General features: G+C 42.3%; 1 protein-coding gene across 1 annotated transcript; it reads left to right on the forward strand.

Moving 5' to 3' along the window:
• The first annotated feature begins 4385 nt into the window (after positions 1-4385).
• LOC125012122 (chemokine-like protein TAFA-2) lies at positions 4386-80103 on the forward strand. Its single transcript, XM_047592259.1, has 5 exons — positions 4386-4892; positions 42323-42423; positions 69776-69925; positions 75548-75672; positions 79153-80103. Exons 2-5 carry the CDS (start codon positions 42324-42326, stop codon positions 79162-79164), a joined length of 387 nt encoding a protein of 128 aa, XP_047448215.1. The 5' UTR covers positions 4386-4892; position 42323; the 3' UTR covers positions 79165-80103.
• The last annotated feature ends 64076 nt before the right edge of the window (positions 80104-144179 follow it).

Genomic DNA, 144179 nt, shown 5'->3' on the forward strand with positions numbered 1-144179 from the left:
CATTCACCATACAATGTCACAGTTGCGTTTATGGTTTGTCACATCCCCCCCATGTGGTGAAACGAACAAACAAACAAAAAACTTTAATACTGTTTTATCCTCCCACTTTCTATCATCTTCTATAAGTTAAGAGTGAAGTTTCAACGGGGCAAGGAAAGCGTCACAGGTGTCCTTTTCTAAAGCAGCCTCCTGCAGCTCTCCCTGGAGGCTCTCCAGGTGCTGCCATAACATCTGTGAAATGCTGTCAGTCATATTGTCATGTTGCCGCGGAGACTGAGGTTCAACAGGCTACTGCGATCACATGCTAGCATCAGCTATCCTTCCCAGGAGAAGGCACGATCTGAAAAGCCAGCTTGACCTGTCACGAGAGGGTAAGTGGCTCAATTTTAACAGAAGCGGCGCCCGGGGGCGGAGGGGGAACGCTAGAGGTAATAACAAAGTGTGAAAATTACACAGTGATTTCACATCATTGTTCTTTTATTTCGATCCTACTTTATCGTCACAGCACACTTCTCAGGTAAGTGGATCACGCTGGATAGGTCACGCATACTAAGTGAACGGTTGGAAAAAAAAACTACATGTCATAGTGTGGCCATACGACTAATAATTCCAGTGAGTGGTCTTCTGAACTCCTTCCACTCACTTGCATGTTCAGTAAGTGACATTTAAAGTGAATGAACTGGACGGAAAGGGGATGATTATAAGGTGTGTCTAGGATGTCTGTAATGTAATTTTAATGGAGCTAACTGCAGTGTAGTTACCGCTAATGAGAGTCTCGAGCGAGACTCATCTAGCTATCCTGCTGCGATGCAGGGCCATCAATTAGGAATGAGGGCGGGGACTGGTCTTTCATGCTCATCGCGGCTTTGAAGGAATTAGTCTGTTTGAACAGTTACATCTTTGAGTGAAAGAAGGAAACAAGACTGACAAGAGGAGAGAGATTTGAGTTGGCAGACTGCGCCCTGCTGCTCTCTCAGATAAAATGGGCTTTGCCGAGGTCTTTCAACTCCACTGAGATAAGTGATATACTGTAACTTTCTTCACACCGCAGCTAAATCTAAGACGCGCTGCTGGACTCGAATGATTGCATCTACTGAACGGGTTTCGTTTTAATAAATGGCCGCGCAGATTGCGAGATATGGGGTGATCCAAGAAAATTCATCAGCGTACGTTTTCGTCTCGCACTAATTTTGGTGGAGGGAGCTGCATAACTGATTAGAGCTATACGTATGTATGAAATGAGTGTCCAGTTTTAATATATATATATATACATAAACTGTAGGTTCTTAGTCTTCCTAGAGGAGAAACCTGATTGATAGACACAAGAAGATCCACAGCAAGATAGGAGGGAAAGCAGGAACAAACATTAGTGAAGGATTGCATCAAAACAGATAACACAACAAGTAACAACATCAGCGACAGCTACACCTTCCAGCTGCTGTCTTTCATATGCTAATGCCGGTACTGCTTGCCTGCCAATGCAGCACGGAAGATAACGCGCGTACGTGCATGTGTGTTAATACAAAACGATGTGCTGCATGGTATCGCTAATAAGAGTCACCGGGCAGGGCTTTGAAACGAGCGCGCGAGCGCATACTGTGAGAAAAGCTGTTACGTTCACTATGTTGTTCTTACGTGAAATTAAATGCTGCACCTTACTGTAGCGTGTTGCAGCTTTTTTTTTTTCTTTCCTCACTGTCAGCAAAAATTCCATGAAAAAATCGAATCAACTCATCCAACTCACAGCTATTGATTACTGAGCCTGATATGCTGTACATTACTCCTTCACGGCTATTAAATGAGCCACAGCTCGTTTAATAGGATAACTTGCTCCTTCGTATCAGTGAGCATCAGCAGATCAGTTCATGTGTAGCCGGTTCCATGTACACAATATATGCAGCTATAACCCCGTCAGCCAATTACTTCAGGTACTCCAGGCTGAACGAATGCTAAACTATGCAGTTTAAGTTGATTGCGCAAATGTGGGTTAAAGCAACCGGTGTTAAAACAACCGACATTTAGGAGAGCAATTTGTCGTGGGTGCGTGAATAAGTGCATGTAAAATCTGGCTGAGGTGAGACTCATTAAGGCAAGAAAATGGAGGAGAAGCTTTGTAAAATGTTGTTAATGTTGTGAAACGGTCTATTTCAAACCAAACAATTATGTTTTCTCGACCTATCTAAGTTCCCTAAACGTAACCAAACCACAAAACACAAAAAATGAAATACATGAGTTGTAAGGCCATAAGTCATAAAGTATTGAGAGACAAACACACATGTGGTTTCGGTCTTTTCCAGGGATCTGTGAAGAACGAAATAAAATATAGACAAAAATCTCATTTAAAAATACCTATTTCAGTCACATCTGTCAAATGGCACACTCGACTATAATTAATTTCTCTGATGAGTATTAGTAGCACAGAGCCATGTGGCGAGCTCATAATATCTGTGAGGATTATCTCGCGGTTTTGGAGCATTTGTCTCCATTTCAGCTGTTCTAGTGAGCTGACCGAGGAAATGTTCGACAAACGAATGCGATTAGATATTTTGAGCTTTTATTATGTGGCGCACATTGCTGTGTGTGTGTGTGTGTGTGTGTGTGTGTGTGTGTGTGTGTATGTGCCTAACATAGGCTGCCCTACGTACACACAACATGGCCCTCTAAGGCCGTCATGTGATCTGTAAAGCTGCTCTCTAAGGGAACTGACTATCTATTCTGTGACAGAAATGCACCAAGGTCCTTGATTGGCACAAGTTAAATCCCTCTCTGTGTCACTGGGAGGCCACCAACTGGAGTGTGTGTGTGTGTGAAAGAGACAGAGTGTGTGTGTGTGTGTGTGTGTGGGTGGGTGAAGATGCATGTGTGTAAATGCCAAAGATCCCAAAGGAATTAGGTTGATTTTTGAGGGCTTCCAAGCAGCCCTGGGATTTTGCATGCACGCGTGTCTCTATTTGTTATCTTGCCGTGCACATGCTGAGTTTAACTGCGCTGCCAAAGACTAGTACAGAAGACAAATCCCATGGTTGGGTTGTCCAGGTTATTCGTGATTCAGCTGTGCTACTTGAGCAAAAAATAAACGGGAGGAGTGAAGGGTCAGAGGAAGAAGGAGAATGTTTGGGTGTGAAATGTAAAGGGATCAGAGATTATGAAATGAAAAGGGAGAGATTGGAACAAAGTAAAAAAAAAGGAGGAGGAGGAGGAGGAGATGAGAGGATAGAAGGGGAAGGTGTTAAGGTTCAAGGAGGACAGCAGAAAGGCGGAGAGAGATGAGTAATCTGAACTCTTTGTCAGAGTAACAGATTAGCTCACTGGGTGAAATGATAGATGACTGGCAGTGGGCCTCCTCACATGCACACGTGCACAATCACTCCCCCACTATGGATCAATTACCCTGTCATCCATGTGTGCGACCATACATCATCCCCTCGATTACATCTCGCACACATACGCCGGCTTGTATGCTGACTCCCGTGTATACTGCACACCGCTAGAACTTCACCAGGCGTTTGTGTGTGTAGTATTTTACAAGCAGGTTTCTCCACTGCCTGATTTCTGTGGCCTTAATACCTATTACTGTCTATCACACACACACACACACACACACACACACACACACCACACACACACACACACACACACACACACTAACACACACACTATACCATTGAGCCAGTGGGGCCACTTCCTCAAATGAACTGCACTGGCCAGAGTGACTGAGTCTGGATAAAGTCATTTGTTGTGAGTAAACTTCTTTGGGCAGCTTAGGTCATTTCAGGCAATGGGACACGGGAACACACACACACACACTCACACACACACACAATGTACACAGTGGCAGAGAGACAGGTCAGTTTGTCCGGCATTGTGTCGATCAACCTTTTGCTCCTGTTGGTGTAGTCTATGGGGAAATGCTTGGAGCTCTGCTAAAGTGAGTTCAATTTAATTTGAACTCCCCATAGTTGAGAGAAGGGGAGGGGGGCACACACACACACACGCACACACAGGCACGCACAAACATACACAGAGAAAATATTGTTTTGTCCTTCCTGAATTAAAGCAAACATTTCAGATTTCCCCTTGTCCAACATGCAGCCCCCCTAAGGGGCGCTGCCCACGCATCTGGAGCTGTGTAACTGTGTGTGTTTTGTGCTGATGCACTGGCCCGGGCCTCATCCTGTTTGACTGCCAGTCCACACTGACACTGACACACTATCACATATCCAACACGTCTTGGCTCAGCCCATATGGCCTTGTTCACATTAGTATCATTTACGTTTATTGCAATCGCCTCTCCAAGCAACTGCTGTTGCCCAGCACACCGCTGGGGGGCGCTGCTCCACTTCAGAGCCGACATTCAAGCCGCACACTCCATCTTCCAGGCGGACGAGGAGCCGGAGCGCAACAACAGTCTGCGCGACTCCTCGACCGCAGCGCACCTCTGTCCCGCTACTTGGCTTCTTTCTCATCACTTCTCTCAAAGAGGATAAATAAAAGGGATATTCTCAGTGCAAATCCAAAACCCCGATTTGGGTGTTCCTAGTTGGGCGTATCCTCTCTGTCGGTATGGCTTTATAACTTTCAGAAGAGGAGGAGGGGAGCGGAACTTTCAGGGGACCTTTTCTTGTGCCGGAGTAGTCACGGGGGCAGCGCGCTGGTTTTTACCTCAGAAGGTCACATCTGCCACCGGCTCCCCTTCCGTGTTACCTGGGGGCGGATGGTATGGTATAACTTTCCAGCTCCAACCGAAGGTGAGCGGCCGGCGCGAGAGAGTAGCCGTTTCACGGTAGCGGAGAGGGGATGCGAGCCTCTCCTCCGTCTCGGATAGAGGAGCGGCTATGAGGAGAGAGGTTCACCTGCTGGGCTAACAGAACAAGACCACACGGCACCAACAGGTATGGATCATAGGTTTTAACACCTGGATTGTTTTTTCTCCCTCATGCGCAGGCTTGGTTACTGTATGAAAAGTGAGCGTGATTAAAAGTAAATTACCGGCACGCCTGATGTAAATGCAGTCTACTGCATGTTTCTGAAAATCATTTACGCACGATTACACCTCATCAGTCCCATTTAAAGAAAAAGAGAATAATTTCATTTTTTTTTCAGCCTATCCTGGTCTGGTACCAGTTTTATTTACACGGTGGTGGTTTTACAGCAAAGACAAATGATTGCGGTTGTTTCAGGTGTTGCTCAGCCTATAGCGCCGTACCCTCCACCCCCCTCTCCTTCCTTCTCCCTCTCAGACACATGCACACCGGGGCACGCAGGTAGCAGTGCGCACATACGGACATATGTCGCCGGTTTCGGTGCGCTATTTTAGGCAGAGCCGGTGTTGAGCAGTTGTTTCCCCCCTTCTCCGTTCCTGTTGATGGATTCATTAGCCCGTGATATTTCAAAGTGTGCTAAATGAAGTGACGTGCGAGCCCTTATGATTCCCTCCCCCGTGGCGCACTATTAGGCCTGCTCCTCCGTCTCCTGAAATAGTTGCGCTCAGTAGAGATTCAGTTTGTCTTTACAATGCAGAAGCAGGATTTGTGCTGCTTTAAAATCTTAAAAAAACGAGAGGGTGTGTGCCCCGGTTCCAACACTTTGCGTCTTGGATCATCTGTGTACTGTTGGGGGCATCAATTTGGGATCAGAGCTGAGGCTGTGAGTTGTCGAAGATGTTGCATCAGCTACATTTACTTCGAGATATGTTAATCCAGACAAGACCTTTTAGCTGCAGACAAGCTGCTTTAATTTAAACAAAGAAGGTCAGCCCAACTGTGAATATATTTCTGACTCCCTCCTGCTCCGTCTGTCTCTCATCCTTTTGAGCAGCCTCTGTGAAGAACACAGCTGAGGCGAGGCAGAGGAGAGGAGCGAGGGAGTTACAAAATAAGGAGGAAGAGAACTGACAGCGAGAGATGACTGACAGGAGGAGAAAGACGCAGGGAGGTGGAGGGCAGAGCAGCGAGGGAGATCGGATTGGATTGCTGGGGTTTATGGGCGAGATACAGAAATAGATTAAAGGAAACAAATTGGTTGCTCCGAGGATGGCTCTCAAATGTATTTTTAATGTGGTCAAATATTAATATGAATCATCATATGCTGTTAACATCACCAGTTTATTCAATAAACACACTTGGTTCTCTGCTCACAATGTGATAGAGGGAGGAAATGGAGAGAACAGAAGGGAAAATGAGGACAGGGGAAAATTAAATTCACAGGAGGAGCAGAAAACAGCGTTCAGACTTTTATTTCAACTAATCCAGTAAATCTTGTGTTGTGCTACATAAGACCGTGCTGCGTAATTATATAATTGCAAATGTTACTTCGCATGTACTCGTATAGGAAACATTTAGTAACATCCTGCAACCGGCTGCACACCCGCTCCGATTACTTAAATGAATGAATTGCCATGTTGGACTAATCACATTAGATGTATTTCCTCCGATACGAGGCAGAACATTAAATCACATGAGCGACAGAGTGGATGACATGGTAAAGGAGATGTGTTTTCATGGTGCGCTCAGGCTTCCGGTGAAAATGCAAACCGGCTGCAAGTCAACAACAGATTGAGTTGTGACGCCGCGTGACACATAACAAATCAAAGATGAGCTGACCCCAACTTTCCTAAGCACTCCAGTGACTCAAGGAAGCATCAGCCGATCACATGCATTTGTTTCACTAGTTCCCCTAGGTTTTCTGCCCACATACGTACACTGTGTCTAGAAAATAGAAGAAAATCAAACAGAGCCGGTAGGAAGCAGTTGTGAGACAGGGGTCGGTTTTAGGTTTAAAGTTATATTAAGTTTAGTTTAAAGCGTGCAGGTCTCTGGTTATTCATGCTACGGGAACACAAATCTGTTATCACAATCACATTGTGAGGACTGAACTCAGTTGTGTGTGTGTGTGTGTGTGTGTGTGCGTACATGTACATATGTAAATGTGTAAGTGTGAGCTGTTTGTTTAGTGTGTTATGTCTTTATTAGTAGAAAGATGAGAGATGATGTGAAACCACTGGGACACACTAGTATGATTGTTTTAGGATATATCAGGCAGAACATTATGACCACCTTCCTAATATTGTGTAGGTTTCCCTTGTGCCTCCAGAACAGTTGTGACTCATCAGAGATTAGACATGGGCCTTCTGATGGTGTCCTGTGGCGCCTGGCAACAGGATGTTGTTAGTGGGGGCCTTTGTGTCCTATGGGTTGAGGGGAGGGGCCTCTGTGGAGCATCCCACAGATAATTGATCGGTGAATTTGTAGGCCAGGTCGACACCTTTTTTGAGTAGTTCCTAAACTGTTTTTGTGTGTGTCTGTGTCAGGCTGCATCCTGCTGGGGATGGCCATCAAGGAGTGTCATTGCTATGGGGTGGGGGTGTCTGGTCTGGTCTAGTTGGGTGGTACACGTCTAAGCAACTTCCACCTGCCATTTCCCGGCAGAACACTGAATTGTAACTAGATGGTCAGTGTGATTTAAGTCTCCTGTCAGTGGGTTTTAATGTTGTGGCAGACTGCAAACTGAGAAATTTCACCTCAGCTCCCTTGTATGACCAAATTCACACACTATAAAAACACGCGATGCTCTCGTGTTGCCACAACTTGATGTCTCCCTGTGCACCTTTAACACACACACACACCCTCCCCTTCCTTGTGTTTTTCTCAGCCACTTCCTTTATCCATCTCTTCAACCAATAAGCCCTCTGGGCCATGGGAATAATGTCAGAAAGAGAGAGAGGCAGCAGGAGAGACGAAGAGAGCTGGCAGATGAAATCAAAAGTACAGTATGTGTCCCATAAAAGGTGATCTCTTTTTCATTTGCCACCTCCTGTAGCTGTGAGTGATGAGATGAGAACCGGAGAGTCGGAAAAGGCGAAGTAAAAGAACAAGATTGAGAAGCAGGAATGAGACCCGACTAGACGTATGGGAGAGAAAGAAGGCAAAGAAGAAAGCTTCGGGGAATAAATAAAAATAAATAAAAAGCATGTGTCCTATAAAAGCCTGTTCTGTATTTCATTGGCCATCTCCAGTAGCTGTGTGTGGTGTGCTGAGGGCCCAGGGGGGACAAGTAGCCACTCTAAATGTGTGTAACCCACATAAAGAAATTGTTTCTGGGAGATCGAGCCACGTAAATTCATTCCTAGCCGCCAGCCCTGTTCTTATCCCACCTCCCAAAGGTGAGCTATAACATCCAAACACATATATATTTTTTTAGATTCTTTCAGTCTCTCACAACACACACACACACTTTTTCACCAAACATCCAGACACCTTCCCTCTCCGACTCACGTCTTTCAGCCAAACCTCGCTGTATCTGTATGCAATGTTTTGCTCCTGATGCACAAAGATATACACACACACACACACACACACACACACATACATTTTTGATACACGCACATTTCCTCTGGCAGTGAATACACATTCACACAAATACATACACGCATTGCTTTACTCCCAAATGCCTCGAGTGGGACAGTAACGGTGACAGCTACAAGAACATCAGGACCTGCTGTGGAACAGAACAGCGTCAGAAAGAAACAGCGGCGGATGCTGCGCTCACAGCTTCAGGATTACCTTAGCCTGAGCAAACTCCATTACTGCCTCTATTACCCAGGTACACACAGCCCGGGAAAAAGCACTTTACAGAACCACTGTTTACCCAGCACCTCTCGGCCCCACACCGATTCCCTCGACTGCAAAGCTGGGAAGGGGTGAAGACCGGAGGACGAGAGAAGAGTTTCATGGGGGATAACATGAAGCTAATCTTTCCGCGGCTGACTTGGTCTCATCCAGGTCAGTGTGCAGTGTAGAAACAATTAGTCGACTGTAGACAAAATGAAGAGTTAATCAGGCAGTTGGTCTTTAGAAAGTGAATTGCAGCATTTTTATTTATTTATTTATTTATTTTGATAACCAGACGTTTGAGTTAGTCATCAGAGCTAAAGGCTAAAAATGTAACTCTTCCTAATGCCACTGTTGGTTGATGGTATTCAAGCTTTGGACCATTTGTTAAACGTACAGTCAAAGTAAAAACTATTTTAACACTTTAAAGATCACTTGATTTATTGATTTATATGTATGTTAAAACAAGTACTATCATGTTAACCTCCTGAGACCCGGCATCCTCATATGGGGACATTATGTTTTAGGTTTTTCTGTCATGTGTACAGGTAGTGAAGGGTCAATACACTTCTTTATTTATGCTTATTAAGTTTTCTAGTTTGAAATGACACGACAATATAACAAATTCACAAGTACTCTTTTCAGGACGTTGGGATTTCATTGTTTCCAATTGCGTTTTTGCATTAAAATAACCAGTTTTCTAATTTTTGGTACACATTGGTGATTTACATCGTAATATAAACTGAAATAATCCCTTGGTTCACATAATTTATTTCAAAAACTACTTCCAGTTCAACGATGGTGCTTATTTTTTAATACTGTTTAGGTCCTACTCATCCCAAACGCCTAAAGATCATAGTCTTATCTTAAGGACATTAAGATGCATTCCAAACAAATGCTTGGGTCTCAGGAGGTTACAGAAAATAATTTAAGAAATGTTTAAGTAATTCCAATAACTGTGATCACTGAGTAACTGGTTTGATCATTTATGAAGAAAAGTGGCATGTTTTATCCGGTTGGTGAAGTGAATATCAATGAGGATTAGAATCAAACAAAGCTATTTTGCAGCGCAACACGTTTAAACATCTCTGAAAATAAGGAGTCAGGCTGCAATAAGATGAAATGATATAAAGAGTAAGTAATCATTGCTTGTCAGTTACAGCCATTATGGATTTTATGAATGTTTCAGACTATTTTTTTTTTTTTTGACACTATTTCGGTGCCATTTGTCATCACTTTTGACATCAAGTCTATTGGAAGATTGATCACTTTACTGAAAATAATAAGCAATACGTAGCGATATTTGTTGAGACAGAGAAAATGGTGATCTTCTTGGACAAATCAGGGCATATGATCAGATCAGTGGTGACTGATGCAGTGTGTGTGTGTGCGTGTGCTGTATATGTGATTGTGCTGCCAGTAATACAATGCCGAATGGCTTGTGCAAAACAGCGTAAGTGGGTGTGCAGGAGGTTAATAAGGGAGAGAAGCAAGTGTGGGATTCTTTGTGTGAAAACACACTGCTGCCGAGAATGTGTGTGCACGAGTGTGTTTAGGTCTGAAGTGAGTGATGAACTGCCATGTATTTGAGCTGAAAGCCATCCATCACCCTCATCAGTGACTCTGGGGTCCTGTCATTACATGTTTCCCTTCATTTACACTGTTAATAGCCATCTCTCTTGACCAAACTCTGTGCTGTTTCACAGTCAATCTCAAATTTGTATTTTCTTCGACGCTAAACATTCGCATCACTGCTTAAATGCGCTTGGGTGCGTTCATCAATGAGTGAACGCCTCGCTGTGTGTACTCTGTAAGTTCAGTAGTTTGCTCGGATTGCTGCTAGTTCATGCGGGTAGATTCAGTTTAGCGGTAAACTTGGAAAATACAGGCACTGTCAGTCACCTGCGAGCAGGGCTCCACTGTTAGGACAATACGGAATGAACTACACCGATCAGCCACAACATTAAAACCACTGAAAGAAGAAGTGAATAACACTGACCGTCTTGAAACGATACAGTGTTCTGCTGGGAAATGTTTGGTCCTGGGACTTGTGTGGATGTTACTTAGACATGTAGCACCCACCTAGAGCAAACCAGTGACCCCCACCCCATAGTAATGACACTCCTTGATGGAAGCAGCTGTCCCCAGCAGAATGGCACACACAAAAACACTTTAGGAACAACTCAGAAAACATGAAAAACAGCACAAGGTGCTGACCTGGCTTTCAAATTCACTAGTTTCCAAACTGATCACATAGGACCCATAGGCCCCCACTAACAACATCCTGTTACCAGACACCACAAGACACCCTCAGAAGACCCACATCCATTCTCTGATGAGTCACAACAGTTTTGGAGGCACAAGTGAGACCTACACAATATTAGGAAGGTGGTCATAATGTTATGCTTGTCAGTATACATACCAATGGACGCCTCCACTAATGACTTGGTGTAACCCTTTCATAATATTTACACTGGTAACCACATAAATGTTTGATGCAGTTGTTTCTCTCCGGTCGGAATAAATATGTTCTTTTGAAAGAACAGAAACCCGCTGGTAACAAAACAACAACCTATTGAAAGAATTCAGCGTTTCACTGTTGAAAAACAACAACAGCAACTGTCGGCTGATTATACACTGCAGAGCATGCAGAACCACTTTGTACATGTCCCAAAAGGTAAACTCTGATTGATGGTTTGGAGCATGTAAACGCACACATCTCGGATATTGGATATTTCTTTTTCCAGTGTTTTTTTCCCCAATGTAAACATTTGGGATCTCTAACCAGATTGATTAGGTTGGTGATGTATTGTCCTTTTAATAGCTAGTGATTATGTGCCTTATTAGTTCAGTTCGAACATTTTGTAGAGAAAAAAAAAGGTATATGTCCCAAAACCTGTTTTTTTTTTTGTTTTTAAATCTTCTTTAATGACACGACAGTAATTCAGTTTGTGCGCGATTCATCACGTACACGAATAACAAGTGAAGATGCTCACAAAAGACAACACAATATTTTCACATTAATATACATAATGAATTCTAATGAAAAATCTAAAAATGTAAAACTGGAGGAAAGACGAGATAATTCAATGATGATGATGAGAGCCATTAACTGCAACATACTGGGTTCCTTTGTAATCTCACACTCACTTTTGTTTGTTACTAGGCTCTAAAAAAATATGAACACATTAGCCCAAGTATCTCAACACTACAGCTGCCTGTATTCTGAGGAAAACACTGATGATGCACCGAGTCAGCGTTAGAGCCTGGCCATTGAAACATTTTCTGCTTTCAATCTGCGAGCCATTAAGACAGAAGCCTAACAGCAAAATGCCTCTCTTGTCTGCACACCATGGCACTGTATGTGCTTTCCACATTTCATTCATTCGCTCATTCTTTGTACGGTGGCATTGTGTCTGCGTGTATATGCTCTAATGGTGTGTTACTAAGTGCGGGCATGTTTTACTCTAATTGCCAGGCTCAGTGACAGATAATTGGCGATATCTCAGAAACAGTGGGCTGTGGTGGAAGCTCGGTAAATCTGTGGCGTTCAGGTGGACTGTCGCGCCGGTGTGCTGTGACGTGCCTCAACTTATTAAGAAAGGAGTCTGATTTGTTGATTTTGGCGCAGCCATAGCTCCTGCTAATGAGGTTTGCAGTGACAGGACTCTCCACCGGCGTGAGGGCTGGGAGGTGGTATTACTTTCAGCAGCTTTTATGAACAAACCAACGTTTATGCCGCAGACCCTGGCTGACGGCAAAGAGGAGCTGTTAGCCTCAAGTCAGAGCTGCAGCGCACGCATGCAACCCGCTGGCAGCTTTCTTCATCAGCGTCTAGACGGCAATCACTGTGGTCATTAGGCCAGCAAATTAGGCCTCGTTTTTGCGTGCGCGCATCCTGTCTCCTGTCTCGGAAGCATGTTGCTGTGTGTCTTGTCTCGGTCAGTCCCAGGGCGGAGCAAGGAGGATGAAAAATAATGTCCCTAAGGCTGTGACACGGAAACCACAGAGACACTCACAGCCTCTGACAAACGGAGCTACTGTTGACAGAGTATAATGAGTAGTAAACTCACTCACTCCGTCTTCTCTTGCCTTTAATAACTTTTCAGCTCTTCTCTTGCCTGGGTGTAGCTCTAGGCATGTCCTACTGGCTGCCTCTGTTTATCTGCGCGTGCCCTTTTATCTTGTACTCTTTGATTATGTTCTTATAAGTGGAACCACCAGCTATTTCACAGCCGCCTCATTAGGTTGTCAGGGAAGCCCACAGCCCATGCAATTATATCTAATTATGCAATTATGAATTCAGAATGAAGCCCTTACATACTGGTAGACTGGTATGTCTGAGCTGGAGCTAATACACGGTGGTAATTAGTGTAGTTTTGTGGGTGGTTGTGTAGCTCACTAATGGCAGACATGAAGGAGATGATGGAGAAATGTGCACAGGCAAACACACACAGAGTTTAATAGTTTCGCGTCCACATAGTATCCAGTGACGGGTGCTAATTATTTACCTTTGAGGCCTTGTGATGACACACTTGCACACTTGGTTCATGTACAAAGATCTGACTCAGACTATAGAAGAGTGTTGTATTTACTAAACACAAACACGCTCCATCCAACGGCTCCTCTTCTGCTTTATCTTCTTCTCTAATTATAAGGGGTGTATTTAAGCTTCGAAAAGTTGTATTTTAATTAAAACGTTTAGCTTCACGAGCCTTGTTTGTAAAATAAGTCACATTTGGCTTAATTACTGTTAAAAAGACATCTGTAATAGATACAACACTGGTTTAGTGCTGATCTTTAACAAGTATAAAACTAAAACAAGAGGTTCACATAGACACCAAGAACCCACTCAAATGAGTGTCAGTATTATTATCAGTAGCTATAAGCAAAACTGACTCATGCCTGGGTTGGACCAGTGGAGCTAGCAAGAATTTGGATAGCACAATGTGCTCAGCCCAACTTTGAGAACCAATATTTTAGTATTTAGGAGGATTTATTAGTAGGAATAGAACGTGTCTGTTCACCTTTCACCTTTCTACACTCAGATTCTTTTTATTCTTTTCCTCTTTATTAAGATCCCCGTTAGCTTCCACCAAATGGTCGCTAGTCTTCCTGGGGACCCCACAACAAATTCAGCAACGAAAACAAACAAAAGTTGAAATTGTACTAAATAACTAAACAGAACAACACAACAGATTAAATATAGCAATTCAACAAATAAGTGAAGTCACTCTGAGTGTAAATCAAACAACTATAACCAAGATATTCTCAAAAAAATACAGCGTATAAATGATAAATCTGTACAGTTACTTTCCATGTATTTATCTATACAGGACTATAGGAATTTATGTTTAAGTAACTTTTTAAAATAAAAGCGACTACTGATGTTTCTGACATTGCATGGGAGCATATTCCAAGCCAAAGAAGCTCTATAATGTACAGACCTCATCATACAGTTTACTTATTTATTTATTGCCTTATTTAGTGCTCACTTGTCGAGTGATATGTCCATGGCAAAAACCTGAAAATTCTAACTGTTCACGGAAAAAGTGTGGTGTACCATTCCACACGACGACTACCGTTCAGGGTAATTTCTTACAAGTGGAGCTGAGAGGCTAAAGGTCTAAGCTTCTATGATGATGAGTGACATTTGCTGATATTAATACTGGCACTGTGTGAGTTATTGTCCGGTTCACTGTAAAAATTTTGTTTTAATAGTTTCAGAGGACAATTTTCTGCATCCAATCCACTTTTTAAATTTTTTTTAATTTAATGTTTATTAATTTTTATATTACGGTCTGAATTTGTGTCGACTACATCACATTCGCTCATAAGGAAAGAGAAAAACAAAACAGATTCATCTCTGTGGTTAATTTTCAGTCTTCACCATAATGACGCCATAGTGTTTAAAACTTTATAACTTTTCTGAATTCATATTGACGCCCTCTTTTCAGATACACGCTGTACCTTCATTAACTTTAGTCAGTGGTGCAATTTTGGCTTTGGTTTCAAAAATAAAATGACACCGCCTACCCAGTAAGAGGGAACACCTTGTTAAGATCCTTGAGAACGCAGGACTGCTCCTCCTAATCTGTATGCTTCAACCTTCCACCACAGCTGCAGCATTTCTGTTTTTCTACCCAATACGTTTCACATCGGCACTTCAATAGATGAGATAAAAAAAAAAAAAAAAAAAAAATGCCGCAGAAGAGGGGAATGAGCTACAGTAGGTGGTGCGCTTCAGTGTGTCATGTTTCACTACAGATCCTATTGAGGAAAGCAGGCGAGGCTGCTAGGCTCCCAATGTGTGTGTGAGACGGGGCTGACAGTAATACAAGCGGTATCTGGCACCCTCTCCCCAGGATCACATCCTTAAGACGGTTTCTCTTACTAATCCCCTCCTAATATGACTAATATTATGACACCACCATTAGCCACAGCCGCACGAGGGCACATACAGGAGGCAAAACTGTGCACATGTGCACAAAAAAAAAGAAGAAGAAGAAACACATGATCTTTGAGCATATTTTAAACATTAATCTGCAGATTTTCATATAAATGATGCTGTATTTTGTATTTGGAAAAGGCACAAGCCAGCTTTTATATCCAAAGCATCCAGTTCTGGTTTGGTCACTTCTGCAGAAAATCATTTGGAGGATAGATGTCCTTTATATTCCACCAGCAGCCACATTGCAGGAACTTGTTGCTTAGATTGACTTGGTGATAGCCCCCAAGGCCATGGAGACAAAGATATGTGTCAGCGCTAACAGAAAAGATGACTCCCTCCACACATGGTGTTAGGAAAAGGCAACTGTGACTTCAAAGAGGCTATCTTCTTATCTACAAAAGGAAGCATCAGGAGGTAGACAAAAAAGAGGAGGGACAAAAAAAAAAGAAAAAAAAAGAATCTAGCTTTTATAAAGATTTGGAGTCGCGGCAACTCGAGGTGTTTTTGTTTTTTTCCGTATGATAACGTCAAATAATGCCTCACACATCCGTTTGTCAGCATATAACACAACATCCTTTCAGGTCGAGCCAGGATAAGACTCAGGCTGTGTGGGAGAGACAGAGAGAGGTTCTGAATGCAGAACAAGAATTCTAATTTTAAAGCCATGAATTACCAAAAGGCTGCTTTCAATTTGATTGAATCCAACTTTATTAGCATTCCGCTTGGCTTTATGTGATGAGGTTGAGTCGGTCCTGTGTCCTCTCTCAGGCTGCAGCTGTGGCAGTGAAGGGCACAAAGAGGGGCTTAATTTGTGATGCCGATGGCTTTAAGGGTTTTCGGCCACAAAGAATCGCCTTGTAATTTATTTTCGTCAATATGTTTTCTACACTTTCTGTGCTCTTATCTCACACAGGAAGGTGTTGGACTTGAGGATGTGCACGTGTGCCTAATTGTGTGGAAATTAGAGAGCAGCCACTTTAGATCTTCCATGTGACTTATGCATCATTATAATTATTAGATTTAAAAGACTGAAGCAGCAGTTTTACTGCTCTAATTGACTGCTTCATCTTCTTTAGATACAGTTGAGTAGTTTTGTTCAAAAGGTCACAAGATATATCTGCAGGGTTTGTGGGATGACTGATGAAAAAAGAAGAAACAACAAAGTTTTACTTTAAGTTTTCTTTTCTTTTTTTTCATTTTCCCTGTTCTGCTCGTGTGAAATGAGGCTTCAAACTGGTTTTAAATGAAACAATTTAAGTAATTTAGGGAAGTATTTCACAGCAACAACTTTTAGACATGTTTAACGTGATAAAGGTCCCTAACTGGACTAATAATATTTATGTATTTTTGTATTTATTTCTTGATTTATGAAACATCCGTCTTTGAAAGCTGTCACTCTAATTATAAACTTACGTACAATTCTCGACCAACTATGCTTTTCCACCACTGGTGAAAATAACACACAACAGAACCAACCCCTGTTTTCACCTTTGTAGTTTTAATAAGCAACAGATCCCTATTATGTGTTTTTTCACATGAAAGCGATTACAGCAATCTATAAGTGGGGGAGCCACTGCTGAGTGTATGAGAATAAAATATTTATTAGTTAAATCTTCATAATGAACATGGAATGTAACACCTATGCAGTACTTGTTATGTATTTTAGCGTGTCATTAATCTTTCTTGAATTTAAAGGGAGGTGTAGGGGTAGGAGGGAAGGGGAGGAGGCCTCAGGTAAGATTTCACCATGAGGGACTGAGTGAGCTGAGGGAATTCTTTATTATAATCTGCTTAGCTGTGGGAATACTCTGCACAATCTGCATACCCCTGATTGCACTAATTAGTCCCCTAAAGACCCCTCTGTGAGATTTGCTGTCCTGTGTCACTGGACTGCGCCACATCCTGCTCGGAGCTGTCCGTGGTGCTGATCAGAGCGGCAGCATTCGCTAATGGAGCTGCCCGTGGTGCTGCGGGAATCACGCGTTCCAAGGCACAAACACAGTGTGTTTACAGAGGCCACTGTAACCCGCTAGGTATGCACAACAGCGGTTCACCAGATCGCAGTCATTTTTCCGAATGTGTCACTACGCAAACCATGCGGTCACACACACACACACACACACACGACGGTGACAGTGCTGCCCCCTGCTTGTCCGTCCAGGGCAGAGGTGGTGGAGTTCAGCCGCTTTAAGGACAGATTTCTTTCACAGCTGCGAGACATGGTGATCTTAACAATCTCCTTGAGTTACCACGGTGCTTCTCACCCCCAAAGGTGTTTGGACAAGAGGAGATAATGCAGTGAGGCATGGTGGAGAGAAAATCCGCCTGACAAGGACTTGTTTGTTCATGTGGAGAAAGAGAAGAGGAGAGGGCAAAGGGTCACCGCAAACAAAGAATAGCTGCTGGAAAAAAACAAAAAACAGGAGTCTGGAAAGCGAGAACATGAACGCAAGGAGAAGATCTTAAAAGGATGCATTGTGTGACTTCCTCTTACGTTTCATGCGGTATGAATTACCTGCAGAATGCACGAGCTGTGAATGATTTTTTTTCTTTTTGAAGGAAAGTCGGCGTCTTCCTGAGCCACCCTAATTCAATTTCAACTTTAAAGCATCCTGTTTAAATATTAAACAACCCCTCTCCGGCCTGTTCTCTCTCCCTGAATCTGTGTGTACGCGCCTATGTGTGCCTATGCTATATGCGAGTACACATGCAAACACGCACGTACATCTTGCGCTCTCAGTGGTAGATGCTAACTCCGATTCGGCAGAGGTAATGATGTACATTCCGCCTTTTCGGGTTCGCTCTGCGTCTGTCTCTCTCAAATTAACCTCAGATGCTTTGGACTTTTTGAGAGAACGGGGAGTGAAATGGGAGTCGGGGATCGGGTTGACACGAGGATCCTGTGTGTATGTACGCGCAGGGGTGTGTACATGTGTGCGGAGTAAGCCTAGGGGTAAGCTTTTAGAGGTCTGAGCAGAAGGGTGTGAGTGAGAAGAGGAAGACAGATTTGAACAGTTATCTCCCCCTGCAGACCTCCTGTCCTGCCTGCCCACATATTCACAACACAACACTCACGCCATATACACAGACACACACACACACACACACACACACACGCGGACAACATTTCCATCTGTAATCATGTTTAGCATGGCTCCCTCAAGCACGCACACACACACAAGGTCCAGTCTGAATGGACTATCCGTCCGACTAGAACAGAATGCCTTTGCGGACTGAGCCAGGCTGCTCTGTATTTGTTGTGCAGCAGCAGCAGAATCTCTCGACTGTACCTCCTATTGCACACCAGAAACAAGCCCTGAGGTGTGAGCAGACAGAACATAGCCCGGGATTGTGGGGTTGATGCTATTTTTACAGCCAGTGTGGTGAGGGATATGCTGAAAGACTTGCTTGTCTCTCTTCCCCTCCCTGATACTTTAATTAGAATCCTTTGCACTTCTTGCTCACTCGCTCGTCTCTTTGTTTCAAGAAATAATACATGTTATGGAGAAACAGGTCAGCGGATAAACGGATAGACGAACCGACTGAGAACACAATTTGCGCTCACTTTGTTTCAGGTTCTTTTTTTGTCTCTGGGAAGGAAGATTTGAAAAAAAAATGAAGAATTGCTTTCAGCAACTCAATGACTCTGTTTGCACTGGTGTGTGTGAGGGCATATACACGGCCCAGAGTCAACAGTACAAATCAATGCAGGGAATATAGTGGCAATTACTACAGCAGCCTGCAAGTGAACCTAGTGGAACAAACTAACTAATACATGAATAAATAAGCGCTGTGAAATGGAGATGTGTGTGTGTGTGTGCGTGCGTGTGCAGACTGGCCGGTAGATCGTGGACGTTTCGTTGCTGTGCCAGCCAATTAACGAAGTGTGTAAACCGAGCTCATTAAAGAAACACAGCATTGGCCACACGCACTTTCATAAACACGGTCGCACACATACACACGGTTAGTCTCAGTATCAGGCCAGACTCTCTCCAATTCCAGGCCTGCGTAGAAAGTAACAACCTCTCCTTCACGTCAAGTGTCTCGCTGTTGTCTGTGTGACTGTGGTTTCGTTGTGCGCGCGTCCTCTTCCGCGTCCTCGCGCCTCCGTGAGTCTGTTTGGACGAGCTGTAAAAGATTGATTTAGAGTTTGTTGCTTTGAATCAACTGGCAAGCGCCGCCTCAACAGCACTCAGAGCGCAAGACCTTTTCAAGGTCTAAACACTTGTCTGCCTTTGTCTGTCCGTCCGTCTTCCTCTCCGTGACTCTAAGCCTCTCGTTTTCTTGTCTTCCACTCATCTATTTTAATCTGGGTGCGCCGTTTCTCCAACTCTGGCCTTGTGTTTTCAAAACTTGGACGAGTGCAGCACCAACACATGCTCCTCGTTCGCTTCGCTGTGTGATAACATTGAGTCATGAAGATGCTGTTTTGTCGGTGCTGCGTGTGGGTGCCGGTGCCTCTTAACTTTCCACGCTCAACGAGGCTGCGAAGAACACGCAGCCGGGAGACTTAAAAGTTAAAACATTTTCTCTTACTCGGCTTAATAACCGTGATTCATGGAAGAGCGTGAACTATTATTAGTCACCCTGATGAGGGAACCCAAAGAGGGACTTGATCAGACGGCGAGGTTCGCATTGTTATTCCAGGGCGTCGAAATGCGCCTCGGCACCACACACACGTGTCTCCACTTAGATCAAATCAATTAAGCTTAATTCAATTCACTGTGATTTATTGGCATGAATGTTAATGAATACAGTGTCACAGGCTTTAAAATAAGTTTGGACTTGTCTTGAACATCAAACTAAGAACAGTTTCAGTCTGTTACCAGTAACAACACTCATTACTTGCAGGTTTTGTATGATTTAAATTTTTGTTTGTTGGTTGTTTTTTTTTTTGTTGTTTGTTTTTTTACAAGGTAAGTCTCCACCATTTTTACAGATAAAGGAAAAAAATGGAGCTAACGCCTTGATATTTGTTTATTGGTGCTCCTTTTGAGCTATCATTGTATGAAGAATGTCTGAATGTAACCGTACAAATGCACTCCCCACTGTTGTGTGTTATTGGCCTGTTTTTTGTTTTGTTTTGAAGTGCTGAGGAGTGTGTCTCTGGGCAGACCTTTGATTTTACTCGTGTTCAAAGATTAAAGGTTTGCAGGGTAGTAAAGCAGAGCCACCAAGCACAATTTTTTGTATTTTTTTTGTCACAGGTTCCGGTGGATTATGCAGTCGAGTGCGTCCAGTTACACCTCAGTGGTCTTACTGGAAGCTAAAAAAAAAAAAAAAAAAAGATCTTTTTTTTTTACTATTCTGCAAAAGGAAAACCTTTCGTCTCTTTTCATCAGCCTCCCTTTGGAGCGGAGTCATAAATGGTTAACCTTACACATCATTCATGAAACATAAAACAACTCGCACATTCGCAGCGGAGACGCGGGCAGCCGAGCCGAAGCGCCGAGCCCGCGTCCCACAGATGGGGGATTTGACTACAAGCTATGTGCTATATCGCTAAAGGGGAATCTAACAATTGTGTCATTTTGAAAAGCCTGACTGTGAACTGGTAATCAAAGACCCAGGAGCAAATCCTCCCCGGAGGCAAACATTCATGTATTCACATACACTTATGCAGCTGTATAGCCCGCGGGGGCACTCACAACTCACAACTGTACCCACACAACACACAGCAGGGCCCATCCTCAGAGTACAGTAGACGAGGTGGTGGAACAGGTTGTGGAAGATTTTAAAATAGGCCGCACGTCTTAATTACATTGATTTGCTTTATCTTCCTATCTATCCATCGATCCACACTTAAGTCCCCATTGTGGACACCCCTCCAACGTGACAGTAGGAGCTGGCAGATTGCGGGGCTGCAGGGCTTAGTGTGTTGCCAGCAGAGCCAGGTGGTAGGAATCTGTCGGGGATTAAACCGCTTGGTGACCAGCTACCCGGCTCACCCTGGCCCTGACAGACGTGGCACCCCTGGCTGATTGACCCTGGTGGCAGGTGTCACGGGTAAGGGTGGCTCTGCCCGGTGATTAACACTCACTATGGTGCCATGCGTGCCTTATTTCAGCACATTTGTGGGTTTTTGTAAATTAAACAGTTCAACCAAAATACATGCAGTGAAACGGAGCACGGTGAGGATCTGGCAAATACAACGCTGCACAACAGCATGTTTACTGTACATATCAAAGACTTACTTTTGCTGCCTCTCATATTTTTTTTTTTATTTTATTTCTCAGCACTGTGAGTACATCTGAACAGAATCACACACGACATTGTACAGATGGGTACAGTTAATAAATGAATTGACCTTATTAGGCTTCAGTGTGTACATGTAGTATAGTTTCTCTAGATCTATTTACGCTGTGCCTTTTAATTCAGGTTTGTTTATATAGCCTCAGTAACAAACCAGATTGTCTCAAAACACTTTACGAAACCCGGTCTGAATCCTCCAGAGCAAACACGAAGGAAACTCACTTTTAACCGGAAGAAATTTTGAGCAGATCCCAGCTCATATGGGGAGACTCGGACAAGGAGACGAACATACATTCGTCATGGATAGATGCAGATGACTAAAACATACACAGGGAATCTGCCTGTTGTGCAACCCTAAAAGTGTTTCCTTAGACCAGTCAAGCCTACAGAAGTTCATTAAGTTTAGCTGTCTTTACAGAAATAGTGTAGATTCTGTCAAACAGGCCAGAATCATCAGGTGGTGACTCAGAGACACAAAAAGAAAAATGCCAGACAGAATAATTTCGCCTGCTTCCAGCGAGGATGTGACTGACGGACAAGCTGCACAAATGTAGGATTAATTGTTCTCTGTACAGTTACTTAACTAGGACTATATTACATGACTGCTAATCCCTAGTCAGATAAACTACTTAAAATAATTGCACTTGCAAAATCGTGACTTCATTTGTTTATTGTGTTATTAAACAGTGGATGTTTCTTGATGCAAAATTGTGCGACTGTAGTGACTCCTTTTTCTTATTCGTCTGTATGATCACTGCATACTTTCGACACACTAACTACTGCCTGTGTAAACAGGAAGTATGTGTTAAGGGTGCAGAAGTTACACAGCTTAGATACGTTTAGACAACAACTCCACCATAAATGCACACTCAAACCCATCAGAGCAAACATGATAATTTTATGCTAAAAACAGCAACAACAAACGAGAGGGATGTTCACATTAGTGGTGAAGAATAGCTCTCGCACAGTCAGGGACTCTGCCATAGACGCCTTTCTTTTTAATTTAGCTTTAATTAGATCCCAATCGGCCGCTGCGACCACGGACACAGACCCCGCAGGCTGCACGGCTGCACTGCTCGATATTAACGCAATTCATGGGGATTCTGGGCCACTCCGCTCCGTCATTGATGCAATCACAAAACGCACAGAGAATTTGTGTTAAATGGAGCCTAGAGTAGGACAGTCTGTCGCTCCCACTGAGGATCCTCATTGTGTGTTTATGAATTAGAATCAAAGAATAGACCTGTGAATATACTAAAACTCCCAAGACTGCCATGCCCATTCAAACTTCTGCTAATATAGTCCCATGGGCACAAAGTTGTTATTATTATTATTATTATTATTATTTGAATGAGTGATCTTGAAAAGAAGGAAGAAGTCACCTTCTTTTCTCTGTAGCTTGCGGGTATTTATTCAAGGGCTCTTCATGTGCGCCGGAGCTCCATCTCCTTCCCCTCTGCTTTCTCTGCGCTTGTGTGCAGTATCAATTCCATGCAAGTCACTGGGGAGCTGTAGACCTTTACCTGCTCTGGTCTGGCTGTGTTAAAGGTCAGATATGAGAGGATCTCATACACTGGGCTCAGATGTCAACACCGCCCACCTCCTACAGCCTGGATTAAGAGGCAAGGAGACAATGGCTGCCAGGAAATCACTTGTCCTCCAGCCTGTCAGGAACAGTCTGTATCTCCGTCGGGGGTGGACTGTGTGTGTGCGTGTGTGTGTGTGTGTGCATGAGAAAGAAAGAGAAGGAATGAGTGCATGCATGTGTGCTTGCAATATCAATACCCCACTGATCCTCCTCTCCCTGCTGTAAGTCTCTACACATCTCTGATTGCCACGTGTGTGTGCGTGTGTGGATTTACCGCATGTTTGTGTAGATGTGACAACCAGGTGTGTGTCTGAGTCTCCGAGCTTGCAGTGAGAGATTTCTGTGTTGACAGGGCTGATGCTGTTTATTTTGGCAATATGCTATCAGGGACTGCGGGACACTGCCTCAGCGAGTGCTCGTGTGTCTCCGTGTGTGTGAAATTGTCGGCGGGATGGCGCGTGCGCCGATTTGCGCATTTAAAACCGGGTGTCGCGCGCGTGGACGACAGCTGCCTGTAATCAAGCATAATCAGGTGATGTGAATGAGTGTGTGTACCTGCACTCAATGTGTGTACGTGAGTTGTTCTTGAAAAGCTCAGCAAGAATCAGGTTTAATTACGGAGCTCCCAGCCCCACGCAGACACAGAAAATTGCAAAGTTTTCGCCGTGTAGAAACTACCCCCACTAGTTTGTGTCGGTTAAATCCTTTCTTTTTGTTGTTGGTTAGCAGCAGGACAGACTGCTCTGCAGCTCTTATATGTCAGTGATCACTTAATTGTTTGTCCGCTGTTACTTTTGATGTAGGCTTGTCTCTGAGATAGCACCCTGCAGCAAACGACAGCTGCTACACAGTGAAAGCAGCGAGGGGGCAAATGCAACACTATCATTTATTGGCACCACGGGGAATTCCTTTAGGTGACTGTTGTTTGATGCAAGTGCACAAACACAACACATATGCTGTTTAAAAACCAATTAAAAACACTATTTGTTGTCGTTCCTTACTATAACGCTGGCAAAAAAAAACGAACAGGCAGAACTTCTTTGCACGACCCTTTTTAGAGCTTTCTGTGGACCAGGTCTGCACCGGTACATATTTACTTCTTGGCAAATAAGTCCTGATATAACTGGGGCTTTACCAACTGACTGCGTTCAGCCAGTGGAGAAAAGCAAGCAGCACATTGAGTCAAACGATCATCAACCACAAATCAATTTGAACGAGATGTGAATGCGCGGAACAAACAACTCAGCTACTGAACCCATTGTTTTTCCAGAGCGCTACTTCTCCTTTGTTTTTGTGCTAAATAATTTAACTCGACTATCCGAGTTGTTGTTTTTTTTGTTTTTTGTTTTTTAGTGTGAGTGTATTTGAGCCTCGCTCTTCTCCACGCTCTTTGAATACCACTAGTAGGTTTGAAATCAGAAGTTGGGTAAAATCTGATCATGCTAGTCAGTCGGTTAGACATCCTTGGACTTTTGTATGTCACAAACAACTGTTGCGGCAATTTTCCGGTTGAAAGGGGTCACGATGTGTGCAAATGAGCAACAGGCTCAAGAGGAGTGTTAGTATTTTACACATGCTGGAACCTGCAAGGTCAGCGATAGGACAAACTATTCAGTCTATACTAGAGATCGACCGATATATCGGGCGGCCGATATTTGTGTTGTTTACTGGTATCGGTATGGGCTGATACATTTTTTTTTTTTTCCCCCTCCTGGCAAGATTTACAGACAGGCTCACACACAGGCAGCCCTGTGCTGCTGGAGACGCTCCAGACCTGTGCAGCCCATACATTGCCCCTCCTCCACTAGCAGAAAACATGCAGCTGGAAGCTGGAAAATGCTCAAACTCAAACTTTTTTAAACTGTTGCCAAACATAGATCTATTTACGTTACCACTCAGCACCAACACATTACAGGCATTAGCAACAATCCTAACTCTTACTGTTGTTGTTAAGTAGGAGTTTTCTAGCTAATGTTTTTTTTTTTCTCTCTCTCTAGTACAGGTTGTCAATCAACCAAAATTAATGTTTATGTTTCTGGCTAAATTGACACTTGTAACATTTGTTATCATTGTGTCATTTTTATCATGTAAATGAATGGAGAAAAAGCAGCTCCAAATATCAGCTCAGACACTTCGGCAGCACATACCGGCAATCGGCCGATCGTGATGTAAAAAGAATCAGTGTCAGTATTGGTATCAGCCCTAAAAAATCCATATCGATCGATCTCTAGTCTATACCAGGGCTGTCACGATATCAGGTTTTCACTCCATGATTATTGTGGACAAAAAAAATGTCACGATAACGATATTATCGCATATCAACAAAAATGGCAATAATAACGGCAAAATCCAGGACATGCATCTTCAACTTCATTTATGTCGTTTTGGAAGATGAATTACACTCAAAATAACAGTAGAACGGAAGAAAACAGGGGCAGATGTAAAACACACACTATGGTCAAGTGGTACTGGATGATTTACACGATATTATCAGATGCGCATTTTTAACACGATGCTGAAATTTATTTTTTTTAATACCATGATTATCGTCAATACTGGTATAATGTGACAGCCCAAGTCTTTACTCATGGAGTTCATCACAGCACATAGGCTAAGGAAAGAAGGTGGATAAGCACAGTCATCTTAGAAAAACACAGAGTCAAAGAACATGTAGTTACGAATAGACAAGATGTGAAAATGTCCAGGCTGCATACATATATAATTTATCATCCAGCACTGACTGAATCTGCTCCATTTGACTCGGCCGCCTCCACCGTCAGTGACTGAAATGGTATCATTACAACCTTAAATAGTGATACCGACCGAATCAGTGTTGGTAAATTGTAGTTCATTTACAGGAGAAAAGTTCCATCAAAACAAGACGAGTTACAGTATCTGCTTCACTTAGCTTAAATTGAATATCGGTCTACGTAAATTACTACTCTCCTCCCTCTAACAGCACATCTCAGTAGCCAGACTTATAGTTTGGAGGCTGTAGATGCTGCACAACATCCACGCAAAAAACAGACGGATCATGTGACAAATTCACCTTTTTTGCCAAACATTCTGTAAACTTACATCAGCGATAATAATCCATTCTGTTATCATCCAGCATTTTCCGTATTTCAATAACACACACCTGCGCGCACCAGATAATTTTCGACAATTTTTGACCTGGCGTGAAGAAACCATCATCGTCTGCCTCTGAGTAAAAAAGTGCTCATATGATTGACTGAAAATGAGCCGTTTGAAGTCGGCCTCAGAATGCGGAGCTGTTTGACACCGAGGCTCCCGGCTATGAGTCTTTGATGAAACATAACTGTGACCTGCAACAAAAGATGAGAAATAACTAGTTGCTCCAATTACCACACATATCACACGATACGACGTCTGACTATGATGCAAGGGCTCCTCTCCCGTCTTCAAAAGGACTGCCGAGCTATCTATAGGCAGGAGACGCGCAACGCTTTAAACATTCTGAGAATTAATCCATGCAAATTTGATTAAAAGGACGTGAAAACAAGTATTTGAATAAAGAGGGGTTGTGTGTGGCAAGTGTGAAGATGAATAACATGAATACATGATACGGATCAGGGCGCTGCACACATTTCAAATCGCATGTGATGTGTGAGAATTACAGACGTATTTGTTCATCTGATTTGCAAAATGTGGAGGTGATAGCACAGCGGCCACTTATGAGAGGTGCCACGGGTCACGTGCGCGTATGAGAACACAAAGTGTTACTTTTAGTTGCTGTTGAGTTCAAATGTTGCTCTCTGGTCTGAGTATGTAAAAGTGACACATCAAATGTCTGAACCCTAGAGAGGAGAAGATGTCATGGGAATGCAGGAGGAAGGCGAGGGAAATGGTGGGAAAGGTATAGAGAGAAAAAAAAACATATAGGGAGAGAAATCCCAAATGGAAAAGCACCATTTTCATTAGCAGCATAGGAATTAGTGTGAGTCTGTGTGCATCTGTGTGTGTGTGTGTGTGTGTACAATGAGCGGTGGGGTACTAACTAGGACGCTTTTCCCAGACAGATTCTGAACAGGATTCTTCTTATCTAAGTGTTTCTCTCATCACTTTTTTTTTTTTTTTTTACCTCTGCCTGAACCGCTCTGTGCGATGCATTCCTCAGCATATCAGCATGCGCATCTACCTCACTGCCACTGAAGTGCTGCTCTGCCTTAATGCGAGTACACAGCTTATGTGCTTTGAGTTAATACGCCACATCACTGGCTTGCCAATTAGACCATTTCCTGATAAAAGCGAGTGCATCTCAGGAATGAATCTAAAGGCGGAAAGAGGTTAAGTCAAGTACGACCCGGCAGCCATTTGCTTCTTTTTCCCCCCCTCCACCCTTCTTACTCAACCACTAATCCCCAAAATGTCGACCTCTATGCTTTCTTCACTGAATATTATATGTTTATTTATTTATTTATTTAGTTTTTACTCCCTGTGTTTTGTATTTGTTGAAGCAATTTTTCCTCTTTGTTTTCAATATTTCTAAGCTAGCAATTGTTTTATCCATCCCCAGGCAGATTTCCACTGCTGGTTCGGAGCAGGACTTCCAAAGGGGGGGGGGGGGACTCTTATGTATTCATAAGATGGACGCGCTCACCTCAGATTGTTCCAAATTGCATTTGTGTCCATAGCTGCGTGTCTTTTGGTGTCGTGTTAAAGGTTGAAGATTGAATTAAACTCAAGGAAAGGAATCACCAACAGAGAAACAGGGGATGACAGTGTATGTGTGTGTGTGTGTGTGTGTGTGTGTGTGTGTGTGTGTGTGTGTGTGTATGTGCGCGTTCCTGATAGTGAGAGGGAAGGATGTGTTTCATTTGAGGAGACCAGTTTTCTCTGATCACCACTCTGATAAGAATTGTGGGAAACCACAGTCAAAACAAGCCACTGTGGGATATCAACTACACACACACACACACACACGCACACAAAAACACTTGGACACGTCCTCAAAGGTCTTAAAAACACACATGTAGAATGTGCACCCATGTCTACTCATCTTCTAGATGTAGCTATGAATCTGATTGGGTGTTTTTCCTTGGTTTAGTTCTCCTGTGCATATAACGCATCCATGGAAACAGAGAGAAAGAGAGGGAGTCTCTGTGTGTGTGTGTGTGTGTGTGTGTGTGTGTGTGTGTGTGTGTGTGTCTTGCAGGCACACGAATGCATGAGGCCAAGCATTATAAATGATTTACTCAACTTACAGTGATAGTGCAGGAACATCTGCCCTGATTAACAGGATGCAGGAAAGCAAATCATTCTTCAGCTCATGCGCGTAAACATTTTTTGCTCCCTCTTTCCCGGATTATTACTGCATCCAGCACACACACTGACAGTGGTGTGAAAAAGTGTTTGAACCTTCCCCGATTTCTTGTTTTTTGTGTATGTTTGTCACACTTAAAAGTTTCAGATCATCAGACTAATTTAAATATAAGACAAACTGTGAAAAAGTGTTTGACCCTCGTGTTAAAACATAACTGTGGTTTATCACACCTGAGTTCAGTTTCTGCAGCCACATCCAGGCCTGATTACTAAGTCAAGAAATCACTTAAGTAGGACCTGCTGGCAAGGTGAAGTAGACCTAAAGATCCTCAAAAGCTAGACACCATGCAGAGACCCCCAAAAAAGAGTAAAAGAGTAAAGTAATGGAGAAAGTAATTGAGACCCATCCGTCTGGAAAAGGTTATAAATCCATTTCTAAAGCCTTGGGACTCCAGTGAACCACAGTGAGAGCCATTATCCACAAATGGTGAAAACACAGAACAGTGGTGAACCTTCTCAGGAGTGGCTGGTCGGCCAAAATGACCCAAAGGGAGGCTAAAATGGCCTCCATAGTAGAGTTCAAGACAAAAAAACACAGCTGAGCAATAAAGAACATAAAGGCTCGTCTCAGTTTTTCCAGAAAACATCTTCATGATGACTCTGTGTGTACTATGTGGACTGACGAGACAAAAGTTGAACTTTTTGGAAGGTGTGTGTCTCATTACATCTGGCTTAAAAGTAACATCGCCTTTCATAAAAAGAACATCGTAGCAACAGTAAAATCTGGTGGTTGTACTGTGATGGTCTGGAGCTGTTTTGCTGCTTCAGGACCTGGAAGACTTGCTGTGATAAACGAACCATGAATTCTGCTGTCTACCCAAAAATCCTGAGGGAGAATTTCAGGCCACCTGTTCGTGACCTCAAGCTGAAGAGAACTTGGGTTCTCTTCAGCAGCAGGACAATGATCCAAGACACACCAGCAAGTCCACCTCTGAATGGCTGAAGGAAAACAAAAGTGGTTTAGTCAAAGATCTGATCCGAATCCTACTGGGATGCTGGTGGCATGACCGTAAAAGGGCGGTTCATGCTTGAAAGCCCTGCAACGTGGCTGAATTACAACAATTCTGCAAAGATGAGTGGACCAAAATTCCTCCACATCGCTGGAAAAGGCTCATGGCAAGTTATCGCAAACGTTTGATTGCGGTCGCCAAGGGTGGCCCAACCAATTAGGTTTAGGGGGTAATCACTTTTCACACAGAGCCAAGAAGGTTTAGATTTTGTTTTCCTTTAATCATAAAAACCTTAATTTAAAAACTGCATTTTGTGTTGATTTGTCTTATCTTTGACTTATATCTAAACTTGTTTTGATTTCAGTGAAAAAGCTCCTGCAAAGACACAGCTAGCAACTGGCTGATGCACATATTGTTTAGTAGATAAGGAGCGAGGCGCATTCCACAGAGTCAATAAAGGGCAGAGACAGAACTAAAATGAGTATTCATATTGGCAAATAATCATCGCGGGGATTTAAACAACCCCCAACTGATAATGTTCCAAAACCGCTCGACAAATTTGCTTAACATTTATCGCCACGGTCCCCAAATCACCAAAAAATACCGTTTGATTGGATGTTTAAGAAAGGCTCTCTGTGAATAAAAGACATCAGTCTACACTTATGTAAATAAATGGTAAAAACTGAGTGGATTGTCTGGTTCAAGAGCATCTTGTTTTCTTTCGGTTGCCTCTCCATCAGTGAGGCTGAACAAAAAGAGACATAATTTCACCCACTAGAAAAGCTCTAAACTCTTTGTTTGTCCGTCTGCCTGCTTCTGATTCTTGCCAGCCCAGCTGCCACGCTGCCTGCCCCAGCGGCTCCAGTTCTCCATTATTATGTCTGACGGAGGGATGTGTGCAGAAGTCAATAGCTCATCCTGATCTGTTGGCAATGACTTGCATTGGGAGTTTTGGTGTGTGCGTGCGTATGTGTGTACATGCCAAATCCCACATCTGCCCGAGATACTGGCAGCGCGTTAAGAGGTTCCTGCTGAGTGGAATTTGCTATGACAGGATGTATTGTGGTTCGATGTTTAGTTACTAACCTGCCTGTCCCCATGTGAGTCTGGAATCAGGGCATTCGCGCACACATCTTCAAGCGGTGGCATGCTAGACTTTTATTTTTCGCTACTTTAGATTATGATGAATGATAGGTGAGGGGGCGATTTCGTATGTGTGTGTGTGGTTTTGCGTGTGTGTGTGTGTGCGTAACTGGAGTCCATCTGTTGTTGTGGATGCTGATATGGCAACTGCATCTGTGGGGAGCTGACTAGCATATTAGAGGAAGGACACAGACACAAACACAGACACACACACACACACACACATACACACCTGCACATACCAGACAGCGAACAGTTCATTTGACACTGTAATTACAGTCAGTGATCACGGATCTATTCATCAGCCCTCTTCCTCTGGGTGTCAACTGACCTCCAACAATATCAGGATAAGACAGACAGAGAGGTGGAGAAGAGGAGGGAAGAAGGAGGGAGAGAAGAGATGAGCACAAACAGAGGGATGGATGGATGGAACAAGCAAAAATAAATAAATAAATAAATAATGGGTTGCAGGAAAAAAAGGAAAAAAAAAAACAGGATGGATGGGGAGTGATTTACAGATTGCCGGGGTACATGTTTATGTGCCTGGAGGTGTGTTAGTCCGGGCCTGATTCATTCATCCGTGGGTGTGTATGTGTGTCCCGGTAGTTCGCTTTCCACCACAGTCGTCTTTGTTGACCTCACCTGCTGCTTCACAGTTGCATTATTAGGATGAGTTATACACCATTACCGCTCTGCGGCTATCTGCAGCCGCTGGGTTGCAAATGCATCACACACAAGCACACGCATGCATGATGAGCATGCACACAGATAACGCACCACCACATCATGGCAACCTGTATGAAAACAGCATGCATAAGTAATGTCCAACGTGCTGTGGGGTGAAATAGTAAAGATATGAGAAGTCATCCGGAAAGGAGAAACTAAGAAACAACATTATTTGAGTTGCTGTTTGTTTTTTTTTTTGTCTTGAGTGAATGAAATTCAATCACGATAACCCAACTCTGCCTTATAGAAAAGGTTTGTTTGTACATACATGTATTATAATGAACCAAGGAAATAATTTAACACACAGGACAAATCAAAGGCACACACACATTAACAGGCATTTATCGTCCTTAAATATATTATTGCTCATTAATTTAGCTACTTCTGTTTATTTGTAATGATTTTAAATACACACCAATCAGGCATAACATTATGACCAGTGACAGGAGAAGTAAATAACACGATCTTGTGACAATACAAAGTTTTGCTGAGAAGCGTTTGGACCTGCCATTCATGTGGATGTTACTTAGATATGTACCATCCACCTAGACCAGACCAGGTACACCCACCCTATAGCAATGACACTCAGCCTGACACAGACACACACTTAAAAATGGTTTAGGAACTAAAGAAAAACAAAACATGAAAAACAGCACAAGGTGTTGACCTGGCCTCCAAATTCACTAGATCCCAAACTGATCAAATGCACTGGAACAAGCCTGATCTGCAGAGACCCCTCCACTCAACCAGTAGGACCCAAAGACCCCCAGTAACAACATTATGTTACCAGACACCACAGGACAACCTCAGAAGGCCCATGTCCACTTTCAGACCTACACAATATTAGGAAGGTGGTCATAATTTTAAGCCTGATCAGTGCAATTCTCAAGTACCACTGTATGAAGTGAAATGAAAACGCCCCATTATGTTTAAAATACCTGCTTGGCCACAGAAGCATCTGATTTCAAAGTAACTTCCTGTTTTCATGTCACCACAACAAGAGTTATGTTACTATAGAAACACGACTTACTTCACGATGGAGGTTTTGTACAGATAAATATTGACGACTACCTCTTTGCTTTTATTCGCTGTATCCGTGGCTCTTTATTTGCCTGAAAGCTTCCAGTGTATTGTTTATTCCTGAGCGGCTCCAGTACCAGACTTTTCGCTGAACAAATGCGCTCTTGATAAAGGCCTGTCCTAATTTAGGAAAACCTAAATACGGATTTGTTTCAGTTGACACAGCAACCCTCCTTTTCGGCATCATGATTCATTGTCTCAACAGTTCCCAGCATCTGGTATCCCATTTTATCGTTCAGCATTCTTTGCGAACGCGCTACTGAACCCGCTCCTTGCCGTGTTAACAGACAGTATGGATGTCTGTCAATTTCAAAAACACGACTGTCATGTGCTACATCTTTCCGGGGACTGTTAGTAAAACTATTTTTGAGTGCTAGTGTGTATTCCTGTGTGTGTCAGCCTCAACCTGATACACAAGGGCCTATCGGGACCACCCAAGCAGATGCTTCATTTACAGAATTATGCATTTAGGGCAGAGAAATAGGTCTGAACTCATGGAGTTTAGGAGAGCTACATGAGACGGGAGAGGACCCAAGTCATCACCGAGATGAACCGTTGGTATCGCCACATTTTTAAAAATTTTTTTTTTGTCACAGAAGCAGCAGAGACGAGGAAAGGGACCAAATAAAGGCAGGGAGAGGAGATGGACCAATGTCCTTTTACACACTCTTTCCCCTCTTTAAGTATTCATTAAACTGAGGCAGAAGTTTCAGAGGGCGGTAATCATTACCTCACGTCTCTCATCAACTCACATCACCGATCTCACGTCACCCTACTTTTTCTACCTCTAATATACGCGCACACACATAAAACAGGAAAAGTGGTCTGTTCGCTCCGCTGAAATGCTTTTATCCTGCTCCATCGCTCTTCTCCTCTCTCAAGCACTTTTTTTTTTTTCATATAAACTGTAACCAGCAGCGTTGGCGATCCTCCACTGACACACATGGATGAATTCAGTTCTGGATGAAGTTTTTCATACTCAGATAAAAAAAAAAAAAAAAAACATGTTTGAGGTTCCCAACCTGCAGCAGCTTCTTTTTATACACAGCATGAATAATTATGAATCTGATATAGTGTGTGAGTCTGCTAGGAGTGTGTCTGTGTGCGTGTGGTTGTCATCAATGGGTTGGTTTGAGAGTGTTGAGTGAGTTGTCGAGGATCCTCTTAATGTGTGCATGCTCTTTATAGTCGTGCGCTTCACATTTCAGTCTCCAGTGAGAGGCTTTCTTTTCAGCGTGTCCTAAAAGTACTAATTATGTATTTAAAACAGGGATTTCTGTGTCTTTTGTGCGTCGCAAACTGCCTGAATTTAAGACAAAAATATATACATATTTTTTTAGGAAATGATCCAAAATGATATGCTTATGTTCAACCTAATTACTTTTATTAATCTAATACAGAAATACAATGTTATTATTATATAGTGACCATGAGAAGAGGCTGTGGTGGATTGATGGGTCCACAAAACATGGGACTTTAATGTGAAAAGTTGTTATTCGTCTCCGGTTGTTGTCGTTTCCCTCACCTTAACCACATGGTTAGCATTGTAGCCATGACAACAAAGTTTCCAACACCTTTGCAAAGTAGTAATCTTAAACTGCGCTGTTTCCCCAAGATTAACCAAGTCCTTCTATTAACTCAAACCAAAAGCTTTCCATCCTCCAAACTAAATAGTTTTCTTTTTGTCTAAACCTAGTTCTGTCACATCATGAGATAATCAGATATTTTTACAATGACTTTATTTCGCAGCTCTAAAGGCCTTAGAGGAATGATGCTCTCCTGCTGATGAGAGCGCCGCATCAGAAAGTGGTTCAATGTTTCATCCTGCAGTGACGCTAAAAAGTGCTTTCATTATTGATACTTCTGTCAATGAACTCCGTGTTTAATAAATAGAAATCAGAAGAAAACGACAAGCAAAGTGAAACGATAGCAAAAGAGAAAAATGCAATTTGAGAATTATTTTGTCAGCATTTGTGCTAATTCACTGACTATCTGGACCTGGATATTAATGTTATCGACAAAGCATTTATGTCAATGATGAAGAAACGGCAGGGAACGAGAAACAAGAGACAGACAGAAATGCAAGAGGAGGAGAGTCGCAAGCTAAATATACCGGCTGGGGGTGGTGGAGAAAAGAAAGGTCTTCTGAGAAGCACAGAGTGATGAAAAATTAAGTTGGAAAGCACAGAGAGGAGAGCAAAGAGGGGGAAGAGAGGAGTGGAAGGGAGAGAAGGCAAGTGCTTTTACTGCCAGTCGCTTTCACCTGTCTATCTGGGAGACAGACGGATGAAATCGCACTCCCATTAAAGTGAGCTGGAATAGTAGAAGATGCATTCTTCCTCTGTCTGAGAAACAAACGGATAGCTGCACCCTTCCTCAGCCTCCAGTGCACTCACAGTTGCTGGAGACAGTTACATGAAAGCATCCCAGACTCAGGAGTTCCTTATTGTTTTCACTTTTGGATGTGACTCGTACTAAACCACCTCAATATCTAATTTTTTTTTTCATGTACAAAAACATCCTGCGTCCTTTCTAGTGTTTTTGTTCTCACTCCGCAGAACAACCACCACATTTGTCAACAGAGGCTTATAGTAGTGGATGGATTTCCATTTCTTTGCTCATCTGGTGCTGTAATAATCCCAGCCAAGAGGCTCCAGTCAAAGTAAAAAAAAAAATGGATTGAAATTGAATTAAAGAAGCAATTTCTTCCTTTCCCTTATTTATATATATATATATATATATATATATATATATATATTTGCGTCTGTGCTCTCTCATGCTTGGTGTCGGGGAGCACACGACGGGGCCATTTGCATTTTCCTTTAATATATTTCCACAATTCCAAAGCTTAAAGAAATCCCTACTTTGCATTTGTTTATTTAGTTCAAAGTGTTTTTTTTTTTTTTTTTTTTTTTTTTTTGCGTTGTTGCACAAGAACCTCGCAGGAAAAAAAAAAATTGAAGTATGGTCAAAATGTGATAGATAAATATGAAAGTGGCGAGCTGTGTGTTCTACAGACAGAGGCGCTTTGATGTTATTTTCGCTGCGTTAAGCCAGCTTATGGTGTAGCCCACGGCTGTAGGTGAGGCTTGGCTATTCCCCCCTTTTCCTTTATTCTCCGATGCTGTTGGACTTGCGGCTGATAGAAAGGCTCAGACAACATAACCGCGTCTACCACCTGGATCTGCACCGTCAGCAGACACACACTCTGCGGCTGTTTGCTGTGCATGTGTCTATGTGCGTCGTTTGTCCTGAGGAAGTTTTTTTATTTATTTATTTTTTTGGGGGGTGGGGGGCTGTGTCGTGCATGGACGATAGATTGCTAGTGACATCGGGGACCGTACCTCGCGGAGCTCTCCAGGTTAGCGCAGCGAGCGGCGGACGGAGACAAAGAAAGGGGACGGAGATAGATGGAGTGTGACACCCTTGGGTCAAATCGAGCTTCGGGGATGTGGTCGGGGACACATGTGTAACAGCGGCAGGCAAAAAGCTGATTTGATAGATGGGAATGTCAAGCCTGTAATGTGCTGGAGCCATGGAGTGCCGTTAACTAGCGAGAGGCCGATAAGAGGCTGAGGAGCGGAGGAGGAAGCGGTCAAACGCTTCCCACTAATGTACACGCACACTTCTTCTTGTTAAATTGGAGGCTTAATTTGGAGACGCTGGCTTTCCCTGCAGGTCACATGGGGTGAATTCAGCCACAAAGGCCAAACTGTGGATTTGATTAATGAAACAAATGTGAAAAGCACACTTATGCATACATGCACATGCACAGACACACACACGCTCCTGGCAAGCTCAGGGAGGCCCAATCAAGCTGTAAATCTCCCGAGGTTGCAATTAGGCTTGGAGAGTCCTATCAGTCCTAACCCTGGCTACCAAGCAAGCTCTTCCAGTAACTCACATGCAGATACAGATTTCTTCTGACATGCATCAACCATCCACTTTCATCTTCTGCTGTGTGCAGCCTCTATATCTTTATAGCACAGCGGAGAAATGATGCAAAGGTGATCTTTTATTTTACAACAATCTAATTCAAGTTTGACCCTGAAAATGTTTATTTTTTTGTTTGGCACAACTATTCATACAACTATTCTTACAGGTTAGATGTGTCTAACCTATAAGCTCAAGCCAGTTGTGACCTTACAAGAAAGATAAATGGTGTGGATGAGCCAATTCAGGAAATACATACATCACAATCAGCGGTGTAATAAAACTAAGCCGCGCTAGCAGCTGCGCGAGGCTGTATTTAGGTACGGGCCATTTTCTCACCGCGCCGCTCGGAGCTAATGCTGTAGTGGAGGTAAGTGGCGTATCCTTCCTCGCTTCTTCGTCGAGCCCTCAGCTCAACTTTCCACCTCTACAGGTATCTGGATAATCTACTGATTGGTGAGAGAGACGTAACACAAGATCAATAAGTCAACAGCTTTTAAAATCTACTCCACCACCATGATGCCAAACACACGTTTTAATATAAATACATCTAAACAACCAAAATAAGTCTTGGATTTATATACTGAGTCCGGGCTTTTTTTCTTACAAAGCATATTATCTGATATATAATTGATATACCGTTGGTATTTTCTTATTTCCTTCCCTCCTGTTCTCCTTTTTCAGCCTTATTGATCATGTTTGTTTCCCTCATCCTCTCGCTCTTTACTTCCCTTCTGCGCATTCGTCTCCTTACCTTGCCTCTATCCTTTCCATCATCTGTATGTCCTTCCCATTTCTCTTCGCTGCCTCTTGACTATATAAAATATCTTCTGTTTTCTTTTGATGCTGTGACTTTGAACAGAGCAACCAGCTACTGTGAGTAGCCCGGTGACCTTAGCCGCAGTGTTGTTCCGCAGCGAGATAGTTATCTCGCTGTTTAATTCTCAAGATGAATGAGATCCATATCTATTGTTCCCAAGTCAGGAACTCGCACACTTCATAAGAGAGAAAATAGTACAAGGTAAAGAGCTTGTAGAGATCACAGGTGTCAACATTAACTGGTGCAGAGATGTCTGAATATTTTACTTTCAACTCAGTATGACTGGGACCATTTTAGACTTCTCAATCATCGTTGGTGTTTAGTTCAGGTCCAGTCTGTCTTTACACAAGATTTTTAGATTCAAATAGTAGTGTAAACGTAAAATCATTCAGTTTCTGATGAATAATAGTACAAAAATAGTGCGTGGGATCGGTTACTCTGGAGTTGCTACGCCACCAACAAACATTTCATAGGAAGCAACAAGCTCAACACAACACTTTTTACTTGTTTTTGTGAGTCTGATTGATCGTTACCACGGTTAGCAACCGCATGAATATTCTGTACCTATTCAGATCTCTTACAGATCACAGTGAATGAATCATGCAACAGTCACATATCCGTATACGTAGTCATTACATTGATCTGTATGTAGATATATTGTACATATACACATTGTATATTGTATATTGTATATTTTTGTACATGTGGGCTTACAAATAAGAAAATTTAAGAATGGAAACGATATGTCACTCGACTTTGACTACTCGACACACAGCCCTGCCAGCTAAGTAAACCGATGTTAACCAATGTTAACATAACTGGCGCCCTCTTGCTTCTCTTTCTTGTGAACTGGGTGGAGTTGTGTCAGGTGGGGGCCCCTTAAAGGGAGGTCTTTTGCTGACACCGAACTGTTGCTGTAGTTTATAGTTTTTCAGTTTCTCAGTGGTCATCTACTGCCCTGGGGCCTCAAGCAGTTGCCTGCCTTCCCTGTTGAGAAGCATTTCCTTTTGCACATGATATATTTTAGTTGTTCCTGCGGCTCAAGAGGTTTGGCACGGAGGCAAAGTCCATTTAATTACTATTCAGTGCATCTGTCTAAAGAGTCCAGGCTGTGAACTAGTGAACCCTCTCCAATAAATGCCTTGACTTGGCAGCGCGTCTTAAGAGTTTTGTTGCTTTATTGTAATACTCATTTTTCGAAGCATGCTACAAGCAAGACATTGCTTCTAATGTTAGTCCAATCTGGATCACATCCAGACTTTTTTTTTTTTTTTAGTCTCCATCTCTCGTCTGTGTCCGTTTCCTGTGTATAGTGTTAAAAATGCCATTGATTTCAGATTTATCAGAGACTGCGGTAATTGAAAATGTGGAGGATGAGGACAGGATGTTGTGACAACATAACAAAAGACTAATTTTAACTCAAATGATGGTGACCTCTCTCGACACTGCGCTTACTTGAGTCCCTTTTATAGATGGATTAATAGAGACTTGATATTTCCCTCTGACAGTTATTGCTGCCGTGAGGAATATTGTCGGCAGAAACACCATCTCTGCTAAAGACATTATGATGTTACTGTGTTGAACTTGCTGTGAAATTTGAAAATACTGTATGTGTGTTCATGAGAATGTGATGGGATGGACAATAACAGACATAATACCTACAGCCATGGTTATTACAAGGTTAGGAACATAAAAACTGAGCAAAACAAAGGTTTAAATAATGTTCATATGACCTAATATATTATTAAAAATGATCATGTTTTACATATCAATATTGGCGTCAGTTTCAAAATTACTGTACTTGCTGGATTGTGACAGTTTACAATACAAATAAACTGCGCTGACATCCGCATGCAACCAAGCTCTACAACCTATTCCATCAAAGGCCTTATATAGTGAGTTATCTTGTTTTTGAGGGTCAAATACCCTTTGCAGCTTTTATTTTGCGCAAGCTCTCACACAAAATAAAAGCTGCAAAAGGTATTTGACCCTCAAAAACAAGATAACACAGCATATAATGTTTCACATATTAAGTTATGGACTTTGGATGCATCAAAAAATGAAGAAAGAAAAAAGGTAGGAACCCTTGTCAAGAGTCAGAAATGCAAGATTGGCAACCTTCACCAACAAATAGTTGAATATAAAAATAATTAGAATTTATTTCCATGTTTTTTTTTTTTAGCCAAAAGTACAGGAAGCCATTACAGAAGGAATGAAGATTGGCATGTGACTCAGGTTTCCAACCTCGAGTTAGGCGTAAGGTCACCGTGGAAGGTGGTTTGTGTCGTAGCCGCTCATCCTGCTGCCTCAAAACTATGCAATTGTTCTCGTTCTCGCAATAATATAAAAAATGTTCAGTTTTTGTGGACGGCTGATAACGTCTTGGCACTTCGTGTCAAGTGCACAGAGGCGGATTCCGAGACTACAAGCATGTTCCAAACGGTGGATATAGCAGAGAACGCCTTGAATATTAATGTATTTCCACTACATTTTTCTCCTCGACCACTGGGAGCTCAACCAGAGCTCATATGCCCGTGAGATGTCGGTCCGGCTTTAGCTAAGATGCATACAAACACACACACACACATGCGTGCACACACACACACAGACACACAAATAACAGAGTGGAGATACGGAGGGGAAACTGATCAGCCGCGTGGAGCAGAGAAGGCACTCCAATGGGACTAATTAAAGGGATGGAACAGACTGCACAACTCATCGGAGACCACCATTCTTTCTCCAACTCTGTTTCTCTCTTTTCACATTCTTCCTCTCTCTTTTGCCCCTCTGTGTTGCGCTAATGAAAGCTACATCATCCAAGGTTATAAGATCCAGCGTGCCTTTCTTTGCCGCCATTCACGCTGGAACATGTGATCCTGAAGGGGCGGCTGGAAGCGTGCGGCGGTGCACATGGGAGCGGCGCATGAACACACGTGCTGGAACCGGACTCGCAAACTTCCCGACTCGCACAGACTTTTTTCGGTTCGGTCGGCGCAGGCGGCGCCTGTTGTTTATGCGCTTGTGCAGATGTGTGATGCCGATGTGTGAGTCACCGCTGGCTGCTGAGGTTTGATGGAGAGTCAAGCTGTTTAGATGCTATTGATCAGAACCCCTTGTTCCTGAGCAGTCAGACAGACACACACACAGCTGCCTCCACTCCTCGTCTTTCTCTTGATCTCTCCCTCTTTTCTTGCTCCTTTCCGAATCCATTTCTATATTACACACCCACTCATTCTGCGGCAGCCATAATGAAGTGGCACTGCATCATCACAAACACTGCTGTGTGTCTAAATGAGCTGGAGAGGAAGCAGGCGGCGTCTTTGCTTTGTTTCCTAATTATTTAGTACCAGCAGAGCATAGGTGTGGACAGGAGGAAGGGAGCGAGAGGAGGAGGAGGGAGCCATAGGAAGGGACGAGAGGAGATTAATGGGAAAAGAGAGGAAAAGTGACAATAAAGCGTATATACGTATATGATCCTCTGTAGGTGTGTGTGTATGTGTGTGATGCCCTCTAACCAAAGAAAGCCTTGGCTCAGCCTGTCTGGCTTTGCAGCTTCTCCCAGCTCTAGAAATGCCTGGCTGCGTAGCCAGATGACTCACACACCGGGCTCAGAACTCAAGCCAGGGCTTAACACACACTTCCTCGTGGCAAAGGCGCTCACACACACAGGCATGCAGATATGCGCCCGAATATAGTACGTGTGCGCAAATAAACACATCAGCTCGCAGCCAGATCCAGCCAGGTGTGTGCATAATCTCATCTGCACAGAGTTAATCCGCGCTAGACTCTCACACAAACCTGGAAAGTTTGGTTCATTTACATCATCGCGGATCTGCATTTCACTAAAAATCCTTCTTTCGCACTTTGCTGCTTCGCTAGAGAAGCGCGCGGGGAAAGCGTTTAAAGACAAAATGATCTTTTCTGGGGTAGTAGTTTATTTGCACAGCTACTTTTTCCCACTGTCAGCTGATTCTATTTGCAGTTCTGTGGAGAAAAAAAAGTCTCTGAAGTAGGAGGAAGCATCATGTTCAGTTTAATCAAATCTCTTCCTCATTGTAGTATCAGTGCATAGTTTATACGTTGTTGATGTGTTTGGAGGTAATCTACATCCTTGTGACTCACAACAGTCATATTCTTTATTTTCTGTTGTCCAATATGTGAACACAAAACATGTAAAAGTCGCTCTTCATCCTGTGTGTGGTCTGAAACATTTGCTGCAACATTTGATGCCTGCTACAAACACACGAAGTAGCGAGTTCACCGACGAAACAGTTTCCATCCCACTTGCCGCCCAGAATATAAAATGATTGAATTATTAGTATGCATCCCTTCACTTGGACGTAAACACCTGCCAGCTTTTGGACAGGAACAGAGACACACAACAAGACATCGTCTGTGCTTTTTTTTTTTTCTGTTTACTCAACACCGTTTGCATTATCCACGGAAAAATATATTATGGAAATAAAATCCATTATTACAACCATGCTACTGACTAATAATAAAACCGAATTGTTGTATTTTTTATTTAAAAAATTATTGGTTTTATGCGAAGTTTTGTAGTGTTTTTTTATTTATTTATTTATTTTTATTTATTTATCAGACCTGACTGCTGAGCTTTGCATTACTTTATGCAGTCGATTCAATGGATTGGACGCACTCATCAGAATGCTGTGTGCGTGATTTTTTTGGCCTCAGCTTTTATGTTCGAAGGTGGTCCGTGGTCACTGGCCCTGACGACGTCTGTTATCTGCTCGATGTTCAAGCTTCTGTCCAGTCTATCCTGACTGTAACTTTGTTTGCCATACGCCTTCATCTTCCTGTTCTTTTCTCCCTAAGAAGGCTGCTTTATTAATATTTTAAGATAGCGCACCTTGCTCCTGGCGCCATGTTTGAGCTGCTGTATTCATATTTTCTAAAACAGCGTGTGAGAAAAACTCCCAGACTGTCAGTGTGTCATGACAGGAAGAGTCCTGTGTTTAAGGGGGATGAAAGCAGCGAATGTCACTGGCTACGGCTGCTACAGCCTCTAACATGGCCATCTTTAATGTATGATAATATATCCTTCTGATGTCCACAGGTGCGTCAGATACTCGCGGCTGCGAAAACACTAAAATGTGTCAGCAGCACACCGGGCAGCTGGATTTTTTTTTTTTTTTCTTTTTAATGCGCCTGCAGTAGCCAATAATTTCCCCCCGCATTAATATTTCTTTTGCAAGACGACAGGGAATTTTAGGGTATGATTGCCAGCGTTTTACGTTTTACAGGTGACTAAAGTTATTGCAAGTCCTCTCGTAAAAGACTAAAATAATCTACGCTCATTTTAAACAGTGAAACTGTGTTAATGCGCTTGCACTGAAAGTAGCAGGCAGCCTTAAGTTTTATGTGTCTTCTCTAATTGAGTGTGTCTTTTTTGTGTCTTTCTGGCAGAATGCGGGAACGGGGTCCTTGCATTTGTGGAGTAGGTGTGTGGAGTCTACTGCTATCCCTTTGTCTGGCCTCCCTCACGCACGCACACCGGAGCCACACAGGTAGGTCGAGGTATATCTGTGCATTATGTGCGTGTGCGTGTACATACAGTACGTCTGTGTATAGTATATTGCTGTCAGTTTGGTCAGTGTCTGTTTACAACATCCACTGTATTGGCTCCATTGTAGATTACCCCTGCAGGCAGGCTCTGCAGCCAATTTCTTCGCACATGTTGTAAAGTTGTACTGAATAGGCGGTGCGCTACCCGGGGGAACGAGGAGGTCGGATTCACAATGAAATACGAGACCACAGAGGCAGGTTGCCAGGAAGAACACACAAAAAAAAAGTTCTTCAATAAAAGAAAAGGGGAACAGGAGTAGTCCACCACCGAAAGGTCTTCTCAGTTCAGGGGCTTTCGCGTCGTCGCGGGTGCCATCAGGGTGGGGCGGCTCTCAAAAGTGCCCGGGGGTTACAGCACAGACAGTGAACAGTGAGCTTTGTGGATTAGAAATCCGTGGCCGTGTGATAGCCTTCCCGTGTGGGCCAAGTGGTTGAGTCACTAGCATTATTGAGCCCAGAGGCCTCTTGCTACTTTTCAGCTCATTTCTCGGGTGGAGGTTGGAAATCGTCACCTCCACGGTTAACAGCGGTCGCCAGCGCGTGACGCTGAAAATCAAGCACCTGTGGGGGGGAAAAGGTTTAATGGGGAGCACGTTGTACCTGCTACTTTTTTTTTATCTGTCTTTTTTCGCGCACCAGAGACTTAGCCTGTTCGGTGACGAACATGCTAATGTGAAACAACTTTGGGAAGCTTTGATTACTTAGGGACATGATTTCAAAGGTTTGATTTGCTGCTTACAGCATTGCATGACATCTATTATTACACCACGTTTTCTTTAACTTTAACCAGCTTTAACTACATGTGGAAGCAAACGAACCAACATTGAAATCTTTGTGACAGTTTTTTTTTTTTTTTTTTTTTACGATCCGGTAACCAAGCCTCACATACAAATCTCTTTAAATACAGACACGTAGGTGGTGAGGTTGGCAATGCGTGGAGAACTCTCTAGGTGAAGCAAAGGAGTTTCAACCAAATCTGTTGTGGGGAACAAAGCCAGTGGATTTTTGATAATTTAATCATGGCACAACAATTCATGCAGTCCTCCTCATCGCCGCTCTGCGTGAGGTTAAGTAGCAACACGTGTCCGTGCTACACGGATGTTCATATAATATAATAATAATATGTTCACGTAAAACAAAAAAAAATCTGATCAAAATAGGACTTTTTTAAAGAATCTTAAGAAGTGATGATAGTGTATTTGTTTCACTTCATATGAAAGGCAGTGATGGCTGAAAAATGTTAAGCTCTGCCTTTGGCTTTCATGTCGTGCCAAGACGCGCGACCACGCTGTCATTCATCTGAAGCGGTTGTCTTTGATGTCTCTGTTGCCACTGCTGCCAAAGGTATTAAAACTGCAGTCGGTGTATTGTATGTCTCAACATCTGCCTTGTACAGATGTTCCATTAGTGATTAACTGAAAGTGGAAATGACCGACTGAGTATTTTCTTACATTCCAGACAGATGTGAGTTTGTCCTGTGGTCTTCTCTGTTTCATAGTGACGAGGTTATTTGTGTGAATTTATACACATACACAGAGAGAGTAAACGCGTGTCCTTGTTGAGGTGCGGGTACCTACTGTATAACCATGGCTTTGTGTGTGCGTGTGCGATCGACTCTCCCGTTCTCTGACTGCCAGGCATTATCTCCCCCTCTCACAGAGAGATTCTTGACAAGGCAAGGGCAAACATTTTCATAAGGATGGTGAAAAGACACAGAGAGAGGACAGAGACGCTCTCTTTGGTGTGCTGCCTCGCCGGGCTTTCAGCAAAGCGCTGACGTTTGCGCAAAGGCAAAGAGAAAACACTGAAAAACGGCAGAGGAGACAGATAAATAAAGTAGCAGCATAATAGTAGAAGTTTGCGCTTTGGTTGTGCGTGGCTGTGGAAATAACGACAGTGGCGGTGGAGTTTGTGTGTGTGTGACACCCGTGTGCTCCTGTTAATGGGTGATTGGTTGAAGAGTAAGTTGTAATCAGGGGGTTACATTATCCAGTTGCAGGTTGTCTGAGTGGGGAAAAACAGACGAGTAATCAGATAATTACTGAATATAATCCCTTAGGTCGCTTCAAGGTTGATGTGCTCACTCATACATTGCACACACTTGCTCCTACGCACATTCACACAACTATTCATGTAATTTCAATTTTGGCAGATTTTTTTTTTAACTCTGCACAATTGTTAAAATGTCTGCGTACTGAGAACTTTGAATGCAGTCAAAAAGTAACATTCTCATAAACAACAACCTGCTAACTAATATCTGTGCACCTGCTGCAGTTAATGGGACTGTTATGACTCAGGCTATCTCGTAGCGAGTAGCATCTAGGAACAGACTGGATAAATAAAAAAAAAAAAGACGCTGATCCGGTGCCATCTCTTGTTACAAGAGGTGAAGCCGTGGGAGTCGGCAGCGTGTGGCTTCTACTTTTACCTAACACTATCCAACTGTACAATCAAAACCAATTCGGTATGAACTATACGCACAGTAAATGCGTGTTACCTGCCACCGGCTCAGACGTGTGTGCCGACATGACAGTGGTGGAAACCTCTGGAGGAAAGCTGATGGGACTGAGAAGCAGCTAAAGAGGTTTCAGAATATGTGTACGTGCAGTATATATAGAATACGCGCATCCCTTTATAGCTTCTGTTCCTGTTTCATTCTCCATTTTTATTTCACAAGACAGTCAGTGATGCCTCTCCATCTGTTAGACCAGACCCCCTCTTCTATCATTTACATGCCTTATTATACACATCACTACAGGAATGTGTGGAAATGTCGGACTTTATACTTAAACTGCAGAGCCCCAGCACTAGATCCCCATGCAATGAAGAGATCTTATTTGCAGCCAAAGGCCTTCGTTTAAATGTCTCAGTGGCTTTGCCAATAGTCTTTGAGAAACAGCTTGGCTTGGATTTTGAAGTAGAGCGGGACAGCGATTACGCTGATCACTTCACTACACACTGTCGAGTCATTGATTCTCAGTCTATAGGTTGCAATCTCCATACATCGCCACTGATTAGAGGCCACGAACAACTTAAGTTACCCTGAAAGGCGCTCGCGACTGCCAAGACGGGGAAGCGGAGACGTAAGGACAAAGAAAAGACATATAGGGCGAAGACGCATGTGCTAACCGACTGTTACACAAGCTCAGAGGGACGTGCGTGCAGTCAGGCGTGCAGACAGGGGCCGCAGTAAATACACATGGGAAGACGCTCACAAACACATGCGCACACGTATCTACATGCTTGCATGGTCAAAAAGGCTCTCTAATGTGATGTGTGCAGACAGGCTGTCTGCCCTCCTTAGTGGCTGCTCCGCAGTAAAACTGCACTCCACGCTTGGTCTACAACACAGGCTCCATATGGCTTGTGAAAAATTCAAGATGAAAATTACAAACGTGAAATTTTTCATGCTGACAAACATCCCAGCTTTCCACTTTTAATTCACTGGTCAAGATAGGGAGAGTTTCATGTATGAGAGAATAAGACAGAGACAAAATCTCCCAACTATTGACACCGGGACAGACAATTAACATATGATTTATTCTCTTGACGTCTACTGTAATACTTGGAATGGTTAATTGTTGTTAATACTATTTGTGTTGTTGCAGAAGAAGTGCACATTTCTTTTACTGCAGACATTTAAAATGTTTTGCTTCCAGGCAGTGCAGCTTTTTGCCAGTTCATGGCTCTTTGACATTTAAACAAAACACAGTTCTTCTTCTTTTTTCTTTTTTTTTTGCTTGTGTGTGTAAAATTGCTGCACGTGTTACTACTGCACATTTTTTTTTTCTATCTCAAATACGGATAATAAACTCAGTCTCAGTCAGTGGATACATTGCAGAATACTTAATGAATATATAATGATGAGCACATCATACACACAGTAGGCTATTCATACAAACCAGTGCACCAGATGTTGACTTCATTGAGTGTCAGGAAACTACAGAGAAGGGAAAACACAACCGAAAGTAAGGACTTCGGCTTGAGCGTTAGACTTCCAGTAAAATGAGAGCAGTGCTAGAGCAGTATTGTAATGTGACATATTTCTGAATAAAGTGGACCACGCCTGCAGGTTAGAGAGGGTTTGATCATTCAAAAGTGGGTGTGAATTTGACAGCATGGAGTCTGTTATGAGCCACATTCGTCAAGAGATACGACTACAATACAGATATAGAGGACAGCTCAACAATTCCTCAACTCCGTGTTACATAAGGCAGCAAAGAAGATTTACTCTCGTAAAGTTTTTATCAACTGTTATTAAAGCATATCACTCTAGATGCTAGCTGCTAGCTACTACAATAAATAATGTCACATTTTGTGTATTTATTTTATTAAACCTAGCTTTATCCACCAGGCTAAGAGAGACTTTAACAAAAGTGAGCTACAGTAAACAAGGCTGAATGATTTTTTTTTTGTTCTTCATCGAATCATTTATAAATTGTTTTTCTAAGTAGTAAATACATCTTCTCATTCTCATCTTCTATAACCGCTTGTCCTCTAGAGGGTCGTAGGGGGCTGAAGCCTATCCCAGCTGTCACTGGTGGAGAGGCGGGTGAGACGGCCAATTTAGAATCATCAATTAACCTAACGAGCATGTCTTTAATATTTTTGATTAATAATTTTAGATGAATCCTTTCATTAATTTACCACTATAGAGTAACAGTGCGTTTTACTATAAAACTTTTGAACCTTTTATTTGAGAATTTTTCTCACAAATCTATGAATGATGAAACTTTTCAAAACTTTAAACTAATGATACTTAATCAGAGTGGACCTATTCAACCTCCTGCGTCCTCATATGGGGACATGAAGTTTTAGGTTTTACCGCAGCTTCATTTAAACCTGTCGTCCTCATTCGTGGACGCTTAAGTCTGCCATCTAGTGGTAGCAAAGGGTCAGTACACTAGTCGGTGTAAAAACATGATTGAATTTTATGGTTGAAACTTTTTAATTTATTCGTATTAATGTTTCTAGTTTGATATGACAAAGTTAACCAATTTTATCAACAGCAACAAGCTACACAGTCCCTAATTAGCAAGTACTCATTTGAGGACGTTGGGACTTTATTGTTCTGTCTTTGCCATGCTCAGGAATTGAAATAAACAGTTTCATATTCTGTCACACATTGGTGATTTTATTATAATATAAATAATGAAATAATCCCAGTGTCCACCTATGAGGACATTGTTTTTTTTTTTTCAAGAACTACCACTTCCTGTTCAGAGATGATGCTTAGTTTTTATACATCTTAGGTCCTACTAATGCCAAATGCCGTTGAGAAATTAAAAACGCATACCAAATAAAAGCTCTTAGGAGGTTTAGAAAGCAAACAATTTAACCTCCAAGTGCAGCGTTGATTGTAATTAGAAATTCATCTGTATTATTTATCTATGAAACAGTGATTACACTTAATAGGTCCTGCTTACAACTAGCAAATGCCCTGAGAAGCAGTTTGTTCTACCAGTCATTAGCTGTGTCTGGCTCTTGGTGGAAACCCAACAGATAAAGACACATTAACGACAGACTACCAACCAAGAATCATCCAAAAGTCTCTGTTGAGACGCGTGTGCGCGGTGCTTGTGCGGCTCTGGTGGGCCGTTTCATTTTAACAATGCAGCCACTGAATTAAGTCTCGGTTTCAAAGAATTCTCAGACTTTTGACGATCAGTCTCTGTCTCATTTTGCGTCTGCCTGACAGCCGAACATAATCCCGGGTGTTGCAATCGTTGCAGCCCCAGTCATATTGTCATTACCTGAGACTGATGATGGACAATCTGGTTATTTCAGTATGATGGACGGCCAACAGAAGGGGGGTTATTTAACGTTCCCATTCAATTTTTAAAAATCACCGTTTTGCAGCTGCTGATATTTTTCTTCATTTATAAGTCAATGTAATAATTCTAAGTTAGTTACTGTATTTACATGCTTGCAGCTTAATGGTTTCTAGTTAAGAAATTGTGGATGAGCTTCAGCAGTTACATTACATTTTGTCATATTGTTTTCCACTGAAGACTGACTTTGTCTTACTTCCTTGCAGCGACAGAGATGCGTGTTAATTATGATCTGTCCATTTGTTCATCATTACGGGTGTTATATAGCCCTCTGGCTCCTCTTTGTTATTTTCCCTCGCTCCACTACGGTTGGTGTTGTTGACACATTCCAAGTGACTGAATTTGCATAGACTCACCTCCACCACTCAGTGTGTCCTTGGTAACACATGTGTTTTTTTTAAGCATGATGTCATTAACGTGCAGGGACTGTATCTGGTAACCGGCTACAGGCATTCTGGCCTTTTTCAGGCTATCACCGGATAATCTTCTGTGCTTATTCCCACACAGACGCAAGTTCATTACATATTCAAGGGATGTGCGGATAAGAAATATATTTCTAATGTCTGTCAGGCGGACTGCCTGTTTGTTGAAATATTGAACAAGAAGATCACAAAGCAACCAAAATGTTTTTTTTCTACCAGGGGGGAAGTGTGCTTATAGCTGTTATTTTCTACCAAGTGCAGAAAATTAATATCTATGAAAGTAGAAAGGTGATGCCAGACAGCAAGATGCACTCTGCTAGGAGGCTGTATGATTCATGGCCTATGTCTGAAGAACTAGGGTAGCAGACAAACAGAAGTGGACTGTGAGGGTGTGAGTGGGTTACTAAGGTCTGGCCAGACACCCAGACACTGTCCATATGTATTAGTAAATCGGTAAAAAAGGTTGTGTGCGCGTGGTATTCTGCATTATCCTTTTATTATGGAAGTGATTCTGCATTAAAGATGCATTCAAGTGTTTATTTGGGTCTTATGTTAAAAGTAGAGCTTTTACACTTAGAATATACTGTATTATTAGTATTTATGATTAGATATACCCAAAGCAATGTATAACAGGTTTAATATGTACCAAAAAAAAAAAAAAAAAAAAAAAAATTGTGAATAAACACAAAGTCAAACTAAATATTATTTCACTTATTGGTTCATGTGGAAAAATTAAAGTTTGGAGCTCATGATGCCACTGGATTAAATGTCAAGCATCCAGTTCAGTCTAATGTGAAATGTGAATGTCTGTACAGCAAACCATTCATGCATCCAACAGTTAGAAATGCAAGAAACAAATACATCACACTTAAAAGTATAAAATGTTCTGTTGGAGTGGTTCAGTCTGGATGACAGCGATGGATCAGCTGACTGACACTACCAACCCCAAGGTCATGCTGATAGTACGGCTAAAAATGCATTTCTGGTCGGATTAAATGATGCTCGCATTTATTACGTGACCACGTTTAAAATCACACAGTACGCTAACCCAGAAATGTCATTTTACACCACAACATGAACCTCTACGGGGAAAACAAGGCAGAAAGAATCCCACACAGAAGCCTGCAGCATTTAACCGACGAAAATTGACAAACATGACATTTTGATTCCTTCACAAGGTGTAAAAACCTCTGGTAATGATCTTGAGGTAAGCGTTTATGTAGTGAAAACCACACTAAAAGTTAAGCCCTCGGAGCTTACACCATTTACAGTGTGTGCATGTGCGTGCTTTGGTCACTGCCTGATTATGTGTTTGCACTAATTGGTGCAAATGGAGAGTTTCCTCTGGCTGCACAGTGAGATTACCTCATTGGGGCCCTCTCATTGCATTCATTAGTGCAAATCGTTACCTGTTAGCTCACTAGCCAACCCTGAGGAGACTCAGTTTGGTTCATCTGGATCATTTCTTACAGCTCTCTATCGTTGGTTAAAGCCACAGCATGGAACTAGGATATTTAGCTAAGCTTTATTTATTCAGGAAATCTCTTTGAAATCCAGATCTCTTTTGCAACCTGAGGACAAATTACATTTACATGGAACGTGGATTAACAGGTTAGGGAGAACTAGAGGAGCTACTATTAAAGCAGTAATGAGAGGCTTTGATTGCAGTTTTTACAAGTCATAAAGAAATTCACTTTCCATTAAGTTCATGTGTCTGCTGGTCTGAGAGCTTCCCAGTCTCCCTCTTCCTCTCTCTATCCCGTGTTGTTCCGCTACTGCTCCTTTCCTCTCTTTCGCCCTCTGTTTCATATTCTCTCTTTCCCCCTCTTTCCCAACTTTTACTTTATTTCACAGCTATTAAACCAGGAAATTTCAATCAGGTAGCACAGCGTGAATTTCTGCAGGGGCAGGAGAGAAAGAGTGAACTTTTATTTAATGCAGCCGTTCTTTCTCTTCTCCTCTCCACCTCCACCTCGTCCCTCTTTTCTTCCGCAGCTGAACTCAACCTTGGCTCTTTATAGTTTATGATTCAATTTCCAATTTGTCCTCCAGAGGTATTTGCCTGGTGGGTGGCGCAGCGCTTTTGTTCTTATGTGTTTGTACAATACTCGCCTTTGGTATTCATAGGAACACAGTCTCACAGACACGTGCATTTGAATTTCCAATTTTGTGTCTTGCCTTTATTTTACATGAAAGTCAACTTGAGATGGGAATCGCACTTTTAACTAAGTTTCTGGCAAGAGGGGAAAGAGAGTCGCATTGAAAAATGTATAAGCAACACATACCATTAGCTTTTATTAGAGTCAAAGATAACCAGAGGACCTTTACTTTGGGGCTCCAAAGTTCCTGGTTGGACACAAAACTTTAGATCAGCACTGCAGTCGAGTTTATTATAGTATATTTCTTGGTGCAAGGTTTAAATTATAGCTTGATTTAAACTCGCTGGAAAATAAAATCTTTTTAAGTTTGATGACTTTAACCTTATCGTGCTTCTCAATAGTGTGTAAGCTTGCAGGTGTTTCTACGCTAGAAAGTGAGACAGTGAAAGGTTTTATTGTTTAATTTTTTTTAATAGGTTTCTTAATAGTGTAAATTAGATTGGAGATGTTTTTTTTATTGTTTTGGCTGCCAACATTTTTATATCATTATTAAAAAATGAACTGTCTTCTTCAGTAGAATAACATTGAGATTTCATTGGTTGGTCTCAGATTTCATCTTCATGAGTGTGACGAGCACAAACCAGGACAGGAAAACAGAAATGTGAAAAGAGAAAACAAAGTCCGGGACGAGTACAGTGCTCATGTGAAAGGCTGGCGTGAACCGGAAAAGGGAACGGCCGCATCAGAGTTCATCAAAAGAAGACCAAAAAATAAAATAAAAAATACACGTAGCAAAGAAGCACAAAAGAGGCAGAGGCACAGACTCATTAAACTTGGTTTCCTTCCACTACAACCCTCAATTTTGGGTTCTTTGTTCAGTCTTTTATGTGGCCAGGACAAAGCTTGAAGACCAACAAAGACACACACACACACACACACACACACACACACACACGAACACGAGAGTCTACACAAAGCGTGTTCTCTGTGTCGCACCGAACCCAGAACCACACTGAAGCCTTAACAAGCTCCACACCTTGGTAATATTAGTAAAGTGCTAATGCTCATATTCACACCTATTCACACCTTTCTAATTAATCCTGTTTTTGGATTGTGACACCACATACGGAGGTAGCACCTCGCAAAGACAATGAGAATTTCCCATTCTCATCTTCTATAACCTCTTGTCCTCTAGGGGGGTCACGGGGGGCTGGAGCCCATCTCAGCAGGGTACAACAGGGCAAAAGGTACAGCATGTACACGTTGCCAGTCTATCGCAGGGCTAACACAGACAGAGAGACAACCCTTCACACACTCACACCTACGGCCAATTAAGAAGCACCAGTGAACCTAACAAGCATATCTTTGGACAGTGGGAGGAAGCGTGAGGCATCAGCGATAACCACCACAGCTCTGTGCCGCCCCCAATGTGAATTTCCCTTTGGATAATTAAGAATTACCACTGAAAAACACAACTCCCTGAATGGTAATGTGTAATTTGTAAACAGTCACGCTTTAAGCGCATCAAAGTCTTTTTGTTCTGCCTCCTTGGGGTCCGCTTGCCCCCATTTCCCTCCGCTATTCATTCCGCACATACACAGTTTCTGACTATAAGTTTTGGTTTAATCTGTACACTAGCAGGTGTTTGGAAACTAAACAAAGAGCTGAATATTACCTTTTGAACCATTTAGATATGCAAGAAGCTCAGAAGAGGCAGGAATCCATCCAAAGCTGTTGTTGCCTCTCTCAACAAGAATGATCTGGACCGAACTTCATTACCTCTTCGGCCTCTTTAGTTATGCAACATGTGTATACTTCCCAGGAGTTGCTCGTCTTCTGTTGGCTGACAGCACAAAAGCCTCTTTTCATGAATTCCCCGGTAGAGCTGGCACGCTTGAAGCTATGTGAATAATGGATGTGTGTACCCGATAGAGCTTCATATATGTCGGCACATAAACGTAGCGATAGAAGTTCATGCTTTCATTTTCAACAGCAATCTGTTAGCGGCAGGCGGTAGTCTCCCCACTAGACTGAACCCCCGCTGTGAGACAAAAAAAAAAAAAAAAAGAGAAAAAAAAGTGATCGATGTGGGAGAAATACATGAAGTAGAAAAATGTTCCCGGATAGAGATTAATTGTTCAAACAAATGCACAAATAAAAGGTAAATTAAATAATAATGGTTGAACCAAAACTTGAATAAATGATACAGAGATGTGTTTGCTACAAAAGAAACTGCTTGTCCTCTGGAGGGTTGCAGGGTGGGGTACACCATGGACAGGCAGGCAGTCTACTGTAGGGCTATACACTCACTTTCCACTGTATTAGTGGTAAGTGTTCAATTGCTTGTTAACACAAACAGCTAATCAGCCAGTCGCATGGCTACAATTCAGTGCATTTAGTCATGTAACGGTGATCAAGACAACTTGCTGAAGTTCAAACCGACATCAGAATGGGGAAGAAAGGGGATTTAAGTGACTTTGAATGTGGTGTGATTGTTGGTGCCAGATGGGCTGATCGTCTGAGTGTTTCAGAAACTGCTTATCTACTGGGATTTTCACACACAATCATCTCTAGTGTTTACAGAGAATGGTCCAAAAAAGAGAAAATATCCAGTGAGCAGCAGTTGTGTGGATGAAAATTTCTTATTGATGTGAGAGGTGAGAGGAGAATGGGCAGACTGGTTGGATATAACAGAAAGGCAACAGTAACTCAAATAGCCACCCACTCGTTATAATCAAGGAATGCAGAATACCATCTCTGAACGCACAACAATGTCGAATCTTGAAGAAGATGGGCTGCAGCAGCAGAAGACCACACTGGGTGCAACTCCTGTCAGCTAACAGCAGGAAACTGAGGCTACAATTGGCACAGGCTCACCAAAATTGGACAACAGAAGATTGGAAAAACGTTGCCTGGTCTGACAAGTCTCGATTTCAGCTGCGACTTTTCGGATGGCAGGGTCAGAATTTGGCGTAAACAACATGAAAGCATGGATCCATCCTGCCTTGTATCAACGGTTCAGGCTGGTGGTGGTGTGATGGTGTGGGGGATATTTTCTTGGCACACTTTGGGCCTCTGAGCATGGTTTAAATACCTGAGTATTGTTGCTGACCATGTTCATCCCATGACCACAGTGTACCATCTTCTGACGGCTACTTCCAGCAGGATAATGCACCATGTCACAAAGCTCATATCACCTACACAGTCACCGGATCTCAATCCAACAGAGGGACCTTTGGGATGTGGTGGAACGGGAGATTCTCATCATAGATGTGCAGCCGACAAATCTGCAGCAACTGCGTGAAGGTGTCATGTCAATATGGACCAAAATCTCTGAGGAATGTTTCCAACACCTTGTTGAAAGTATGACATGAAGAATTAAGGCACTTCTGAAGGCAAAAGGGGGACCAACCTTTTACTAACAAGGTGTACCTAGAAAAGTGGCCAGTGAGTGTATATGTACAACAAGGCCGCAGCACAGAATATAGAAGGGTTTCAGCAAAAAAAATAATAAAATACGGACACACACTAGAGAAAAACAAGAGTGGGATTACATGATTACACAGTGCAGTCACATGATCCAATAGAAACGAATCCCTCTGTCTTTTATAATTGTCTTGAATTCACCCAGAGATACAAGATGTGTCAATTTCAAGTTGTGAATGGTGGATTCGAACAGGACGTTCTTACTGTGAGGCATCGGTGCTAACCACCATGATTGGATTAAAAAGAAAGAAAGAAAGAAAGAAAGCATTGTGAGCCATTACTATGTGTAGTTTCAACTGCCATGGATGTTGCTTCGGCTGGTGTGACGCTAACAACGCTATAGTCAACAGTATGATTGTGCTTTTGTGCGTGTTTGTGCGCACAGCGGGGAGCAGCCTCGGTATTCTTAGCGGCGGCTCCAGAGCCATGCACTGATGGATGAGGTGCTCTTTACTTTACTGATGTACTCTGATCAATGCTGATGCAAGGAAAGGGAGCGTGGTCGAGAGAGACGGGGAGAAAAAGGGAGAGAGAGGGGCAATGTGCTGCCGCTGCAAATCTCTCTTTCTCATTCTGTCTCTTTCACGCTCTCCCTCTCTCTCTCTCTCTCGTCTTTTTGCATTAATCCTCTCCTCTCTGTGAGTTTCCCAGTCTGTTGATCCTGTCAGTATCTGAACATGCTGCACTCACACCAACATCATCGCCTTAACTAATGTAAAAACAGTGTTTTTCTATGTGAAGCATATGCTGCACGGGGCAACTTTCAGCAGATTACTAGATTATAAGATTAAATCCAGAAAGTTGAATGTGTGAGAAGGTGTGTGTGTGTGTGTGTGTGTGTGTGTGTGTGTGTGTGTGTGTGTGTGTGTGTGTCCCGGCACAGGTCTCTAACGGGGTCAAAAACGCCGTGTTTGTCTAACTGTTCGGGCTGGCCTCTCGCGCAACCTAAATGTGTTTAAGAGGCTTTTATTTTTAGTCTTTTGCTGTTGTGAGTTAAATAAAACAGCAGTAATGCAGCTTCACTAATCCTCTCACACAACTAATCCTAGCAGAACACCACTGTAAATACTCTGTGGGCTGCATTAAAGCACAAATCACTCAATCCCTCGCTGAGTGTTTTAGGCTTATTTTGGTTCAGATTAATAGAAACTCTTCTATTTTTCATCTATGAGGGAGATATCCCAGAAATAACAAGCCCCCCTCTTGGACTTGATATTTTCCGCATGTCTATTTTGAGTGTGTATTTTTCTAAAGTATCTTTGTACCGAAGCACATACCGGACTCGCTGTGAGAATCAATAACAGACTCTGCTTGAGATAGACAGCAGTGGTAGGAATGGATCTAAGATGACCTATGTACGGTTAAGGCACTCATGACACCGCGGATGTCATTTATTTTAAGCTCGTGTGGGCTGATTCTTTACAGAAGAAGAACATGATTCACAAGCTGTCTGGTGTGTTTCATGAGAAAAGTATCATCTGGTAGTATTCACAAGCCTGTAGGTGGAAATGCTCTTTCACAACTTGTGATGGTAAATTATTACAGTATATCTGAACTTCGTCATGTCGTGTTTTCTTTGTCGTTTTTATTTCGCCGAGGTCACTTCTCTATGGCGCCTCGGCCTAGCGGCAACTTCCAGCTCACACATCAAACATTTTCCGTCCTCAATATTGTAGCCGCAAGCTTGCCACCATTTGTTTTTCAGATCCTGACCTGAGTTTTACCCACCAGTCACACAGTTTAGTTCAGTTTAGTACTTACTTGATCTGAATGCATGGGCTGAAAACAGACAGATCGTGTGCTACATAATGTGCGCCGCCTATATAAGTTGGCACTGTCACTAGCATTTTTTATAATACCCCACAGGCTCCTGTGATGGTGTTTAACAGTACTCCACAGCGTGCTGTAAGATGGGATAGTGTAGTGTAGTGTTCTCCGAAGTTTTATCCACGTACTGCAGCTAAAGGTCCAATAACTTTCACAGTGAAACTCACCAGGAAAACGGATTTGCAGCCTCCTTCTCTTTGGGCGTTTAGTGAAGTCGTTAACTGACCCCTGTCGAGAAGATGTGGTCCTTTCCTCCGTGCGTTGCAGTCGTTGATGAACCGCTGCAAGTTTCCTGCAATAACTTGCTGAGCTCCTCACCTGTCTTCTCAGAGGTTGTTTTTGTCACGTGATCAGTGACTAGTCAGCATGATGCTTAGCGGTGAAGTTGTCAAACTGACTAGTCGACTAGTCTGCGCAACCCCTGCCACTACAGGTATATTATCCAAAAGCTGTAGTTACTTTTTAGCGAGTGAATTTCAAGGTGACAGTTAATCAGGAAACGTTTCTTTGATAATTAAAGATTAATAATAATTCCTCCTCTGTATTGTAATCAAGTAATTGCTTATGTGGATTTTAAATTATGAATACTGTTTTAAATTATTTATAAAAAAAAAATGGTGTCCATGATTGCATGTTTAAAGGATGCTCACAAATGAGACCAGGATACATGACATTACAGTTGTGTACTCACAGATACAAGACATACAGTATATACACAGTGTAGCCTACAGCTTCACTTGGAGCTTGTTACTGACTGAAAAATCATACAAATGCTGTTTTTAATAAAACAGAAGGAAACTATGAAATGTGTAGCCATCAAATAAACAGCGCTAAAAGTGTTTTGTATTTCTTTTTTCTTTTCAAAATGAAACTCTGCAGCCGAGTTCTTTAATATCCTCCCTGGTGGGTCTGAAGTGAATTATACAAGCCGCCTGAAGCAAATACAGAATATTTGCTGTGCTGCAACAACTTCACTGTTATTTCCTCTTACAAGAAACAAAATGTTTCCAAAATGCAGGGCTGCAAGAGCCCGGACTGATATGCAAAAAAGGAAAGCCGGTTAGGCAGTGTCAGGCCTCGTTCAAAGGCTGTGCACACCCACACAGATGTTTGTAGTTATACTACGGATTAGACCTCTGCTCAGGGTGGCACGGGGCAGAGCTGTACTGGAGTTACAACGCTGCCACGCCTTGAGGCGCGACAGGAGAGTCGGGGATGTCTCTGTGCACATCTCCACAGGCCCACACAGTCCTGAGCACAGATATAATCAGGCCCAGGTAAGTGAAAACACCCGCGTGGGTGTGGAGTGGGCAGGTGGTTCACCCACACAGGTGTTTCCAATTACTGTGGCTAATTAGACCCCGGAAGAAGCTGAACAAAGCTCTGCTGGATCGATGCCATTGAACGTGTGGGTCTATCGCTCTTTATATTGAATTCTCTGAGGTAATGGGAAGAACTAGCGATGCACCGATCCATCCAATCAGAGGTTTAGTATCGGCCAATACCGATTCAATACAGGTACACTTCTTTGCTATTTTTCTATCTAAACAAATAAACAGACCATAATAATGGTGCCCTAATACAGCAAAATTAAATGAATCAACAGCTATAAATATAACAAAACCTCTTCTGGTTTAGTCGGTACAATTAAGAGTATAACACTCAATGTAAAATAAATAATAATGGAGCTGAAAATGAGAAAAAATACCCTTTAAAACCCTGTAAAGCCTGAACGGATCGCTGGCGATCCGTTAAAGCGCTAAAGCGTTGAAGTTTTTGAATTGTCGTAACTCACAATGGTTTTCACTATTGACAATATTCAAAGTGTGGCTGAACACTGGGAACTTGTGCTTTTGTCCGGAAGACTTTCGTGACATCTCTAGGGTACAACTAACTTTGTTTTTACCAACAAACTCCTCCTAACAACCCTGTCCTCCTGGGGCTCCCTGGTCTTGCGTCGCTCCCCAACCTGCAGTCACACCAGCGGTGCGTCATCATTACCGTAACAGCAACTTCCCAGTGTTCAGCCACACTTTGAATTTTGGCCATCGGTGAGTTACAATAATTCACATCACACAAGATTTTTTTTTATGCGCAGGCAGATGTTCTGGTCTTAAAGGGTTAATTAGATTGGTAGACATTCAAAGTAAACAGCAATCAGCTCTTTACTGTGGTTTCGTGCAAATACGGATTTAAAATCAATTACTAAAGCTACTAAACTGCATAAACCCATAGCTTCACCCACTGGGTCAAACATATAAAAAATAGACTGGTTCAGTCAGTTGTTATACTGCAATTAGGAAAATAACACAAAGTAAAATAATAAAGGAGCTGAAACTGAGAAAAACAACATGTAAAAGTAAACAGGTTCAGTCTGTGTAATTAGGAATCAAAACACAATTTAAAATAAATAATAAAGGAGTTGGAATTATTATTGTTGCCTGCGTATTATTAAGTTTAAACTCTTTTCTTCATCTCCTTGGGCCCATTGTCACGATACCAGATCTCGAATTTTCTACAATATCATTACCGATACCAACACCAGTAACAATTCGCTGCATCCCGAGGCAGAACCACTTTGCTCATTTCCAGTATACTGTGTATCACATTACTTATTGGATAAGGACACTGAAAATATATGAACCAGTAGCTGCAGTCGCATCACAATGTATCTGTGATAATCAAACAGGGTCTAATCAATGAATTATAGAAATGAAAACAAGGGTGCAAGTAGACTGTTGAAGTGATTGGGTCTTAATGCTGCATCAGTGCAGCATTGGCAGAAACAAGGGAAAACATCACACATTACGTCTTGGTAATTAATCCTGAACTAATTCAGTCACAACATATATTGCTCAAATATGCTTCTTTTGTTCTCATGTAAAAACAGTCAGATGTGTAGGTTTTAGCTGAGCCATTTCTCTTCACCTGGACATTGCAAAAGTCGTTTGAAAACAGCAAGTCAAAGTTCAATCAGACTGAAGCAAAGTGAATGAGTCAGAGGTCAGTTTGCATAAGGAAGCATAAATACATCTCATTACGGCATATGAAATGTGCAAAATGTGGTTCGTCTGTGTGAAGGGAACCGAAAGAACCGAAGAGTTGAGCAATTAGTGGAATGAAAGTGAAGCTTTGCGAGAGGTCTAATTAACCAAATAAAACTAGAGGGTCTATGTGTAAGACACATTATTTTGGAATGAACAAAGAAAAAAACATGACAAAACAGCACAAGGTGTTGACCTGACCTCCACATTCATTAGATGCCAGACGCCTCCCCTCAACCTATAGGACCCAAAGGCCCCCACTAACAACGTTGTGTTGCCAGACACAACAGGACGCCCTCAGAAGACCCACGTCCATTCTCTGATGACTCGCAACTGTTTTACAAGGGCAACCTGCACAATGCTAGGAAGGTGGTCATAATATTATGCTCGATCACAGCCCAGCACAGCAGCATGCAGTAACTGCCTTTCAATATTCATTCTTGTGTGATTTTTAAAGTTTGAGTACAGAGCTTCCGTTTCAATCTACTAATTACTCAACTTCTTTAGTTTCCTTCACACACACACACACACACACACACACACACACACACTAATCATTCCTCCAACACAAACTCTCTTCGTCTCTCACACCATTTACAGTCAAGGTAGGCTTTTAATTTGTCCTCTCCTTTTCTCATTCCTTCTCCCTGCCTTCATCTCCCCTCCCACTCCCTTCTCATCTTTCCACCTCTGGCTCTCCCGCCTGCCAGCCTCCGACGCACCAGGGTTTCCCTTTCATTCGGTAGTGAGGGATGGGATGAGAGACGGAGGGAGGGAGAGAGGGAGTAGAAGGATGTAATGATCTGTCCTGATGAATGCATTTAGGGAGAAGGTGCTGACACGACGGAAAACTGGCTTTAAGTCGAGATGAGCTTCATGCAACAATCACGGAGCTCATCGTCTGTTAGGCATCAATGAAAATGTCTGAAATATGAATGAGGCATCTGAAGTGTGTTCCAACAGCATCTAGGACGAACAGTTGTTGTATTTTCATTGCTGTAAACTTTTTGGGCACCGATCACCCACGACATTAAACCCACCGACAAGAGAAGGAAAAAACATCAGTGTTGTGCTGGGAAACTTTTGGACCAGCCATTCATGTGGATGTTGTTTATACCAAACCAGACAAGGTACCCCCCGCCTCATAGCCATCCCCAGGAGGATGCAGCCTGACACACACACACACACACAAAAGTTTAGGAACGACTCAAAAAACATGAAAAAAACAGCACAAGGTGTTGACCTGACCTCCAAATTTACTAGATCGCTAACTGATCAAGTATCTGTGGGGTGCAATTGGAACAGCCGTGATCATAGGACCCTCCCCTCAACCCATAGAACACGAAGGCCCCATTAACAACATTTTGTTGTCCTACACGACACCCTCAGATGGACCATGTCCATTCTGTGATTAGTCGAAACTGTTTTGGAGGCACAAGGGGAGACCTACACAATATTAGGAGGCTGGTCATAATGTTACGCCTGATCAGTGCAGATAAGCTCATAAAAATCAGCATCACTTGGTCTATGTTACCACTACGATTAGGCGCAAACGTACACTGCAAAATGTCTGAGTTCAGCTTTTCTTCTCCTTTATTCTATAAACAAACAAACAAACAAACAAAAATGATTTAAAATCCCTCCCGTCCTCATAAACCTTTGACCTCAGAACAATTTGTAACACGCTGTAGCAGTCTGTAACACTAGATTTACAAGGTTCGCAGATAACTGCGGCTTTGTGTCCTGTGAGTTGACTGTCCAGTTTTGCAGAGAGAAAACAGGCAGATAGCGGATCAGCCATTTATCTGGATCTTTGAGACGACGCGGGCGCAACGGAGCGACATAAACAACAATCATAACTCATGCGCATGCGCTGACCGCATGTGGACACACAGGCGCGCGGAAACCTGTTAAAGTGAAATACGCAGGGCCGGACTTTTACGAGTGTCCGTCCTTATTCCTCCGACAAGGAGAGAATTCAGACAGAATGAAATCCTCATCAACATGGCTGCTGCGCTATAGATCTCCCCTCTCCGTTGGCTGACTGACAAGGAGAACACTAGAGGAGGGAAGGAGGAGGGGGGGGGGGTGTTTGGACTGAACACAATCATTGTGTTTCTGCCTCTACGCCGGTCTGCCAAAATGACACAGAGAAGGAGAAAGAGAGACTGAAAGACGGACAGAAAGAACGGGAGACGCCAGCTTCCAGAGAAATGTACAGAAGCTGGCGCGGCTCCGAGCGCCCTCGCAAGAATGCACATTAGAGCTCACCGTAGGTGGAAAGAGATATGCAAATACTCCCATATGCTGGGTAGGTTTTGAACATCCAAGACGGGAGAGTGGGAGGATGAGGAGAGAGCGAAAAGAAGGAGACGGAGATACAGATGAGTAAGGAGACCTGGACATCCCCAGAGGACTCACAAAGTCACCATTAGTCAGCAGTTAACAATTAACACGGGCTTTAAAGCAGGAGGACCTCGTGCACACACACACACACGCTGCCCCAGGTTAATGGTTGAGTGGTAATGCTGTGTTAATACATCTGAACATATTAACAATTTATACCCAATTCGCTGCCCTAATATCTTGCCTGAAGCAGTAAATTAGTACAAATCGTCTTCTGCGGCGTGGCAGCAGCGGTGGCGGCGGGGCCGCTAATATGTTAGGACGTGCCATGTGTCACCAGGCTCGCCCCGGTCGCGTGAACTAATATCTTGTATGATTTAGCGGGACAGCGGTGGTGGTGGCGGCGTGGAGAGATAATTCGCTTGTCTGAGCTGCATTAAAACTGCATGGAAATCAGAGAACCAGAGGCAAACGGTGGAGGCAGATGGAGGAGCTCAACAGGCGGCTCGTCACATTCTTAACGGCACAATGGCCACTCCGGCGAGGAGAAAGGCAGACCGAACTGAGGGCGAAAGAGTGAACGCAATCAGAGGGAGATGTTATGAGTATCTGACGATGCTGAGGGTACGTTTCTGTTTCCTGTGTACTTGTTTTCTCGAGTGCAGCTGAATCGGCTGGGTGATTTATGGCAAGGCGCGTTTTCTGACAGGGATGATCCCCTCTGTGTGGTGGGCGCCCACGCTATTTTGTTTTTCCTTCGAATCCCAAACTCCGGCGAGCCAGATGCCAGGGTTCCTTCCTTTCCCTCTCTTTCACTTTTTATTTGTGCCACATCGTGAGCAGGAAGCGTCGCTGTGAGCAGACACTCCCCAATTGTGGTCACTCGTTAAAGGATGTCTCCAGAAATCTGCATCTCACCTGCTATTTTTCCTAAGTTTCTAGTAAGATCTGTCAACGTTTTTTTTTAAAAATTGAGTCTTTTGACTTTTTATTTTTTTGGTTGTTTTTAGGATCATTTACTAGACAACTAATGACAACATCAGTCAGTCTAGGAAACATATGTTTGACAAAGCCCTCAAGCTGTTATCTGTTGCCATGCGTGAGTTAATACATCTACATTCACAACGCTGTTCCACTATTATCAGAAAATAACAATTTTAGATGTAAACAGCATATTTTATTTGGATATGTTAAATTAGACTTCTTTTTTTCTTTTTTTTTAACAAATGTAGCATTTTTCATTTAGGACATGTGGAATCTGCTAATATAGTTCAGGTTTCATTCTTTAAACATGTATACAGCATATTCAAAACATGTGGTCCAGTTGGGTTTTGTGACAAGCAACCTAGTGTCTGTGCGCAGTCAGGACAATGGGGTCGAGATTTAAAAAAACAAACAAACAAACAAAAAAACATCTCGTCGGAAGTAGTAACACACCAACTTTAAACATTTCGAAATATTTGGATATCAACAGGTTGTTCGATATGGGCAAATCCAAATGCTATCATATTACACAAGCTAGTTGTAGAGGTGACACACAGTGTTAACAACAAGTCTATCATAAGTGATCTGGTCTTTTTAAATGGGAACAACTATCAACTATCACGGCCCCACTGCAGTTGGCATGGCAACTGGTAGTCACCAGTATGTCACATCCTGTTTCTCTGGCATCAAAAAACTAATTAAAACTAAACTTATCCAAAAAATTCATACTTCAACATGCATCAGTATTATACTAACTATGTAAAATGACAGAACCCATGTTTGAAAAAGAAAAAATGATTTCACGTGCATTTTAGTGTTTTAGGTTGGCTCAAGTCCCTTCCACTAACATGGAGGAGGTGGAGCTTATGACCTATACTGCAGCCAGCCACCAGGGGGAGCTCTACTTGCTCTGGGTTCACTTTAAAGGAGCAGCTCAGAGGTCCATCTTTACACATTTGCTACAGTTGTTTAAAGAGTTGTACAGCGAGCAGTTAACAAGAACATATTCTCTAACCAAGTGGAAAAAAGACCTAAATTACTTTCTAGTTTGTAAATGTATTTAATGTCTTAAAAAACACTTAGAAGCTGGTTAGCAGAAAATATTTGTCCATTTAGATGAGCCTGGTGTAAAGCCAAGAGAAGAAACATGATGAGATGTACAGTGTATTTCCCAAAGCAGGGAACATGGTTTGGATCTTATTCGCAAGTCAAAGGCTATCATAACAGAGTGGGAAATTATTGTATTATGTGAGAGGAGTCAGGCTCATCAGAGTTCGGCATTGATCAGTGTATACAAGCATAAGCATAGAGAAGAGGCGTAGAAAGTGCAGCAGTGCTGATCTGAGCCGATAAACCATAGAAAAACTAGTTCTAGCGCTTCTAGCTTTGGTACCTAATTGTCCAAATTGATATTTACCCACTGCAATTGCAACCTTTAAGCAACGACCCTTACATAGATGATGACGGTGATTATTATGATGACGGTGGTGGTGATATAGTGTGGCAGCAGATGATAAGAGATAGCATGTGGAGCATAAAAAACAGAGTCAGGGAAAGAAAAAGTCAGTGGCGGTGGAGTTGCACGTGCCTCCTTTCTCTCTATGCTAATTTTCTTGGCAGGCTCTTAACTAGAATTTTAATTTGCTCTGTGTTTATAATTCAGAACAAACGGTGCCATCTCAGAGGCCAATGTAATCTAATTATTAACACAAATGCATTGACGTACATCCACTGAGAAACGTACACTGTAATCTAATTAGCTCGGCGTTCTGAACTGATTTTCCCTTTCAAAATATGATCCTGGTGAAAAAAACATAAAAACAAAAAACTCTGTGGGCTTTAAAGACACGTGGAAACAGTAGACATGTGCGGTATATGGATCAAACATGTAGCCGGGCTCCGCACGGAACAACTTCATTGGACCAAGGTCATCCCAGTAAAGGCCAGTGTCTGTTTTCTTTTCCACATGCACCAACTTAAACTGAGCACTGGAAGCTTTGTGACAAGCGCCGGCTGTTCAGAGTGCACTGCTGAGCTTCACCTGTTCCCTTCAAATGGGAAACCACCGCTTTCTCACGCGGACGGCATTAACATCTGACAGATAGCGTTTGAACCTTTTACATATTTACGACATATTTGGTGATATTTTTCACATTTTGTGTCTTTTGCATTCGTGAAACTTCCATATTGTTGTGTACAGTGCATTTGCATCGACACATGTGTGCTTCACTGAGTCAGAGAGGGAGGGAGGGAGGAAGCAGAGAGAGGCCCCCAGTGGTAGAAATGACATTTGGAAGAAGCACCCTGCTGGGACCAAGACTGCTCTCGGTGCTTCATGTGTACCAAAACACGCGCGCGCACTCACGCACACAGTTCCTGGTTGGTCATAGTCGGGGCAATCTGTCCATCTGTTAGTCTGTCAGCTACGCGTCATCCTTAGTAAATGGGGTTAACAGCCACTGCTGCGTTAAGAGAGGCAGGGATAACAAGTCCTCGTGCCAAGGAGAGAGATGGGAGGGGGGGCTTAGAGAGGCAGAGGGGCATCAACTGGGAGGGAGAGAACACGTTTCAGAAAGTGTAAAATTCTCTGATTTAGGGCCCGTGATTGAGGATAATAGTTTGCTACCCTGCTGAGTTTGCTGTGCTGAGCTAAGAGCAAGAAAGAGCAGAGGAAAAATGGGGCGCCGGAGTGGTTAAGAGAGGCAGAGAAAAAGAGGGGGTCATTTGTGAAATGGCGGCAGGGTGAGGTAAGAAAGATGAAGACGGTGAGGAGGAGGAGGAGGATGAGAAGGAGAAATGGACAGATAAAGTGAAAAAGAGATCACGAAGAAGTTAGGTGCCATTTATGAAATGGAAAGTCTCTGTAAGACTGGACTCGGTGGTTCTTTTTGCGTAATTCTACATCACACAAACAGACAGTGTGGTCCCAGTTTTCAGACCACACAAAGACACACACACACACACACACGCACGCTGTGAGGCAGCCCATGCTGGATTATCATATCTGTGGAGACTGCAGCATCTCTCAGTTATTAATTTTACAGTACGTACCCAGATTTACATGCAGCTTCTTTCTATGTGTGTGCTGTGCCATGTGCAGTCATATGCCTGTAAGGAGTTTAATGGGATCCATGTCCAACTGCATGACAAAACACCACAGCCTCACCTACAGCCGTACAGAGCACAATAAAGAGTGAACACACATACAGTATGTGCATGGCTATGCGGTGCTATTTGTACGAATGTCTTTATGTCACTAGACATAAAAACAACAGTTTTGTATAATTTACGCCCAAATTCCCTTTTTTTACCAGAAGCAAAAAGACATAAAATCTCCTATTGGACTGTACCCAGGGGCATTTAAACTAATTATATCTACCACAGAGTCAAGGTGGATTTAGGAGCCTGCAGGTGCACCCATCTAATAGCAGCATTAATGTGTGTGGCGCAGGAGTTTATATGGGTGTTTACAACAACACTGCCAACATCAGGTACATGATGCTGCTAAAAATTTGCAATTTAAAGAGTCAAAAGCGAACTCTAAGGTCTGTGTTTTTCAGTCCTTTGTACTTTTAAAGGTGCAGTGTGAAGCTTGACCGACTTCTGAAACTGACGCCATTTAGATAACATTGTTTAAATGGCTCGTAGTTACATTAATAGAGTGAAATTTCCATAGTCCCTAGACAGTATTCCATCATTTATATAAAGTTAGCGTGATAGGGAGATAGCCGGATCCAAGTATATAGCACTACCTACACATCTAAGAGCAGTGAGGCAACATCCGTGTCCGCTCTCAGCCCCTTCTCATTTTTCAGCGCTCTCCAACAAGGTAACGGTAATCCGTGTTTGTCCTCGCCATCAGTCTCATTCTAGACCGTAATCCTGCCCCTGAAAGTCAAGTGTCATTTTTATCTGGACCATCAGAAGCTTCTCTTGTTTGCTTCTGAGGCTCCCCCCCTATAATCCCAGCTGCTGTCGTCTGTTCTGCCTCCATTCCAGCCTATGGTAGCCGACTACCCTCATGCAAAAGATGAAAGTGCTGCCGGTGCACCTGCGCGGGAATTTCCACAGACTTGCAGCAAAATTAACACCGAGCTTGGTGGCCTTAATCATCACTGTGAGAACTCGGGGCCTGAATGTAACAGATGTTAATTTCATGTGCAAAGATCCTGTCGGCAGTGATCATTTGAAAAGATGTGAAATAAACTTGTCATGGTAACATCTTAAACGATTCAGATGCAAATGAGAAAATGCATAATAAGAAGCTAATCTGCGTACCAAAAATAATCACTCACTCTGTCATACGGCTTTAGCTCATATTTATTTTACCATGTGGCCCGTATTGAGAAGCAAAAGAGGCTGCCATCTATTAACAGTAATATGTGTAATGAAATCTCAATGAGCTTTTACATTACTCCTAACCCCTGCCTCCTCATTACTCCTCTTCTCCTGCTGAGCTCAGTGTGCTGCTGCTCTTACTAATGCTGAGTCAATTACTACTACAGGTGCGGCGCCTAAAAATGGGCCATGAGTGTGTGTGTGTGTGTGTGTGTGTGTGTGTGTGTGTGTGTGTGTGTGTGAACTGTAGGGGGTTGAGTTGAGGTGTTTACTCTGTTTATTTTCCTGAGTGGCGTTATCTGCCAATAAGGTTGTCTGGCTCAAAGTAGGTGCAAGATGTCAAATGAGAAGCCACAGCGCATCAGCAAAGTCAATCTGCTCCATCCTCCGGGGACCGGAGCAATGAAAGGAAATTTAATGCAAAACTCACATGCGTAGAAACTTAATTATTCGACCTGAAGTCAATGCTTGAGCAAAGGTCGCGTTATAACTAAAATAGACAGACAGCCTGTGGGGATCATAAAACTGAGAAAGGAGAAAGGAGATCAAGAGGTCACCAGTCATTATGGTTTGTCCTCTGGGCAGCATTAATGCCCATTAATGTCTTTGACTCCAGCTTGTAAATACAGAACTATGAATTCACCATTTAACCCGTAGTTCGTGCAAGAGCAAAGCCCACTGATTGTCCAAAATGTAAAAAGTTCTTATCCTCTGGTAACAATGTATTCGTACAATAATCGACGTGTAAAACTCTGCATCATATGTGGATAATTCGAGCGGGAGTTTCTGTCTGATGGCGTTCTGTTCAGCGGCCGTTGATATATCTTTCTGTGCATCAAAGTCTTGGATTGACGGAAAGCCAGACGGATAGATTAATCGACCGTTATCACAATCCTTTGGCCTCACTTGTACTTGTGGAACTGTAAAAAAAAAAAAAAAAAAAAAAAAAAAAAAAAAAATGAAAATCAAAAAGAAGGATGAGAGGCAGGCAGACACACCATGGGTGAGATATCAGAGTGCGCTTTTCAACGAGGTATTAATTGGACTGGGCTTTGTAGGATTGCTGCTTTGTCTTTTTCTCATTAACCGAGCAGATTAAGAACTTTTCAAATCTTTGTTATTCTGCATAACATATTCATAGCGGGTCTTTGAGTTCAGCTTGCCTCACTTTTAAATACTCTTTAGACAGAGCCAGTGTCATTGTTTTCTGCTTTAGTTTTCATTGCCATGCAGCGTGCACCCTTTGTTGTATTGTGGGCCGAGTCTTTGTAATGGAAATAACAGGAACTTCCAACGACTGCTTAAAAAGCCAAATCGCACGCGCCAGACTTTGACTTTCACAACCATGAGATTTTCAACATGCATGTATATATTTATCGCCCCTGCCACAAGCAAAGTCAAACATTTCTAAACAACAACAAATACACTATATACTGTACATGCACGCTGCCACACTGGCGCAAACACACAAACGAGAAAACGCACTCGCTTGCACACAGAGCTCCTGACAAGGCTTATTGTTTGTCCTTGACATTTTCATGTATTTGATGAAAGGCTGCTATGAAAGGGCCATGTGTTGACATCACAAATCTTCAAATGCCGAGTGATTTCTTTGTTCCCTCTCTCTTAGCTGACTCAAGGGACTTCAGTGCATTGGGTGGACTTGTTGTTAATTAACCACACGGCTACCGGACTGAAATGTGTGCGTATAAATTTGCACACAAAGTGGTAGCTGCACAAGAAGTGAAGGGACTCTCCACGTCTACCCTTCATTAGCGCTGCAGCAAATTGGAAAGCTGCACAGTACAATCAAACAGTATATTCCAGTGCAAACAGTGGTTGTTATTCTGGCTTTGCGAGCCACCATTTTATTCTTTCTGCATTGCAGAAGGAATGCATAATTATATGCTAAACCTCCAACATATATTTTCTGTGCATGCACTCCAAGCAAAAACAATAGCTCATGCTGCCTCGTGCACCGTGCAGCAAATCTGTGACTTATTTATGAGCCTGCATGTGCCTGACAACCAAATATAATTTGTACATTCACAGTCGTGTTTGTGCACACGAGTACATAAATAAAGGAACCAAAAACTAGCATGATTTGACAAGTCTGAATGCATCTTTTTACGACTCACCGTCTTCTGATAATAGCCTTGTACTCTTTGCTACATGCACTTCTGCTTCATTTCCTTATTCACTATAACTTCATGTGTCCATGTTGGTATGAAGGGACTGGTTTGTCCTTAGGGATGTTTTGTAACTGCTCTTGCAATGCTCTTGGGTCAGGCGCATGGAGTTGGTGTCTTTATTTTTAATTTCCCTAATACAGGAATAGGAATTGCTGGTTATTTTTTGAAATATGTAAATAGACAGTGAGCACATCAGCAGATTTATTCGGATGGCTAAATGGATCTAAGGTCAAAGAGTGTAATTATAAAACCTTATCGGGCTAAAAAATGAACAGATTTCAACCTGATGTTGCAATTAACAAATTGCAAAAATCGGAACAGATGCAGCCAGTTTTCTAAAATAGATATATGATGTAGGCAAGTCACATCTTTAAGTTCTCATCCCTTCATTAGAATATAAAGCAGTTAATATGTTTATGGTATGTCCTACGTGTTGCTCCATCAGTTCAATCCATACCAGACTGAATACTGAACTGAAGCTTGGCTTGATATGGTAAATGGAATCGCTGTATCTCTCAGACACATATAAATTAGATATCTTTTCCCCAAATCGTTCAGCCCTACTGACTACCTCTCCACTTGCATGCACACGGGATTAAAGTTTGGTATTACATCACATTCAGATAAAGAAAAAAAGAAAAAGAAAAAAGAAATTTAAAGACTAATGTAAGAATACGCTCACAATGAACCTCGTATACAAAGCTCTGCGTCTCTCTTTTTCACAGTGCATGTGAAGGCGGGGACGTGTGAGGTGATCGCTGCCCATCGCTGCTGCAACAAGAACAAGATCGAAGAGAGATCTCAGACTGTCAAATGTTCCTGCTTCCCTGGACAGGTCGCTGGCACCACCAGGGCTATGCCCTCCTGTGTTGACGGTATGTATGTACAGCTAAGCCCATATATATTTGGACGGCGACACAATCTTCACAATTAGGACTCCACATACCTGAGATGCAGCTGAAGTGCAGACTTTCAGGTTTAATTCAAGGGGTTGAACACAAATGACCATAATTTTTAAAGTCTCCTCATTCCAGGTGATCAAAAATAATTGGACTAACTAACATTAGTCTCGAACCCATGGACATCAACAAACACTGGGTTTCCACCTTTGTGATGTTTTGCCAGACCTTTACTGCAGCTGTCTTCAGCTGTTGCTTGTTTGTTAGACTTCTGACCTGCCCTAAGTTTTGTCTTAAGTAAGTGGAATGGGTGCTCGATTGGGTTGAGATCTGGTGAATGACTCAGTCATTGCACAATAATCCATTTCTCTTAAAAAAAAAACTCCTGGGTTGCTTTTGCTGTATGACTTGAGTTATTGCCCATCTGTTTTGTGAAGCACTCTCCAATACATTAAATACATCCCTGTAGAATCCCTTTAGAATTTGTTCGACTGCTTCTGTCTCCTGTCACATCATCAATAAACACTAGTGAACCAGTGCCATTGGAAGCCCTGCATGCTCATGTCCACCATGTTTTACAGAAGATGTGGTGAACTTCTGCGCCTTCTGCCTTCTGCCTTCTGCGTACTTTCTTCCCAACATTCTGGTGCAGGTTAAACTTAGTTTCATTTGTCCGAAAAAAACGCTGTCCGAGAACCGGTCTGGCTTCTTCAGATGTTTTTTTGGCAAAGTCTAATTTGACCTTTCTATTTGGTAGACTTAGATACTGATACACCTACTTCCTGGAGTTTTTTCTTCACTTGGGTGGATGTTGTGAAGGATTTGTCTTCACAGTTGAAAGGGTTCTACGATCATCCACCACTGTTGTCTTCCATGAATGTCCAGGCCATTTTGAGTTCCCGAGGTAACCGTTGTGTTTTTCTTTTCTCATAATGTACCAAACTGTTGATTTGGCCGCTCCCAACATCGCCACTACCCCTCTGATGAATTTTTTTTTGTTCAACCAAATGATGCTCTGTTGTACTTTCATGAGATCTGTAATCAACTCCAGATCTTTTACCTGCTTAAACGATGAAGGGTCAACGAGGGAATAGCCCATGCAGTCCATAAAATAGCTTTTGAGTCAATTGTCCAATTACTTTTGGTCCCTTGAAAAAGAAGTGGCTACATAGTAAAGAGCTGCAATTCCTACTACCCTTCCTCCAATTTGAATGTGAATACCATCAAATTACAACTGAGAGGCTGCACTTTAAGACCATATTGAGTATACAACCGTTTCTTGAACATAAATAACAAAACTTGTGTCACTGTCCAAGTATATACAGATCTAAATGTATATGGACTGTATATGTGTTTGTGAAATCATTTTCCACTGCCTTGGGGACCCCTCCTTTGAGTCGACATATAAAATACCTTTCATAGTTTTTGCTTTAGAGGTTATCACATTTTTTTCTTTTTTTTTCTGTGTATGATAAAAGAGAGTATAGCATTTATTCAGTGATTTCAGGCACAGAACAAAAGTTGTGCTTGCTTCAGTGGATTTAGCGGAGAAATATTTAACTTCTGTGTAGAATTCTGCCTGACATTTACACTGCATTAAAAGCTGTCTGTGTACACCGGCCACGTGTGAGCAGACTGTTAAGTTACAGCGAGAACATGACGAGTGAGAGTTCAAATGGTGTTCAGCTGTTACTCATGAGAGGTGTTGTCCGACCACAAATACCTGTGTGTTTTTATGCTACTGAAGGAATACATGACTTTGATTTGACAGTGAGGACACAAATACTGGACATTAATGCATGAAGTGAATGACAAAACTTCTCCCAAGTTTCCCGCTGCTGTGCAATATTGTTTCATGTAACTTCAGGAAGTTGATTTATTATAAAGACAGCCTGTGCCTACTATATGTTTGGGATGAATTCAGAAGAATTACATATACGATGGACGACATAAGGTGAATCTGGAAATGTAATCAGCTCAAAAAAATAATGAAATAACTGAGAGCAAAATGAACCTTAAATGGTCGAAAGAGAGAAAATAAATGATAAATGATAAATTTCTATTTGTTTTATAAAACGAAGAGAATGTGGCAAGAACAGGATTATATCTACAGACATCACGCTTGTAGCTATTGAAGTTTTTCGCATATTTTTTAATTAACAATTTCCTCACACTCCAGTCTGGTAACGCTCCCACTGGATTTCATTATCGATGAATGCTTTAATCGCCGTTAATTATTCATCTTTCAAAGTTGTTCCGTCAGTCAATACCTTCACCAACAGATGTGACAGTGGACTCTAAACAGCTTGCCTCTCCGATGGCAGCCATTTTCTTGTAAAAAAAAAAAAAAAAAAAAAAAGTTGGCCTGGCTTCAAGGCTGGGGACTCAAGGCACTTGAGAATAGAAGAAGAAGAATAGAAAAACACTTTATTCATCCCCTGGAGGGAAATTTGAGTGTCCAGTAGCTTGTACATAAACATACACAGACATCAACATAACATAACAACAATTCAACACAAATAATAGCAGCAGTAAGGGCAGCGCAAATGGAGGACTTGTAATATATATGAGACTGCATTAACATGTGTCTGTGCATTTAGCATTTAAACAGCGGCGTTGTACAGTCTGATGGCTGTGGGGACAAAGGGCCTCTTGAACCTTTCAGTCCTGCAGCGTAGTTAGGTTTGTTAGGTTAGGTTTACAAAAATTATACATCATAAATTTAAAATTCAAATTTATTTTGAATTTATTCAAATTTAATAGTGACTCCAGGCACAACACACTTAAATTTACATTTGAAAACTATATATATTATTTTTTTTCCCCCTAACATTAACCAAGGTTATTCCATTGTATAAACTCCAGCAACATTTTGTTGTGTCACCTTTGAACAAAACCACCTAATGATGTTCTTAAATGTTCTGGAGTCCGGACATAATCCAACAATCAATAGCCTTCCACCTAAATGCAATTTAATGGAATGGAAGCTTTCTATAAGTCGGGATTCACCCGTCAATGATCAAGTTACCAAGGCTGTTAAGGTGTCCATATGTCGTCATGAGCAAGTCAAGCTTGCAATGTAGAAATGTAGCAATCACTGTCTCAATAAGAACTAAAGAACTAGCCTGATCTAATTTCAAGGTGGGGCTTAGCTATGATGAACTAGACGCCTTTCTCCATTAGCAACGCCTTATTTGCTGCTTGATAATGTCGAACCCTGATGTAATCTATTACCATTAGACAGCGATCCAGCAAACACATTTCCAGTTTGAAACATGAGACTTACGGCCGACTCCGTGCAGCCGGCTCCCAGTCTAAACTTGAATAGCGGAATAACTCCAATATCACCGCTTGAGGAGTGTGTTCGAGAATAGTTACAGTTTGAGCAGAGCTGAAGATCAGCAGGTATGATCAGGCTGATTGGAGAGGTGGGTGGAGATAGAAGGAGGGGGCGAAATTTACATATTCACAGTTCCAGGCAAACTAAATGAGGCAAAGGCGCAAAAAGAAATCGTGTTTTTGGAGCTGCTGTGTTGACGACATGAAGACAGAACCAAATATATGTCAGCTTTCATACATAAATTAGTTTAGTTTTGTAGGAGTACGGACACTTCTATGCTACAAAATATATCTCAATCCTCAGAAACCCCACTGCTTATTGTTTCTTTGTCCAAAGATTCAGTATCCCGCCGTCCCAAATGTATTCACAGAATGCAGCCTCCTATGGCTACACCGTTTCTTTCTTATCAACCCATCAGGGGCTTATGTTCTCATTGCTCTGGAGCATATAGAGACATATTCAGCTATGAAAAAAGATGACACAACAAGACAAAAGGGAAAAAACTATGAATTACATTTATGAAATCCAAACTAAGTGCCAGTGGCTTTCAGCAATAATGACTCGATGAAGGTCTGTATATTGGAAATTCTTTTAGTTAGAAGTGGCCACCTTGCAAGCAACGCTTGACAAAGAAATACTTTGGAAGTGCCAGAGATAGTAGAGCAGCACTTACACCAATGAATACTATTTTTTTTTTCTCTTTTTCTTAAGTATTTAGTCAAGGATTTGGAGACGCACATAAATCAAATACTTACACGTCACACATCAAGTCAGCCAGATTGTTCTTTAGACATCCTCTTGTTCAGATATTTTTATTCTATTCAGCGTGTTCCGCAAGCTCTGGAAATCACAACACTCCCAGCTGTCTTATGCATATTCTGCCCTTTTTGAATTGGAAATATAAACGATCTGTTATGTGCTGATTAAATTCACAAGACTCCAGAGCCCATGGAGCCCACGCATACAGTAATGATCTGCATTTAAAAAAGTGCTCTCCAAATAGAACTAAACTCATTTGTCTATATTGCTGAGAGGCTGTCAAAATATTTTCTTCAGAGAAAAAGTCCCTTTTCATATTACAATCAAGGTTAATTGGTGTTAGACATCTTGTCAGCGTCGCAGTATTTATCTTGATATATACATGCACCAGTATTAAGAGAAGTATTCAGAACCATATGTCGTACAATAAAGATATTGTATTTGTAAAACTAGTGCGGTTAGAGGAAGGTGATGTTATACAACATGAGAACTGTGCGATGTCCCTTTTACACTGAAGCTGATTTGGACCTCATTTTGTTCATGTTCATAATATATCAAGTCATCTAACAGCGAGAAACCATCCTTATATACAATTTTTTTTTAGCTCGGTGCTTAAAAGTCGAGTTTTTTGCTGAACTGGAAAAGCTGGTGCAACACAATGCAACAGAAACCGACTTTGCAAATTAATTAATCATGACAAAGATGAAGCAAGTGTCTTCAACTAAGAGATAAAAAGGCGTGGCAGACAAAAGCACCAGATCTTTGTTGAGTGATGTGGAGACTGTGACATTCGTCAAATTAAACGCCCCGTTCTCCATATCACATTTTCCGCTTTGGCTTTGTTTGATTGAGGTTTATACGACGCACTTTTAATTACATAATCTGCTTGCACCGCCTTCTACACAATGGCACCAAAGGGGGAATCGGGTTTATCTCAGTGGACTGAAAACGAATGACTGTACAGGATGGGATTGGTTAAGATGGACATAGACATGGAAAGCTCCTTGTCAACAAGGATATGATACGTATCACGATACTTGATGCGATACATTATTGCGATATTATGATATTGCGATATATTGCAATATCCTACATAGTTCACTGAGACATTTTTAAATGCAGCTTAAAATACAAGTTGTATATATGTTTATGTCAGATGACAGTGATTATTCACTGGAGTCAAAAGAAAAAAATATTAATTCAAATTCAATTCAGTTCAGTTCAGTTTCTTGCCACTTAAATATCGAAATATGCTTCTGCTAATTGCCTGTCCGCGTCTTCGACTGCTGCGCTCGGACGACTTTTCCTTTTGAAATCGATATTAAGACATTAATATCAACACAAAGTTGATATTGTATCAGAAGATTGTATCAGAAGAAAAAATATAGTAATATATCGATATATTTTTCTCCACTCCTATTCATAAATATACATTAAAGTATCTAACACATCTTCACCAAACTAAATATTTACTCCTTTCTCTCACCCTTTCTTTTTAGCCTCCATTGTAGCCCAGAAGTGGTGGTGTCAGATGCAGCCATGTATGGATGGGGAGGAGTGCAAGGTCCTCCCAGACCTCACAGGATGGAGCTGCAGCACGGGCAACAAAGTGAAGACCACAAAGGTTGTTATGTACACATTCATTTTTTTTTTTTCAGTTTCTCTCCCACGTACGCTGCTACCGTCCCCTTTAACACAATAGATGCATTCACGCACGCATGTACAGACCCACCACAGAGCGCTGAGCCATTTCCACCTCTATATGCCTCTGTTTTGTTTTATTTATTTCTATACCCCCACTTCATTCTCTTCTCACCCATTTTCTCGCTCTCTTTACTTCCTCTTTCTGGCCCCATCTTGGATCTAACATCAAACATCCTCTGAAGAAAAATAAGGCCAACGAGAACGAGGCAAATAACAAACGCGCGCACATGCTTACTGAACACGAACATCACAATTCCCTTCACTCTCACTTGCCCTGCTTCCCTGCGTCTGACTGGCATGCCATCTGACTCCATGCGAGAAGAACTCGCCACATTCAATACACTAGAGAGGTAAATGTCCTGGAATAGTTTTTATGCTCCGATTCTTCCACAATGCAGCTCGTGCACTTTCTCCCCATATTACATTTCAAGTATTGTCTGCGTCTATGTGTCTTTGCGAATACTCGTAGAGACTGGACCGCGTATCTTCTCTTTTTTTTTTTCTTCTTTGCTCATCCTCCATCTGCACCTGTTGACTTCTCCTCTTCAGTGGCTTGACCTGAGCAGCCGCCTGTCATATGAGAAAAGTTTGCGCGAGCCTCACCTCTTGTCAGCGCGCGCTTCAGTTTCTAACGGCCATCCTTCTTCCTGCCTTCTCACCTTCCATTATTCATGGCTGGGTGCAGACCTTTGTTTTCTGCCTAAATAATTTATCGAAGGCGTGGTCAGCGGACGGAGAGCGCGTCTCCTTGGCCGAGAGCGAGGGACGAGAAAAGCTCAAGGCCCACGTGGTCTCCTCTCCCTTTCTCTGAAACACTCAGAGACACTCTCCTGCATGCTGGGATGATTAAGAATTCCTCTCCTGCTCTTTCCTCGGCTCACCTCTCACCTAGCAAAGTGGATCACACCCCCTCAAGTCCTTCTTTCCTTCCCACCAGCCCCTCCTCTCATACACAACCTGAAAAGTTTTCTGCTGTGCTGGCACAGACTCAGGTTCCCGTTAGGCTGTAAAGTGTGAGTAAAGTTTCCCAATTCAGTCAATTCCGATAAGGGGAGACAAATAGAGAACGAGTGGTCTTGCAGCATGTAACGGGCATAATTGAAGAGATAGAGGCATGTACGGGTGGATCAGATATGAAGACGATGGAATTTCTGAATACGCGCCGTGCGGAAGTTGTTTCTTATATCAGATCTCATGGATTTAGTTTTATCAGCAACAAAGTGTGCATTTATAATTTCCTGAACAAGATCAAAGCAAAACAGCTCCATCCACGCACGGCTCTATCATCGACTGTCGTAGTTTAAAAGAGCACAAATATTTGCTGCCTCTTGCATTCAGGTCTTTGATCAATGATCTGTGTGCGTGTGTGTGTGTGCGTGCGTGCGCCGACACTATTTGAGAGTGTTAGCCTGATGATGAAAAGAGTGATTTTTCTCTCTCCTCTGGTGTTGTACGCGGAGGTCAAGATGCACAGGCATCCAGATCAATAGCATCGAACGTTCTCTTATAGTCCTATTAAGACCCACTCGTAAATTGAAATTGACGATGGAGTGAGAGAGAAAGAGGAATGGAGAGAGCGGCAGAATGGAAGAAAGAGTCAGACGGAGACGGATGAGAGAAAACATAACAAGTGGAAAGTGGAGAGGAAAGGCCGACGGCAAAGGTGAGAGGTAGATAAAAGAATAAAGGAGGCACTTGAAAACAAGGATGGTGGAAGCGGTCGGCCGACAAGGAGCGGGCGAGAGCGCGAGGAAGGGGTTGGCTCTCCCTCCAGCTTTGGCTGGGAGCAGAGGGAAGGAGGAGAGGAGGAGGGCAGAGGGAGGAGAGAGGGAGGGGATAAAAGACAGCTCGATCAATGCCAAATAATATCATATGGATGAGCAGACAGACGAGGCCGAGCTGCCAAGCCACTAAGTCGTCATAGACTGCGAGGCAGGGGCCTGTGGATGTGTGTAGACGCACATGCAGTCGTTGGAGCACATTAACAAACAAATAACAAAGTGTCAGCAGCGCGTTGCGTTTCACTTCCTATCTTACATGACGCTTAAGGGATGTGGCAGTCTGCAGGCGCTGCACACCTCTTGGGGTACCCTGCAAGGACTTTTGTCTTTAATAGAAATAATACGAATATTGAACCGAGACCTATTAAACATCCAGAACGCGCATGGATTTAATTTGATGCAGCGTTTAGGTGATTAAGGAATTAGGGAAAAAAATAAACACAAATAGATCCAAGATCTAACAACTGCAGAAATGCTTTCGGTAATTTACTGTGGTGTGGCCGAATAACTCGTTAAAAGTAAGTTAAATGTAAATGTAATTGAAAATGGCAGTTGAAAATGTGGCGCTCATGGGCCTGAAACAGGTCCGTACAAATGACACACAGAACTTCTTGTGTACTTTGTAAATTGAGATCTGAGTACTTAAATCAGCTCTCTAATTGGCCACAGAAACTGCCACCTACAGGCATATTTTAACAGGCAAGGGGATGAACAGCTAAAGGGACTTTGACTTTGCACCTTGTAATAGAGCAGGCACAGAGATGCAGCAGTGTGAGTGCACAGTGAACTGGCGTGACAACAAACGCCTGCAGACTCTTTGATCAGGCACAGGAGTAGATGCCTGAAGGCAATGGGAATGTGCCCAGGAAGGGTGGCCTGGAGCCATCAAGAGCAGATACACTAGAACGGTTTCAGCTGGCAGCTCGAAGGAAACGCCGCTCCGCACTCTTTCAGCGACGGCTGGCCTTGACGCTTTGCTCGCTGGCACGCGGGTCGGACAAAAGAGCGGCTCCCTCGGGAGGGGGGAAATGCGGGAGGGACAGCATGTGTTGAGGAGAAGCCACGGAGAAACACAATGAGGGAAAAAAGGTATGCAGGGAAACAGAAGAACAGCCTTGGAGAGTGTGGGCTGTTATATTCCCCAGCGCTGGCAGTTATACGGCAATTTGTGTCCGTTTGGCCGTCGGCTGGTGGAAAATGCCTCCTAATAGTTTGAAATAAACCAAAAGTGAGCGCACGAGCAAAGGAAATGGAAAGATGGATAGACGAGATAAAGAGACCATGTGATTAGAGCAGCCGTCTCGACAAATAGACCAAATGACATGGCGGTAGGCCAGGTGCTGCGAGTGAGGTACTGTGGGCTGGCTGCCATGATTCAAGCTGTGTCTTGTTTAGTCTCTTGCCAGAGGAGGCAGAGACTGTGCTGGCTGTGTTGTCAGCGCCCCGCCAATAAGAATCCCTTCCCATTTTTTAAAACCGTTCATTGACACGTACCACCAGGCCTGGCTCCGTACTCTTTTCTCTGACCTTTACTGTTTCATTTTCTAACTTTTTTTTTTTTTTTTTGGAGGATTGCTGTTATTAAGTTCTGACCCCCTCTCTTCGCCTCTCTGTTCCAGGTGACCCGATAGTCCTGCCCTTCTCAAGACAAGCAGCTGGGAATGGTGATGGAAGTACTTGCACAGCACAATGGGACCTATCACGGTTGTGAGGAAATGCACTCAGACGGACTTCTGTGAGGAACCAATAATTGTTTCGTTTTCCCGAGGACATCCAAGAAATGGTGGCGGAGGAGGAGACAGGACTCTAACACTGCTTGCCATCACCTTAAACACAGCCGCGTGTCCTCGGCCCTTTCCCTGAAGAGGACTGCATCATCCACAATCCTTTACCGCTACGACAAACAACAACTTCAACAGAGTGAACTTTGGCCTGGTCATAGCACTCAAAGTTAAACGACAAAAAACAACTTTACAACAATCTATATTCTTCATCTCTCTTCTATGGCTGAGTTGTGTTCCATATGCATCCTGGGAATAAAAGGGACCTGGGTTTGTCCAGTGTCCTCTATCACAAAGGTCACCACGAAAAAAAAGGGAGTGGCTCCAGAATGCTTGCCTCATGTAGTCTGGATGACATGTTTAAATTTAACAGTGCCACATATGACACAGTTAATGCTGTCAAAATCTAAAAACCGAAACCTTTTTTCTTTCTGTTTTTTTTTTTTTTTTTTTGTTTCAGATTCCACCTCCATAAAATGATTTTACCTTCAATAGTTTGTGGCTTACCACATGCCATTTTTTAAAAATGCAGAGACCGTTTGTCAGTCTTCTTTTTGCTTTTTGACAAAGGACAACATCCTTTCAGGGGTGAGGTTAGACTAATACCAAGTAGATGTTACGGTATATTGAAACATGTAAACGTGTAAAAAATGGTCCATGGAATCAACGGGGCTAAAAATGAATTGATGCTCTAATGGTTTTAATATCTGTGTTTTTAAACGCCTGTTAACCGCTATTGAGTACATGTGTCAGTATTATATGAAATGAATAAAACCTTTCAAAAGGAAAGAGGATTCTCTGTAGTTTGCTTCAGTCTTACAAAGTCGTTTTCTTTGGATCGACAATGGGAAAAGAAAAGCGCTGTGTTCTTTCACAGCACATCCATCGAGCTGTTCTTGATAACGTCAGTGTGAATTAATTTCCCCAGATGCCCTGAAGTGAACAGGAAACTCAAAACTCAAAATAATAACTACTGTGGTGTTAATTGTGTTGACTCCAAGAGAAGCTGTCAGTTACAGTCATTTATTTCAATAGTCCTACTCTGTTCATCAGCTGATCAAAGAATGGGTTGGGGTTAAAGAATGCGGTGGAGCTACTCGCTACAGAGTCCTTTTTTGACACTTTAATTTCTGTTTTGAGGGGGTTCTTCGTTGATATCGACTAGGCCAACTAACACATCTGATGACGTAGGAATGAAGTGACATAAACATGGCAGAAAAAAATGTGTCATAGATGCACTTAAAAAGCTGATTTTCCCGACGTTTTATTTCAGGTATCATGTTCATTTTGGCCTCCAATGACACAGGGGGCGCTGGTGAGCAAAACAAGAGGACTAGGACTGCAGGTCCAGAAATGCAGGTCTGAATCTGCAGTCTCCAGGTCTGCAGACATACCCTACTCATTCATTTTGCTGTTATATTCATACCATAAAGTAATCTTGAGTTTTTTATTTATTGTATATTTATTGCAAAAAAACAGCTCTGAACAGTAAGGTCTGAGTTCGAGTCCAGCTCTGGCCTTTCTGAGTGGAGTTTGCATGTTCTCCCTGTGTCTGCGTGGATTTTCTCCAGGTTCTCCGGTTTCCTCCCACCTCCAAAGACATGCTCGTTAGGCTGACTTACCCCTATGCATTGTCCCTGTGTGAGTGTGTGTTTCTCGGACCAGTGTTTTAGTATGACTGACAATTCATTAATCAGTGGATTACTATTAAAAAAAATACCATATCCTGACCTTGTTTAGTGTTGAACGATGCTGCTACAAAACCGACTGGATTCATTTTATAACAGAAATTCCAAGCAGGCAAAGCAGAAAAGGGATGTTTGTATGCAACACACGCCGGCCTGAGCTTGGACAAAAAGCTTTATCAGATGAGTTTTTCCACACTGATTGAGAACAGGAAGTGATGTTTCTTATGGCGTCATGTTGAAACTACATTAGAGCGTCCATCCTCCTCTGCTTCAATACACGGAGTGAAACACAGATCCCGTTTCAACATTCTCAGCTTTGCTGTCTTGAAAAGATTTGGTTTGAGACAAGTAAGCCGGTCTAATATCTGTGGTGTGCCGATTCTCTGTCAGCAAAAGCAAACTTTTCAATCAGATAACTCGGCGCAGCAGAGCTGTTCCACTGTATTTCCACTTTAAAGCTGTTAAAAGCTCATCTGCCTCCCATACGCGCTTCTTCACTATAGGATTTTTCTGTTATCTATATAGTTATATTGAGTACATTGCCGGAGAAAACCTCCCAGCACTTAAATCTGTTGTGGCATCTAGCAGAATTACTCCCATCACCCTAGTGTGTGGAACTCCACTATAGTTTAAATTAACTTTTATTTCATGTAGTGTTTAGGGAGAACACTGCTTACACACTCAAGCCTCAGCAATAACATCAGCATGGAGGATTTTATCATGTTTGAATTGAACTGTTGCTTTTTCTTTTTTATTCTTGTAAAAAAAATTCAATTCAGAAGAACAGTGAAATCATTAAATAAATCAAAGAAAGTAGGAGTTCAAATTAAAACCACAACATACACCAATCATGCATAACATCATGACCATCTTCCTAATATTGTGTAGGTCTCCCTTGTGCCACTAAAACAATTGGGACTCATCAGAGAACGGACATGGATCATGTGAGGGTGTCCTGTGGTGTCTGGTAGCAGGGTGTTGTTAGTGGGGGGCCATTGGGTCCTATGTGATGAGGGGAGGGGCCTCCGTGGACCAGGCTTCTTCCAGTGCATCTCACAGATACTTGATCAGTTTGAGATCTGAGTGAATTTGGAGGCCGTGTCAACACCTTGCTCTTCTTCAAGAGCTGTGTGTGTGTGTATGTGTGTGTCTGTCAGGCTGCATCCCGATGGGAATAAGTACTACCTCCTTTCATTATTTCTCATTAGGTCCATCTGTGTAAATCATCCAATATGACAAGCAGATGGGAAACGCTACTCAGTCACAACTCAGGAGAGGCTGAGGCTCTGTTATATTAAGTGTTACAGTAAGAGGATTAATATTTAGATTTTGATACGGAACAAAGGAAGTACAACATGTTGTGGAGAGATGCACTCCACTGCACGCACGAAGCTGCTAGAGATAGATGGTAATGTTGAGTGGGAGGGTGTTGCGAGCCTATTGATGAAACAAGAAAGCTCAGCCTGAGAAAGTTACAAACAAACTGTTGAGTATCTTCTCTCACCATGAAACACACCCGCACAATCTGTGTTGTGTTGCGTTAAAGCTGCCTTTCTCCGAAACTCTTTTCTGATTTGGCTAATCTCCCAGTGGATCCTCTCAGGGGCCGCAGCCATCCACTGAGCCTTAGTCCCTGAGTGTGTGTGTGTGAGTGTGTGTGTGTGTGTGTGAGTGTGTGTGTGTGTGTGTCTTTTGGGGGTGGGGGGGCTCTTTCTGAGCCTCAACGCGTCGTTAGTGCATGTCATTAAAAGATTACAGAGAATAAACCCGCATAAAAATTCAGGCACATACACACACACACGCGCGCGCAGGGAGCGGGAAAGAGGAAGTGAGCATGGAAAAGACTGCTATAATTACAGACGGTGAAATGTGTAAAAGGGATTTGACATCGGAATATGACAGCTCCAATTTTTGTTAACTGCTCGCAAGGTGTTTCTCAAGCTGCGCGTGAATCCAATCGCGAGTCAACCGCGTGACGCTTGTCGAAATTCTTCCGCAGCCCCCTTTAAACGCCGCCTTCCTCTCTCGCCGCGTAGTTTCCCCAAACCTTAAATGCCGGCGCCGAATCGAGGTATCAGGTGCGGCTCTAACAGCCTCCCCACGCACTAGCAGTCTGACAATCCCGATCATCAGCTCTGTCTGCAGCGAGGCATTAATCTCATCATCTGTAGCTATCCTGCGAGCATCCAGACGATGCTGAGATTAGTCAACGTGCTCTCTGGTTAGCGGAGGAGGCGACTGAAATGGTCGCTGCTAACAACAGATGTCGGAGCAGATGCTGCGGCCGGCCGAATGATGAGATAAGCTACCCTACGCTGATACATCACTGCAAGGACGATGATTAGAGGAAGGTGACGCATCGAGGGTGGAATGGCATGAACAAACATGCTGAACCATGCCATGTTTTATAGCTGTCATAATAACAGGCTTTTTGAGATTGTTTTCATAGTCAGGGTTTTCTTGCTTGGCCTTGTAGTATATACACCCATCAGGCATATTATTATGACCACCTTGCAAATATTGTGTAGGTCTTTCTTGTGTCTCCAAAACAGTTCTGACTCACCAGATAATGGACATGGGCCTTCTGAGGTGTCCTGTAGTGTCTGGAGACAGAATATCTAGGTGGGTCCTATTGGGGTCCACTGAATTTGGAGGCCGGATCAACACCTTGTGCTGTTGATCATGTTTTTTGAGTTATTTCTAAACCATTTTTTATGTCTGTGTCAGGCTGCATCCTGCTGGGGATGACTGCTGCCTTCAGTCATTGTGTGTCATTGTTATAGGTTGGGGGGACCTGGTTTAGTCTAGGTGAGTGCTGCATGTCTAAGTAACATCCACAGGTCTAAAAGTTTCCCAGCAGAATAGTGTAGTGTCACAAGATGGTCAATGTTATTTAGCTCTCCCGTAAGTGGTCATAATGTTGTGGCCAATCAGCGTGCATGGAGCCACTGAAATATTCCTTCACCAAAAGTGATTATTTCAGAAAGTCAGAACGGTGGCAGAAGGCAGTCTCTCACACATCCTGTTGACGAGCAAACATTTTTTCATAACCTGCTGGAATTAAACATTCACACCACTGAAGGCTGATGCCTGCATTTCACTAGTAGGAGTGCCAGCCAAGTGCCGAGACCTATGTGTTGCGTTTGCTACCTCAGTAATATGGCTAACAAGAAAATAGAACTGATAGTTCATTCGTTTTTCATCGTGCTTTTTATTTTATACATATTTTTTTTGTGTTTGGCACAATGAGTTCGTCTGCATTGAGGCCTGTTAGGAATCTGTATCTGATGCGCGCTTGCTAAGCTAAGTGACAAAAATAAACTTTACTATCAAATTATATTACAATTAACAACCATTATGGAATTATTTAATACACAATTATTAGTCATACCAATTATATTAAAAAAGAAATCAGCCACCCTTGAAAGCAATTAAAGGGACAGGCGTGTCGTTCGGCAAATGAACATATGTCAGGTGACGTGACACGGCTGACAAGCATGAACGGGCGGTGATTCATTTCAAGTGCAACGCATCATGAGACGGCGCCAGATGAGAAAACGAAGAGCTGCATCTCTTTATTGTTCCCCAATGAACCACATGGCTTTCTCGAGGTGTTAGGACGCCCCTCTCTGCTTTTACGTTGAGTTAAGAATGACACCGATGTTTGTTTAACTGATAGCTAGCAGCTAGTAGGTGACTTGCGGCTGCGCGCCGCTGACGAGGAGATAGGATTCGGACGTGGATGGATATAGCCCGGTTAATTTGAACAATCAGAGCTTCGTTTGAAAGAAAACAACAAATCTGAAACACAGCGGAGCCTTAACTACTTATAAAACGAACAGTGAGAGCTTCATGATGTCTTATTTTTACATGAAAGGAAAAATTAGTCATGTTTTTTGGCAAAATGTGTGAGCTAAGCCATGCTTGTCACAGACATAAATAGCGAGCTGCGCCCTTTTTCCTTATCGAGTACACACATACTTCTGTACATGTGAGGGACACTGCAGGTAATAATAATAAGCGTTGATGGAAAAGTCTGATATCTGTATTTTAAAATCTCTACGCAATGTACCCTAAAAAAGCATCTTTAATTCCTTAGTCATCCTCCATATTCACCATCCCTGAACACAAGCAGCAGTTCGTGCACTGTGCAGACACGCGCTGCGATTCCCCTGATCCTGACACTCGGATAAAGACATGAGATGATGGCGAGGGGAGGGAGAGAGAGGGAGTCGCAAAGACAGAACTAATGGAGGGGGATCCTGCAATGCCAGGGCAAAGTGATGGCCTAAAAATAAAATGGCTTCTGTCGGGAGACTCGGGAGAGCAGAGCAGATCTGAGCAGGTTACAGATGAACTCAACAGATCAACGTGACACATAATTTATCTCGGTGTACGTGCGTCGTTTGCGTGCGCAAGGTGGACAGCGCGAAAGAAAGAAAAGAGTGTGCGGGGCTGATAAGCGACACACGCCCAAGGGGTTCTTTACACGGCCCCGCCTCAACCTGTCACTTCCCTCGAACACACTTTGTGAAGTCCACGCTCGCGCACAAAAGGCAGATAGCCCCGACCCCGGCTGTGTCATTCATGCCATGGGAAGCATGAAAGAAAGGCGCACGCTTCCCTTTTCTGTTCCCCAGGAGTCGCCCCTGAATGAGCGTTAAATATGAATCGCGGTGATTAGACTCGCGCTGATGACTCACACAGATAGGATGACCTCTCATTTATACATGCTGCATAATGTGTGCGTGAGCGTCTGTGTCTCCTGGTTATCTGCATGTGGCATTCATTTCCATGACGCCCAGACTAACTAGCGCTCTGCTGACACATCCTGTCCGAGGAGACACAAACAACCTCACATAGCCAAACCCACGCTTGCACTTTTATTGCGGTTTATTGGGACTATAACATTCCTACACCTGCTGGGAGAATCTCTCACCGGATGCCATTAGGCAACGTGGTGATTGTTGCAGTAATCCCCCCCTTCAAATTACCGAGCAAAGTTGTTTTTGGGTAATTTTGAGATAAGAAGTAGGCCATGCAGCTGGTGAATGAGTAAAAATACTCACGTTGCTCATAAGATTTAAGACGCCATGGCCGTGAGATTGGTTCGCTGCTGGCTGCAGAGTTAAAGCAACTCTCAGTTAATGTGTTCCAGATTAATATCTCCTCATCATAATAGGCAGGGAACTAATTGCTCTATACAACCTGAATTTTTTTTTTTATCACCTCCTGCTGGTAGAATATTTTATTTTTGAAAGCAGAATCTAAAGCTTTCACATCTCGAAAATAGATGTGAAATACAGCACTAAGGCCTTTTCAACGGCCGCTTGATAACCATCCGCTAATAGCGCTCCTTATTTAAAGTGAAGGGACACGTGAGAAAACTTTTAGGTTTCATCAAAATTCAAGTGCTAATCAGATCAGCAGAAGACCTCTTCTGTCTTTATCTGTTTTGGATTTCGGTTTCAAAATGTCCCAATTAGATTAGATTACCGCTGCACGCTGATTGGCAGATTGAATAAACTTTTTTTAACACAATTTAGCTTCTCTTGCCGTGTCTCTCATTTGGGACTCACAAAAATAAATAAATGAATATATATATTTTTTTTTTTTTAAAGGAAATTTTGTCAGCTAATGTTCAAACTTTTAACTATGAAAGTGTTCTTCAAGAAAAATTATACGTTTTGACTGAAGAAATAAATCAAAGGCCGTAACCCAAATGTTTCAGCGATGAGCCACAGATGGTCCGCTGTCATAGCTCCAAAGATATATCTGCAGTTGCTTCCTCAAAGTGCCGGACAGTTTGCCTCGGGACAGCTCGGCCACACACCACTTAATTCCCTGCTGGGTGTTGGATTGCTGTGTAAGCTCATGCTGTAAATTATGAAGTTACCACTGTGGTGAGCTTAACAGAGAAGAGTTACTGGCCGTGCTGCAAACCAGAGGTGGGAAAACAAACATATTGTGTGCTATTATTTATCCCACTATTTACAGTCAGACCTATATACGTTTAGACAGCGACACAATCTTCATGATTTGGACTCTACATGCCAAGATTTGAAGAAGATTTGAAATTAAACGACTGAGATGCATTGTTAAAGTGTGTTTAATTCAAGGGGTTGAATAAAAAATATCGTAACATTTTTATACAAATTCTCCTCATCTCAAGGGCTCAAACGTAATTGGACAAATTAACATTACCACAGACAATGCTAATGCTAATTTTTAATACACAATGCCCATGGGTTGTAGACTTCACTGTCACTGTCTGTGAAGGATTCTCAACAAACACTGGGTTTGTTTTTGTCATATGACGTCTTTACCCAATCTGCCAATCAGTGTAAAATGTTAATCTAATGTCAGAGGATGTTTTGTAACCCAAATCCAGAACCGATGAAGACAGAAGAGGTCTTCTGCCCTTGTGATGTTTTGTCAGGCTTTCTCTGCAGCTGTCTTCAGTTTTTGCTTGTTTGTTAGTCTTCCTGTCTTACGTTTTGTCTTGAGTAAGTGAAATGTGTGCTCGATTGAGTTGAGATCTGGGTGAATGACTTGACCATTGCCCCCTGGGTTGTTTTTGCTGTATTTCTGAGTCATTGCCCATCTGTATTGTGAAGCACCATCCGATACATTCTGGTGCATTAAATCTATCCCTGTATGCTTTAGAATTTGTCTCCTGTCACATCATCAATAAACACTAGTGAACCAGTGCCATTGGAAGCCCTGCATGCTCATGCAATCACACTGTGTCCACCATGTTTTACAGAAGATGTGGTCTGCTTCCAAGCCTTCTGCCTACTTTCTTCCCATCATTCTGGTGCAGGTTGATCTTAGTTTCATCTGTCCAAAGAACGCTGTCCTAGAACCGGTCTGGCTTCTTCAGATGTTTTTTTGGTCTAATTTTTAAGTCTAATTTGATCTTACTATATGGTAGACTTAGATACTGATACACCTACTTCCTGGAGAGTTTTCTTCACTTGGGTGGATGTTGTGAAGGATTTGTCTTCACAGTGGAAAGGGTTCTACGATCATCCACCACAGTTGTCTTCCAAGAACGTCCAGCCCATTCTGAGTTCCCGAGGTCACCGTTGCGTTTTTCTTTACTCAGAATGTACCCAACTAACATTTACCCAACTAACATCCATCCCTCTAGATGGATTCTTCTTTTTGTTCAACCTAAAGATGGTTTGTTGTACTTTCATGAGATCTCATTTGACCACATGTTGTGGGTTCACAGCAACATATTCTAAATGTAAATGCCACATCTGGAATCAACTCCAGATATTTTACCTGCTTAAACGATGAAGGATCAGCTCATGCAGTCCATTAAATAACTTTTGAGTCAATTATCCAATTACTTTTGGTCCTTTGAAAAAGAAGTGGCTACATATTAAAAAGCTGCAATTAAAGCTCCATCAAAGTACAGCTGAGAGTCTGCACTTTAAGCCCATATCGATCATTTAACTTTACACTGAATATGTTTTGGTAAACCTAAACCTAACTGTATCTACCACTGTATTTCTGTCATTCCACTTCCACTACAGAGGGAGCAGAGGGCATTCATTTCACACTTTGAAACACAGACACTGTCAAATACTGTTGCAGAAAGTTGTCGTACGGCTTTGTGTCGGGTAAACATGGCGAAAGCTCTCTGCTCTCCGAGCTCTTTGAATTGCTAGGAGGGTGGAGAAGCTGAATACTGCATGGAATTATTTTTCTAATATTGGTAATTGGTAATATTCAAATCTGCTGCTAATCAGTCAGTGACACACACACACAGACACACACACACACAGACACACACAAAGTCCCTGTCTGGGATAAGATTTAGAGAGACAGAGGGGAGTCAGTGTTGTGATGAATATTCAGTTGTTGACATTTAGCATGGAGCAATGAGGATGTGAGGGTGGGATGATGCCAAGTCAGAGTAAGAGCATTACAGAACATGGAAGAGATAGGGGGATGAGGAGAAGTAGAGGGGATTAGGAGGAGACAGGGGCACCGATTGAGAAAGATATCTCTCTAACACACACACACACGCACACACACACGCACACACACACACCACAGACACAGGGGAGTTAGCTTGGGTCGATTTTGAGAATGGAGACCATGAGCGTCGCCACTGTAATTAATGAGACTTGTTCTTGATGATTGTTATTGTCAGTTTGTTTTTTTTTCAGGAGGCTTGGTGACAGTCTAGAAACCAGATCTGGGTCACGTTGCCGTAGCCTACTCATTAAACCCCATTCAGGTCCCTCGCTGCGCCATCAGCTGTTTATTTAGCTATTGAGAGAGCGCGGATGTTTTCTTCTCTCGACTTCAGACGCTTCTCTCAAATGCGAGGCGCCCCTCATCGTGACTGAAAGACCACAGTGTTACATTTAAAGAGGAATAAAACAGAATGAAAGAGATGTAATAGACAGAGAGACGGAGAAAAGAAAGGGAGGAAGCTCAGAAGTTGTGTCTTTGTGTTGTCGCTTACAGACGCTGTTTATTAAGCTAATGACCTCTTTTTACATAATTACAGTCACATACAGTTTGTGTCGGAAACCGAGGAGAGTTTCTGTTTGAAACAAAGGCTCAGTCAAAGAAAGTGAGCTGACTATAGGTCTGTGTTTTTAAGTCCCTAAAGCCTATATGAACCGCCATCATAACTAACTAGCACACTATCATCACCAGCACTGATTGGTGAAAACTACTGAGAATCAATTACTTGACAAAAACTAAATCCCACCATAGACTCAGCCTCATCAAATAAATCTTAAAATGTAGCTTATTCCCCCATTGAGTTTATCGAGAAAAATCCCACAGTATTCCCCCTTTCCTTTCACCGCCTCTGGTCTCCAGGTAAGTCAGAAGTCACTGCACATGTTTACGACTACAAGCAAAAGAAGAAACCATCAGAAGTGTGTGTTCATAAAAACTTACTGTCACAAACCGGAGAATTCAGACTAGGAAATAAAACAGAAAATCGCTGAAACGAAAGCCCGAAGGAAGCGGAAGCCAACACAACCCCATCAACTGATCACCCTAAACAGAAGCTGCAGCTGCAGTCTGTGTTGATAAATTCAAGCAGAGGTAGAATGTGGAAGCCGCGAATGGGACATTACGCTGCCTGCCCCCCGATAGGAACTGAAATATGAAAGGGACCGGTAGGATGTGTTCAGAGCATCCGAATGTTCTATAAGTTATAGAGGTTATTATTGTTTCTATAAGAACGATGACCTCGAGCCCTGAATCCATTTGATTTTGAACATCAGTGAAGTTGTACAACTCAAAGGAACAAGATGAACCAGGCTTAAGATACACAGACAATTCTTATTGGTGAGATCAATTGTTTTTCATTCACTAAAATTGTCATTTAAAGGAAGATTATCAAAGCTTCTTTTGAGAATAACTATATTCCAACAGCAACGCTATGGAAAAGTACTGTATATATACTACCAGTCAAAAGTTTTAGAACAGCACGGAGCATCCTCTGGTATAGTTGGTCAGGGCTTCATCCTACAGCAAGATAATGACCCAAAACTTTAGTCCAAGCTACACCAGAACTACCTCAGGATAAAAACAAGATGAAAGCTTGAGGCCCAGTCTCTGGACTTTAACCCCATGTGGCTGCTTTGTGATGAACTGGACAGAAGAGTGAAAGCAAAGCACCCTACAAGTGCCACACATTTCTGTAAATGGATGAATGTCACAAGTGTGTTCACATTTTAAATCGACCATGGGGGTTACTCTGATGAGTCGAAAGTTTTAATATATTTTGGGTTATATACTGATTCCAGGATTCAGATTTTTCTAAAACTGAATATTTAGTTGAATTAATCAGGCTTTTGTATCAAAATTTCTCTTCCTGTATAACATGGGGATATAAACATAATTTTCTTTTTTAAATCAAACTGAAGAAAATGCAAACCGTGTGACGTGTCAGGTATTTGAGCTCTGCTTTTTTCTTCTGATTTGGTCATATTTGTTTGAAATCTGGGCAATGGCGTCAAACAAATGTCTACATCTCTAAAAACTCGCAATAAGAGGGAGCCATGGCGGAGAGGAAGAAATATTCTAGTTCTAGCTGTAATGTCTGTGAAAGTATTATTGGCCTTAACACGGCACTATCTCCAGCAGAGCAGCATGTTTGCTACAGAGGGTAACTGTCCTACATTACGCTTCATTTCATGGTAAATTGCAGGTTTAGAAGTTTATTCCTAAGAATAAAGAAATGAAGACAAAGGCAGATACCCTCTCATTTCATTTGTTTCATTTCAGACAGTCTGCAGCTACAGCCAGCTCAGGGTTAGGGTTAGGGTCGTCTCCACCACACATAAACCTGATCATGAACAATTCAGGGAGATGATAGAACATTTGACCAAAATCCATCCTTACATAAGATGGTTTACCTTTGCCCATCATGTCAAACTCCACCTGAACACGTAGCTAGCACAACTGTGTGTGTGTTCATCCATGTTGAAACGTTCTGATGAATGTGGTTGTAATGTAATTCATTAATACGTCCCTCCCTCTCTTGATGTGACTACACCAGCAAGGGAGGCGTGGGTGGAGGCCGTGTAATTGTCTACATGACTACGCAATCCTCCAAAACTCCACATTTACTTTAATTTGTCTCCTTAATTATGCTCAACCCACATAATCTGTCTCACCCATAAATATGTCACGATGAAGTTTTAACAGCTTCCACTTCAGTTTGACTCCGCACAAGTGCGCATTGTTCAGACAGATGCGCGCACACCTTATTGAATATATTGTACGCTGGCACTTATGAAAAGAAAAAAAAAAGAAAAGAAAGGAGTGCATGCGAAATTGTATACACTGGAGTACCCCTCGGTGAACACTCACAGCTCTACACGCAGACTAATGAATACATTCCACAACACTTTAGAGTCAGTGCAGATAATGAAGTCTATTTGCATAATTAAAGGGGATGAATCAAAAGGTAATTTACAGTACCCTCTTGTCCCATGCTAAAACGTGGGCTCAAAAGGAGGGAGGGAGGTAGGGAGGGAAAGGGGGAGAGGGGGGAGGCGTTGCGTACACTTACATCCTTACCCCAGAGAGTCTTTTTGAAGCTGTGAACAAGGTGGGGCTTCTAAAGCAAGCATTAGAAAATGAAGAACCTTTGTACCTGCATGTCACACACAATATAAATGTTGGTGTATACTCGCACCGTGAGTATACAAAATTCCACATGCATGTGCTAATTTACATGAATACAGGAGGCGCAGTTCTTCCAGCCAGCACACACCTTTCATCTCTCTCTCTCTCTATCTATCTATCCACACATTCCTCCATCCGTCCTGTTGTAAATCCTCCAGTCAGCAGCCACCTATAGAATTCCATTACAGGCTAGTGATGCAGCACTTCAAAGGAGGGAGAGCTGCACGTGTGTGCGGAAACGCAGGAATGTGTACACATGCGATACAGTGCAAGTGTAAATCTCACCGTCAGACACACTACAGTGGTGTCCCCGGCCAATATTTACCCAGCAGAATGTGCAAACGGTTTTTATTTTTTTGTCTTAATTCGGAACGTGCGCTAAGCAACTTAGATTTTGTCTCAAAAGCATGATGTTTGCAGAATTGCGTACACAGTATCTCCAGCCACATAATTTATCAAAAGCAAATTTAGTTTCGACGTTAAATAGAAAAGCGTGGATCAATTTGCTTGACCATGACCTACGAGTGCAAACACTGTGTTCAATTTCCCCCTCCCTGTGCTCAAAATGTGATTTCATCCAAACAAGCAAAACAAAAACTAAAATAACCAGCAGATCAACTCCCACAAAGACTGTTGAAAATAATAAACACATAAAGACAGACATAGTGTTCATACATGCATCCCATTGTCGTGAATGAAAAACTCCAGGTCAGGAAGAACTGGAGGGAATTACATCAAATTGTGCACAAACGTTTGCTGGAGCTCAAGGATCAAGTGATTTGAATTTGGTGGTCTAAGGTCAAGGTCGCAGTAACTTCACAACAATTGATGACAACTCAATATTCCATACACTAATTACGACAAGGTCTCAGGCAAGTATCTAATTGGGGTCCGCCCTCTTCACTTCCTCTCCCTGTTGTTCCTGTGGTAATTCACAAGCTCATTGGTTTCACTGCTATTGATCTTTGAGTGATTGTCGTTCCATCATGCACTAAAGCTCAGTCGAGTGAAATAGTCTCTATTTGAACACTGCATTGCAATCACTGTGCATCGTATGGATGCTACTTAGACATGCACCACCCACCTAGACCACACCAGGAACCCCCACCCCCACAGAAATGACACTACATAATGGCAGCAGCCATCTCCAGTGCGATGCAGCCTGACACAGACACAAAAAACAGTTTAGGAACAACTCAAAAAACATGAAAAACTGCGTAAGGTTGTTGACCTGGCCTCCAAATTCACTAGATCCTAAACTGATCAAGTATCTGTGGGATGCACTGGAACAAGCCTGATCCAGAGAGGCCCCTCCCCTCAACCCATAGGACCCAAAGTCTTCACTGCATGAGTCTGTACAGGCGTACGTGTAAACAACAACCCTGACTAACCACCAGAGGGATAACGTTTCAGTTACAGATAAATCCAGTTCTCCTCCACTGTAAGATATGTTAAAATTTAAACTTAATGTGATATTTAGGTCTTCTTCATTAGTCATCCAACTTACAAATGAAAGATTTGTTATTGAAAAGTAAACCGACTAATTAAATCGACTAAGTGACTAAATAAATGGTATTGAGCACTTCCTGCCTTACATCAATGCTAGACTTTCACAACAACAACAAGAAGAGTTTGTCTGAAAATGTACTGGTAGCTTTCCCTCTCCAACTTCAAATAACAACTTCCAATAACGAGACTTTAAGTCAGATTTAAGTACAGATGTGTGAAAATGTCACCGCGTCGCCCACGCTATCCTTTAAAGCACGCTTGTGTTAATTGGCCAGATGTTACTTGTCAGTGGAAAAACCATTGCTTCGTAGTGCACCGGTGATAAACAGATGCCGACAAATATTTACTGAAACTGCAAATTTAAGGACAGCGCTCCGATATGTAACGCACGGTGGAGAAGTCACTTATGTCGCGGTAATTGCGGTAATTACAGGCAGGGAGCCGCGAGAATATGAAACGTCACCGACAACGGCACAAGAATCTGGCCACGCCGAGCAGAAAGAATTTATCTTATTTCATTTCATTTGTTCAAACAGGTTAAAATTAACAGTCAAAGCAACAACAAAAATATATAAAGTTTAGGCAAAAATGAATAAATAAATAAATAAAATAAAACAAGCTGAAAGGGAAAGAAAAAAAGGTTTCATCTCCAATGGAGTTCCCTTCTCTTCAATTAGATTGTTCCTGCGTTTCCATTGGTAAATAATTCACAGGCAGGACCATCAGCAGACAGGCATGAATGTATAAATGTTTCAGTGCGTGAGTGGGGAGCGGGGAGGGCAGTGAGTGATGTCGGAGATGATGGTGTGGGGTCTAACGATGGAAATAGTTTTTAGCGCTGTTTCCTGTGCTTTCAAACATCTCCCACTCTGTCTGCCCTCCTGCCCATCCCTCTCCCCCTGATGGGCCAGATGAGGTTTTCTTTCCGTGTTTTTGTGAATGCAAATGGAAGACGTCAGCTCCGATGCATGTCAACTAAAAAGAGCAGAAAACGGGCGGTGTGGATTGCACATCTGTTAGACAAGTAACGACCTGCAAGCCCGTTTTGCTTTACCTTTCCCTCCGTTTATGCGAGACACAGCTGTTTATGTGCATGTCTTTTCTGTGTGCGTTTGAGAAATTAGTCTAGTACAGGGCCTTCCAGTAAAGTTCAAGATCGGCCAGTGTTGAGGTTCGTCATGATCTTAATTCAGCCTTTATTTCTGTTTAACTTATCTGAAGTTTAAAATTCCCCCAAAAGAGTCGGCATCTGAAACAGATTGTTTAAGTGACTGAATTACGCAAATGAAAATCATGTCTGTCTAAATACTTATAAAGTCTGAGTTGTGAAGGGTTTGCGCGAGATTTTATCGCCGATGCTACATTTTATTTATAAGGCTCCTTTTTGATGTTCTCAGATATGCTTTATAAGTCGATTCCTACTTGTAGCTGGAATGAAAGCACTTGCCCTTTCCTAGAATTTTCAGATGGTGATGCCTCAGGTGATTGACTTGCAGCACTGCGCAAAAGTTTTAGGCACTGAGCGTAAAGGGACTCTCTAAAAAATAAAGCCGTGAATACTTTTTACTTAATGGTAAAATGGTAAAAAAGAAAAAGAAAAAAAAGAAAATTGAGGCAACCACACTTTTTTATGTAACACTTCTCCGCAGTACAAATAGCTTTTCAATGTACTTGGCAGGTCGGTTGTTCCAAGCATCTTGGGGAACAGTCCTTCAGTGGTGAATCCACTGTGTCTCCTGCTGCTTAATTAAACCCAGACAGACTTAAATATGTTGAGATCAGGCTCTGCGGGGAGGGGGGCATACCATGTCTTGAAGGACTCGTTTTTCTTGTAACTGAAAACAGTTGTTTATGGCTGCCTGTTTGTATTTGGTCATTTTTATGCTGCCAAATGAATTTGCAACTCATTATAAGAATCTGAGCTTCAAATATAGTAAAGTTCACTAACAATCCACCCATTCTACACTTTCTTCCATCAGTACATTCATTTTTTTGTGTGTGTTGCATTCGCACCAGTATAAGAAAACCTTTCCCAGCTCTATGTAGGCAGTCCCAGGCCAGATGAAATATTTAAAGAATCCATGGTCTGGGACTACAACAGGGACTCTTCCCAATTGGACGTGCTGGAAAACCTCAAACTCCATTTCATCTGCAGCAGCGGGCTCAGTGCGTGCAGGAAGTCATGTTTTGATGAAGCAACAGAACCACATCATCTCCAAAGAGAACAGATGCGTCTCTGAGATCTTCAAAACTTGACATCCCAGACAGATCTAGTGTCAACGGACAGAATACAGACATACATGTCATAGTCCTGCTGTACAGTCCACAAGAATCTCAGAGGGAAATGTTCAAATGCCTTTTTTAAGTGTACAAAGCGCTGCAAGGGCAAACTCCCATCACCTCTGTAATAATACAAGAGTACATAGCTGGTCCACTGAGTGTCAGAGTATTCAGACTATGGGCTTCTACAGAATATGTTAGTATGAGGTTCAGGAGTTCCTCAAAGGGGACATTCCAACAATATCCCCAGTCAGATTTAGCAATTCTTTCTCTTGTTGAACACAGACTGGACTAAGCCCCGTTTCCCTCCCTGACTTGTTAGATTATTTGTCAGAATGTCTTAGAGGGCAGCACAATGTCCTTCTCCATAGGTGGAGTCATTCTTGCTTGAGATCCCAAGCTACAATATAATAGTGGGTCATTTTTATGCAATTACTACCTCAGATGTTTCCTGTATTTGTGTTGCAAGCTACACGAGGTTGATCTCTTTTGTATTGTCTCACATTTACATTTTTTGCATTGTAGTACGACATATGTCCTCTTGCAGTGATCCTGAGGCTTGATGGGGTTGATACTGTCAGCTCAAAAGTAGTCAACCACAGTCCAGTCTTTACTGTATTCTACTGAGTGACATCCACCTCAGTCTGCCATGGATTGTCTATGAGCGATTGAGCTAAGAAGCGTCACAAGTTCAGTGAACCTATCCATGACTCATTGTGTTACATCAGTTTCAGGAGTCACATTCTTGTGGATAATCTGTTTATATACTGCCTCACAATATCACCAGATTTATTCCCATCCAGTGTTGTTTTACCTTTTCAGCAAGATCTTGTACTGCTGATGTAAGAGTCTGATCACTGTGCAAAGCCTTCTCCAGTACATCCCAAAGATTCTCAATGGGTTCAGGTCTGGATTCTGTGGTAGCTAATCAATATGTGAAAACAATGTCTCATGCTCCCTGAACCACTCTTTCACAATTTAAACCCCTGTTATCTTGGAATATAAACCTGTGTCATAAGGGAAGAAATAATCCACTGATGGAATAACCTGGTCATTCAGTATATCAAGGTAGTCAGCTGACTCATACTTTGGGCATAATGTTGCTGAACCTAGACCTGACCAAGTGCAGCAACCGCAGATCATAGCACTGCCCCCCCTAGGTTTGTACTGTAGACTGATGCCCCATCACTCTGGAACAGGGTTAATCTGGACTCATCAGACCTCATGACCTTCTCCTCCATTGCTCTAGAGTCCAATATTTATGCTCCCTAGTAAACTGAATCCTTTTTCCTGGTTAGCCTCACTGATTCGTGGTTTTCTTAAGGCTACACAGCTGTTCAGTCCCAATCCCTTGACTTCACTTCGCATCAGGATTTTTTTTTTCTTTTTCTTTTTTTGGAATATTTGGACAATGATGGTTCACCACCATCCTTCCAGTTTTTAATAATGAGTTGGACCATTCTTAACCCAATTTTAGTAGTTTCTGCTTCAATCCCTTTGGATGTTTTCTCTGCTTGATGCATGTCAATGTTTGACCCTTCTCAAACAGACTAACATCTTTTTCACAACCACAGGATGTCTTTCAACATGGTTGTTCAAGAAATGAGAAGCTACTCATTGCATCAGTTGGGGTTAAATAACTTGCTGCCAGCTTAAAGATAGTCACCCATACAGCAATTATCCAATAGGAGGCTTTTACCTACTTGTTTTGTTAAATCCAGGCAGTGTATAAACTATTACTTTAATAAGCTTGGATTGGGTCCAGAAAGACTTAATTAGTTTTCAACCATTTTATTTAAGTTATAATTTAGACTTAAATTTTTCACGTTTTTGACTGTAAGCTGAAAAAAAACTATGAAGTTGAAAAGTAAACTTGAAATCATGCATTATCATTATCATTATCATTATTAGCATTATCATTATCATTATTAGCATTATCATTATCATTATCATTATTATTATTCATGCATGTGTGTGCGTGTGCACATGTGCATGTGCATGATGATTCCTTCATCTGGAATACATTTGAGAAAGAAGACAATACACTGAATGATCACAAGTTTGAGCCCTAGGTTAAACTAGACCAAAGTTTTCTTCTTTCAAAGATGCATCAGTCAAGCCGCACAAAACATAGAGGACTGTGAGATACTGAGAAAGTGAAACTGTGAATCAAAGATGGCTGACTGGAAGCTGATATAGTTCTGAGGCCAGAAGGCAGAGCAACCCTGAGCGGGGGGTTGGCTGTAAACGGGGTCTGATTCACGCATTGACAGGAACAACATTACCGGACACCCTTCTTGTCTGATCATCTGTAGCTATAGGAACCCGACAAGGGAAAGATTTGGGAAATTAGGAAGAGTTCACCCTTCATTTTCTGGACAGCCAACACAGTTCTTTACATGATTTTTTTTTTTTTTTTGTATAATATGTATATATTTTATATATGGTTCACTGTCTGCTTGGTTTAGTCAGATTAATAACCTACTAAACTGCATTATGTATGAATGCATACCAACAGCGGCTACATGTGAAGGCTGCAAAAACTTTTCTGCATTGCAATATAAAGTGTTGGTAAAGCGGGTATGTTATCTTAGTTATTAACTTTTTGTTCTGGCATGATCAATTTCTGCACTCTGAAGCTTGAGTGACACCTGCCCTGTGCTCTAGTTGTTTGAGACACAGCTATTTGTTTCACCTGACAGGAGCCCAGGGCAGCAGAGACAGAAGGAGCGAGGGGAAAAAAATACAGCGGAAACACCACCGAAAGAAAGGACGGAGAGGGGGAGAGGAAAGACATCACATCAGAAACCAAATTCACACATTTGCCTGCGATTCGCGCAAGGGGAGTTTCAGAAAACCTGAAAGAAAATCGCATCACCTCGGAAATAAACAAAGTGCAGCAACAGAGCACTACCAGACCGTCAGACAGTAAAGCCAGTCTGCGTACTGATGCAGCGTAATTAGAGCAGCCCGTTAACAGGCTGGGGCTTGATTAGTCAAAGGCATGAGATGGAGGATCAAATGGCTGTAATTTGCTATATCTCCCCATGAATTTAACATCTTAATGTTCGCTATCAAAAGAATAACACTAAAACCGGCCATGAAAAAGATTTTAGGCCTTTTTAATTGCACTGTCATAACTTATCATTATGGATACCTTCCATAGCTTTTCAAGAATTAAAGGAGACATTCGGAGTGAATAGTCCAACGATTAACTGTGACACATGGTTGATTCAGTTTAGAATAGGGAGACAGTGTGAGTTTAACTTTAATTTTTTTTTCTCCACTCATAAAAAGGCAGTTAATCATGGAGGATATATCTGCGGGTGTGCTAGGAACTGCCAGCGTGTAGTGCGTAGATCGAAGACATTGATTGGAGGAGCTATCTCACCTCACTGCACGTCAGCTGCCTGTCAAGTGGAGATAGAGGGTAACTGATGCAGTGTTGAATGAATGAGTTAAATGCACACGGAAACTGTAAAGTCATCCTCTTCCACGTGTAAACGTCTTCTGCAGAGGAGACAAAGAGCGGTGCCGTTTACCTTGGCGTGTATTTATAACTCAAACTACTTCACATAAGTGCGGTTCTTGCCTACATCTTTGTTCCACATTGGCCTCATCCTCGTCGGGTTGACATCTCATTTTCCTCCATCAGTTTGTCTCTCGCTGATTGAGCGCAGCTGTCAGATGTTGAGGCTCAACCCTTCGCAAACATTCGTCCTTCATACGGTGCGTCGCCTGTGTGACTGCAGCAACCTTGAGATTCGAGAGGGGGCTGAATTTGTCTACTTGCTCTCTCCCAGACACACTCGCGCACACACACACGCACACACACCGAGTCACAGGCATCTGTCTGCCTTCGCCCTCTCAACTCGTGATCTGTGCTAAAGCCCCGGAGGTGGTAGGTGAGGTGTCAGCAGTGATCTGATAGCGCTGAGGTGGTCCAAATGCATGATTCCTCTCAACCCTGATCCTCTCACTGCATCTATCTTTAAAATCCTTCCCTGTGTCGTCCCTGCAGCTGTGGAGGATGAACCTTATAGTCTCCAAGCTGGCGGCTTAAATGCATCGTGTGGGGGAAGTAATTTTGCAATTTGTAGCTAGATTGTGTAAGTTTAAACTTTAAATGCAGCATTTGAACTGGAGGACCTTGTAGAAATAACTTTTAAAAACTTTAATTAATTCTAATTATTCTTGCTGGGAAATTATTGCCCACGTTGGCCAGAGCCCGCAGGCACGGTCTGTTAGGTTTGAAGAAGGCTTTGGATGTTGGGAACAGAGAGGTACCCCGTCAGGTGAACTCGGAGACGTCGCCGCTGTAAGTTTTAATGAAGAGGTAATCATGCGGAAATTACAGATGAGCAATCGCTGATTAATAACCACATGTTTTACAAGGAGGTCAGGGATTGGCGAGGCTACAGTGGATCCCTTAGATTAACCGCTTTGATTGGTTCGGCAGAAACCCAGCCAGCTGAGTGTGCAGTGACCAGAGTTGGATAAATGGGTTCATAACTTCCCTAAAGTTCCTTTTTCCTCCTCCACCCGCCCAAACCCCTTTTCTTCATTTGTATGCAAAGTCCAATCCCTTAGGCTCCCTTTCCTTCTCTTTAATTTTCAGCCATCTTTTTTTAATCAATTTTCTTTTATCTCGGGGAAGTTATTTTAATACTCCTACATCTTATTTCATTCTCAGCAAGACTGTGTGGGGATATCAATTATTCAATGGAGAGAGAGCTGAGGAATATGTTAATATTGATTAAGCTTTCGCCACACCTAAGAAGATTACACTCTCTTATCACTATGCTAGAGTGCTGCATTAGCCAGGCAAATTAAAGGACACATAGATACACTGCGTTAGATATACAGTGATGTAAGAGCATTTGTGTGTCTTCCGTGTTTGGATCACAGATTAAAAGCCTATTTAGGTTCCATGACGAGGGGCGAACAGAAGACATGCCCTGCATTCATAATGATTCATACGCTGCTTTAAAGCTTAACCCCTTAATTGAACCAAAGAAATAAACTTAGAGATTAGCCTTGAGGGCCGAGGAAGTTAAACACGTTGTACCAGGCTAAACGAGAGTTAGGATCTGACTTACAGTTGCGCTGCTTGTCTGGTATCGTCTCGGTTTTTATCATGTATTGTGTTGTTCTAGCTCATTGTAGTGTGAGTGTCCTTGCTGCGGTTTCATTGCCACGGGCTACAGCAATGGTTTTTGGGCAGTGATACCGTAGATACTCTGGCATTTGTATCTCATTTCCCCAGAGCCCCGCAGGGCAGCCAGGAGCTGTATATTTGTCAGGGTACAAAGCAGCCAGTCACAGGGCCAAGGGAAAAGCAACCAGAACAGAGGTGGGCGTTCAGGGGACAGGATGTCATTGTGTGTTCCAACAGGGCTTTGAGATATGCAGGCGTTACAGCTGAAGGAGGCTTTAGAAGTCAAAGGGCTGTTTGTGATTCATGAACGCATTATTTGTGCGCTGCTTCCATCCACACCAAAGTGCAACGTGCGCGCATACATTCGCACATGCAAACGTGAATGTAAATAAGATTACACTGGCACTTCGCATCAACCCCTTCTGTCAAGACTCCAACTCAATCCCCCTTAATTCTGAACAGATTTCAGCCAACAGAATTTCATTTGTTTAGGCTTCGGCGAACACATGCTCTTTGTGCTGATCTCTTTTTCATTTGCTCAGTTTCTGCTGATCGTTGCGGACACTCGCATTCAAAAACACACACACACACACACACACACACAAAACTGACACACACCTCATGCGTAGCGGATCCCCGCCACTGCAGTGCAGCCTCTCCTCCAGCATTAGTCTGCTCGATCCAGCATTAGTCCGCTTAAACGTGCGTGCGCTGAGTGAGGAAGCACCTGTTTTGTCTAATTGTTATTACAGTAGATGTGGGAGGTGTGGGCTGTTGGGATAAAAAAATGCAGGAAAAGTCAAAAGAGCCCATCAGTCTGCTGGCCATGTTTCACCACCCTGTCTGTGGGCTACGTGCTCATGTTGTTTACTTGTTTTCCACAAAAAGAAACAATAGAAAAAAAAAAGGACAGGGAGAAGACGAGAGAGGAGGAGAAGGACATGAGAGAGGCAGATAAGTAAAGATTGAGACGGGAGGACGGGGAGGGGAGGAGAGCCCCCTGCTCTGCATTAATTCTCTGTTTGCCAGTCAGAGCATGCTCTCTCCTATGAGATTAGACTGATAAAATGCATGTGTGTATGAGCGCGTGAGCGTCCACACACACACACACACACACACTCCTCTGCCTGCACGCGTTTGTCTGCGTGTGTGGTTAGGTGTGTAGGTGCGAATGTGCTTGTGCATATACACTCACAGCCTTCCCTGTGAGATTAGGCTGATTTGTCAGTGATGCAGGAGTTCATCCATGATTAATAGCCCAGCGTGCTGGAAACAATGTTATTCTGCATTAGCTACCTGTGGGACGTGTTGTACAGCTGCATGTGTGTTACGGCGTACGTGCGTGAAGCAGCACGAATATCAATCCCGACATCTTGTTCCAGACATGTCGATGCTGTAAGGACTGTATGTTGGTACACAACTCATCTACTCAGTGTGTCACGGTGCAACAGGGTACATGTGTGCAGCCATGCAGGTTTGTATTATTCTCCAGAACCCCCACCCAGTTGTGTGACTCTGACAGGCCTAACAAACCAGAGGCGAAGCCAAAACTTTGCAAACCTGTGGCATCGGATCGCGTGCGCTTGAATGATTTGTGACTGCAAGAATCTATTAACACATGACTATGTGTTGTATGTGTTCTATTAAACTCGGCTTAGTGCCATTTATAAATATACATTATGACCATTTTGCATTCAGTATTAAGTTATTCAAATAATACACAGGTTCAAATATTATTATTTTTTATTTCAAACATGTGCAGGGGGGAGTCTTCGTTCTCCATTTATCACTTCACTAAAATATGTTGAAATTTTAATTTGTGGTGGAAAATTTAAAAAATATATATATATACAAAAATGTCTTATCAATCAAATATTTTGCGACCTCCCCTGCAGTACCTCCATGGAGCCCCTAGGGGGTCATCATTACCGTAAGGGCAGCTTCTTTTCCAGAAAGCGCAACTTCCCAGTGTTCAGACACACTTTTTATGTTTATGAATTTTATCCATCGGTGAGCTACGGTAATTGAAATACCACAAGCTTTTTTTTTTATCCACAGGCGGATGTTTAGGTCTTAAAGGGTTAAAGCTAGGTGGCCGGTTTTCACGGCAAAAATACACAAATTTTCGGGGGCTTATAAGACTTACTAGAGTTTCTCATTATTTTGTGTTTTATTGCACAAAGTAAAAGCATCAATGCATTAAAAGACGGACGAATTATTGGGAAAATTAGTGAGCGCTTAATTTGGCTTGACTAAATGACTTGTAATTTCTTCGCATAACATGCACCACAGACCGTGAATCAACTAGTCCTAACTCCGCATTACCCCCTACTGACTAAATTATACGATGAAACGAAACCGGTAGGTTTTAGTTTGAGCAGTGAAAAATTTAAGACTAAAATAAACAGACCTACAGGATTTGCTGTGACAAGTTCTGCCCAATTTAATTTCCCAAGGCTTTATGTGGGACCTCATAAAGAGACCCTCTTTAAGTGTTTTTGTTCTGCAGTGTGTGTGTGTGTGTGTGTGTGTGTGTGAGAGGCCAACTGATAGAGACACCAGCAGTAGATGGGATAACTATGGGAAGCAGAGTCTGTGAAGCCAAGGAAGGAGGATCAATACAAAATGTACTTTGTGGAGACTGAGAGCCGAGAAACTCTGCAGCCAATTAAATATAAGACCAGCGAGAGAGAGACGGAGAGAGGGAGAGTAACAGTATAGACCCTCTGATGAAGGTCCATTATTTTTACTATGTACAACACATTGATCCAAAAACACCCCGTGTCACCCTACTACAATTTGTGGTGTGCGAACTCATCATCCACGTCAACCTGTTGCATACTGAGGTCAGATATCGCAGAACTGATCTCTCCATTATTCATACTGGTAGTGATGCACACGTGCGTTCATTCATTGCTTCCTCTTAGGAAAAGATTGCGACGCACCCCGTCGACTTCAATTTTCCTTCAGCCTGCTTCTCACACAGCAACATGAAACCAAGAGATGCCTATACGTTCAACGCACTCGCGCCACGCACTACGTCACCCGTGTTTCCCAAAGCAATGTTTGACTTAAAGCCCTCCGTCACATTCCTCATGCCAGAGTATCTATCAAAACGACTAACTTCTCTCCTTTCAACTTCTTCTCCTTTCGGCAGACCCATTCATTTTTCAGAGCCCGTATGAATATTTCAGCGCTGAGTGACAGACCCAGTGAAGAATGAAAAGAGGGAAGAAGTGGGGTGGCGGCGGCGGTAGCGGCTGGTGGCGGCGGTGCTGGGTGGCGGAGGGAGGTCCGGTGTGGGATGGGTAATCACATTTGGTTTTGCAGATCTCATAAATGACTTAGGCCCCGCAGATTTCAATCAGACCACTGTGGTGTTCGTCATTTTCATCGATTTCCATCTGCGATTGCCCTCGCTGCGTTTCCTGCCTCCCTCTCGTCGGTATCATAGAAGTCGATGATGAACCAGAGGATCTTTGATGGTGGCTGAGCTCAACTTTACTGCGTGCTGCAGTTGGGTTTGCCAAGTTTTCCGGTATCTATAATTCCACGGCTTATTATTATCATCAGGCATGCAGGGATCAACGTTACCAAACGTCCCATGACACATGAAGGCATGCAAAATTGAACTTAATTCAGAGAATATAGTCAAAAGAATGATCTGAATTTTCCCCAGTTACTTATCTGTCTAAATGCAAATGATATACGGAACCATGTTCCTTAACTTGGGGGATGGGTGACTGGGTTCAAAGTGAGTGATAACCAATCCTGAAGATCTGGGAATAAATCTAAAGTGTCAGGAAACATGCTCATGTTTCTTTATTCTGCCGTTGCACTTTAATTGATTTATTCCATCTGAGATATAGCTGCTGTAACAGGAAAAAGCATGTTCCCAAAGGCAGGCAGGTAGGAAATCTGAGAAGTTGCAATCTATATTGTTGCGCTTTTACAAATACAGTCAAGGAGATAAGAGTAATACCCCCCTACTTTCTTGGAAATGGAGGTCTGATTCACAAACACACAACTGATATGAAATTCATTTCCCTGGAAATAGAGTGAATAATCTCTTTCCCTTTAATGCTGCAATGAAGGAAGCTGTGTCTGGGGGGAAAGCAAATAGACTTGTTTGTTGGCTCTTGTGTGATGTTTTGTGTGAGAATGGGTGTGTGTTCGCGTGCGTGTTTGCGGGGCCCCAGAGAGTTTTACTGATATTTGGCCCTGGAGGTTCTCACAGTAGAAAACGACTGCAAGGCTGATATACACCTCCACTCAAACACACAAATACGTATGTACGTCTGTGTACCCATTAGTCTTTCGGGTCTGTGTTAACCACAGGCAGAGGCAGTGCTCCATTTTACAGGTCGTAAAACAGTCAGAACTTCTCGGGGGCCCTTTGCATTAATCTAAAGTTAACTCTGCCAACTTTAGATTGCCACACGGAAACGTTGCGCGCGGTGCAATCTAGCAAATGTTAGCATATTATCCAGTTAAACGAAGAACCAGGAATGTGCAGAAGCTAAAATAAAAAACTGCGGATGGAAATGCCTACAGTTTGAAAAACCTCTCAAAGATTGCTATGTTCAGTGAACTGAGGAAAGTAAGGAGGTGGTCAGATTGACTGGCAGGTGAACAAAGTACAGGACTCGATTTCAGGGCTTGAATTTTAACTACAGCCTGGGTCAGGTTTATTGCAGCCACTTTGGTAATGGTGAGGGAAGGATGTTATTTTGATAACAGTAGAACATAAATACTCAGTGTTGTTTAACCCCCTTAAAATATGAATATTAAATAAAGAGATGATTTCTTTAGTTTATTGTGGTATATTGAAATATGGTTCAGATGAAAATGTTAAGGTTATTGTGGGGGAGTATCTATAGACCCTTTATGATTTAATGGTGTTGGGTGGGGGCCAGGTGTATATACATGTACGGGGTGTGAGGGTAGTGTGTCGGAGAGACGAGGGTCGGGTTGAGTGTTACCTCTGCTGCTAAAATCCGCTGGTCCTAAAAAGATTTTCTCAGTTATCCACCAGCCTGCTGAATGTTTGGTGAAGACTTGTGGGATATTTTTGTAACCTTGCTTTAAAGACTTAAGTAAAAAAAAAAGTAAGGTTAGGGTTAGGGTTATCAGAGCTCTGGAAAAATCCCTCCTTGTCTGGTGCTGTTTATTCCTTCCACATGCTTTACACTTCAACACCGCTGGGTTTCATCCTGATTGCAGGAGTCCAGCACCATCAAAACATAACAACACTTACAATCCATGGCTTTGAGTCCCTAAACACAACATGAAAACCATTCTTGAGTTGCAATGAATGGACACCATCTCATTTTCCCAATGGGACATACCTGGTTAAATAAAGGTTATGATAATAAAAAAAATTGTTGGACATTTATTATAAACATTATAGGACTTGGCTGGTAAGTTTACTAAAAAGCTTATTACTATGTAAAAGGTGATTTTCTGCCAAAGCATGAGATTACAGGGTCATAGGAGGACTTGAAGACAACACACTCGTATATCAAGAATTTCTAGACATTTCAATTTAGTCTTTTGAGGTAGGCTAGTAGTTGTGGTAGGAATAAGTGTAGCAGTAGAAGAAATGGTAGTGGTGCTAAAGGTCAGAGCTATTACAAATCAAATCAGTTTTTAAATTTAGCGTCAATAACAATACAAACTGTCTCAAGACGCTTTACAAAAACTGAAGGCAAGTGTTGCAAAGAAAAACTCCCAGTGTCTGTGATATCCATCCCGATATATTTCGCATTTTCAGTGATTCAAACATGTGACATACAACAAACTGCTTCTAATAAGTTTAATAACCGATTAATATTCAGCAACTCAGCACAACTGAGGACTACTTACTTCTGTAGGATTAGGAATTCAATGTGATCTGACAAGGCAATTGTACAAAGAGCACAAAGCCCACAGAACCAGCCAAAGATCCTATTTTTCTCTGCGGAGGAGATCTCACATGTCCTCAAAGCATCGGGATTATCACTTCTATTCAGTCTGTTGATAGAAACGAAAGATCCGAGTGAAAAAACAGCATACAAATCAAATTAAATATCAGATGAAAGGTCCAGAGTTTGTCATTCCGCAGCTCAGTCTTGCTGAGCTTTGAGTGCTTCAATTTAGATAAGAAAATATTTTGGTGGGTTTGATAGTTTTTTTTCCGGTCTGCTCAATTTAAAGATTGCTGGTTTCACTGTCCACTTTTAATGAGTTTCTTGTCTAGTGATTGTGAGGACCTCAGTACTTCTGGTAACAGAAAAAGGGAGCTCTGCCTTTATCGCACTTTGATTTAAACTATGAAATGTGCATTAATGGCTTATCTTTGAAACTTCCTTCATACTGGTAGAGTATAGCTCGTATCACATATCACTGTAGGCGCACAACTGTGTTGCTGGCACTACTAATGAAGTTTGACGACGGCAGTTTTTAATGGAAGCAATTATGAAGCTGTCAAAATAGTAGTAGATTCGGTTTTTACGTTGGGTTCAAACAGAATGCAAAACTAATTCTGGACTGAGCAAAGCTCCACACACAGTCAATGTGTAGATGACTCAAATTTGCTGGTGCTAAACACGGACTAACACAACAACCTGCCCACACACGCCTACAAAAAAAAAATACGCACATAAATACAGAGAGACAAGTTTAAAAGTTAGAGTATGTTTCTGTTCAGCTCAGCCCTTCACCTTTTAACATTTTCCTTATAATCTGTATTTCTATGAAGCAAATTCATGTGATTCATGAGAAACACAAAGTTTCTTTGCTCAAGATGAAAACTGCCATGGACTCACGTATATTACACGACCTGGCATTTTACACTCTGGTGAAATCGGGTCAAAGATTTACTACTAAGATTAAAGAAATTCCGATATCACAGGTTGAATATCTGAAATAGCAGTTGTTTCTCTGACAGATCTACTATAAATTATACATAGATATTAGTGTTTATATATTGTGTGCATTAGTATGTAGCAGTGCATTCATTTTTCAACAAGATCTTGTACTGATGATGGGACCATCTGACCAAAGCCTTCTGCAGCACATCCCCAAAGATTCTCAACGGGTTAACGTCTGGACTGTGTGGTGGCCTTCAAACTGAAGCCTTTTTTTTTTCCTGTTAGCTTCAATGAGGCTACGCAGCTGTTCAGTCTCAATCCCTTGAGTTTCCCATTTTTTGCCTCCTTAGATGTTTTCTCTGCTTGACGCATGTCAACGATTTGACCCTTCTCAAGCAGTCTAACGTCTTTTCAACCACCGCGGGATGCGTCTATCAACACGGATGCTTAAGAAATGAGAAGCTACTCATTGCATCATCTGGGATTAAATAACTTGCTGCCAGCTGAAAGATAATCACCCACGCAGTAATTAACCAATAGGAGGCTCTTTGCTTAGTTAAATCCAGGTGGTGACTTTTTTTTCAGCTTCTTTAATGATGATGTTGTAAGAGGACATGCCCTTCATACCGGTCTGATCTTCTTTAACCTTATTGTCCCTGCTGTGCTCTGCAGGCTCCTCTCTGTCCCCACATTTAAAAAGAAGACAGCAGGCTGCAGGGCCTTTTCCTATCGCACTCCTGCCACCGCAATAACCTCCCTGCTGATAATCAGCCATTTTGACTCTCAGGTCCACTAGATCCAAACTTAAACCCTCCTTCCTTTTTAATTAACTTTCAGTTCATTTCAATTAATGTTCTTTGATTATTTCAGACCTTTTGCACGTTACCATTACCCCCAGTGATTCTGAATTAATCTATTAAGACTAGTATTTATAGTGGTCGGTACTGTAAAGTTTCTTAAAATCACTAACAAGTGCACATGCTCTCCGTATTTGAGGTTTTTCTGCTCGTCCTTTCATTTCACTTCTCCATGCTGGACTACCAGTCTGAGACCTCCTTCCCTCTCCTGGCTGTCGGTGCCAACCTTTACGTGTTTAGGAAATTAATCTTCGTCCTTCAGGAGACTCTCAATTCTCAAAGCATGACGTGCTTTGTGTCTGTCCTCTTTCAAGGTTTTCATGGCGGATGCGGCAGCAGCTGGAATTGCCTGGTGATCGTAGAGTTTTTCCAATATGTCAATGGAGGATCTAAGGACAGTCAACCCACCTGGGGAATGTTTTTTTGTGCAGCGATTTTGGAATGTATAAATAAAACCCGACATATCTTGAGTGGACCGACTTAATTGAACGTTATTACATGTAAAATTATTTCACTTGAACAGTCGTTTCCAAAAGAAAAAAAAGGCACCAAATCAATGTAGATAACATTGACAAAAGAGGCAGAGCTGTTGAGGAACAGTCAAGAATTAGCAGTCCAGTCTCCATGGTAACTGCTGAGTGGATTCTGCGATGTTTTCACCGACCAAAGACCTGCCTTAGACACCATGCCCTATGTAGTTAACCCTTGATCTCAGAAACACACACGGAGTCACACTGAGACATATTATCACACACACACACACACACACACACACACACACCACACGCACACGGTTGCGCACGCAGACAATATTCATTCACATCGCGGAAGCCGAGGCGAGCCTGAGTTGACTGTGAGCCATCATTAAGCCTCTGACGTGTAGCATACAGCACTCTGGTATCCCCGAAGGCCCTGACTGAGGTTAACCAGGCTTTTCACACTCAGCCTCCCACTCATAGAAAGGGGTAAAAGAGCACTCTGGTGGTGCAGAAACAAATGCTTTGCTGAGTATGACTGAATGTTGAGGGCGAGGGGTGGGGGGCAGACTCTCTGAGATTTCAAGAACAGAGAATGAGGATTGTCTCATTAGCTAAAGTGCCAAAGAATTGCACACAGATAAGAAAAAAAAAAAAAAAAAGAAAGACGTGCCTATTACTTGCGCTCTGCCTGCTCTGAAATTTCATCAAGGATTTTGTCACTTTAATACATGTTGGCAGTACGGTGGAAAAATAAAGCTTGCACAGCGGGACCTGTTGAAGTCTGAACGCATGCCCGCGCACATATTCTTCTCCTGAAAATACTCCTCTCCTGAGCTGTGTGAGGCTGAGTGACGAAAGAAAGGTTACCTCCAGCATTTTGTTCCAGCTGAGCTCATTGGGTAAAATAGGCATGTAAGCCGAGGGAGGATTCGCATACATTAGCATGTTGTTGCAGACCAGAGCAGGGTTTGTATGGAGTGTAGAAAGGAGGGGGATCCAGCTTTGTGAAATGAGAAGCAGGTATGACACAATGTGCATTTACGGTGATGCTCGCCCTTAAGTCCTGAAACGATTTACGGGATGTGAACCTGAGGAATGATGTTTAGAATTTCTCAAAATAGGTCAGGTGTTCATTTGCTAAAGGCAGCCATTGTGACAGTAAATAATTGTTTATTTTTTGCTCCTGTTGTCTACTAATTTATAACAACAGTTTAAACATGCAAAAAACACAAGGCACTGAACAGATTGTGTTGTCATGGTAATCTGATTTCAGCATTGTCCTCCAGCTGTCGCCGTGCTTGTGTATTGTTGCGAGCGTGTGGTTAGTGCTACGTTAGATTTCCATGTATTTTTCTTCATCAACATCACATTGTCGCGAATAAAAACACTGATCTAAAGTTTCAGTATTTAGTGCCGACAGCAGCTTCTGTCACATAAGAACTGAGCAACAAGTGGTGCTCAGAGGATGTGTGGCAGAAATGGTGCATGCATGCGCATTTGAGCGCTCGGAGTTCACTGCTTTAAAATTGCTAAGAGGCAGTCATACAGATAATGTTTTATCCTCTGCATCATACATCCAATTGCACGCCCCAGAGCTCATCTAAAAATCAGCCTGCTCCTCAGCTTTCTCTTTCAGTTGAAAAGCCTCCACCATCTCTAAACCATCTCTCACATATTTAGACATGCTGTCGGGGGAAATTTTAGTCAAAGTCCATCTTCATGTCAACACTATTAGGTGTTAGAAGGCTGATGACCCATTAATAACGTCAAACTAATGCAATGAAAGCTGTGGCGGACTTTGCTGAATTATACTGTGGGCATTGAAGTGACAGCGAGTGACAATTGTGCGCTGCCGGTCAGGCCTGCCGCAGTTTTTTCGGCTAATCAACAGGGAATTCAGCTGGAGCTCAATTTAGCTAAACGACTACAGTCAAGCAACTCAAGTGCCTCCAACTCCCAGCATCCCCCGAGGCATTTTGTAGAGGATGGTGTATGCGCTGAGCTTCTCAGGGGTGTCTGTCTCATTCTCTCCTATTAGTTATCTGTATTTAGAGGACGGTCAGCCGGATAAAGTGCAACACAGACAGCTGGGGATGGGCAGTGTGCACAATATATCACAGGAAATACACATATGTGTATAATTGATTATTCCATTGCTGCTATTGCTGTTGTTGTTTTCCCCTGGTACAATGCAAGTCGCAACAGCGAAAATGAGGAGGAGAAAGAGATGAGAAAGTGGAAATGATATTTTGCACTTTGCTGATTTTACTCAGCCTCACCACTCAAATAATAATTACTGAATAAATAAGCTTTAAACATATCCACACTGTTTTGAGCCTTTACTACTTTAACTGTTTCATTATTATAACCATTGAAGAGACTCCGCTACAAGTTAACAAACTCCTTATGCTACCCATAAAAAACTTCATCCGTGGAACCACACACATAATCGCACACGCGGCCATCATTGGGGGTTTAACTGTGATGAAGGGGGTTAAATCTGAAACTTTCCCCACCAAGAGAGCAAATCTCTGGGGCAGAATGGTGGAAACGTGGTGCGCGAATGTGGGTCATGGAGGGGCCTTACTAGTTCCTCCCAAAATGTGCCTGCTTTGGGAGAGGAACTTTTGAGCATTATGCAGAGCACAGGCATCTCTCAAACGCTCGAAATCAGACGGAAAGGTAAAATATATACATGTACGTCAGTGCAATTAATGTCTGTCAGTCAACAGGCCACAGTGTGGCAATAATACCCATGGTATGCAAATGTCATGACCAAGCCACAAGGCTCAGCAAACACACACACGCCTGCTAATAAAGAGGAGTAAATTCTCTGTGGGTGGGTAATATTCAGCTGACAACTTTATCACTAAGCAACCTCAGAGGATCGGCTCATAATTCTGGAGACGAGCCAAGACACCAGAAATACCCATAATGCCTTCTTATTAAAGTACGTAAGTCAAAAGCCTCATAAAAGTGGTGGACATCATCCTGGTTGTGGACAAAGGCGGGCGGGCGGGCGGGCGGGCGCGCACACACACACACAGATGTCGACTATGAAAAAAAGAGTCAACACTTTTGGTTTAACATAACGGTGTTAAATCAAGCTGTGTGCCCCCAGTTCGGCAGGCGCGCAGCTTCTGGTCGCTGCTTGTCTCAGGTGAATCATGATACCAAAGCTAAGTGCACAAAACATAAAATGTTAATGCGCTTTGAGAAACCCCCTCCTATAGTGCACGCACAGTATTCGTGTTTTTCCTCTGTCGGTGCATGTCTGAATGTGTGTAATTGTTTCCGCTATCATCAGCATTGTTTCTTCAAGTCATCTGTCTGACTTAGATAGCTAATTCTTTATTGGGTCAGCCGTTTTACCACCCCGTTATCAGCCGCAATTGTGAAAGGATTTTTAAAAGGTCGCATTCCCCATTAAGAGAGATTTATTTGAACAAAGGCATCAGGTTTTCTTGTGGTGGAGCTAAAATAAAGGAAAATCTTATAATTAAAGGAATGAACTCTGGTTAACGGTACATATAAATATATATATACTATACATATATATACAGTGGTGGAAAAAAGTTTTTGGACACCCAATGCATTTGTGAAATATTGCATTAACCCTTTGGCATTGTAACCACACTGTTGATCTTTTTTGTATTAGTAGCTAATAGCTTAATTTCTCATTTTGTACCCGTTTTCTGTCATTCAATTTGTTAGATACACAACTTGGCCCATGTGTGAACACATTATATATATATATATATATACATACAAATATCTAAGCTGTGGCTTTTATACTTTTTGAGATACAGAGCTTATTGAACAGATGACCCTAGCTCAAAAATATACATCATACAGCTTCAGTATTTCTATTGTATTGTATTCAATCTGTACAATCGTGTGAACATTTTAATAATGACATGTGAAAATACTCAGTTTGCAGGTTCACGCGATTAATATAGATTAAATATGACTGATATTTAATCGTGATTAATCGTATTTGTTAGTGCGGAAGTCAAAGAGTTGAGAACCACTCTTGGTCATCAAGTGCAATTTCTTTTAGTACAGTCACAGACAAAATACTAAATAAAACCTAAAACAGACATTAGAAACTTTGAGTTTTGGGTCATTACCAGTGATACACTAATGAAGGTCGTGCTTTTTATTAAAAGAAACATTTCCTTTTGTTGTCATGCTTCGTGTCTATATAAAGTTCTTCAGAGACAAAAATGGCTAAAACAAGGAACTTAACACAGGAAGATACAGATCCTCAGCTATGAAGGGTAGAGCTTAATTTACAGAGGAATATATAAAGGAAGTACATATAGTTGAAGGTGTTGTATGTGGGTATTTTCCTGACTAATAAAAACTTTTTTGATATATTATTATATATCATTTAGCTATTTAATAAGCTACATTATGTCACATTGTCATTCAGGAACTGACGGACATAATGTTGTTTTTATGCATATGTCACCCATCTGTTTGTGTGCTCCTGTACCTGACAATCTTTTCTCCTTAAGGCTTGAGATGTTGAAACAAGATGCCAACCCAGTTGTGCCCTCTTTCAATCAAACTGTCAAAACAAGCTCTGTTTTCGTCCGGGGCTGTTTTCTTTAAGAAAAGTATCACTGGACTGTCCTTTGTTTGATCTGCTTGATGCTTGCTCGGTTTAACTTGAAGAGACAGCGCAGTTACAGCGAGTATTTATAGCATGTGAGAGCTTTATATTTTTTCAAGAGTGAGGGACCATGTAAATGTGGATTCAGCCTTGATGTGACTTCCATAGGGACAAGAAAAGAGGCGAATGATGAAGGGAAGCTCCTGGCACAGCGTACAGTCATCCCGAACACCCCCAGTGACAGGGGCTGGGTTATGCACTAGTGAGTCACAGCCTTGGGACAGATATGCGGCTGATTGTGAAAAGCGTAGCGTACGTGCGGCGTTTGAGGCGGACAGACCGCACACTCGACGGGAAGCATTTGAACAGCAGCTGGCCCTGAGGCTGACGGCAAAGGAAGGTGACAAATCTACACTCTTCCTCTGCCCTGAACATCAGTTATCTGTGGGAGAACCGACTTGATACCTAAACGCTTTTGCCAGTTTCTTCCATCTGCTCATTCTGAGACAAAGGCAGTAGATTGTGTGCGGTGGGTCTGCAGTGGAAGGATTCACAAACATACAGTGGATTATTGAATCTCATATATTCTGGTAGTACGGCTGCAGCACTTGTACACAAAAGAGTCTTCAAAATTTTACTAAATTAAAAAAACAACACAGGCTTTGCTATAACAATTAGTCAAAATAGTTCATGTTCACTTGGCTGTTTTAAGTGAAAGGTCAATGACGTCACAAGTTGCTAGCTGTCAGACACCAGCCACAGCTCTACTCATAATACCCCTCTCCTCTCATTTTAGAAATACAGGAGGCAGTGTCAGGTGTGTCCAAGACACCAGAGGCCACAACAGTGAGCTCCAAAACTTCCTAATGAATCCAACTTGCAAGGTTTACCCATAATTTCAACCCCTTAACCCTAACCCTAACCCTCTGCAGCAGTTTTATAAGGACATAGCTCCACAGACTGAATAGCTTTTTCACTAGTATATAATATTTTTTTCCCCCCCTATAAAACCTAGATAAGCTGCATATAAGCTGCCAAACATATGGCATTGGATGCTATAATGTAATCAACACCTACTTAGAGTCATTCTACCCACTGATTGCGCTGTGTGATCACGACAACAGACAAGCAATAAGAGGGGTTCCCTGCAGGGCAAACACCGCACACTCATAATGTTGCCGGCTTTTAAAGGTTACAAACACACCTCTGCATGCTCCCTCGCTGAGCATTTCCCTCCCCCGAATGCTAGCATGAACCCTTCCCTCTCCCTGAAACAGTGGAGGTCTGCGATCGAGGTTCGTGGCTCCCGTGTTCAGGAACTGTAGTAAGATCAAGTTGAGGGCATTTTTGCAGATAAACGGTGACCCCGACCGCTTTGTAAATTTTGCCTGCCTGTTCTTTACTTCACATCATGCCACATACTGACAACAGCCTTGTTAATATAAATCACCAATGCTAATATTTAAAATATACCCTGCAATTTCTGATTTACCACCGTTGATATACAATCTGAATCTGAAATCACGAGGCACTTTATTTACTTCTCACATTACATTGGGAGCACATTTTAGATTATGTTTGTAGCGTGGTGTCGCGGGCATCTCTGTAACATCCTGTGGGTTTGTGTTAAATGTTGTTTTGTATTTTTATTTTTGGAATACAGATGGAAATTAGCTTTTTGCTAAATGCGATGCACACATCTGTTCATGTCTTTGACACTAATTAATGTATGTGCATATTGTCCAAAAAAAATCTGTGTATCTAAGCACACTCCGATCAGCCATAACATTATGACCATCTCCCCAATATTGTTCATTCATTCATTTAACTTCCGTAAACGCTGGTGGGGGGTTGGCTACTGTGGGGAGACTGACACAAATAGACTGATGGATTCGAGCCCAGGACCTTGTTGCTGTGAGGTATCAGTGCTCACCACCACACAACTGTGCATTCCTGTAGGCCTCGCTTGTACCTCTAAAACAGTTCTAATCATCACAGACTGGACATGAACCAACTGAGGGTGTCCTGTCCTGTGGCATCTGGCAACAAAAGATTGCTAGTGGGGCCTTTGGGTCCTATGGGTTTAAAGGAAGGGGCCTCTGAGGATCAAGCTTTTCCCTAAACCGTTTGTGTCTGTGTCGTTCTGCATCCTGCTGGGGATGGCTACTGCCATCCATTAGTGTCATTAGGTTCCTGGTCTGGTCTCGGTGGGTGGTACATGTCTAAGTAGCATCCACATGAATGCCAGGCTTCCCAGCAGGATATTGCATTGTTACAAGATGTTATGTTCTACTCTACTGTCAGTGGTTTTAATGTTGTGGCTAACTGGTGTAACATCTAAGCATGGGCAGAAAGCTTGCATATATACGGCTGCAAAAAAAATACCTGTCTTGTGCATTAGTGCCTTAGTAACTTCTGAAATGTGTGTTCACAACAGAGGTACAGTAGTGGGGTATAGCATATAAAGCTAGTAGTAAAGTAACACTGTTAGGAGGGGAACAAGGTGCTTTCTTCATATGACGGCCAACTAAAACGAGTGGTAAAGTGTTCATGTAAGGTCTTGTGCTACTGACTACACTTATTAAAGACAAATTAAAGTCTCATCACTATGTGCAGGTTCGACTGTGTGTATTCCTCCATTGTTGCATGTCTTTCTGAACCCTTTCAAACGATTTCAGTACATGATGTTCTCAGCTGCTCTCTGTGTCATGCTGTTTATTCTCCCCTTATCAATCACATTTTGCTGCTGGCACGCACAGAGGAGGAGGGTGATGAAAGGCAAAGAAAGATGAGGTGGTGATGGGGAAAAAAAAAAGTGCGAAGAAGACAAGATTATCTGCCTTCTGCCCTTAATGTACTGTATTTGTGTGATGACTTTTTTACCCCAGGATATATGTATATGAATACATGCATCTCCCATATCCCATCTAATGATGACAACGTAGACAGATGAAGTCATGTGGGGATGTGATGGATCTGAGTGATGCGTGATGCGTGAAGCACAGGCTGAAGGAAGGAAGAGAAGATTTCCATACACAAGAGGGAAAAAAATGTATTATAATACGTAATGATGCACCAAATACTCACATATTTTAATCACTCTCATATACATACAACAATAAAGTGCAAAAATCTGAAGGAAGAGAAAATGGAAATGCCTGGCAAACAACAATGCGTACGTGTCTGCATGTTTGTATGACTGTGTTTGTTTTCTAAATGACGCCTCTTACCATCAGTTAGCCACCCGGTGCTGACAGTGCTCTGCAGCTGAACCACAGAAGAGCGATGTGGGACCTGCTTTGACATTTTCAACCTGATTCATTAATTCATGGTTGCCAACCCCGGTGACATCCACACTACACACCCGGGCTGCGCATCCACTTGAAATGCAAAGCTGATGGTTTGTGTAGTCATTCACCGGGGCCGGAAATGTGCGCAAACTCTGGGCTGTGACTCAGCGTCAACTACTGGTCATGAATACACACACAGCCTCCTCCTCCATTTATCCCTCCTCAAAGGAGATTACTTACGCTGAGACCCTGTTATTGAGATGCTCACACAATCTTTTATAATCTTAAATGAAAAAATAAATCCTTCCGCATATGAATTTGATTAAGACAAGCATGTGCTTCCTGTGTTGGTAATATTGCTGGGGGGCAGATTTGTCTCGGGGGCTCCTCCCTCTAAGCCCTTGGAGTGAAGATGGTGGGGTGGGGCGGCGGCTCTTGAGGATAACTCTTAATGCTGCTGTGTTTACAACAGAAGTGCTGGAGTCCGTGTACAGGCTTCAATCGTTGTCCGTGATTAAAAAAAGGAAGGCAACTCATTTCCCAGATGATGCCACGGTAAAGCTACATTGTATCACTTTTTATTTCGATCAATTATTTTCTGACAATATACTAGATCTTGCTACATTTTGTCCATTTTATGGAAAACATTGAGTTGTGTATTATGGTAGCACTATTTTTTTTTTTTTTTTTACAAAAATGTCTGCAGTGCCTTGAGACACAATGTGTTTTTGTCAACACCCACCCAAAACATTAATCTTTCACCAACATTAATCACAGTGCTTCTGTCTAAACCTAACTACACAAAGGACCCACATACTCTCCTCTCAGAATAAAACCATTTCTACTTCAGTCAATGCAGCATAAAAACACTTGCAAAGTCATAAACACAGACCGGACAAACCATTATGTTAGGCAGCATTGTTGAAACGTTTTAGTAATATACACTCATTTTTTAAAAGTACTACAATACAGTTGAACAGCATCGCAAACATGTCGGTGCACCACACACAGCTCAAATTGTTATGTACATTTATCATTCTGATGCGCTGACACAAGGACGGCTTCTCTGCCTGATGTGCCACATATGCCCACGTGTCTTCTGTGGGCTGTTCAACAGAGTTTTGAATCCAAAAGTGATTGGAGACATAAATCTCTGTCCTCTGGGTCCACATCAAAAGGAGATATATGGCCACGGACCATTACGTCATGTGTATTTTACTGCGTGTGTATCTGCGTGTGCGCTGCCGTGCTTGTGCAGTGTAAACAGCGAAGTGTGTGTTTACATTATGTGTGTGAATGTGTCAGTGTTTAAATGGCAGGAAAATATACAGCTCAGTTTCAGCTCGCTCTCACTTATCTAGACAGCTCCATAATAGCAATAATGAAGGCACAGTCTCACCGACCGACTGTGTCTCTTTTCTATTCTAGCTGCAGGAAACTTCCCAGATTCTCCTAAGATTGTTGGAAAGACAGGCTGCGATGATTATATTAATTACAGTGTGTGTGCAGGAGCAGAGTGGATTCCTTCAGGGGAGCAAACGGCGAGAAAGAAACTTGGAAACAACGTGGGTTCACACATGCAGAAAGAAATTCATCCTCCTGTGTCAGGTGAAAGACGCTTACCATCGCATTAGACACTAATGCGTTCCCTCCGTTCCCCTTCATTGTCTTCCACATGAACAAAGACGACGCACATAATGCCGGCAAATGTCACATCGAATGAACGAAGTAATTAAGCAGTGCTCCTGCCGCCATTAGCTGATTACCTCGTTGGTCACCAGTCACTGGAATGTTACCATCCAACAGCGCAGGGTGAGTGCCATAACTGACACGAACACGACTGTCAAATACGATGTGAACAGCAGCTTTTAAATGAGAGAAGATACGTGTGTGGGGGGGTTGTCTGACGACGCTTGTGTGAAAAAGCTTCTTTAGTGACCTAGAAATGATAACTAAGGAGAGATACTGCTGTAAAGTCAATCCTGAACCACAAGTCCCTTATTGGAGTAGAGTTTCAGCACCATGGACAGAGGCAAGAACAGAGTCCTGATCAGGTTCAGAAGGACTACCCAGGACTCTGAGCACAACAGGTAATATATGTATGTGTATAATTAGCAACACTTGATACAAGAGCCCCTTGCATTTGTCATTAGAAATCAAATAATTATACAAGTAACTAATTTTAGGGCATTCTTGATGCAGTGAACTGAAGAAGCAACTCAGATGAGTGGCAAACCTCCGGCTGCCTCAGTTTTAGTTTCAGTTTAGATATACCATGACCTGGATGACTGAGAAACTCCTTAACGCATTCATTGCATAAATTAAAGAATGAAATAAGTATTCCTAAATGGACCTGGTGATTTTGGCAGGATTCTCAAGTGTCTCGGTTTACCTCAGCTGCAGAGATAACTTCATTTATTTTCTTCACCCTTGTGCACACCTGTTCACTGCAGCAGACAATAAAAGTATTCCAGTGTTGGCCATTATTAGCAGACATTGTATATTAAAAAATAAATAAAAAATAATGAAATAATAATGAAAAAGTAACTCAGAAGAAGTGAAGGAATATTCATTCACAGTAGTTCGTCAGGAATGGGAATTAATAGCCGGCTAAAACAGATTGTTTCTCTTTAGATTATCTCATGGACGCAAAGTTGTACTACTAAAATTAGCACCGGCTACTGGCTATTATTATTATATTGGCTATTATTTGGCTATCTCAATAATGGCCCTCACCATAATTGGTCATAATGTTAAGTTTGGGTAAGTGTGGGTGCATCCAAAAATCACTGAAGAAAATTCAAGAAAAGATCAGCTATATTTTATGCTGGATTCCATTTCATTCAGTACCAGCAGTGCATTTAATCAGATGATGGAAACAGCAGCAAAATCCCATGAAGAGATATAAAGACAAGAATGAGCAAGAGACCAGTGGGGCAGTAATAGCAAAAATTGATGTATCTGTATCTGTACATAAAATGAGCAATATAAAATATCTAAAGCAGCTTCACTGTGCCATTATTTAAATACGACATTTCCAGTATGATCAGAAGCTAATGCACAGTGTGTATAGTTGGATAGGACCGGTACAGTACAAAGTAAAATTTTATTAATTCATTTTACGAGAAAAAGCATTTAGAATATTTTTTCTATCCACTACATACTGCCAGCAACGACTACTTATGGTACTTCAGCCCTATAATCATTTACTTCCATCTTCATCTCTTCAAGCGTAAGTCAGTGAAAGTGTCAGTCAGAGGAATTCTTCAATAACGCGGTGCGAGGCGAGCGAGGCATCTAATCATCCCGATCTAATTTCGATGTGTTTGCCATCTCCCTCTCTATCTTTAACCAGACCTCCAGGCCACTCACGCACCCGGCACAGGAAACTGAGACGGGAACAGCGGAATCACAGCCCCCTTATTTGCTCCACGTGTGTGTCGTCGCAACGACGGGGGGGGTATTTTCATAATCTGAGCCTCGATCATTATTGTGCAAGCTGTAGGTGAGGAAGAACTTCTGAACCTCGGATCATATTATCGGATAGTTGGTGACTGGAGAGTACGATTTTAAAAATCACACTGCTGAGAGACAAAAACAAGCATGTACCAATGTACGCGCAAGGGCGTATTTCATAAAAGCTTATTAAATGCAGCCCCACCAAAAGAGATGTGTATATGCCAAAGAAAGCTCATGCACACACCTATGGAGTAAACACTGGCACCCAAATCACGTCTGAGTGATGTGATAAGAACAGAGTGAGATAATTAAGCAATATTTTCCCATGTGAGGACGAAAATGTTCAATAATAACCATCTTTTAGAATAGGGACTGCAAACAGATGCTTTACTTTAATTGCTTATGAGCACAAATGCACACTCGCTAAAAGAAACACACACATTAAAAAAAGTCACAAACGTGCGTGCGAATCAGTATTAATTTACACAGACAGCCACCCCTGTTCAATGACACAGTACCAACTAGAAGTAGAAAGAAACTTGGAAGGAGACAGCTAATATCTGCCTCAGTAGTGATGCATGATCCAAATGTGAGGGCTACGGCTGCAGGTAAGTGCACTTCCTGTCAGCCCGCGTTTGAGAAAGTGATAAAAAAGTTTGATAAGGAAAAGGGCAGACAGAGAAAGAGAGAGATATAGGGAGAGAAAGATGCGAAGAGCGGAAGGAGGAGATTTCTTTTTAGGTCAGCTCTCGGTTGCTAGCAGGTTCCTGCATTAATTAGACAGGGCTGTGTGTGTGTGTGTGTGTGTGTGTGTGTGTGTGTGTGTGTGTGTGTGTGTGTGAGACAAAAAAAAGAGAGGAGCATTGGGGGGAAAAAACAGTCAACTATTGCGTGTGTGAATATTGGTGCAAGTGTATATGTGAGCATGCTAAAGTGTGTAGTTAATTGGAAATGGAAGCAGTGTGTGCAGAGGCCAGAATGAGACCTCCTCCTCGTCGTCCTCCTCCTCCTCCTCTTCTCTGCCACACTGTTGTCATAAATCCAGATAAGGGTTTACTGACAACAGCAATTGACCTTTTCCTTCATTTAGTCCGTACTATATCACTGGCACGAACATACGGGCGGGCAGACTGAAAATACACACATAGTAAAAGTGGATGGATGGATGGATGGATGGATGGATGGATGGATGGATGGATGGATGGATGGATGGATGGATGTGCATTTCCTGTGACTACATCCTATTAAAAGTTAAACCTTTTCATGTAGCAGCTCACTCCTTCTTGTTCCTTTTCTTCTTCTTTTTTTTTAAATAGTAATACTATCTCTTTCTATCTCTTGTGTGCACTGTCCTTTAAACCGTATTTTGCTGCAAAACTGCAAATTCCTCCAGTGTAGGATAAATAAAGGATTATCTCATCTTATCTTATGCATGTTTTCTAAGACGGTGTGAAGTGTAAAGCTCACTGACAAAAATGCATTGCTTTTCCTGGGATTCACTTAGAAACAAAACTCAGCTTAAATGCTTCTGATGTAAGATTTATAGGAATGTCTCCGCAGACACCCAGTATGTAATAATGTTATATATATAAATATTTCGTCAGCCGCATTTATGTTTAGTCATGCAGCGATAGATAATGGCTTGACACATTTATTGAAAGTAAAATGTTTGAGATTTCCATTTACCCCCTGGTCTAAACAAGAGACATAATGGGGATCCTTTGAGGCCCATATTTAAATTACCATCTTTTTAATTTTCATTTTGATTTCAAAGAATGTACGTCTTTTTAATGGGCCAAATTCTGGATGTGACACACAGGAGAGCATTGTTCCGACGCAAGAAATACACGCCAACACATGCAGCCATTATGCTGTCACTGAGGCCGAATGGATATAGGGGATTGTGTTCAACTCAAAAGCTGCCGATGTCCTGCTGCTTGTGCTTCACTCTCACTGTGACAGCTTTTCACATTCCCAACATAAATCAGTTCAGTTTTGTCGAATGTGTCATTTTGTCAAATGTGGATTTAACAATATCTGCAATCATAGGTCCACATGATGATAGCAAGTTGGCTTCAAGAGCGATTCCTTCTACTGAAGAACACACGGTAAAATGCTTATCAGAAATCTTCTGCCAAACCCAGAGGCTTCTGGTGTCTATAAACCCACGCGTTAAGTTAATCAATCAATGCGAGAATGTTGCTGTTTGCCAACTCTGAGGCTTTTCTGCCACTCAATGTGAGGGATTTGATCATATAAGTACTTATTTAATAGCGTGTTATACATCGATCAGGGATAACATTATGACCACCTTCCTAATATTGTGTGTCCTCCTCCTCCTCCTTGTGTGTACAAAACAGTTGTGACTCATCAGACGATGGACATGGACCTTCTGAGGGTGTCCTGTGGTGTCTGGTAACAGGATGTTGTTTAGGGTTTAGGGGAGGGGTCTCTGTGGATCATCCCGCAGACACTTGATCAGTTTGGGATCTAGTGGATTTGGAGGCCAGGTCAACACCATGTGCTGTTTTTCATGATTTTTGAGTTGTTCTCAAACTGTTTTTGTGGCTGGGGATGGGTGCTACCATCAAGAAGTCTGGTCTAGATGGGTGGTGCATGTCTACGTAACATCCACATAAACGCCAGGTCCAAACCTTTACCATCAGAACATTGAATTCTCCTGTCAGTGGTTTTAATGTTGTGGCTGATCAGTGTATATTTGAGCTCCATTCCTAAACAAGCATCAGCTCCTCATTACAGAGAGCAGAGCAGGTAATCAGCGGCGCAACAAATTACAACGTAACAAATGAAGCCTTTTAATATCAAAATGAATGAAAGTGTGTAAACCCAGACAGACAAATCAACTTATTTTATTTTTTTTTTTATTTTTTTTTGCCAGTGGGCCATTATCTTAGTTGCACAAATAAGGAGGGAGCGTGAATCTGTGCAGACTGAGAATGAGATAAAGTATTGATCTAGTCACAGAGATGGAGTTGTGTTTACCTCCACAAGAGCTGACGCAGATATGCATATACACTGGAGATGTACTCAGACAAAGGAGCACATATCCTCCCCCCGATTCTGTGGTGAGGGAGGGAGGGAGGGAGGGAGGGAGAACGAAGCTGGCAGGGAGCATCTGGCACCAGTTTCTCGCCCGGCTTCAAATTAATCTGATTTTATGGCACCTCATTACACTGCCTATCATTGATAATCAAAACCCATGTGATGGGTTACGCGTGTGAACACACATATGCGGCAGTTCAGGTGCGCAGGGGCGCATCATCAAACGAGAAAACAGAGACAGAACTTGAAGGAATTGAAGCACCTTGTATTTCCACAGTGTTCGCAACATCATTAATCTAAGTCATTTATGCTTGTCAGCTTCTCGTCGGAAGTGTGCGTGCGTGCTCGAGTGCGTGTGTGTGTGTCCAGTCCCAGACTCCGCTGCCATTACTGAGTCCCATCAGTGCTTGAATGCTTCCCAATATTCTGTCCAGATACTGCATAGTAATAATATTCAAAACACGCATTATTCCGTCTATCTGCTCCCCCCCAAGGATCACCTCTTTCTCCTGCCAATACACACACACACACACACACACTTGCACCTACATCTACCTCGCAGCACTAAATAGGATTGTATTGAGACATTAGTTAGAGTTATGGGGGGCACCTGGCCACTGCGGCACCATGACAAATGTTATAAGGCCCATAGGCGGATGGTACGACTGTCTGACTATATGTGCTACAGTCCTGGACGCTCACACACACACACACACGCACGCACACACAAACAGGACCATTAGCCCTTGCTGCATCACCTCACTAAGCAAAGAGCGGAAACGAATGGCAGACCATTAGAGTTTCATTACGGGGAGTTGGCTCGAGTGGAAGGTGGAAGAGAGTGAGAGGGGAAGGAGAGAAAGAGACAGGAGGACAGAAAGAGAGTGATATATAAAGGGAAACCTGATGAGAAGATGGGAAGAGGGCGACCGCGCGAGTGTGTGTTTATGAAACGAGAGAGAAAGCAGGGAGTGGGGGCACGGAGGAGGGGGAAGCGAGGGGCAGCAGAGCTATTTAGTATGGCTTGGGATCCGTGGATATGAGGAGTTGTTGTCCGTGACCTCCTCTCCCCTTATTTGCAGAGCAACAGTCAATTCCATTGCCTACGGCTGTTTTAATATGTCCCACCTGTTTACACCGTCACACACACACACACACACACACACCACAACGGAAACACACGACTGCATGCAAAGACATACTGTACCTCCGAACGATCTGTCTTACTTTATTCTTTAATCTCTCGTGTGCACGAGCAGAGGCACACCTATGCATATCTACACAAATACAAACGAACACTTTCTCCGCCTCGCGTTCACCGAGACCCGCACGCACGCGCGCACACAAACACACGCACACCTCCAAGGTTAATAGTAGCTGTCATGGGCAGGGTGAGCAGTAATGGAACACACAAATGCCCCGGGGAGAAAGCAGTCTGCGGATAGACAGAATGTGGGAATGATGAGGAGGAGAAGGACTAAGAGGAGGAAGAAGGGGTGAAGTAGCAGGGACGGAGGGAGGGGCGGGGGACCAACGAATAAGTTGGAGGGGCAAACTACTCCTGCGAGTCACCCCACCCCCCGATGCAAATGAGGAGATTATTTATGTCTCCATTAGCACTAAATTATTCACACTCCTTGCCATTTATGTGTGCGTGTTTGTGTCATGTGCGCAGGGAGGAGGGGGACCGACGTGCACACAAAAAAAGTGTGCGGGCAAATTGAACAACAAGCTATTTACATCTTTTCACCGGCCATGCTTGTTCCTCATTAGTTAACACTTTTGAATCAATATGCCACCCCCTCCCTCACTCCTCTCGCAGTGATTTCCACTTTGTCTCGCACCTCTATTTTTGCACGCCGTCAGTGTCAGTGCAACTGCTCTGGGCATGAAAGGCAACGGCACCTGAATATCACCGAAGGGAGGCTGAAGGCTGCAGAGAGACGAGCCATCCAAGGCTGGCCAGGTAAAAGTTTAGCATCCAGGCATTTTGGGCTAATTCCTTAGTACGTACGTAGCATGCACCTGTTGAAGAATGGTTTTAAATTGTTGAATTACCAGAAAGGAGAAGGCATGAGGGATCCACCAGTTTGCTTTTTCCAGAAAGAAGTTGTTGCACCGCTGCAAAGAAATACTCACAATAGAGAGAGATGTGTGTACAATTTGTTGTGGGTCTATTTAATTTGAAAAAAAAAATCCTCATATTCCCAGCCCTATCGAGCCCCGGTCTCTGATCTCATTTACACCTGTCTGACTGTGGGCGGCCAAAGCCGGTCTCACCTTTCCCTGCATGCAACACTGCAAGTCAGACCCCATTATTACATTCACTGCTGTTCACGCTGAGTTTTAAATGACTGTGTTTCTAAGATTAAAATTCACATTTAGGCTAATGCAGGCTAGTCTAAATGTGCTTTACTTTGCATATGAAGAATATCTGGAAAGACACAACAAATGGTAACGAAGGGAGTGGTGAATATAAACCATATAGTATGCTGTTACAAGTATTTATTCATGTTTTTGCAGGACGTTGTGCATATGTTCATCTTCCTACATATGTGCTGTAGCTGTGTAGCTGACAGGGCAGATGACTACAAAGAAGGATGAGAATGAGGATTCCCTGCTCTGGAATTGTCAGATGTGCCCGACTGACTGGAACAAAAACTACTTGGAACTCAGTACGTTGTGTTAACGCTGTTCACAAAATGACAACATATATGGCGGCTTTTGTTGCAGGTTGGTATGTACCTTTAAATTCAATTCTGTGTGTGAATTCGACAACAGTTTTAGTACCATTTGTGCTGTTCAACTGTGTCAAAAAAAAGATTCTTTTTAGATTTTAGATTCCTTAAAACTCTTGGTTTCAGCCGTGGAGGTGGACGACCACAAAACCAAGTTGCTTTAGAAACAAAGCTGAAATATTTAAGACTGGATTAGACAGGTAAATATTTCACTATATGTCTGAACAGCAGACAAACTGCCTTTAATATGCAGAATAAAAAACAGGCATCGCATCCCAAATTTAAAGGTTGCACAAGCAACAGCTGAGCAAACTGTACCACAAGTATTGGTCTGGTGTTCTCTTAAGCTCTTTTGACAGGTGGCTGAATATTAATCACAATGCTCTAAATGATAAAAGTCAAAAGTCTGTCATAGTAGGCTCCATGCAGACTCCTAATAGATCTTAAGCCTTCCTTTACCAGAGGTCATCATAAAGTGTCCATGTCAATTTAGAAAGTTAAAACTGGAATTACTGCATTGCATTCGTATGCCTCTGCCAACCAGTCACGATTTACTTCCAACTCTACTCAAAGTCATATAATACAGTCCATCAGCGTGAAGACTTCCAAGGAATTTAATAAAATAGTTTCCGCAGAAGGTTACGATGTCACAGTGAAGTTGACATAAAATGCCCTCACAAAATCATTTTATCCCGTTAGACGTTCGTCATAATTACAGTGTTACACTGTCTTTTGATCACCAAATTTCAACCAGTTCATCACTGGCAAACGTTTGCGCCAAATTTGGAGAAATGTCTCAACCGTTCCTGAAACTCCTTGACCTTTACCCACCAACTTCTGATCTGATTCATGCTAGAGTAATGAATGGTGAATATTTTCGCCAAATTTGAAGTTCCTGAGATATTGCATTAACAAGAATGGCTGGCTGGCTGGCATTGCTTAATTGGCTACTTCCCACAGTAACCTGTGTACGACTCAGAATGGTGCTGTTGTAGAATAAAATAAGCACCACATGTTGTAGCATCCCTACATTGGATGTTAAAGCGCTACCCTTTTATCGGCAGTCTCTTTTGAAGCTATACTCCTACTCTATATCCTGGCTAGTTTTACAGATGTTGTTGCCTATCTCTGGGTGAGTGAGTCTACGAGGGCGTATCTTTGAAGTATTTGTGGGACAAACACCTCTCTATGCATCATGTATAAAGTACATCGACTCTTTCATGCTACCTTACCGTGCAGTCATCGCACTTTCCCTGTTGGCTGTAACCAGACATCAGTGTTGGTGTGGCTATAGTGCAACAGAGCACATTTGGACAAAAATGTTTTCTCACACTACAAGTCCTCATTTTTTTTATTTTTTAACTTTATCATATTGTTTGATTGTGCAGCTTGAAAGGAACAAAATCCTTGGTCGGGTGTTTTCTTTTTACTGTTACAGGTAAATCCCTGGCCACCTCTGTATTTGTGCCATGTCAAGATGTAGTCCACCTCTGTTGGGTAAGAGTCAATAATTTTCCCAGTTACAGTATTAGTGCTTTCGCTCAATAGAAGGCTTTAACCTCCAAGCACGACCTAAACATCAATCATCACAGCAATTGCTCTGTCAGTCTTCTTGGCAGTGGCCTACAGACAAACCGTTACCAAGTCAAGTAAGCCGACTGATGCCCTGTGACAATGACCAATTAAATTTACTTTAAAAGGACATTATTGAAGATAGCAAAGTTGTAAAGTTACTTATAAAATGCAGTTTTTAATAATGGTAAGTGAGACTTTACTGATAGTGTATTAATGTATTTTTTTAATTCCTTTATTTTGCACAGGTACTCATGAATTGTATTATCTGTATATATTGTAGAATCAACTCTGTGCTGAGCACCTGCAGTAGTAGGAGATAGTTGAGGCCATTTGAGGAGAATTTGCAATTTTGGGCATCATAAATACAGTTGACTTGACTTGACTGGGGGTGCCGGTGTAGCCTGAAGCAGTCTCTCCAGTGCACCAGATACATTTCAGATTTTCAACACATGTGTCAGTCTGATGTATTGCAACAGCAGTATTTCTCCACAGTGATCATACTGCGGCTTCAATCTGATCCTGACTTTTTCTTCTTCTTTAAAAATCATAAATTAAACACACTACTGTGGCACATACAGTAGCAGTTACATCACCCAAGATTTTTTAAAAAGTAGGTGGTGGAGGGGGAAAAAAATCATAACAGAATCATGATTCTTGTCTTCAAACTAGCCAATAATAAATAAATAACCACACTTCAACCATTACAAAGCATCCAGCCAGTTCTGGTTGGATGAAGGGAAATACTTCAAACCACAGTCTGTTTCGTTTCATAACTCCTGGACACTTACAAAGCTCAGGATGGTGACACTTTTCACTGGCAGTAGCACTATTTTCTTCTGGTGGGAACAAAACTTTAGTAATAACAGCACAGCAGACCATGTTTTTCTTTCTTTTCTTTCCCACACAACATTAATCACAAACCAGTGTCTACTTTTTTAGAAGGTATTTAACCAGTCATGTAGGAGAGAAAATGACACTTTCATTATTCATATTCCCTGATTCCGAGTCAGACGACTGTAACATTTTCGAGTAAAAAGGCAGCTTAATACCAAACTCTGTGTTTTTCCTCTATTTGTCAGACAGCCAGGTTCATAAAAATCCACCAGTTATGTTTCATATAGTATTTAAGTGAACTAAAGACACGCGTGAGTGGTTTGGCATACAGTCAAATGGAGTAATCAAGTGGCTGAATTTACTGAGTCAAGAACCAATAGAGCTGTCAGTTGCTCAAAGATTCCCACCGCTACCGAAAGCACATGATTCACCATTAAAATGTAGCACTCAAATGTCCCGTCTGTCATATCCTTCACTGCTTTGCATTGAATGTCTCCTATGTCGAGGAAAGGAGGAAAAGCATTCGCTGTAAATTTTACATTAGCCCAAACGAAAATAGGCTACAAACTGTGAATGTTAACATGAACCTCAAGAGTATCTTGACATCTAACTATAATGTATGTACAAAACAAGACACACAACGCTCCAGACACACAGACAAACAAGCACACACACACACATTTGTGACTGCAGTAAGTAAACAGACTTAATGGGGAACCAGGGACCAAGTCTGAACACAGGGCGAACTGAGGAAGTGTTTGCTTGTGCAGCAGGAGAGCTGTTGGCCTGTACTTATCCCTATAGCTCACCATGCTCTACTAACCCACAGTGGAAATGCTGTCCACTTCCTCCTGCATCATTATTGGAGAACCGGGCAGCTTTATAGGCCACTGGGGCACAGTGAGGTGACTGCACTGGTAGAGAATGTTAACTTGATCCACTAAATGCGATCAATTTCTGTAGGTACAAGTGCTACTGAACAGCTGGGGCTAGGAGGTACTTTCTGTGAGGCTACATCAGAGACAGACAGTTTGCAGTACCCACTGGCCATTTTATTAGGTCCACCGGTTCAACTGCCTGCCAACACAAACAGCTAATCAGCCAATCACATGGCTGCAATTCAATGTAGAAGTGATCAAGACAAGTTGCTGAAGCTCAAACCGAGCATCAGAATGGGGAAGAAAGAGGATTTAAGTGGCTTTGAACACACACAGCTATGTCTAGTGTTAACAGAGAATGGTCGGAAAAGGGGAAAATATTCAGTGAGCGGCAGTTGTGTGCTTGTTGATGTGAGAGGAGAATGGGCAGACTGGTTTGAGATGACAGAAAGGCAACAGTAACTCAAATAACGAACTAAGGCAGTTCTGAAGGCAAAAGGGAGTCCAACCTTTTACTAGCAAGGTGTACCTAATAAAGTGGCCGGTGAGTGTATTTAAGTCTGTAAACCCAGAGTATTGTTATAAAGTTGCATGCTGTTCTTAGACAAACATTTATAGTGCATCTCTTCCAAGCAACAGCTACAGTGGTGTTCAGGAGATTCAATGCAACAGCTGACTCACACATGTAACCTGACATACACCTCCCCAGAAATGCAGCTATGCGTCGCAGAGACGTGATTCAAAACGCGTTTCCTTGTTCACATGCACAGATAGGTCTCCCTTGTCCTCCCTCCATCGCACCATCTACTCAGACCTCTTCTCTGTGTTCAGTGCCGCAGTGATCTCAGCGATGATCATGAGTTGCTCAGTACCAGCGGCTATTGTGTGCGTAAGTGCAGAGGGAAACTCAACACAGCTGACCTCGCATAATTACAGGACAAAGCCGACACAGCGGAGAATGGGTATAAATGCAGCCCCCCTACGGCCCGGCTGCAGGAGTGTAAACCAAGCTTGAGAGAATAACAGCAACATGAGCGTGTGCACAATGTGAAGCGTTCATGATCAGGTGCAAACATGATCCAGCAGAGATGTTAAAAGAAAAACATATGGGGTAATGTGACATGTGAAGAGGTGTGAGAAACGAAAAGGTTAAGGAGTCTTGCAGAACGGTGACGGCTTTTGAGGGTCTCAGGGTAGACGTGCGGGGTCAAAGGAAGGCCAAGCTCGCAGATTACCATGCAGCTCTGTTGTGAAGCAGTGAAAGTCTGTAGCAAACACAGCTCTTTTTCCTCATGGCTGCTCAGCCTGTCAGGGAGGCTGGAAAGGCTTCCTCTGCTTTGCTCTCTTTCACGATCGCCAGCTTGGAGACGCGCAGCTATCCTGGCCAAAGTGAAAGCACTCTGCTCACTCAACCAGAGGAACCCAACGTCAGATACAGGAGCCTCCGAGGGTTTCTGTCACAGGGGAATTAATCAATTTCACGCTTTTCTTTTCTTTTTTCCCCACACGCTGGAGGTCAGCACAAAGAGAGAATGTATAAGAACTAGAGTCTGGAATTACATAATAGGAAACTATCGCCACGCAGCTTCATGTGTCAAACGTACATTATCTGAGAAATATCTCAACATAACATCTCATAACAACGTCTCGCAAGCTCAATCTCACTAATGAGCGACTGTCCTCCAAAGAAAAACATCAACACTACATCAAACAGAAGTGAAGGGGAATCTCTTATTATTGTTGACGTGACCAACAGTCACTCTTTTACCGCCATATGGTTTGTTGTTTTTGATTTTTCAAGATTTGTTGATGCTCCTTCTTCTTTCCTGATCCAACTACATCAGGTTTTTCCATCTCTCATTCGGCATCGTTCACATTATTATATTTCTTTATCTGCCAGTAAACTTTGTCTTTCCTTTTTGTATCAAATTTCAACAATGGAAGCTGCCATTTCCAAGTACTTTTCTCCCCTCCATAATACTCCCATAACACTACATAACCCTGCAGCTTGACAGAGAGAGAGCAGGAAATCCTCCCTGTGCTTACCCTGAGCCCACAGACTTTCACCCTCCCCTAAACTGGCTCAGACAGAGGTCTTTATTACCGAGGACGAGTGGGCTCAGAAAAGAGGGGGAGAGTGATTGAAGAAATAGTGGTGGCTGTTCTTCATCATGGGATAATGGTACACGTTTGAATGCTGTGGCAATTAACAATATGGTAACCATGCAAAACATGTTACTAAAATAGCACCTAATACAAGCTCAATATTCGTTGTTGTTGATGGACTTTCATGATGGTCTTATGGAAGAAATTCATGAGACTCTATTTTAACATTTCACTCTGCCAAGGCAGAGTAAATATTTATGTAATTATAATTACACGGTATTTACAAACTCACACGTGTTTAATGGTGGTAAACATGAGAGACTAATGTGACAACTCCCCACTTCACACTCGTACCACCCCACCTGGTTTCCTCCTCACCTAAGGGCCGCCCACTCTTCAACCTGTGGGTTATACACAAGTTTTTTTTCCTCAGTGTTTTTCCACAGGTTCTTCTAATATAAATTTTTTTTTTTTTTTTTAAATGCGCCACTGATGTTATTGCATAAATTCCCCTCACAGGTTGCGCATTGTGTGGCTTTCTATTCAATATTTTGTTTTCTTTTTCCTGCACTTTGGTGCTGTGTCAGTGGTTTCGGTGTTTTCCCCTCTGATCAAAATGAGAACTTCAAGGGAAGCTTGAAAATTTATAATTTTCTAAACTCGAAAGTATAAGCACTTATGCCATATACCAGATAGTTTGTGACGTCCAGGGAAGGAGAGGAGGCGGCAGTTCTGCGTCGGAGCTCCAGCTGTTTGTCCTCGGGTCGAACGGATCGATATTATTTAGAGCGACCAACTTGGCCAAGTACCTGTCCTTATTCTCCGGTAACCATCCGAAATGGCGAAGGTCATTCATGTGACGGACAAAGACCAAGTGTTAAATACTACATCTTGATGGGGTTGTGAGTGGTGTGGCTTTGCAAATACTTTGTCTCAACTCTGGTAACACCCATCCCCAACTGTGACTCCACTGTTCTATGACCATGCTGAAGACTGTGGAGAAGACAGGAGACTTCAGGAGACACCCTTCAACATTGTCCCTAAGCACTAACATCCCAGTGGCAGCTGAGGAAACCTTCAAGTTTCAAGGCCTAAAGAGAGAGACCAAAAACAGCTCAATACTCCAAAAGGCCAAGAAGAGGATGTACTGTACTCTCTGTAGCAACCGAGGTTTGCCACATGAGCAGCTTTGCCCACTCTTCATCGGACCCATCCTGAGCACATCCATCACACTGTGGTTTAGACCAGTCACAAAACAGGATAGGAAACAATTACAGGGAGCTACAGAAAAGAAACTTTAGTTGGTGGTCAACTGCCAATCCTATGAGACTCACATAAAACATCCGTCATTCCCCGGGAACAACCATTTTCAACTCCTAGCCTAATGCAGATGGTCCAGAGTTCCATATGGACAAACTATTTTCTCTTCTTATACCTTTTATAGACAGCTGACCGGGGTAAATACGCATACACACTCATCAAATGTTTGAAAAACTTCAATAATGTCTGTAATCCAGCACAGTGCCCTGGTTTGTTTAAGCGGGTGTCTGAAGTCACGGCCAAACGTCGGCAATCTTTCATCATAAGGTAAATGGCTTTCTTATGGGAAACCCCAACAGTTTCTTAGAAAGTGAAGAGGTCCGTGATTGAGAAAGGAGTAGCGATAAAGTGAGAAGTGAACAAGCTCATGTAATCACGGCAAGCATAATTTTTTTGTTCCACCTCTCTTATGCCTCTACTGGATTCCTCGGCACGAATGTGATCAGCGGAGAGATAAATGGTAATCTCAACAGTCATTCCCACACATGCAAGCACATGAATAAGGAGAACGCATGCACGACCTCATGCATACGCATACACACAAACAGAATCACAGTGTGACGATAATCCTGAACGCATATGAAAGGGCACGCAAGCGGCAGTATGGAAAACAGGGACGAGGGTGGAGAGGGGAACTGGGGGGAATGGAAAAAAAAAAACGAAAAGAGAGAAAGGAGAAAAGTAGGGGTAGTGATGGAGCGAGAGGGAGAGAAAGGAGCCCGGCTTTATTTAATCTCAGCAGAAGTGTCGATAGAGCAGAAAGTTCAGCAAGCTGGATCTGTGTTTAAGCCTCAAGTTTTACTTTAACCGTTCGGCTCCCCTGGCAGTTAAGTGTGTGAGCGTGTGTGTTTATTAACGTGTGTGTATGTGAAAGACGGCGTTGAAGACATTACACATAGTGCTAAAGAAGCAAGAACAGAGTGCTACTAAAAAAGAAAAGTATTTAATCAAGTCAGAACAAAGGAGTTGTGTCATTTTCTCCTGAGGGCACAGAGAGCACTGGCACCGTGAAACAGAAGAGCTGACTTTTTCAAAGTAACAATACAGCGGTGTTTATTGCATAATGGAGAATCACTCGTTCAGTTCTCTTCATAAAGATCCCGCACAAGTCCTTTGGGTCCAGCATAACAACCAAGAAAATAAACATGGAAGTAACGGGGGATGTCCCGATTGGTATCGGATGATCGGTATTGAGGCTTTTTTTTTAAATGGTCCCATTTCGTTTATTTAAAATCAGAACTCGGATCCGTCGATACTAATTATGAAAAGAGCAGCATTGCATCGGGGGGCAGAAGAACTTGATCAGGACATCCCGAGCCAATCAAGGAAGAGGGCATTGTATGCACTACTGTTACTATAACTGGATGCCAACAAACCACACACGACAACTATAGAAAGCAGACTTTGCAAAGTATGTACAGATAAATACACAAGTATTTTTTCTAATCTGTTGAAGAATTATTAGTCTGATGGAAAAACCATCTGAGTCTTGGAAACCCTCCAGCTTCAAGATTCCCATAGAAGGTCATCAGGCACTTCCACCGTGAGACGTCTATAAATAACACAGCTTCAACAATCCTCCTCCTAATACTACCACTGAGGGAGGCTGCTTTGGTCTCCCAACAAGCTTTTGTCACAGTTTAAGCTTTTGTACACATTTCAAAGAAAATCGGACATGCAGCCAGACGCTGAGTTATTCATATTCACACTGTCACCATGTCAACAGTTTTAGCAGTGAGCACATGTTAATAACTAACATCTGCCCTCAGCCAGACCTCGAACCAACATGCGTTTTTATTTGCATTAAGCACCAATTTGAAGTGATCGGGGGCCATTTTCAGTGCATTAAAGGCTGGAGGAGCACAGTCAGAAAAGCGTTATTTGTACACATGACACGACTCTACCCACAGAAAGATTCTTCCACCGAAGTGACAATATAATTTGTAAATTAAATTAAGACGAAAGTGTCAACCTCTTGCCTATGGAATATTACATAAACAGCGTCAGGGGAGTAACAACAGCAGACACTGAAGGATAAAAGATTTTACTTGGATGATATAAAAAAAATATATATATATTTTTTCCAATATAATGCAACACAGTGTTAAAGATTAAATCACAAGTTACTAAACCTTTCGGCTTCTGACAACCTTCAAAAGCCGGTGTGTAGTCAGGGTCACATTTCAGATGTCTGTCAGCTTCACCAAATATTTAACCTTCTGCTCTAAATGTCACACATTGTTTCATTTAAATAAATGATACAATATCTCACCAAAAGTCAAAGAACAAAACACACTGCACGGATATGTGAAACCCACCTTTGTTTCATGTTTTTTGTTTTGTTTCGGGTTTTATTTTGCTTCCTTTCTCTTCATTCATATATTATATGCTCGTTAATAACGGTCAGATGGACCAAACTTATGTGTATATTTATATATCTTTAAATAATGAACAGTTTTTAAGAGACTTTCATTTGGAGTATATTTACACTGCTGTATTGGTACATTTGCCTGAAGGATCTGAATACTTTTTCTCGCTAATCAATATTTTAATTAGTTCACTGACTAATGACTGATGTGCACAATACTCAATAAAACATACAAAACATTTACTTCTTAATCCACATCCGATTTGATTTGTTCCGATCGCCATATTATCATCTGTATTAGCCACTGTAACAGTGACCGTGTGGGTGTGCTCTCAGGCATACTCATCCGTGGCCGTCTAAAGACATCGAGAACCAAAAGAAGAGGGAGCTGTGTTTAGTAAGTTGCATTTGCTGTTTCTTTCATGCTTCACACTCACTGGCTCTTTTATCTGTTTCTCGTAATCATTTAACGGCGAGTCCAATGTGCCATGTCAGTATTTCTAAGCGGCGAGAGGCAATAGATTTACAGTAATCACAGTTGAAGATGTGAGTGAAGCACAATACCTACGACACCGTGCATCAACAACAGCAGCAGGCCGTCTTTTAAGGCTGTGATTGTGAGCCACGTGTTCAATTCAGTTGCATACATAAAGGATTTTCCAGTATGTAAGTGCATGCGTTCGAGTAAAAAGGTTACAGCATTCATCATGTGCTTTTTACTAGCACAGCTCCACTGACAGAAACGTACGCATTCATTTCTTAAAAAACTAAATTTGCAACACTTGCAAATGAATAATGGATTTTTTAACCGTACGTTCTTTCTGCAAGTAGGAGATTACATTTTGTTTTAACCGAACGAGCCTAAAATATATAAACTTCAATCACAATAAAGGTTTATGCATGTATCTAGTGTTTCGTTTCGCCTATCACCATTTTTTTACAAGATTTTACAGAAGATTTTACACCACTCGCTCAAAATTATGCTATGGTGTTCAAATATACGAAGCAATGTAAATTCTTGTCATGGTTGGATTTTAAGAGCCTGGCGCCACATTTGTTTCTGCGAGGATGAAGAGGGACTGCTATCATTCCAGCAGGAAGGGAAAAGTCAGAGAGTTTCTTGCCGCCGCCCGCGACAAGGTTCAGACATTTTGTTTACGCATGCCAGCCAGTGTTTCCCACACGAGTGCAGAGTGACCTTTTCTAAACTCCCCTACAGATTATATCTCCTCACAGCGAGCAATGGATGGGGTGCGTGTTGCGCGCATGCCCACGTGAACGCGAGCGTGTGCATAAATTTGAATATGAGACGGAGTGAGAGGCGGAGGTTTAGGCAAACAGAGGAGTTGAGGCGACAACTAATTTCAGAGCGTCGCCGTCCTTATTTTCTGTAACTGAGACTAAAGGTCACAATATACTGTCTCAGGCTCTCTGTAAAAAATTATTTGATAGTGGAATTGTTTCTTTTAGAAATGTTACAAAAACCAATGGATGCCAAAGCCAGTTGGCTGAACATTTGAAAGGAAGGAATATATCGTATTAATGGGCTTTAGCAAGTAGGGCTGACACTTGGTCTAATAGGACTCCTTTTGAAGTAAATGATTACAAGTCAGTCTGTAGCTGACTGGTAGGCTGGTAACAGCATTGTCAAATGTAAGAAAGTTGCATTTATAGCTGCGCTCTCTGTTAAGACATAAGAACTGTTCTTTTGGAGAGCACAAAAGAGTGGCACAGAGTTTCCCTTTGAACACAATTGTCAGAGGAGCAGACGAGGGATCACGACTTTGTCAGTTCACTGGCAAAAAGAGAGAAAATGCTCAAACTAAAGTAACCAAAACCTGAAAATGTCAAGAATTCCCCAATAATTATATTCAAAGTACACTGATCAGGCATAATATTATGATCACCTTCCTAATATTGTGTAGGTCTCCCTTGTGTCCCTTGGGTGGATCATCCCACAGATACTTGGCCAGTTTGGGATCTAGTGAATTTGGAGGCCAGATGAACACCTGCTGTTTTTTAAGTGGTTTTATAGTTGTGGCTGATCGGTGTGTATAATAACAAGAAGAGGCGGCTAATTAACGCATTAGTAGTTCCGCATAAAACACTTACCAAAGACGATTTGGATAATTTGCATTTATCTGCACCAACGCATAGATCTGCCGCTTTTTGTACATCCTCCAACACCAACACAGATTATCACAGATTATCTAAATCTGATACCAATATTAATATTTTACACTTTAAAGGACACACGTATGTTTGATGTGGTTTCCAAAAAATAAAAAAAATAACAAATATGAGCCAGAAATTTACTGGATTGGAGATTTTCAAAAATAACCTTGTTATTGCTCCCTAGAGATGAAGTGATAGAACGATGACACATTTTCAGAACATATCATTGACATTTCCAGCAGTTCTATGGACCCCTTCACGGCCTAGTCAGTGTGACTTCACCATGTTAGCTTGAGGAAAACGCTGTCACTTCCAACCATGAAAATGTTGTCTTGCTGTATTTTTGGAGGCCAAAATCGAAAAATCATAACTTGAAGTTTTATCACACACCAGCCAGAGCCAGTCGTAGACAACTTCGTTTTGGCGATTGAAAGAAAGGATTTGAGTGAGACAATCAACAATGCCCACACTTCATATCAGGTCAGATTAATATGTAACGCATCATCAGTTTCAGCCTGGATAACGTTATGAGTTAGACTAAATCGTGACGTTACGTTCATCATTATTTGGGGGATTCTTGTTACACTTTAACGCTAATGCTAACTGCTAGCTAACATTAGTTACGTGTTTCAGGGGTGAGCAAGCAGAAGTTGCATTTACCACATTAGCCTCCACAGTGTTTCCAATTACCTCTTGTAACATCTTTGTTAGAGAGGCTTCACTTGATAAAGAGAGACCAGACTTCGTCCCCTCTGTGTCCTCCTTTGATCAAATCATCCATCCAGTGAGTGAGAGGGTAGGGGTCGGTGAATGTAGTCCCATCAGTCAAGTCAAGTCGAGTCACCTTTTTAAAATAACACTCACGTCTTGGGGAGTGAGTGTGAGTGAGTGTATTAGTATATTCTCAAAAATATCGTCCATTCGTGCCAAAACAGTCCACTGAAATATGCTAACCGCCGTTTACAGGCTATAGTGTTTGAGATGTTTTGCCTCCAGATAAGCCCCACCCCCCAAAAAAACGTCACGTTGTTTACAAACCGTGAAGGGGTCCATATTCTTTTTACGTTTTGCAATTTGTTGCTTGACATATTCAGTTCTCATATGACAATACTTCATCTGAAATATACACTTCGATGTTGTTGTTCAGTAGATACAGTTGTTGTATGTTTTATGGCTTAATTAAAATAACTGTCATTTTTTTTTATTCTCTACAAAGCACCAAAAACATCAGACGGCTTTTGCTCTGAGAGCTACTTCTATCAAGGAAAAAGAAGAGCCAGTGAACGATAAACAAAGAAAGCAGGGGAGAGGCCAGACTACCATGAGGGGTTTTTAGAGAAGTACTTTAGCCATGGGGGAGACTGGATATTGACTCGACAACCTTTCTCTATTCTTCACTGCACTGTCTCTGTCTACCTTTCTGCTCTCCTCTTCTTCCCTACTGCAACATATTTCCTGTCATTCATCCATCACCAAACCTCCCTTGGTTATCAACCTTGTATTGAGTGCAAAAGCGCATTTCTCACCGGTATCCAAAAAAAAAAAAAAAAAAACCTGTTCGGTAAAAATGCACCTTGCGTCCATTTACAGGTTAAAAGTAGGGCAGCTGAAGACTTTTCATATTCAAACTTTTATCTCTGCAAGCCTTTAACAGATGCCACAAAGAACATAACTTGACACACACATACACACGAAAATAAAAAAAATCCTACAGGCTTACTCGATATTGCATGCGCCAGCAGACGACCACACAAACATAAAAACATGAGCTCTCTCTAAAGAATCATCAAAGGCCCTGACCTCACCTTTGAAGAGCTTTCTAATGCACTTTCACAATATTCGGCCTCTCACAGCCTCATCTTTTTGCACCAGCGTCCTCCAAACACGCTCTGTATGCCTTTCATTAGAGCAGCTTGTATTACATTATTGAATGACTGCCCTTGTCGCCGAGTCTCGTTGGTAAAAGTCAAATGCTGCTGAATACAAATTGACATTCAATATTCAACAATTCTTTTTTAATTAACTGTCTTCTAATCGTCTTGTATTGTTGTGTACTCGCCGATAGATTGATTACTAAAAAAAAAAAAAAAAAAAATTCATGTGCTGATGAATAGCAGCTCATCCCTCTGGCTCCAACGCACTTTGTAAATAAAACAGAAGAAAAACATCTTTAACGGGATGCGGAGGCAACACAGAACCTCACTGATGGCCACCTGCGTAGAACTGAGTCTACCCTGCAGTCATGCCTGCCGAGTGCTGGGAGTGATCTGTTTAACAGAGGCAATAAGCTTCTTTTAGCCTCCTTAGTGCATATGAATGGGGTTTTCTGTTCTCAGGGAAGACTATTCAATTTAAATGGAAATAGCGCAAAGCAACACTTTGACTCATGCAGCTTTGCTCTTTTGCCGTTACACTGAACTGTAAAATATATACATATTTAATTGTGAAGAGTTAATAAACCACGTGTACTAGTCACAAAGGGCTCACGTTTGGTCTTTCTGGTTGGGTTTTATAGTTGAATCCAGCAGCATCTTCATCTCTGTAGCGTTTTCATACAAGCAATATCCCGTGCCTTTATTTATTTATTTACTGTGTATTGCATCGCACATACAGATTTATAGTCAGTTTGTAAGCCATATTTATCACAATCACACTCCATGGGGTTTTATTCTGGTATTTTTTTTTTTTTTTCTGAGCAGTGCCTCGATATTTCGTTCTGTGACAGCATCTGTGATGTTAATTACCGATTGACAAGTCTAGTTCATACCGAAATCTTCATTTCTAGTTTAATTATATAATAAAGCCACTATCATGGGAAGTAAATAACATAGAGCATCTGGTCACATTACACTGTTCCGCTGGGAAACATTTGGACCTGACATTCGTGTGGATGTTACTTAGACATGTACCACCACCTAGACCGGACCAGGCGCCCCCTAAACCAGAGCAATGACGCCCCTTGGATGCAGCCTGACACAGACACACACACACAAACACAGTTTAAGAACAACTCAAAAAACATGAAAAACAGCGCAAGGTGTTCTCCTAACTGACTAGATCTCAAACTGATCAAGTATCTGTGGTGGTGTGGATGATCCACAGAGGCCCCTCCCCTCAACCCACAGGACCCAAAGACCCCCCCACTAACAACATCCTGTTACTAGACACCACAGGACGCCCTCAGAAGAACGGCGTCCACTCCCTGATGAGTCACAACAGTTTTAAAGGCACAAGGGAGACACACACATTGTTAGGAAAGCGTTCATGACGTCATGGCTGATCAGTGCACATTATTAAACACAAAGAAGAAACCTGGAGGATATCATTAACTGTACGCTCACAGATTTGCCTGTTGAGTCTCCTTCCATGATCAAATTATAATTTTTTAAATCATAAACAGGAGCTGGTTACATGAAAGCGTGTTTAGTGCGTTTGTTTAACATCAGCCACGCTCTGGGTGGTTTCAGGTTCACCGGGGGTATTTTTCTACATTAAAATACATTCACACCCTCAGAATTAAACATTGTGACTTGTCACAGTTACGAAAGCACAGGTGTAATTTTAATTAAGGAAGCAGTTTGACATCACCCTCTCGCTAGAACATGCAAATTTCACATCAAAGGAAAATAAATTTACCCATAACTACATTCAGGCATTGTAGTGATATAAACAAGCACCTCCTGTGGTAGTATTTGAGGTATTGTGCCATTGTACAATATGTAAGGCAAGGCAAAGTTTATTTGTACAGCACCGTTCATACACAAAGGCAATTCACATTAAAATCACAGACATAAAAACAAGACATTAAGAAATTAAAAGACAGTTAAAACTTGGTTAAAGTTTAAAATGAAACTAATAACCATAAATTTAGAATAGCCAACACTTAAAATGATGAAAAGAAGTAATGTATTAAAATCAGGGCAATGCTGCAGTGAACAATAATGTTTTCAGCCCTGATCTGAATGAGTCAACAGTCTGAGCAGACTTCAAGTGTTCAGGAAGTTTATTCCACAAGTGAGCAGCATTAAAACTAAATGCTGCTTCACTCTGTTCGGCTCTGGTTCTGGGAACACACAGTACACCTGTCCCAGACGACCTGATGGGTCTGGGTGCCTCACGGGGAACTAATAAATCTTGCATATATTTTGGTCCGAGACCACTGAGTGCTTTTGTAGATTTTAAAAACTATCCTTTGACTCACAGGAAACCAGTGTAGTGATTTGAGGACCAGTGTGATATGGTCCGGTCTCTGGCTGCAGTGTTCTGGATCAGCTGCAGCTGCCCGATTGATTTTTTGTTAAGAGCTGTAAGAACACTGTTCCAGTAGTCTAGTCGACTGAAAATGAAAGAATGAACAAGTTTTTACGTATGTAATATTGATCTGATCTGTTCATTTCAGTACACTGACGAAGAGTCTCTGTCTAAGGGCCACGCTGCATAAAAAGCCACACAATCAAAAATCAGAGTCCAGATGACAACATCATGAAAAAAGGAGCAAAACATCCGACCATTTGGGGTAATGTACCAGTAACTTTTCCCCGCTGAATTAATAATTAATGTCAGTTTCAAAAATATATTATTGTCACTATTTTTGTTAAATGTTTAGATAAACTTTCAACCCACTTAGCTTTGATTTCACTTGTGAATGAGAAACAACATTTTCTAGATTTTAACAGATTACAATTGTAGTTGTAGTAGTAGTTGCTGTGAAGATCCGGGTCTGAAACAATTGCATCACAGGTGAATACTTGAATCAAGCATCTGCCGAAGGCCAAACAAACTACTGTACCCTGGAAAAACCTCTTGAGACAGAACCACACTGAACCATGTCCTTTTTTTTTTCATTTCAGCGAGGGAGTGTATAAAAATCAATGTTCAACATAAACTACTGCTTTAACCTTCACACTATCATGGCTCACGCCTTGTCTGCTAAATCATTTAGATAGCCTCATTCAGTTTACTTCTTCTCCCCAGCCATTATGCCTCCCAGCCAAACGGGTGTGAATGAGAGTTTCATGTAAACAAACTCCACAAGAATACGGTGAGAGGCGCGGTAAGCCAGACCCAGGGATGTTTGGTCCGGTTCAACCCAAAAATGAAAGGGGGAAAAATACGTATGTGTCATAAGTAGAGTTTATTAAAATGCACAGTGGTGCACTGGAGTGTGGTTGTGCACAGGAGAACAAGAGTATAAAGTAGTTCTCCGCATGTTTTTTTATGGGGGATGTTCAAGTGCAATTGAGTGGAGTGCGTAGCACCTTGAGCTACTTCAGAAACTATGTGCTTGAAACATGTTTCACAGCTGAATTAAGGCTGGTAAATGCACCACGCGGCGCAGGGAATGAGGGTATAAGTGCATTACGCCGAGGCTGCTTCCAGGCCAACTCCTAAAATTATGGTCTTTGTACAGAAACGGTTGGAGGGGAACACTTAATGAATGTGAAATTACACAGCAAATATTCTCAACAGAGCGACATGTTAATAGCGCGCTCAGATAGCACATGTGAAAACGTGCGTTTAAGCTGACGCTTGTCAATGCACACAAAGAGACGGATGCTTAAAGTAATTGATGTAAAGCCGCTGGGGGGGGGGGGGGGGGGGGGAGAAACCTGCCTGTGTCTGTTATGGATAATGGTGCAAACAGCCTCAAACTAAACGCGCATGTGTGCAAACATTCAGTCTCTACTCTCCTCAGTTGTGGATATTTTTTTTATTCAGCCTCCATCCATCAGCAGGATCCAACACTACGAATGCTGTGCTCTCCAGGGATGGGCCTGCACCACAAAAGCAAGGCAAAATCCCTCCAAGGGAGACCACACACACACACACACACACACACACACACACACACACACACACACACACACACACACCTTCTCACCACGATACCATGTAGTGCACCACAACTGTGCACTACGTGGGAATCAAACCTAATTAGATAAAATTGTTTGTTCATTTTTAGGCTACATCTGTTTATCTCCCTCATGCTACATCGCATGTTTGGGAACGATCAGTTATTTGCTCTGTCGCTGTCAATCCCGTTTTCTTCTATTCATCAGGCGACACAGTGCGCAGACAGCTGTCCTGGGTATAGGAGATATATCCTGTCATCACAATGTAGGAGACAGATAGGGAGCGCTTACCTGCTGTACAATACATATAAGTTATATGACACTGAACCTTTCTCATACCAGGACCTACATTTAGTGTCACCGCGTCGTGCCCCCACACCCTCCCTTCGGCCATCAATCCCACGCTGTGTTTTTATGTGCCCCGACACGTGTGAGCGTGGACAACTAAACTCCGGTGCAGCTGTCACGGGACAGATCGACCTCAAAATAAAAGACATGTTCATCTGTCTAAGGCGGACACGAACGCTGACTCCAAGGTCGTCCACATATATATTGGACGGGACCCGGGAAGACACGATTACACACACACACA

Source organism: Mugil cephalus, chromosome 1, assembly GCF_022458985.1.
Source record: "Mugil cephalus isolate CIBA_MC_2020 chromosome 1, CIBA_Mcephalus_1.1, whole genome shotgun sequence".
NCBI lineage: Eukaryota > Metazoa > Chordata > Actinopteri > Mugiliformes > Mugilidae > Mugil > Mugil cephalus.

Bases quoted from the DNA above. Each gene is read 5' to 3' on its own strand.
- LOC125012122 (XM_047592259.1), top strand. From the start codon at position 42,324: ATGCGGGAACGGGGTCCTTGCATTTGTGGAGTAGGTGTGTGGAGTCTA. The intron at 42,424-69,775 runs GTAGGTCGAGGT...TCTTTTTCACAG, and splicing joins CGCACACCGGAGCCACACAG to TGCATGTGAAGGCGGGGACG. The intron at 69,926-75,547 runs GTATGTATGTAC...CTTTCTTTTTAG, and splicing joins TATGCCCTCCTGTGTTGACG to CCTCCATTGTAGCCCAGAAG.